The sequence below is a fragment of the Ischnura elegans genome, chromosome 6, assembly GCF_921293095.1.
Source record: "Ischnura elegans chromosome 6, ioIscEleg1.1, whole genome shotgun sequence".
NCBI classification, from domain to species: domain Eukaryota; kingdom Metazoa; phylum Arthropoda; class Insecta; order Odonata; family Coenagrionidae; genus Ischnura; species Ischnura elegans.
In genome coordinates, this window is record NC_060251.1 from 91,626,773 (window position 1) to 91,734,053 (window position 107,281).

Genomic DNA, 107,281 nt, shown 5'->3' on the forward strand with positions numbered 1-107,281 from the left:
ATATTATTAAAATTAAGTCAATTGAAATGAATTCCGTGAAAAAAAAAGTTTTAATACGTAAATTCCGCTCTTTTGGAACGTAACCCCTAATTAGTATGGAAGTCAATGGTTCGACTTTCGTACAATTCGACTTTCGTACAAGTTTTCGGGAACGCATTGTGTACGAAAGTCGGGGACCGCCTGTAGTCCAAACAGGACAATTTCGGAAGAAACAAGAGTAGCATAAGCGCATTCAAACAAGACGAGACGGACTGGAAACTTCAGGCAACGCAAACTGCGTATATCATATTGCTGCGCCTTCGCCCCTTTGCTTTGAAGACAACGACGTCACATGCAAGATCGGACGTGTTCTTCCCGTGCTCCTTCGCTCATAGCCTCGTAGCTTGAAATACGGAGGGGAGGGAGCACGCGCGCTCCTTCCCCTCCGTATTTCGTTGCTTGCTTCGAAGACAGAGGGATCGCGCTCCTTCCCCTGGACCTCTCCTTCCGCGCTCCTCACTTATAAGCATTCCTGATTTCTTCCATCCACAATTTAGTCCAACAATGAACACACTCGTTTGAATTTTTTAAAGCGCAGGTTTTGATACCAATATAATTTTCAGTTGCAATAATCCTCATATTAGCGTCTGCAGATGATTTTTGAAAAATCATGTGCTCAGCGTAATGGTATGTCCTTCAACACTATGCATTTCTCTACGTTTGATAAGCGATTACTATGTGCAGTATAAATGCCGTGGGATGCCCACTCGTGGCAGTAAATTTTGCGAGCCCTCCGGAGCGAAAAACCCTGCGCGATCTTCCATGTTCACCTCTGGGGTACCGACGTGACGGCGCAATGCTTACAAGAAATTCAAACAGGAGCATTTTAAAAATACGTCACTAAGGGAGTAACTCCCCTGCCTGCCGCTTGTTTTTGACCTAGGGTTTCAGATGACTGACTCACACTGAAAACCAAGGCCACTCAGTTCCCCTTGGACTTGCGACCGGTGAAGGGGAGGGGGGGAAGATAAGAAGTTTGTGTAAGAGGCGCACCCTCATTTTCGGCTGCAATTTCTGGGAAAAAAGGTGCGCCTCTTACACGCACTTATACGGTATTTCTTTTAATTTGACTGTACAGCAAAATATACTTCTAGTGCAACAATACACCCCCGCAATACGAAGTGGGGAATGGAAGTGAATAACCGTGAATAGCTATTGCACACAACTCAATCACACATACAGACATGATTTGGAGTGAAAGAATTAAAGAATGCCATTTCAAGCTCCCAAGTATGTTTGCAAAGGCAATGCTTAATTTCAATGTTCCCCTACTCGGGTAGTCATCCCGCCACAGGGATAGAATACATTCTCCATTTATTTTTCATTTTTAGCAAGTGCCATAGCGAAGGAAACATTCATGAACAGGAAAGAGAGCATCATTACGTATGAGTAAAAAGAAAAGTCTAGCGAAGGGAGCACAGCACAATTCAGAGCCAAAGCATGGTCTACACTTGGGAAGGAGGAAAGGAAAAGACCTGAGGGATTTGGGTTCAGGGGAGAACTGAGACGATGATGCTGACGAAGATTGACCACAAAGTGCTGGACATGGGGGTGAGGAGAGAAAGCTTAAGATACGGAGGAGATGGAAGGGGTGGATGTAGGGAGTACTGAGTGGGGAGGGGATGTTGAAAACAGTGTTAGATTAGGGGAGAGTGTTAGACAAGCAAGAAAGGGGAAGAAAGAGATTAGGATTAATCGCTGGAATGAAATAAAGTAGGCCTCGTAGAGAAGCGGAGAGGGAAGTCGAACTTGGGATGGGACTTGCCACGCTATTCTCATATTGATCCATGTTGTACAGTAGACTCTCGTTAATATGAACATCGTTATTACAAAGTTCTTGTTATTACGAAGCAAGTCGTTGGTCCCGACGAAAAGGCCTACCCAATCTAATGTAAAATAAAAATTAATAAGAAATCTTCATTATTTTGAAAATACGAATCTGATCCGGTCCTGGCAATTACAAAATGAACTTTATTACGAAGTTCCACTAGTAGTAGGCAACGGCATTTAGGTGGAAATAGACTACGCTACTTTATCATCATTGCACTACATTTAAATTCTCCTTGTGCATTGTGCCCAAGAGCGTCAATTATGGTACTTCATTCAGTAGGAGATATGTACTTCAGTATGCACGCAACATCAGATACTAAGCTTCATTCCTGTGGAATTATGGTGACCCACTCATTAATGCTCGCAAATTGGACGTCCAGTTAGTCCTCTTCCTACGCACATTGGATTTACGAACTTTCAGAGATATGACGTTTAAAAAAATTCAAGAGTGCCCAAAATTTAAAATTTGGTGCCTATGGAGTTTGCCGATGCGACACGACATGATGTACAGGAACTCGCACTTTGGGCTGAACAAAGTATCATTTAATCTGGTTTGAAGTCAGGAACTGTTCAGCGCTTCGCCCGTTCTTTCTTCCCGCACAAAGCGAATTTTTTCGGCACCGGCTACATTGCAAGCTAGATCAGTTAGTCACAATCGTGAGTTAACGCACGATTGTGATGCAGTGTTGCATTCTGCAAGATCTCTCGATGCCTTGTATAGGTTTATCAACTTAAAGAGCAAGGTCTCGGAACGCATCTTCTTCGTATATCGAGGACTTGTGCATAATTTAATCGCGTACATTACACACTTGACTCTGAAGATTATAAGTTTAGGAGATTGAAGAGACAAGAAATTTTGACAAAGTATGTTTCTTTTTATTCGATGATTCCTAAAAGAAACATTCATACGAACTTCGTTATTACGAACCTCTGCTTTTTCAGTCCCGTGAATGTCGTAATAACGAGAGTCTTCTGTAGTCTACATAAAATGGAATAGCTAGAATACTTTACTAGATAACAGAGTATCAGATAAAAATTTAATAAATTTGAGTCATCTAAACTATTTAATTGAGTGGCACAATAGGTATGGAGACCAGTAAAAAGGATGCACTAACCTTCTCAGCTTGCTTCACCGTTCTCGTCTCACTGATCAAAGGTGAGGCCATGGCCAGATGTTCCCTTATCTTGTCAATCATCAGCTTGGCAGAAATTTGTTTGGCTTGCTTTTTTGTGCGAGCCTTCCCTGGAAGCAAAATCATAATTCCATGACTTTTACACTCAAACATCATCATCATAACAAACATCCGTTCCGCAAAACACCTCTGCACAGCAAATATACATCATGGCCCCAATCACCCTCTCATGAACCACACCTCTTCCCAAAAAGCATTTCTGTGCATAAAAATTAATTGGTGGCACACACAAGATTTTTCACCTGTTTAGAACAAAATACATAGCAAGATTTGGTCACTGACATTCCCAATTATGCCATCACAGAGCACAATGCCGAAGAGTAGCTAAAGAAATATGAAACGAACGATATGATACATTAATGCAAACAACCTTATTACCAAGTTTTCATTATTAGTACAGTCTGAACAAAGTATCAATTAATCCATCATGAATTTAAGAACTGTTCAGCATTTCACCCATTTTTCCTTCCCCACTGATGGCAAATTTTTTTCGGCTCCAGCCACGTCGCACGAGCAGCTAGATCAGTTTGTCACCATCATGAGTCTATGCAAAATTGTATTGCAGTGTTGCATTATGCAGGTTAACCAAACTTTTCAATGCCTTGCATAGGTTAATCCATTTATGAACAAGGTCTCGGAACAGACTTTGTGCGAAATTCAGTCGTCTAATTTTAAACACTTGGCTCTTAAGCTATTCCGCAGTGCAACTATAAGTACGGGATATTAAAGAGACAAGGAATTTTGGCACAGTATGTTTCTTTGAGATGATTCCTGAAAGAATCATAATTACAAACTCCATTATTACGCACCTATGGTTATCGGTCCCACGAACTTTGTAACAAAGAAAGTCTCCTATAATTCCTTTTTCATTCCTGTGATTTGAATGGTGTTGAAGGCCATTAAAAATGCACATATCCAGGAAAAAACATTTGAATTTTTTTCATGGAAATTTTGGAAAAATTCCTCACTTTAGCTGCTGCTTGTTGCAATGTAGCTTGATTTAACTCACTCCCAATAATTGGCCAGGACATATGAGCCAAAATATTTTCTGTACAGCATACAATGAGTTTTTATTGCCTTAGAATTAGTAAGCTATACAGCAAACACTTCCATGCAAAAAGAAATTTTTAGTCCCAAAAAGTCTGTTTTAAAGATATACTACTGTATAAGCCCGTGTAAGAGGCACACCTTTGAGGCAAGTGATTTATGGCCTGTGGCATCTTGGAAAGGAAAAAATCAGAGGCATTGGCTGATGGAGGGCCGAGTGTGGTTCCATGAAATACGGCACTGAGATTCCCCCAATTGTCGCTCAATCTCTTGGGAAGATTCAAGCTATGTGCCTGCCGTGTTTTGCCTTAAAAATTTCCACCGCTGCAATACTCCTAAGAAGGTGTTTAAACAAAATTGTTCGTGAGTAGGACAAGCATGGTAGAGCAACGACGTATGCAATGAGACGATAGGAACTCTTTCTAATCCCTCTAATGGGACATTGCAATCATGAAAGCAATGATTTAAAATTTCGGATTCATATTGAATTTCCGACCATACCTAGTAAGCATCATAAGGTTAAGACTATAAGTGAATACCTACTTATCACCGAGAGCCATAGGTATCATGAAAATTAGGCTGAAAAAATACCGCGAAAATTTTTAGTACTGAAAGAGGAAATTTTGACAACTGTCGAAAGTCCAGGCATACGTCTGCAACACAAACGATAACACAACAACGATAGGATAAAAAAATGCCGCAAATTTTTTTTTCTTCAGCTCCGACGCTCAAAATATGGGTGCGTCTCTTACATGCACTTATACAGTAACAGAATCATACTGAATAACTCAACACACTGCTGCATTTTAAGCATGCTGGAGAGCTATCAGATGTGCAAAAAATACACCTGCAGACTGCAGTTGATGACTTGACAGCTTGTCATGGCATTTTGTGCATTTGATCACAATTTTTCATTGTTTCTTGTACTCTAGGGATGCGTTCCAAATCACACATCATGTGCATCCATGTGGGCATGCATAGAGCATATTTTGAGGTTCCGGAAGCATCAACTCACATTGGCTAACATCAGAAATTCTTGATGCAGTTGATGCAAAGGCAAGAACGGGCACTGCCCATAAAATTGTGATGGTGTCTTTGGAGTTAGCATAGGATGTTTATATTGTGCTCCTAAAGTTATAGGAAAGAGTTATAGTTATTAGTTTTTGATATAATTAGTCCATCTATAATTGAAAATTGGGAATTCTATATCAATGCGTTGAAGTGAGCATGTAAGTAACTTGTTTACGCCCATTCTTAATTTCACAGGTAGCAAAGAATGCAATATACAATCTATAATTTAACTCATTGAAATGCAAGCGTGGTAGTTTTAACCAAAATTTTGCTTATATACACTAAATTGTGGAAATTTCCAACACTTAAATGTTGTATTGCAAAAATATTAGTTTACTAGGGAGTGTTTAGCGGTGTGGTCAGAATTATAAATTGGCTCCAAGTTGTATGTATTAGGGAGTGGTTATAACATAATACAGCAGACTCTCGATTATCCGGGCTAATGATGGGGAGAGGGTGCACGGATAATCAAAAAACACGGATAATCCAAACTCCATTTTATTTCTTAAATTTTCCGTAATATGCACAAAATTATCATACGTATATTCATTTTCGCAAATAGTCCGTTAATTTAGTTTGTTTTAAGGACTCGTTGACAGCTTTCTTCACCTGAACACGGATTTTTTTTGCTGCAATAACGTCATTATAATCGTAATTACAGTGTTCCATGTAGCGCAGCAAATTTTCTACGCAGGTGAGCGCTTGGCTGTGAGTCATGCGGTCGCTACTCCCCTCCTCTCCGCTCTCGTCACTTTCACTCCCCTCACTCCCCTCCTCACTCGCCACTCCGGTAGAGATCGCGGCGTTAATAATGTCCTCATCCGTCATATGACGGAATCCCGGTTCACTTTCGTCTCTCTCCAACCACTCGTTTAAGTTTTCTACATCAACATTTTCGAACCCTTTCATTATTTTTACTAGTTCCCCCAAGTTGGGATCACTCACATCTGATTCTGAAAATCCCTCGAAATCACCTTCGAGGTCTAGCAAAAGTTTCATCCACGAACGAACTAGTGTGATAGGTTTCACCGAAAGCCAGGCCTGAGATACACCGTGAATTGCATCTAATATTGTCATTTTCTTCCAGAAGTTCATCAAATTTTCATCTTCAATGGATAGGGTTCGCAGAAGACCAACGCGGTAATTTCTTTTCATTGATGCAATGACGCCTTGATCCATTGGCTGTATAATTGATGTGACGTTTGGGGGTAAAAACTTAGTAATTATTAATCCGTCGTCTGACGTTAAAATTTTCTCATTCGGATGGGAAGGGGCATTGTCTAAGAGTAGCACTGCTTTCGGAGGCAATCCCTTGTCTTTTAAAAACAAACGAACTTGGGGAACAAATTTTGAGTGGAACCAATGCTCAAATATCTCTCGGTCCATCCACGCTCCCTTTTGATTGTAGTAATCAACGGGAAGCTGACTTCCTTCAGTGCCCTTAAAGGATCGAGGCCTTTTCGATTTTCCAATGACTAACAATCTAAGTTTATGGCTCCCGGAAGCATTCCCACAGCACATCACTGTCAATCGTTCTTTGGAGGATTTGTGGCCGGGTGCATGCTTCTCTTGCACGAACGCTAGCGTTTTAGACGGCAGACATTTCCAGTATAGCCCCGTCTCGTCAGCATTGTAAATTTGGCTGGAGTCATACCGTTCTTCAGTCACAAACTGCTGAAATTCTTCCCGAAACGCTACTGCAGCCTCATTGTTAGCACTCAGTCGTTCTCCTTGAATACTTATTTCACGTATGCCGTGTCTATTTTTAAATCTTGTTAGCCACCCAGATGATGCGTTGAACTCGCCTTCGAAGCCCAGTTGCTTGTAGAAAAACTTTGCTTTATCTGTGACAACTGGACCAGAAAGAGGTGTGCCTTCCGCTCTCCTCTGGGTAAACCATTGAAGCATTGCGGCGTCCAACTCCTCGTATGATGCACTTTTCATTGTCTTGCGATTTGATGGTCCTGCGCCACTGTCACAGTTCCTAGCGTATTCCATTAGCTTGGTCTTATTTTTTTTAATATCACGCACTGTTTGACATCCAATGCCATAATCTCTGGAAATCTTTATCACCGATTCCCCCTTCTCTAGTTTATTAATCACTTCCAGTTTCTGTTTTACAGTCAACACAATTTTCTTGCGTTTATCAGCCATGCTTCTTCCTCCAGGTGGATGAATTGTTCACCGGACAACCTAATTAACGATGGCACATGCAACCTAGAACCACGAAGCATAAGCCGCGACTGCGGGAGACCCACAACACTCAAGCCTTAATCGATATGTTGCTGCCGGCAGTTACTCACACGTGTCAGCAAAAAGTAATCACTAAGTTACGAAGTTTAGGACGACTTCATCCCTCCATTCTTCATCAGGCCTCAACCTACCCCTTTTACCCCTTCCACCTTTCTAAGACCATCCAACAGGCCCCCCAGATTATGTTTCGCGCAGGGATCATATGTTACGAAGGTGATACATTATTGGCCTCAAAATAAAATATCATATTACTTAAAGTTCCCAGAAAGGTTCACTAGCCTTGAGCAAAAGCTTCAAGTTACCTGAGGGCAATAGGAAATGTATGTTTTGAAGTCTTTCCCTTCCCTCTCCAGTAGAATTCTATTCACGCAACCTGACTTCCTTGACCCCAATATATGAACCAAGCTGCCAGCATGAGTCACCCACTGTGTTCTTCGCTGACAGCAAGCAACTTTCCATAATTACGGTTTTGCCTCCATATGACTTCGATAATAGTAGCGTGCACCAAGTATAAGAAAGAATGAGTCCAAACACGACGCATTTCTGACTTTTTAAAAATTTGTTAAGCATGGCACCATAACTTCCATTTATCGATTTATCCATGAATCACCAGTTCCTGTATTTGGCTGCACGAAAAAATCGCTAAGATGTTTTCGCTACAAATGCATCTTTATTTTTTGCTTTCTTGATTTCTTATGAGCGTCATAATTATTTTCACTTCCTGCACGAGTCATTTATTCAAGGAACACCTTCCTCTCTTTAACTCGAAGGGAGGAGTCAAGAGACGAACGTTTGTATAACCTCGTAGCAGTCGTAAGAAAACGCGCTCCTTCCCCTCCAAGCCCCCTCCTCCTCCCCCCTCTCCTCGTGCTTCCGCTGCCCAGCCTAGCCCCTTCCCTGCGGCCGGTCGTATTCTACCCCCATGTCGTCGCTTGTGACGCGTTCCGACTGTGCGTGTTCTTGTTATTCTAATTGTTCATTATATTAGTAAATCCATCAATTTCTGATGATTTCAAAACTTGCATTTGACTTTTAACGTAAGCTAGAATTCTTTCGTTCAATTTATTTTCGCAAAAACTGTAGCGAGAAGAAATTAGAGTTAAGGCTAAATAGTCGTCCCGGAACTGGACATTTTTCTCTTTAGACGAATTTATATTCACTACTCCTCACCACGGATGACACAATGAGCACCCATTTAATGTGAAACGGCTTTAAGTTTATCCTACTAAATACGGAACTCCGGCGATTTTTTTTTTTAAAGATCGCGAAAAATTTCAACGAAGAGTGAAAAATCATGCACGGATAATCCGCAGCACGGATAATCCGCACCCGGATAATCGGGAGTCTGCTGTACATACAGTAAACTCTCGATTATACGAAGCAGGATTTTACGAAGTTTTCGATTATACGAAGTGATATTGCGGTCCAGCGAAAAGCCTATGCGAAATACATGGCGCTATTCGATTATACGAAGTTTCGATTATACGAAATGTTTTGAATTTACGAACCTCGGATCGGTCCCCAGGAGCGAAAGGCATTCGTTTATACGAACTATGGCGAAATATTTGTCAACAAAACTAGTTACGCCGGCGTAAGTAGCTAAAAATATCAGCGCTTCCAACTGTGGTTCATCAAAAGTGTGAAATCGTAAATGATAGTGCAACTTTGGAGAGAAAGGGTTCGCCTAAAACCTCACGGTGGAAATTTAGGGGAAGAAGGAGTTAAGTAAAATATCGTGACTGACATAATGCCCCTATTTACGTGCCTATTCGTAAACATCGCTTCGACAATACTTTGTAGTTTAACATGTCAGGAAGGTCACACGGGGTATTTCGTACACTCCTAATTAACCCTTTGTACTGCTGTGAACGTACCTGGTACGTTGCTACTGTGAAAGTACTTCGAAGACTACTCGACTACTTTTCACCGAAGCACTTCAAAGGGTCCCTAATCCGGGACCCTTTCCTCGACGAGCTCACCCTCGCTGGCCCCTCTCTTCGACCCTCCGAGCCTTCCTCCCCAAAAGTGACCGCTCTGACTACATTTTGAATATCTATAAATCAATACCATCATCAAAAAATAATTGTTTGCATCGCACTCCTGCCAATCAGATTTTGTTAACTTTGCTAAAATGGCCAAGTTAATAAAACTGTCATTTTTCATCGCAGAAACACGGTTCAAAGACATGCTTTATTTCCTCCACTACAATCGCAAATTGCTGGAAATCGGCCGGATTCTCTTTGATAACGCATCATGAGGATGTTCTCGAGGTTGGTAATTGATACAACTAGCCTACTAGTAATTCTACCACTATAATATCACGGCTATGGTTGATTCGTTACGTTATACCTTCAGGAAGATGCAGCGGATAAAATCGCGGAGGAGATTAGAGGCTTAAAAGATGATTTTGAAAAATTCTTGGAAAAAGCAGGAAGAGCACAGCGCGCAACATCTAACGATTATATTGCCCTTGACGATGATCTCCGGACTTGCGACAATGGGACGCCGGTACATATGTCGGAAGAAGCAGCGGCCAGGTCTAGTCAGAATAGCAGTGACGACGAAGATGAAAATGAGGTAGTAATTTCACCAAATAAAGAAGAAGTACACGTTGCCCTCCAAACATTAAGATATTTTGATCTGGCTAACGAGTTAGGTCCCCAATTTGATTCCCATTTATGCAAGTGAGAAACCATGGTGGAAGCGGCGATGGAGAAGGGCAAAAAGAAAATATAACAGATTTTTTAGTACTATCTTTTCGTGTATATAATAGCCTTCCTGAGTAAACAACTTAAATATCTTAAGTATTGGGCTCTATTAACCACAAACTTATTTTTCAGGCTACTCGTAATGAAGACGCACTTCTAACTCTAACCATGAACTTTCTTCTCGCGTGTCTCCCCGTTTTCCCATGCCGAGAGATCTTTCTTTCCAAGTCTTTGTTTACTTCCTCCCGCGGCCTTCTGCTGATCTTGCTGACACCCACCTTAGGCATTCCAAACCCCTCCTTCCCCAGCATTTCCCATTCACTCCCCCCCTAAAGTTACGGAGCTTGAGTGCGTCGTAGGAAAAAACGCCCCCCAAACTTAAACTGAGGCAGAGCTGAAGGCCCTTTCCTCACCCTTCTTTCTCCTGCCCCCTTTACCCCACCATATGCCGACCACTTCTTTCCTCAGGCAATCCCCATCCCACTCTTATCCACCCCACCCACTGGGAACGTTCCCCGATTGTGGAGAAGGGCATGGTTCATCTTTACCTGCAACGGGGGTAAGTTATTAACCGGAGAGAGGCTGAAGAAGTATCTTCCACTATCGGGGAAATGGTGCCGCGCTTATAATTGTCTCTCTTCTTCTCTGCTGACGTTTCAATTGAAATTATTTTCTTTGCTCTTTCCTCACTATATTTATTCACGATTATGGCGCGACTATTTTTTAGTGCTAAAGCTAAGAAAATCTTTTCTCTACGTCAATGATTCTTTGCATAACTTTCAATACGGCGGAGAAAGGAACACGAAAACTAAATGAGGTGAATGTACAGGTTTTTGCGTGTCATTTTTGGGAATTCACGCAAGTGAACCAATACTTAACACACATTGAGAAATGATGAAACATCTCTTGTAGGAAAACAATCAATGCGGATAATAACGTTTCTCTCTTTATTTCTCCGATAATGGAAGATGCTTCTCCTGTCGTTTTCCGGTTGGAACCTTGCTCCTGTCGGCATAAAAGAAGAGAGAAATACTATATGAACATAGCACTTCACACCCGGTATGAAGAATATGGTCCTGATGAAGAATAAAGTCTTTCGTAGCAATGTCTGCTAAGATGACGGAGCACAGTATCCGGACGGAGAACTCAAACAGAATTTACTTCAAATATTCGCCAGAAGATAATCATATCCTACGTAATTTATAATCGTAACTGAATCTCAATGAAAATAACTAATGGAAAAGATAGCACATTCAACTGAAAATACGGAGTAACTCGAAATATTTACTTATGAAGGTTATTTTGGAAACGGGTGGAGGCCCTCGTTTTTCTTTTTTTTTCTCGTCACTGAGCGATAGAGGGCGACATAAATGGCGGTTAGGCCGGCTGCCGCTAAAATTCCGTGGGTACTGGAAACAAATATCTATCTTACGCGAACTTAATAATTGTTATTCGCTCCTAACCACAAATTTATAACATGAAATTCTTATAATAAACTTTGCAATTCATTATTTGATTACGTTTTCTAAACTGGTCGGGAATTTCTTAAGCGATCGTTGACGTTGAAGTATGAACGAGAAATCGGAATTTTATGGTGGTTTAATCATTTAACGATCTTTCACAGCATAAATCGATAACAAAAAGCCTTTTCTATGAATAATACCGAGAATAACCACCGAAAACATTTAAAGGAGACCACTAAAGACAAAAAAGGGCGGAAGAAACAAAAGCGAACATTTTTTCGTGGCTTATGAAAAAGGTTTGAAATTACGAAACTCGACTTCACCAAGTGCCAATTTTCAGGTCCCACTGACTTCGTAAAATCAAGAGTTTACTGTAGCCACTTCAAAATAACTATATAAGATTTTGTTTATTGAAATAAAAGAATGCTTATGAATATAAAATTGCTTATGCTTTGCAGAATCTCACTGGTCTATCATTTGAAGGCACATCGCAAATTGTTCCTATTTTGCCACACATTTATTAGCTCTTTAATATGCGAAATTAACTTCATTGCAAGTGAATTTGCTCAGTAAGTACCAAAATTATTTACCCTGCTAAACAGATTAGTTCACCTAAAGTAAAGGGACATACAGGGTAGTGAAGCCGTAATAGACAACAGCATCAAGTAATTTATATATGTATGCATTTTATACAGTGATCATGGATGTGAGCTTGATTTACAGAGATATGTGCTTAAAGAATCCCATTGAGGTGATTGAGTATTAAGTGCAATTATTTTTTTTCAAAGCACGTGATTTGGTAAGCCTTGATAAAAACATGCGGTCAGAATTATAAATTGGCTCCAAATACTCTTTGATACTCCAAATACTGTATTGATGACACGGCAAACTCATTTTCAGTATCCTCCCAAATGCTATCTATCTATAGGCACACTCCTATCAATGATATCAAAATTAATGGGTTTCTAAAATGGTTCTCAGCTGCACTCGGGTATTTAATTTGTTTTAAGAAGCTGCATCATCAAACATTGAAGAGTATCGGTGATCACTATCTTAGTAGTGATTACTGATTTTCAATGTTTATATTAAATTTTCAAATATAATTGCTCCATGTAAAACTTCCTGATATCAGAAGGAAGTGCAAAATTCTGTCTCAAGACAGCCACAATGTCCAATGATGCATTTCACAAAATACTCAGTTTTGTTGTGATTTAGGTTTTCTATGGACTCGAAACAGTTCAACACGTACCTCTTTTTAAAAATGAGACTCAAAACATCCTTTTCATCAGAGAACAACAGTACATTAGCGGTTGCCACAAAACATGTTGTTGCTATTTATTTCTTAACTTAGCAACTAGGTTACAAGTACAACACCCTCCCTCCAACTAGTTGCTTCCATCAGCTACAAGATTCTGTTGATTAATGCAGTTCCCACGCTTGAAATTGTAAAGCCCCTTTGGTAAAACATATGCTACCATATATATTATGTTGACTTGTATTCAGCAATTATTTTTCCTTCGGCAACAGTGCTTCTAACAAAATTGTGTCTAACCTCTGTGCTGTGACCTTTCCTTGATGTGTCCAAAATTTGCATTTTTTACTCCAGACTTGTCATAATTTCCACCAATTTTAATTTTAATTTCATTAATGCACCACATCACTACCAAGTATTTTAATGCAGTTCTTTCCAACGATTCCTTGTATAACTCTGGAGACTGTAACACTATTTTTTGCTCCAGCTGCCAAACTTACATACCTACTCGCCTTCTATTGCATACATGGCTACACATCACTGCTCTTTGTTTTCCCAGGCTACTGCTCCATTAGCTAACTTAAGTTTATCCAGTGCAGGATACTCCGTTAATAGTATGGCATTTTGCAATGTGGTAGGTTGCCATGATATTTCTTATTTATGTTTTTTCAAACAGTTTGTTTTGCTAATTTTTGTTGGAATTTGATATAAAGTGTATGGTGTGTTGTGTGTTTCTCCTAATTAAAACTGTTCACGATTTGGACTAAAGGACTGTAATACAGGGTTCCCACTCTACCTGAACAATGAAATTCACGGCTTTTTCCAGGTTTTCACGGTTATTTTTCACATTTTCACGTTTTTTTTTAAGGTTTTCACGGTCTCAATTTTGCTAAATTCACGGTCCGTTAATAAGCCAACAATAAGAAAATCACTGGCCGTATATCAACAGAAAATTAACGTACGCGAAAAACGCCGTGAATGTTAACGCCGCAATGAAAAGTGATATCTGTTATGACGTGATCTATCGTTTGCAAAATTCAGGGCCGACTAAAGGACCAGCCCAACCGCACTCTTGCCCGGACGCCGAATACCCTTCGGACCTTCTTCCGTCCGGACACTCGAGGTCCTTTTTTAATTCCTCGCTGAGAGATTGTTTTTTGCGCACGTTGTTATTACTGCAAAGTAACCGAATTTCCCCCACCCCAATATTTCTTATTTAACGGAAAATATTTTATTTAAATTGTTTATAGAATATAATAAATTGATTCTTTCTTATTCAGCGGAAAATATTTAATGAAAATTGTTAATAGAACATAATAAATCGAAAAACAATTTCATACAACGTATTAGCACGAATCTAAGACGAACACGATTCTAAGACTACCCTCCTTTTTTGGAACTCCACTAGGGGACAATTTTTCTTTATTAATAACGATACGATTATAAAATGAATGCGGAAAAACGATCAATGCTTCATTTTTTTTGCTGGATTGCCTATGTCCCAGGAAACGCAGGATTTTGGCGAGTAATTAAGAAATTCATTTAAGGTTTCAAAACAATATTTTAGATAATAACAGGAATAGTAGTACTTTATCAAGACACACGGCATTTACACTGCTATTATGGATTTCAGTCAGATATAAAAATTCTTATCCATCAAACACCATTTCCAGTACACCTATTCACGAGAGCAATGTGCATGTTGTGCCTAAAACAACCGCATTCGCCGGTGCAGTGACTACTTGTGAGATGGATCACGAAGGCCAAAAATAGTCAATTACTTGAATTGTTCCTGTCTAATGAATATATTTTTAATACAATTGAGGTAGTGTGTAAAGCGTGAACAATGTTGCGTTAATCGTCAGCGGCACGCCCACCTGGATCTTCGCCTTCATATCTCTACTTGTTTTCTCCAGGTAGCTCACTCTACCCCCACCCCTACCGTCATGTGCTAGCGGACAACCCAAGGCGCTCTGCAATATTCACGCGCATCTAGCCCGGATTCTTTTCTTCATGTTCAATTATTTTCAGTCCATCTCTTAAAGTTCTCAATAGTTTCTTCGGAGGGGCCATGGTCGGAAGACGACTAAAATTAAACTAGTGAAAATGACTCTATTAAACTCACATGGAAAACACTCGGTGGTTCGAAGTCCAGCCACCCCGGAAAGTAGGGAACCACTCGTACGAGGTGAAGTTCGGAACTGATGCTATCGCGTACGGGGGTACGCAGAGCACACTGCAGAGGGCGAAGCGTGACCATAGGACTGCGCCATGAAGTTTTTTACCCTAAAGATGCCCATTCTTTTCTAATTAGCGTAGCGCCAGATGATCAGATGAATTCGGATTGTTAGTAGGGAGAAACAAAAATCCTGAGAAGATATCCCTTCGTCAGAAACTATGACAAGTGAGACTACTTGTAGTAGTATAGCTCGTAAATTGATAACTGATAACAACCTGGTATCATGTTTTCGGAACAAAATGCCGAATTAACTGCCGTAAGCTCAGCTACGAGGATATCGCGTTTCGCCAAAAATCACCATCGTATTTTTCCATCTATTTCCTTGCTTAAAATACGTCATGTGTGGTCTCGTTTTTTTTTAACGTGCAAATTACTAACATTTCAATCTAATAAAAGCATAATAGCAATTACTGAATATCATTGTTAGATACCTTTTGGGCTAATAGGTGATTCATGCAGCAGTTGACCTCCATAAACTGGGAACTTTAGGCTGAAAAAGGTCAGTTGGTGAGAAGAGGGGGGAGCGCGAAACACGTTTCTATTGTTCTCGTGTAACTCGATATTTTTTTCGAAGCTAAAGTCTTCGTAATAAGATCCCTGCGCGAGCTGGGACCTGTTTTTATTTTGAAGAAGAGAAAAGCGTCAGAAGGGGGGAGGCGAATGGTGAATGGAGGGGGATAAAGGTTCTTGGGAAATGCGCTAATGTTACTTTCCCACGGCACTGAGCTTCTCCCAATGGTAGTTCCACCTCTTGGAGAGGATTCCAACTATGTGCTTGTCGTTATTAGCCATAAATGACACATTGTATTTATTTCGTCTCATTTTCGTCAAACGATGGATGCGGGAAAATTCTGCGTCGGAACCGCGATCTTCAAACGATCAATGCGAGAAACGATACTTCAGGGAACGATAGATGCGGGAAAAAATTAAATTGTCTATAAGGAACTTTATTTGGGAGCAGAAACGGCGAACGATCAATGCGGGAACGATAGATCGAGGTTCCACCGTATAACTTTCTTTTGAAAGCGGCAGTGTAATGACTTCTTTTCTCTGCTATTGTAATACTCTGAAACCAAAACTGAATCGATCTCTCTAATCAGAGGCAAATCATGTTCCCTTCTTACCGTTGCTCTGGGAAAAATGGAACGACTATGTAGCATAATTAATCGTAGAGGGCGTAACTTGGTGGAAATCCATAATATCACGAATACAAGGATCAAGGAAATAGCAAAGTTCTTGATCCTTGTATTCGTGAGACTATGTAGCAGTTTATATTGCGACGGCATTGAGGCTTTAACGACACAAACAAACAGCATTACCTTAGATAGCACAAAGCGGAGGAACTGGATCCCCACTGACAGTAAATAACTCCACACAAACTTTCCGGTTGCGACGTAAAACTGGCAAGTTCCAGGTCGACGCATGCGACAATCGTGTAATGCTGTGTTGCCATAAGCGGAAATCTTATCTCGTTTTCAGGGCCGCAATGCGCGAGAATTAGTAACGTCACGCCGAAAGCTCGCTGTCACCCGGTTCAAACGCAGGGAGCGTAGTGTCCACAGCGCATGGCAGGTTGTCAAGGCTAGCGGTCTTCCAGTCATAGGATTGAGGGTGTTGAATAAACGTTCAAATTTTTCGACACAATGGCCATCTAGATTTAGTTTCGAAAGTGGTCGCTGCAGCCAGTGGGAAGGCTAATTGGGTGGAAGGGGGACTAAGCAGTGACCGAGGGAGGGGAAACCAAGCCATTTGAGGAAAGTAAACAAGCTGATGAGAAGTGGTGTCATATTTCAGGAGGGGGAGAGAAAAGGCCTGCGCTGAGGAGATGTTTTTTTCTTCAGGCAACATTCGTTCCCACGCTTTTCTGACCCACGCGACCGCAGAGATTTTTAAGGTTTTAAGACGAAATTCACGGCTATTTCCCGGTTTTTTCACGGTAGAGGAAATTCACGGCTAATTCACGGTTTTAAGGTTTTCACGGTTGAGTGGGAACCCTGGTAATAATACATATTTTATCAGGTTATGGAAGCCCAGGAACCCTTTGGTCTACGTTGGAAATTCTGAATTGGAAATTGAAGGCTGATGATGAATCATGACTACTCATATAGAAACTAGGTCCCTGTGACGTCACGTGGAGTGGCATCATATGGGCGCCAATCTGGCCTTTTTCAAATGAGGTTAAAATTGACAATTGCCATTCGTCAAAACTGGGATTTCTAAAACCAAATACTTTGTATATTACGAATACACTAATGGTGGGTAACGAATCGCAATCAATGCCTTTTGTTTTCTTTGACAAAGGAAAATACCCTATTTCATGATATACCGATAAAAATGTCTTAATAAAAATGTCTTAAAAATGGCAAGTGATTTATGGCCTGTGGCATCTTGGAAAGGAAAAAATCAGAGGCATTGGCTGATGGAGGGCCGAGTGTGGTTCCATGAAATACGGCACTGAGATTCCCCCAATTGTCGCTCAATCTCTTGGGAAGATTCAAGCTATGTGCCTGCCGTGTTTTGCCTTAAAAATTTCCACCGCTGCAATACTCCTAAGAAGGTGTTTAAACAAAATTGTTCGTGAGTAGGACAAGCATCGTAGAGCAACGATGTATGCAAAGAGAAGATAGGAACTCTTTCTAATCCCTCTAATGGGACATTGCATTCATGAAAGCAATGATTTAAAATTTCGGATTCATATTGAATTTCCTCAACAAATTTGGATCCTAAGTATAAGGTGAAGGGCATTATTCGTGGAAATTTGGATCCGAGGTATCCGATCCGACCATACCTAGTAAGCATCATAAGGTTAAGACTATAAGTGAATACCTACATATCACCGAGAGCCATACGTATCATGAAAATTAGGCTGAAAAAATGCCGCGTAAATTTTTAGTACTGAAAGAGGAAATTTTGATAACTGTCGAAAGTCCAGGCATACGTCTGCAACACAAACGATAACACAACAACGATAGGATAAAAAAATGCCGCAAATTTTTTTTTCTTCAGCTCCGACGCTCAAAATATGGGTGCGTCTCTTACATGCACTTATACAGTAACAGAATCATACTGAATAACTCAACACACTGCTGCATTTTAAGCATGCTGGAGAGCTATCAGATGTGCAAAAAATACACCTGCAGACTGCAGTTGATGACTTGACAGCTTGTCATGGCATTTTGTGCATTTGATCACAATTTTTCATTGTTTCTTGTACTCTAGGGATGCGTTCCAAATCACACATCATGTGCATCCATGTGGGCATGCATAGAGCATATTTTGAGGTTCCGGAAGAATCAACTCACATTGGCTAACATCAGAAATTCTTGATGCAGTTGATGCAAAGGCAAGAACGGGCACTGCCCATAAAATTGTGATGGTGTCTTTGGAGTTAGCATAGGATGTTTATATTGTGCTCCTAAAGTTATAGGAAAGAGTTATAGTTATTAGTTTTTGATATAATTAGTCCATCTATAATTGAAAATTTGGAATTCTATACCGATGCGTTGAAGTGAGCATGTAAGTAACTTGTTTACGCCCATTCTTAATTTCACAGGTAGCAAAGAATGCAATATACAATCTATAATTTGACTCATTGAGATGCAAGCGTGGTAGTTTTAACCAAAATTTTGCTTATATACACTAAATTGTGGAAATTTCCAACACTTAAATGTTGTATTGCAAAAATATTAGTTTACTAGGGAATGTTTAGAGGTGTGGTCAGAATTATAAATTGGCTCCAAGTTGTACGTATTAGGGAGTGGTTATAACATAATACATACAGTAAACTCTCGATTATACGAAGCAGGATTTTACGAAGTTTTCGATTATACGAAGTGATATTGCGGTCCCGGCGAAAAGCCTATGCTAAATACACGGTGCTATTCGATTATACGAAGTTTCGATTATACAAAATGTTTTGAATTTACGAACCCCGGATTGGTCCCCAGGAGCGAAAGGCATTCATTTATACGAGCTATGGCAAAATATTTGTCAACAAAACTAGTTACGCCGGCGTATGAAGCTAAAAAAATCAGCGCTTCCAACTGTGGTTCATCAAAAGTGTGAAATCGTAAATGATAGTGCAACTTAGGAGAGAAAGGGTTCGCCTAAAACCTCATGGTGGAAATTTAGGGGAAGTAGGAGTTAAGTAAAATATCGCGACTGACATAATGCCCCTATTGACGTGCCTATTCGTAACCATCGCATCGACAATACTTCATAGTTTAACATGTCAGGAAGGTCGCACGGGGTATTTCGTACACTCCTAATTAACCCTTTGCACTGCTGTGAACATATCTGGTACGTTGCTACTGTTAAAGTACTTCGAAGACTACTTGACTACCTACTTTTCGCCGAAGCACTTCGAAGGGTCCCTAATCCGGGACCCTTTCCTCGACGAGCTCACCCTCGCTGGCCCCTCTCTTCTACCCTCCGAGCCTTTCTCCCCAAAAGTGACCGCTCTGACTACATTTTGAAAATCTATCAATCAATGCCATCATCAAAAAATAATTGTTTGCATCGCACTCCTGCCAATCAGGCATTCAAGTACGTCTCTGAACCGTGTTTCTGCGATGAGAAATAACGATTTTGTTAACTTTGCTAAAATGGCCAAGTTAATAAAACTGTCATTTTTCATCACAGAAACATGGTTCAAAGTCGTACTTTATTCCCTCCACTACAATCGCAAATTGCTGGAAATCGGCCAGATTCTCTTTGATAGCGCATCATGAGGATGTTCTCGAGGTTGGTAATTGATACAACTAGCCTACTAGTAATTCTACCGCTATAATATCACGGCTATGGTTGATTCGTTACGTTATACCTTCAGGAAGATGCAGCGGATAAAATTGCGGAGGAGATCAGAGGCTTAAAAGATGATTTTGAAAAATTCTTGGAAAAAGCAGGAAGAGCACAGCGCGCAACATCAAACGATTATATTTACAGCATCAAGTTATTTATATATGTATGCATTTTACACAGTGATCATGGATGTGAGCTTGATTTACAGAGATATGTGCTTAAAGAATCCCATTGAGGTGATTGAGTATTAAGTGCAATTATTTTTTTTTCAAAGCACGTGATTTGGTAAGCCTTGATAAAAACTTGCGGTCAGAATTATAAATTGGCTCCAAATACTATTTGATACTATAAATACTGCATTGATGACACGGCAAACTCATTTTCAGTATCCTCCCAAATGCTATCTAACTATAGGCACACTCCTATCAATGATATCAAAATTAATGGGTTTCTAAAATGGTTCTCAGCTGCACTCGGGTATTTAATTTGTTTTAAGAAGCTGCATCATCAAACATTGAAGAGTACCGGTGATCACTATCTTAGTAGTGATTACTGATTTTCAATGTTTATATTGAATTTTCAAATATAATTGCTCCATGTAAAACTTTCTGATATCAGAAGGAAGTGCAAAATTCTGTCTCAAGACAGCCACTCTAAGTGTATGAACAATCTCCAATGATGCATTTCACAAAATGCTCAGTTTTGTTGTGATTTAGGTTTTCTATGGACTCGAAACAGTTCAACACGTACCTCTTTTTAAAAATGAGACTCAAAACATCCTTTTCATCTGAGAACAACAGTACATTATCGGTTGCCACAAAACATGTTGTTGCTATTTATTCCTTAACTTAGCAACTAGGTTAAAAGTACAACACCCTCCCTCCAACTACAGTAAAACCCCGTATTTGCGTTATCGGAATTTACGTTTTCCCGCAAATTGTAAGTTTTTTTCTGGGTCCCGTCATATTTCCTATCTCTCCAATGTAAATAGAACCCTGTATTTACGCCGTGTTTTTTTCGTTTTCCCGCCATGTGCATCACGACGTGCCGACTAAAAAAAAATTTTTTGCGCACTTAAACAATTAATCGCGCATATCAGCCCTTAAAAACTGTCTTTTGGCTTCCTTTCGCGCATTTTTATTTAGAAATCCAAGAGAGAGAGACGTAATGAGAACTATTTTCGGGAAGAATTTGAATGTGGCAGGACAGAACGCCACCAACGTCGGAAAGTTGAACTACGTCATCTCGTTTTCTGTCAGCGGCGAAAAGATTCACGATATGAAAGTAGGTGTTTTGAGCAATCAAGCTATGTATTAATTATAATGCAAGAACTCCTGAAGGAATGTTGACAATAATCATGTAGTCGATAATATGATACGAGAGTTTGAAAGGAAACCAGACGTGATAAACTATAAAACTTGGCCGACAACTGGGATCATTTGCGCTGACTTCATTCAACAGTTGCGTAGCAATTATAGGTTAATTAAATACTTAAAAAAAAACTTATTTAAACTTGAATTATCCCATTCAAATAGCAGTGTATCGCAAACTATTGTAACTTTCAAAAATTATGAAGTCCCATGACTGTTTGTACTATACGCATTTGATCGCCGAGGGGTAGTTCAGATACTCGTGTGTTGCCGAGTTACCCTCAATTCGAATGGGAAATAGAATTGATCCGGCTTGAAAATGGAAATTCGAGGTGAAAAACGGACATTTTTAATTGACGAGAAAATGAAAATTTTAGAGATAGTTGATTCCCACACCGGAACCCGCATCGATTCAAACGCTGGCGAAGCAACTCGAATGTTGAGACTGGCAATCCGATCGGATTTCCAGTCTCAACATTCAATACCGTGGTGAAAAATCGTGATGCCATTGTAAAATATGCAAACCAGTGCGGACATTTATCAAAAAAGAGAATATATGTGAAGAATTCCAGGTAAGAATAAATGGAACGAATTCTAAAAGAGTAGTTTTTAGGTGCAAGATCATCAAATGTCCCTGCAAATGGTGTCATCTAAAGGCCTGTTTACATAGTACATTAACCCGTACAAGTTAATGTCTAAATTATGAACACGAAAATGCACCGTGCATTCACCCAACTTGTGCGTATGCATGAACAGAAAATAGAACCTGTTCAAATTTGGTTCATGCATTCATAGTCGGATTTAGGGGCAGGGGACGTGCCCCCCCAGATGCTTAAAAAAATAGACAAAATTTGAATACGGTTATCATAGGAGGATCTATGGGAGGGGGGGCACGTGCCCCCCCAGACACTTAAAAAATATGCAAGATTTTTAATACGGTCCGGTTATCATTGCGTTCGTTTTGTATAACGTGGTATCATTGCGCCTCCAGAACAAAATCACGGCATTGCTTGTGCCCCCCAGAAAGAAATCTTGGATCCGCCCCTGATGGTCATCATTACGTTCGCTTTGTTTTGTATATTACTCAAGGAGGCTCAATCATTTAATTCAATAAGAATAACTTTGATATAAAAATAAAGAGAATTTTGTAAAGTCATTGTTATATCTTGTTTTTAATCTCAATTAAGACAAGATCTTTTGCCTGTCAGGCCCTCTGTGCCCCTCCCAGAAAAAAATCCTGCATCTGCCCCTGCCTACATTCGTACATGTCCCGTTCCGGTCCACAAAAATCATTCATGCAAGCAGAAATTAACACGTACGTGCTAATGTATTGTGTAAACAGGCCCAAAGGCCCTTGAGAAAAGGTATTTCCCAACAAGATTGGGAATCGAAGATTCCACGGCATCTATAATGGTTGGTTGGATAGATTCAAAAATAGGTACAGTCTTGTATATAAGATGGTGAGTGGTGAAAGCAAAGATGTTAACATAGAGACAGCAACTCAGTGGAAAGAATCTGAATATATTAGAGTTCTGAAAGGTTACAGCCCAAAAGATGTTTTCAGTGCAGACAAAACAGGATTATTTTTTAATTTTTGCTGCCAGCAAAAACACTGTGCTTCAGAGGGAAACAATGTTATGGCATAATGCCTAGTGAACAATTAAAAAATTAACATTTCCAAAGCCAATATATGAATAAAAGTGAAAATTCTCTATTTCCCACTATTTGCATTTTCCCGCAATTTACACTTTTTTTCTTGGGTCCCTAGAAAAGTGTAAATAAGGGGTTTTACTGTAGTTGCTTCCATCAGCTACAAGATTCTGTTGATTAATGCAGTTCCCACGCTTGAAATTGTAAAGCCCCTTTGGTAAAACATATGCTACCATATATATTATGTTGACTTGTATTCAGCAATTATTTTTCCTACGGCAACAGTGCTTCTAACAAAATCGTGTCTAACCTCTGTGCTTTGACCTTTCCTTGATGTATCCAAAATTTGCATTTTTTACTCCAGACTTGTCATAATTTCATTAATGCACCACATCACTACCAAGTATTTTAATGCAGTTCTTTCCAACGATTCCTTGTATAACTCTGGAGACTGTAACACTATTTTTTGCTCCAGCTGCCAAACTTACATACCTACTCGCCTTCTATTGCATACATGGCTACACATCACTGCTCTTTGTTTTCCCAGGCTACTGCTCCATTAGCTAACTTAAGTTTATCCAGTGCAGGATACTCCATTCATAGTATGGCATTCCGTTAATAGTATGGCATTTTGCAATGTGGTAGGTTGCCATGATATTTTTTATTTATGTTTTTTCAAACAGTTTGTTTTGCTAATTTTTGTTGGAATTTGATATAAAGTGTATGGTGTGTTGTGTGTTTCTCCTAATTAAAACTGTTCACAATTTGGACTAAAGGACTGTAATAATACATATTTATCAGGTTATGGAAGCCCAGGAACCCTTTGGTCAACATTGGAAATTCTGAATTGGAAATTGTATCAGAAATTGAAGGCTGATGATGAATCATGACTACTCATATAGAAACTAGGTCCCTGTGACGTCACGTGAAGTGGCATCATATGGGCGCCAATCTGGCCTTTTTGAAATGAGGTTAAAATTGACAATTGCCATTCGTCAAAACTGGGATTTCTAAAACCAAATACTTTGTATATTACGAATACACTAATGGTGGGTAACGAATCGCAATCAATGCCTTTTGTTTTCTTTGACAAAGGAAACTACCCTATTTCATGATATACCGATAAAAATGTCTTTCATTGTGTAGAAACATTTTTATTGACAATAAGAGACCCATAAGCGTGCACAGTGACGTGAAACTGTCGTTAGGGAGTGCAAAATCCACCTCAACGCAACTGAAGCATTTGAGGGTGGAACACAAGTCAGTATGTGATGAGAAAGTGACAAAATTCAGGGGAAACTTATGTGAGGAATATCAAAATTAAGTCAAAGGTTTCTTTCAAAAGTTTCTGAAGATTGAACCTATTTTCATTTCCAAACGCAAGCATAACGGTTTACGTCCTGAGCGTGTAAAAATTTTATCATTTTTAAAAATGATCTGAAAGCTTATAAAAATGATTTTTTATCGGTAAAAATATTTAAATGTGTATGTAAATCTAAATAGCATTCCTTTGATTGTATGTACCCAGAAGAAACTTGAATAACTACTTCGTTTCATAGCAGACAATTGAAAATGCATTTGGATCCGAAAATATCCCGAGATCCGGGTCCTAAAAAAATCCTGGATTTCTCCAGCCTCAGAATCATGCGTGGCACATGAATGACAGTTGTTTATTTTCCTTCTTGAAAAATGATTAACCTACTTTTTCATTCATTGAGCTCCAACAATCATGAAGATGAATTCTCCTGACGTTGACATACACTCATTTTGCAGCAGTAAGAATCAGCATTTTCTTTCAAATACTGTTCTTCAGATGCCGTTTCTGCAAGTGAAAGCACTCTTTTCCAATCAAGGGTTCATATATTTTTTTGAAAATCCACGAGCGAAATAGCCAGTTGTTTCAAGTGCAGACAGTGCTAGTTTTTCCCAAATTACTCCCATTCTCCACACTTATAAGATTAGCTGCGACTACTAACACTAAATTAAACAGTTCAAATTCACAATCGGTTACTATTTACAGTAACTTGCCGTTGTGGGATAACTCCTTTCGGAGGATTTGATTATTACCAATAAGTTCATGTCCGTGGTCATGAAAATGATATGGAATTTGCGACAGGTGCTCATTGAAAAATATCGAGGTGAAAAATACTGATGTTCTAGTTTTATTGTAAAAATATTGTGCCATTTTTCTTCCATTTACAGGTAGTCTCATCCAGATTACTTTCACAACTTCTACCTTCACAATTTACAGAGGAAGAACTTTTTCAAATGTTCTGAATCTTTTTTAATAACTTTTAATCATACATGTTATGAATTTGAACGGGTTATTCTAATCACTTGTCCCTTCACACAACAATTCATCATTTCCACTGATGCCAACGTACGTTCCGAACAAAATACCGTATAAACGCGTGTAAGAGGCGCACCTTTTTTCCCAGACATTGCAGCCAAAAATGGGGGTGCGCCTCTTACACAAACTTCTTATCTTCCCCCCCTCCCCTTCCCCGGTCCCAAGTCCAAGGGGAACTGAGTGGCCTTGGTTTTTAGCATGAGTCAGTCATCCGAAACCCTGGGTCAAAAACAAGCAGCAGGTAGGGGAGTTTCTCCCATAGTGACGTATTTTTAAAATGCTCCTGTTTGAATTTCTAGTAAGCATCGCGCCGTCATGTCGGTATCCCAGAGGTGAACATTGAAAAGATCGCGCGGGGTGATTCGCTCCGGAGCGCACGCTAAATTTACTGCCACGAGTGGGCATACCGCGGCATTTATACTGCATATAGTAATCGCTTATCAAACATAGAGAAACGCGTAGTTTTGAAGGACATACCTGGTTAATAGTCAACATCTGTCTTGCCGAGAAATTTCCATTGCGCTGAGCACCTGATTTTTCAAAAATTATCTTCAGACGCTAATATGAGGATTTTTGCAACTGAAAATTATATTGGTGTCAAAACCTGCGGTTTAAAAAATTCGAACGAGTGTGTTCATTGTTGGATTAGCGCTGAAGGAGAGGTCGAGGGGAAGGAGCGCGCACCCTCCCCTCCATATTTCAAGCTACGAGGCTACGAGCGAAGGAGCAAGGGAAGAACACGTTCGATCTTGCATGTGACGTCGTTGCCTTTAAAGCGAAGAGGCGAAGGCGCAGTAATGTGATATACGCAGTTTGCGTTGCCTGAAGTTTCCAGTCCGTCTCGTCTCGTTTGAATGCGCTTATGCTACGCTTGTTTCTTCCGAAATTGTGCTGTTAGGACTAAGTTGAATATTAGTAGCCTTGTTTTAGCTATAAATCTTTGTGTCAATCAATTAGAGCTCAAAAAACTTAAATGCTGTCAGATATACGTCGCGTTAGGTCTAATTCTTTTTAGAACCTCGTGCGTGTCATACAATTGCTGAAAGATATCGAGATATATTTTCGAGCTCAGTTGGTGACTCACCTAGCATTTGACCTCCAGAAACTCGGAGAATTGAACCTGGTAGACCGAAAAAGGTCAGTTGGTGAGATGGGGTAGGGATGAAATGCGTTTCCATTGACTGTAACTTGATAATTTCCTATTTTCCTGTGGAGTTCAGGAAAGGAAAAAAGTCCCCTTGCACACACACCGATTTTGGATGGCCGGTAAAAAATATCGGCCGATATTTTACCGGCGAAGCGATGCTTGCACACACGCCGGATTTTAACCGGTCAAACGATAAGTTGCTATGTTTTTGAGCCGGCGACGGCGATCCACAGTGACAATGGCCGGCAGCTAACCGGCATTTAGCCGGTGCCGGCGCGTGTTCGGTACGTGTGCAAGCTCCAATGCTCTCCCATTGTTCACTATTGGAATGTGGACGGCCGATATTTTACCGGCCGTCCAAAATCGGTCTGTGTGCAAGGGGCCTTAAATATATGAGGCGGTTATTATCCTAAGGCGCTGAGATTGCCCCGATTGTTGTCCAATCTCTTGGGAATGTTCATGCTATCTGCCTGTCGCGTTTTGCCTTAAAATTTTCCACGGCTGCAATTCTATTGCAATACTCCTGTGAGAGCTTTTAAACAAAATTGTTTATGAGTAGGACAAGCAACGTAGAGCGATGGCGTATGCGAAGAGAGGATCGGAACTTTTTCTACTCCCTCTTATGCCACTATTACTGCCGCAGTTATCAAAATTTCCTCTTTCAAACAGTACTGAAAGAGGAAATTTCGATAACTGTCGAAATTCCAGGCATACGTCTGCAACACCGCACGATAGGATAAAAAAATGCCGCAATTTTTTTCTTTATAGCTTTGATCCTCAAAATAGGGGTGCGCCTCTTACACGTGTGCGCCTCTTACACACGCTTATAAGGTAATATCATGAGTTGCAGTGTTTACAAATAGGTAACAGATTTATTCACCATTAATGTCATTCATCCAGAATGCATTCTGTCCCAAGCATTTGTAAGTTGCCGTGACTCTCTCATCATTGTCATCATCCATCAGAGAAGGATAGGAAGAGTTGCACAGAAAATAAGTCGGGAAATTTCGGGAAAACTAACGCTTTATTCTCACTTCATTAACAGACCCACGTCGACTGAATGCTGTGCCATTGTCTCCCTCTCGTCAGTGTCGTAGACATTTATTTCAATCATTTTACATCCATGCTACATGAACTCAATCACTGAATCATGAAAGAAGACATCTTGGAAAGAAAAATAACATAATGAATAAAATCAAAGGACCCAAAATAAAAAGAAAGACAAGCCATTAACAACTACTTGACTCCATTTCAACATAGTGTGCGGCAATTCGCTGCTAGTTCTTCTGAGGTATGATAGATAGCATCCAGTACGCACTAGTTTTTTTATACGTACACCATTTAGTAAAATTTTCATTGATCTTTCAAAATTTCATGAATCTTGTTTTTGCTAATTTTTTCTGTTATCCGGCCTTAAGACTCCCTGACATCCCTTATGTTCGATTCAAGTCAAGTTCATTTCAAATCCCTTGAAAATGCATCATAGATTGTCATCATGATGATGACAATAAACAATGGCTACTCACCCTGCTCCCTTAGCGTAAGCACCTGGCAGAGAATGACAAATGTTTTCGAATGCGCAGGACCAGACTCAGCCACCAGTTGGTACTCTGGTTCTTTGAGGTTCTGTTGCGCACACAGCTCTGCCAGCGCACCAACAGAATTCTCCGTCACCTGCTCAGCATACGGGGAGACAGCCACAGACGCAGCGTCATCCTTATCAAGTGCCCTGCAACACATGCACACCCATCACCACAAAGAACATATCAAAACAGTAATTCACTCCAGCTTGTGGAACTTTTCAATCACGACAGTTCAATGATACGATATGATGACTCTTCTTTCTTGCTTGACAACAAATTGCTTTCCACAACCCTTGCAGAACAATCAGACAAAACCTTCCTGCAAAACCTACCTCAAAAACTACGCATATATGGTTTAAGCGAATTAGGCTGGGAACCGCTTGAGACTTGGAGGCTGCACGCACTAGGCTTAGTTTGCTTGAACAATTGAGAATGGATATCTTTAAGAGTGACACAGAGAACATAATATTAGAGCCACACTATATTTCTAGGTCCGATAGAAGCGATAAATTAAGAGAGATGTTTTGCCGAATGGATAGATATGGGAATTCGTTTTTTCCCCGAACCATAAAGGACTTCAATAAATGCTAGTTCCATCTTCGTTAGAGCACTTCATTTTTTATGTGTATATGGCTGGTGTCCTAACACCCCCTGCCACACGTCTTTCAGGCGGCTTGCAGGGTATTATGTAGATGTAGAAGTATCCTGGGAGTAGCCACGGAGATAACTTTACAGGAGTCACTTGCAAAGCACAAATTGTACGAAAAATTCACAGAGAAAAAAATCATTTGCCTTGACCGGGATTTGAACCTGGATGCCCCAATCTCTGGTCAAATGCTTTAGCCAACTAAGCCACCGAGGCATCATCCCTCCCACTGGATATTTGCGGACACTACCGCACAAGGTGTGGACACTACCACCTTGTCCAGTTATGTCCACAAATATCCATAGGGATTAGGGATGTGTGAGTACTCGAAAATTCGACTGGCATTTGACCTGACTCGATTCGAGTGGCATTACGAATGTTGAGTCGAGTCGAGTAGTTTCGGTTACAGTGTTGTCGATGCCAGTGAGTTCAAAAATCTGCCGACAGGAAGCGCTATCATGAAGCATTATCACAATGGTGCAAATGCTTTTACTCAGGGCTGTTTCTGGCAGTTCGGCTACATATACATATAAATATTAATTAAATTCACCACATATTACCATAGGTTAATTCATTCCCATAGTGCTTATGGAACTTTTCAAGACTCTTTAATGTTCATTCATTTCCTAATACAGACGCAATTACCATCAACATTCCTCATAATCTTTCACTTTTTACATCAAGCTAAGCATTCAGGACAGAAAATTCACAAAGGGATTTGAAAATTAGAATATGTTGTCGCATATATATTATCATATTGCCAGATCCAGAGATGACCAAACTCGACTCGACTCGATACTCCTGAGTAGTTTTCAACTCGAGTCGAGATCAACAAGCACTCCTTGCACATCGCTAATAGGGACGAATGATGCCTCGGTAGCTTTACAGGCTAAAGTGCTCAAACGGAAATAGGGGGGGGATCCAGGTTTGTCTGTGGATTTCTCCCACTACACATATTTCCCACCCTTAAGGGTGCCTTCATAGCTCGGCGTTGCATACTTGGGGGCAGAGCTAACTCATCGCAGCAAGTTGGAGCCCATCACAGTTCTGCGTTGCGAAAACAAATGAAAGGCAAAATGCATTGGCTCCTAAAAATCGGCATGGGAGCATATCATCTTATGATTTCGAGCAAAACACACTATACATATGTTGTTTTGTGTATTTTTATGCAATTTCATTTCTTAAAATATTCTTCGCAACTATAAATAGCATTTGAAGTTAATATGGCGACCATAATGTCAATAATCATGCATGTAATGATGGCCCTTGCCTATGCATTATTATGATCTTTAAATTTTATTTCCCAACTTGGAATATTCGAAAAATAGCTATTTACATACACTCAGTGAACATGAGTAACTTGGAATGTTATCAGGAATATTTATTAATGATAACTGTTGTTCAAATAGATTCCCCTAGTCATGTTATCTAAATAGCTCTAACTGAGTAGATCATGGGGGCACAATTATTAGATATCAATTGGAATTTAAACGACCGTAGTCACCAACAAGGAGCTCTCAAGCTGTATTTAGCTTGTGATACAATTGACGGGTATGATTTATGCTAATCTATGCTCCTCAGTGATTGTAATATAATTTAGGGTTAACATTTATCCTATGTTTAGGAAAGATACGAAATATCTATGCTTAACACTTCAAAATAATAGTAAATAATGAAATAAACAGCATTTGTCACTCCCATTGGAGCTAATCTTGCATATTTGTATACCTAAGCTTCCCATAGACAAACACCAATTCGAAATCGCCGGCGTACTGCCGCCTTCACGCAGAGAAAATCCGACAGGTTCAGTTTTTCTGCGACGATGCAGCAAGCTGGAGACGTGACGTCATCAATTCTCAAAGACAGGCTCTGATGGGCTCGCTAGCTGCGGCGTCAACGCAACGCCGAACTGTGAAGGCACCCTAACCCTTTCACTGCCAGCCCATTTCAGGATGTGGGATGTATGAAGACTGCCAAGGCTATTTTCCGGAGTTAGCAACATTTCACATTTAAAAATTTTTCAGCTACTTAATTATATTTAATGTCTCGATGTTTTCCCAATTCTTAAGATATGTTTATGGCAGTTTCCGCTCTACCAACGGTGGCAGTAAAAGTAGAGATGTGCGAATAGTATCCGCGAATACTCGAAAACCTCGAATACTTCGAATACTCTGAATTTTGCGGCCTACACTGTCGTTGGTAGTTGACTTAGAAAATTGTAAAGAACTCAACGTTTAGTGCATGCAGTGCCGTTATAGACTAGTTGACGAACTACATCAAATTCGTAGATTAGAGCGGTGAAAAGAGTTCGACGTGGGGAGCCAAAAATGATTGGGTGAAAAAATCCAAAAATCCCCGCTTTCCCCACCAGGAGAACCTCAGTGCCATGGGATAGTAACTACGTAGCACAATTCCCAAAATCCGCTACCCCTCCATTCAATAGCCCTCGGCCACTCCTCCGATGCTTTCCTCCTCTCCAATATCAAACAAAAGGTGAAAAGGTCCCAGCTCGCGCAGGGTTCGCATCACGAAGACCATAAATGAAAAGCTTCAAAAGAAAATATCCAGTTATAAGAGAATAATAGAATCGTGTTTCACCCTTCCCTCTTTCTCCCTCCAAAAAATATGAAGTTACACGAGAACAATAGAAACGTGTTTCGCGCCCTCCCTTTTCTCACCCACTGACCTTTTTCAGCCTACCTGCTTCAAAGTTCCCAGTTTCTGGAGGTCAACTGCTGCATGAATCACCTATTAGCCCAAAAGGTGTCTAACAATGACTTTCGGCTTAGCTCATTAGCGTCTGATTGCGGCCAGCTCAGGAACTATTTGAAACTCATTCATCTTCCAAAATTTTGTCCTCATAATATTCTCATACAACCGGGCATTTTCCAACAACACAACTCTTGAGCCAGGGAAATTCAATCATGTGCCGTTCAGTAAGACAAAGTGTAATAGACCCAAGAAAGAATTTTTCCGAAGTATCCCAGCCCACATCCCACCTTGAATGGAATATACTCTCGTTGGAACATCAGTGAACACAGATGACATTTTGGACATTGAAACTGCTATAGAGCACAATCGTTCCCATGGTGTAGTGTGTTAAGTATCATGCAACAAAATAGAAGTTTTAAAACAGAAAATAACCATTGAAAATTATTGTGATGAATAAACACAAGTAAATCGGTGCTTATAGGGGCACATATATTAGTAGTAAACAATCAAAAAGTGAATAGAAAATGATGGTTAATCATCAAACGTTTTCCATAGGGCAGATTGTTAGTTTCCATAAATATGCTTTCCTGTGCCCCACATCTCATTGGAAAGAAAAACCATAGGATCATAAAACACCAGTGCACTTCTTTCTATAGGCATGTGCGTGAGCATCACTCATGTGCATGGAATGAAATATTTAAGCAAACCATTTACATCTTACTTTGAAGAGAAGAATTCACAAGCTCATTCAGTTCTAACTAAGGGCAGGGTTGTACATTCATATAGATGAATCCAGTTTTGAGAAATTTCACTGGAAATGTTTTATATAAACGGTTGGGGGTGGGAAGCTACAACGGCAATTTGTTCCCCGTTTTGCTGCCATGGCCTCTTGACTGATTTGCTGAGAAAGAAAAGCCTGGCACCCATCTAGAGGGGGGGGGGAAGAGGGAGAGAACAAGATGAGGCTTTTAGAAAATTGAAAAATGCCTTTAGAAAATAGAAAGCAGTTACTACAGATTAATCATTTCAGCAGAAGACTTATGGAATTTTCAAAACAATGAAAAATATTCAAAAATTTTATTTCTGGCCCGGGTTTAGGCATGACTTGAGTCGTTACGTGTGGGAATGTAAAAGCTGTCAGAACATAGTGATCTGGCCGGTTTGATGGAATCACAGAAGATGATTAAACATTGGACAGTAGAGTCCATGGATATCATCATCCCCATGCCCAGGTCTAGGCAGGGATCCCATTACATTCTGATGTTTGTTGAAAATAGGGTAGTTTCCTTCATCAAAGAAATCGAAAGGTAGTGATTAGAGATGGGTCAAAAAGAACCGAACTGCCAAAACGAACTGTTCACTGAAATGAACCAGTTCGAAAATGAACCGTTCTCTAAAACACCCTGTTCACTGTTCATGTTGGCACTGCACAATTGCGGCGTACTCGGTACAGTAGGTATGATCATCAAGAGGCATTTTGAACTGCAGCTTACTCGAGCAAGTACGTTGTGGGTACAACAGATGGCGGTTACGAGGGAGGCCATCCAAGGCCGCCGAAGTGCGTCGTAGACGACCGAGCCCCTCCCCTTCTTTCTCTACTATTCCCCTCCGATAGCCACTGAACCGTTCGTTCTAACTAATATTTGAACTGATATTTAAAATATTAGTTCTTTCGAACCGTTCGAAATAACTAATATTTGAACTGATATTTAAAATATTAGTTCTTTCGAACCGTTCGAAATAACTAATATTTGAACTGATATTTAAAATATCAGTTCTTTAGAACCGTTCGAAATATTAGATCAAATATTAGTTTCCTCGGGGCGTTCAGTTGGGATATCGCGTTCATTTTGCTTTCGTATTTTGAACATTTGTGGATCTGTGGATGCATCTCCAAAAATATTGTTTAAAACGCGATCCATGAACTTAGGAAACGATTGAACACATGATTGTGAAACATTTTTTTCGGTCCCTTTACCAAGTTGATATTTGGACTTAGTTTTTGGCGCCTACGATGAAATTTTAATTTTTTAAGTGCGCTGTATTGTGCAATGTGGATGCATCTCCAAAAATGTTGTTTACAACGCGATTCATGAACTTAAGAAACAATTAAAGTCTTTGGACTTTGTTTTTTCAGGTGCATCATCTAACTAGGAGTTTAATCGTTTCTTAAGTTCATGAATCGCGCTTTAAACAATATTTTTGGAGATGCATCCACATTTCACATCACATCGCACTTAACCCTTTCGAGACCGCGGAGTTTTCGTCTTAGCTTGACTGCTGTACCGCTCCCCAAGAGACTCTTCTTTCTCGTGGTACGGAGCATTTTTGGAGGGCATTCGTTAAGAAGGGTCTCGCTGAACCTTTTTCGACCCCTCCACGGTGGGACTCCGTATTATCTCGGACTCCAAGAGTAGTTGTGCTCCCTCCTTTCCGGGTTTACGACCATACCTGCGGCATTGGTTCGCGGTCAACTTATGTATTGCTTATATGTATTTAGCAAATGGATAATTGTTGCTTGCACGTAAATTACAGGCATTGAATATAATTCCTCATTTTTATCTGAGCATTGTCAAATTTTAAACGAAGTTCTAAGGCCATTATCAAAGCATTTAACGCAGCAACAATTTCCATGTTGATGTTTATACATAACTCGAGATAAGTTAATATTTGTCGTAGAATTACGTTTAAAAATTGTAAACGCTGCTCAAAAGACAAACAATTCAATTCTTAGTTTATATATCTTGAGAAATGAACAAATATTTATTTCGAAAATTGACTCTATAAACAATTGTATGACCGCTGTCCCTTACCGCTGAGAGAGGTTATAAAAGACGAAGGGTCCGGGTACCTGCTCCCGGATTCGGAGGGTTAATCCTAAACCCCGAAGCGTTGGGTCCCGAGACAAATGCGACCTAAACCCACGACAGTCCTGAAAGGGGGAGAGCTCGAAAACGTATATATACGGGTTTCGTTTTCTTGACCGGGAAAATCTCACACGTATATATACGCCCGTGGTCTCCCGGGTCAGGAAACGTCCACACGTATATATACGTGTACGGTAGGGAAAAGGTTAAAAAATTTCATCGTAGGCGCCAAAAACTAAGTCTATAACTAAAAAAGAGTATATGATGACAATATAAAATGTGTACATTGTATCCACTATTTATGTTTTTCTTAGGTTGGTCGTACAGATATTTACTTTTAACTGGTTTAATCTATATTTTACCCTGCGTCGCTTAAGAGTTCTCAACTGATGATAGTGGGAAACACATATTTGGCTCCAAATTACATCAAATTACTTGTTTGTATCTGCAAACTTTGGCAAGCTTGTAATAACCTATTAATCGCACACCACACTAAGCTTTCATGTACTCTAAACGCATGATAAACAATATTTTCTACCGAATGACCCTACCTGTTCACTATGAACCGATATTTTGAACTGTTCTTTTTACTGAACAGGATCAAAGTGAACGGTTCATAAAAATGAACAGTTTAACCCACCTCTAGTAGTGATTGTGATTCGTTACCCACGATTAGTGTCTTCATAATATACAAATTATTTGGTTTTAGAAATCCCAGTTTAGACGAATGTCAATGGTCATTTTTAACCTCATTTGAAAAAGGCCAGATTGGCACCCATGCCAATCCACTCCACGTGACGTCACAGTGGCCTAGTATCTACACGAGTAGATAGGAGTTTTACATTGTCTGAGATTACCTATGCATGCATGAGCCACAGAGCTCATGGAAACATGTCTTAACAATCAACTATTAAAACTGCCTATGGTGGGAAAGTTTCCTTTGTTTGATAAGGTATTAATAATCCTTATTAATCCAAGCGCTATCTGCTAGCAGGTTACTCTGCTACCTGCTAGCAGCCTGCATCGTAGCAGTGCTCATAGCCTTGCACCAAGGTGGCAGCCAGAATCAGAATGATGTCACATGGATTTTTCCCAGCATTCAAAATAAGATGTTGCGTTTTCGCATGCTTGAAAATTTTCACTTTTCATTTAAACGCGAAAAATAGATTAAAAAATCATAAAGCATGAAATAAGTACTCCAGGAGTACTTATTTCACGCTATAGTACATCTTTTAATTTAGGCAATAAAAAAAATAGGAAACCATCCTATTGCATTTGGTGGTCGATAGCAATACCAGCATTCCGTCAATAGTCAGCATGTGGCTTAATATTGTTGCACTCACGTTATTAATGAGTGTGGATGTCCGGAAGTAATGATATCTGATAATGGTGCACAGTATGTAGGCAAGGTATTGAAAAGAGTTGTTTGGCATTCCTCTGCACCACACTGCTCCTCCAGTGGCATTGGCTGGGGTATATTATCTGAGTGATGGGGATTTGCGTTTTGGTTACAGTACGGGACTTTAGGCACCGCGGAGAGAACCACAAAGGTTGCAGAAGTCGAGACAGCTAGTGAGTCAACAGCTTGAGGTGTTTCCTTTCCATTTACCTTCCTTTTTCTACCCCCTCTCCCTTCCTTAGAGATACAGGACTCGGGACACTTGAAGAGTGTAAGTCACCGAGGGAATCACAAAAAGGACAAACCTTTCATTCCCTTCACCTCCAATCAGAGTGCAGGCGGATTGATCCTCAACTCACCTTTCCTGCACTGGCACCCTTATTTGCACCTTGGTTATCAGATTCTAGTGATTTGAGCCACTCGTCATCAACCACATCCAAAGCTAAGCAGGAGAAACAGTGCCATATTACGAAGTGTTTAGAGAATTTTCAACTCGAAGCATACCTCTCCATTAATGCTTGGGAGTCTTCTAGCTTTCTGTCATAAATCTAAAAATTGCCGAAGGAATTGAATTAAAGGTAAGATCAGCAATTTATGGATTTATGGCATCAAAAACTAAAATATGAACAGAATGCTGACAGAAATTCTACACTGTTTCACATTTTCATGAAAATATGAAAAATGCTTACTCAAGGCCTAAGATATTGAGTTCCATTCGATGGCATGTTATGATACTCATAACGGAATAACCTAAAAACTATAGAAACTTTGTACAAATAGAAAATAGAGGTACAGTAGGTAAGGGGTCAATCACATAACTACATTTAGTCCAATATTACATCATCCAGTTCCTTCAGCACCTCGGTACATTGACAACACATTAAGTAATTTTTGAGCACTTTCCACGACATAAAAACCAGCAGAAATGGTAACTAACAGAGAAATCATCCGATAAAATATTACCTCCCAGTGATATTCACCCACATGGCACTTGAATTCTTTGGTTAATCACGCTTGCATGAGAGAGGTCGTAATGACAAAAAAAATTAAAAATGGCTTTCTCTTGCAAGTGGAATCCCCACTAAAAGGACCGGATACCAAAGGAAAAATGTTCACAATAATGAAACCAAAAGTTGGAAAAAACGCACTTACACTTTTGTGGTAACGCCACTTGTAACCAGAAGCTGCGCACGAACTAATTTATCAGAATTGGCCAATGTTTCCAAAGCCTTTAAGGCAGCATTATGCTTCGCCTCTTTCTTGGAACGTCCACTTCCCGTCTCTAAAACAGAACAAGTTTTAATAGCAACGAAAAGTTTGAGTACTTCATAAGCAATGGATTATCGCCCATACCTCGGACATTTCCTGCTGTCACGACGTACTGAAAGAAAGTATCGTGTCCAGCACTATCCGTAATGAGCTCATACTGAGGAGTAAATCCCTTTCTCAGCATATACTCATTCAAAGTTGACATCGGCGTTTTGGCCGTGGCCATGATGTACCGGTTTACGCCCCAATTCTAAGGGAGTGTTTCTACCTAATACACACAAAATAAAGGGCATGAGAGTTAACCAATTCACTACAACCATAAACACGTGAGATGACTTATTACATACCTCTTAAATTATTCAGCACAATACACTTGTCACGACACACAGTTAACCACCAGCCCCGATACCGAGCGCGTTCCGAGATTCACTGGCAGTACTGCCGGTGCTGCCAAACCGTTCCGAAATCAAATGGCAGTACGGGCAAGGGGGCGACAGAACTGCGATATATCGTATAGAAAACCTCTTTCGATTCGATTTTTCCGGAGCCCCAGTGGTCCAACGGCCTACCCAACATAGAGGCGCTGGTGTAGCCTGTTTTTCTGTGCAGTAATGAACTGGGGGCTGCCATATTGAATCTCGATGTAAACAAACGTGATATTGAGGCTTATTGATAGTCATTAGTGTTAATTGCAGACTTTTTTTTATTGCTTATAGTGTCCCTTACGATTTTGGAATGTGCTCGATGAAGGATACGAGTCTCAATGATCTTGGTTATTGCAAAATTGCATGGGTATGAAATGTATTTGGTGATGAAAATGTGAGTAATTCTGTTTCCTTCATTATTCCATTTTGATTTCAACCTGTGATTAGCTAACCTTTTCTCATGTTTTCAAAATTTTATGGTGTCTTGTATTCCTTATATTTCAATATGTTTTTCATTGTACTTGCAGTTTTTCTAGTGTTCAAACTACTCATTTATCGCTAGTGCTATGCTTTCGTTTGTTTAATGCTAATCATTTTGTTGGTTATGTATGTAATTTGCTATTTCAACTCTGTCCTTTCAACTGTTTAATTGTCATTAATTGAGCATTATTCATTAAGTGTTCTACGATGTTTACATTTCTTAAAACTTTAATCTCTTTCATTTTGAAGTAAGAACTTAATTTCTACTACATTGGTATAAAATATTCTTCACTTTTCTCGTTTTCTACTTTTGGAATACTTTCTTTCGTATAAGTGATTGATATTAACTTATAAGAACCTTTCATTTTAAGACTCCTCTGCCAAGATATGTTGCATATCTTAATGGGTACTCATCATGAACAACTTCCTACGAAATAACCCAACTAGCACAGATTCTGCCTTATCCCTAAATACGAGGATATTATACATATATGCCGTGACGAAACCTATCTGAAAGCAGAGATAAAGTATGAATAATCCACGCCGTTTTTTGGGATAAATCGGAGATGCACTTCCGCATTTTTTGAGATATGCCTATCCTTACGCCGTATAATTGCCGCTAGGTGGCAGCTGTTTCGCGTACGATCGCTGCGCTGCCACGCGAGATTCATGAGAACTACGTGAAAATAATGTAATAACCGTAATAACATAAATTGCCTTTCGATGAGGAAAGATTCAATGCATTATTTTTCATCATTGTATTTTATTATATTATGGTATCCCATATAGCATCAAATATGCCAGAGACATCTCACGAGGCATATATGACCACTCTGTCTATGAGGTCTGTATGCCTATGAGATCATATCTCGTGAGATGCCTCTGAGATATTTGATGCTACATGGGATACTGCAATACAATACTGTATAATAACATACATGATGAAATATAATGCACTGAATCATTCACCATCGAAAGCCAATACCGCACTAGTCTCCACAATGAGGTTTTTTTTCACTATGTTACACATTCACGCAAGTTTAGGAACATCCCAAAAAATCCGTTAGAAGAAGGTGGAAAATAAACAAAATTATTGCTCTAAAAACGATATATTTAATGAATGATTCATCTTGAAACGATATACAATACACTAGAACACGGAGCAGTCTTTATACCTTCATCGGTAAACCATAAATCTTACTGTTCAATTCCTTACATCAAATTATAGAGGAGACTGGTGAATTATACCTTACGTATGGTTTCTAAACGCACAAATTCAAAATCCATTACAGTTATACCCTAGAATTTGGCAATTGCAATCACTAATACCTCGCATTTGTTAACAAATCACAGCACTGTCGATGATTCCTTCATTAATATCCACGACAATCCGGGATGTTTTGATGTGTCGCCACAACTGTACGTACCGGCGTAGCCCACATCGAACTCAGGCACACAAAAACGATGCTTAGGTCGCATTATCACTTTAACTATCATTGTATACACAAAATAATCAACGATTTTTACTCACAAACACCACTATACACAACACCAAAAATGTAAACACGAAGCCACTATAATGGCTTTAACGGTAATGGAGGACTTCAGCGCTACTATGCGGCCAATTTTGGCAATATGGTACCATGACATCCCCACCCCAAACGCTTGAAATCGTGGAAAAAAGGGATATTACACATGGAGGATAAGCTTATCCCCACAATATCTGATTTCTCCAAGGATAAGTTCAAATCTGTGCTGGCTGGGAATGTCCTCCTTTCATAATTAAATAATTATCTTCCATGAAATGATATCCAAACTTGCATGCTTATTTCTAGTGAAGTATTGTTATGGTCTATGGTTTCAGGATTAGCATTGTTTTCCCTGTACCAGAGCTATTGCAAGATACATCTACCTCAAGGAAAATTGGGTCACCCTCTTTGTCTATAACTGTGGAGTGTTTACTTAAGTAATGGAATCTTTCTCCTATTACGCAAAGGCTGCTCATCTCATGTTGTCATTGATATTTGTTGCTTGTGCATCTCATGTGCTTGTAGAATGGTTAACTTTCTCAGATTTCATCTCTAGTATGTCATATTGAAATTGTTATTGTTGTATTTCTTTTGCCAGTTATTGTATCAATAAATACTAATGTCCACTGAAGTAAGTTTCCGAGATCATTATTCTTACCAACCACCAGATCGCCAGTTGACTTTGTACATTAATCTTGTATTATGGTTACTGCTTTAGTAACCTGGGGAAGTTCTTCAGGAAGATTTTCCTACATTCACTGCTTTTAAGTTTCTCGCAATTGCAGTATCATTATTAGGCCTGAATAGCACGCTCTATCGTGACGCGTAAAAAAAATTGAAACACGCGCCGAGATGTGCATTCAAACTTCGCGGCAGCATTAGACCACTGGCATAGATGGCACTGGTGTATCAAAACCTATACGCATTATCCTTATGGGTATGTCGCCCCCTTGGTACGGGGGCCTTCACAGTTCGGCGTTGCGCAGAGTCCTCTGGATGGCAGTTCTCTACACTACTCCCTCATAGGGTCGAGTCGTTCCATACACTTCCACTATGGGAATTGAGACGTCCGCCATTTTAGTTCTTCCGTCTCTATGGAGTCTTTTGGGGGAAAGTGATATAATGCCAGTTTTTTCATAAATACGCGATTCCGGTCGCATTTTCGGTAATTATATTATATTCAGTCTTGAGGTACTAGGAACACTTTACTATCAATTTGTAAATTTTAAATCGTGAAAAATAACAAATATTCGCGCTTCAGTTAAGTTTTGATTCTTTTCACAGGATGTTTTTCTAGATATGAAACTCTCATATTTATGTCTGAAACAGGGTAAATTGTTTCCAAAAGTACAATTACTGCTCCCAGGGCTACTATATAGCGTTTTGTTCTCGTCAAAGGAATAATTTCAGATTTTGAAAAGTACAATATCAGCTGAGAGAGAATTGTTATCTTCAGATCGGAAGAGATTTCGCATGTACTATCTGAGTTAACTTCCATGAAAACAGCGCAATGGATATTATACGAGGAATTTAAGGACAAGTCTGGTCAATTCTTAGTGCCGAAAAATCGGAAATATTATCCTACCTCAAAATTAGACAAGAAAAACTAAATAAGTCACAAGCTGTCATGCAGTTTATGTACTTTTCACGAGAGTTGCAGAACATAAAAGATATCATCAAAGGAGGTATATAAAAGAAAAAAATCACATTTTTCCAAAGTCTATAATGTACACACACCACAAATGTTACATTTTAAGATTTCCAGAATGATTTAACAATTCCATTGAAACTAAGATTATTTACATAATGCAAAATAAAAAATAAATGTTAAGTGCACAAGATGTAACATTTCTATTAAAATGGATTCAAATTAGTTGGAGAGAATGATGAATAGGTGATGACAGCTGCCACACATCTTGCATTCTTCTCAATGTTGCTATGTTCCTTTACCACCAATGACATTGACTACTCGAGTATATGAACCTGTAATTAAAAATATAAATAAAATTTCGTTAACTAAACCAAAAGCATTAATTCACAAGTAATTTTAATGAACAGCATCTCAGTGATACATCAAATTCTCACAATCAACAGTCATGATAAAGTTCTATAATGTGTTAATGTTTATTAAACTTGCAATCACTTAAGTTTCTATATCATATTTCATGGTTTGAGCAATAGGAAATTAATAAATTAAATTTCAATTGGCAGACAACTTTCGGGAAATTAATTCTATTACCAAGATGGCAATCTTCCTGTCAGCATACAAAATTATAAAAAGGAATAATATGACATTAACATTCCACAACACTGTTACTCAGTGGCATAACTACGGGGGGAGGAAGGGAAAGATCCCTCCCCAAAGCCTCAGAGAAATAAAAAAATTATTTATAATTATTTTATATATTGAACTGCATCGACTAAAAGTTAAATCTTTAGTGCCAAAATGATTTCAAATGTATTTCCAGGAATGTTATTCTTCAAAAATTTTCTTGGACTGATTCGCTGTCTGATGGGGGGAGGGGGGGTGCCACCCCAGGCCATCCTATCCTTCCCAAAGCATATTCCTAGTTAATTTCATGAACATAATAACATTTCATACATACTAATTTCCTCTGCAAAAATAAGGGGGTACTTCGTAACTGGAACTTTAAAACTTGACTGAAGGATAAAAAGCAGTGGCTTCATAGTATGTGGTTTACAATATCATTGATTAAAAGATTCAACCATGTTGCAATGACCTATTGCAAAATTATTTTAACCATATGCTGAAGTAGAAAATTGAAAGTAAGAATTACAACTCTACAGCATGCTTAAAACACTCTGTTGTACTTCAACCATACAGTATAGTAGGCCCTTATAATGTATTCTACTGAAGACAAAATGATTCTTTGGTGTTCTATACAACAAATACGAGAACTAAACAAGAAACCCAAAAATTACATTTAAATATGAATTATCTTCTGCATGTTTATCGATGAAATCTTTGGAAAAGAATGACGCCAATCTTAAAATGATAAAAATTCAGCCAATCAGTGATGTATAAAAAAAGTAAAGCTTATGCTATAATTAAAGTTAAGTTCGAACTCAAAGAGAACCAATGCGTCTAATATTTATATGCCACTTTCATTATGAGGTGTTTGGCTTTTACTTTGCAGTGCACCATTTTCCTGTAGGAACTCTAATGAATTACCTTCAACAAATATATTCAAAGCTACAGACACTAACCTCAACCCTTAAGAAACAAATAAATGGCAATGTGGTACCCTATTCATACATACTGGTGAGAAAGGGTAGTTGAACGTTCAATGTCAGGGTATTTCGTGTAAAATGTAGAACTTGCCCAATCAGTAATTTTAGCATCGTGCACTAGTTCTTCCTATGTTGCTCCCTCGCCACATGACACCCTTGGAACCTGCTTGAACAGCAGCAGCAACATGCAAGTGATAATGCAAATCAAATTTATTAATTTATTCCAATGGTAAACATTACTAATCACTAGAATATAGAATCAACGCAAAAGGAAATGGCAGAAAGTCCCCCTACGGCTTAGGATAAACACCATAAATGGATTTAGGAGTACAATATCCTAGGTTTATCGCAACATATCACTAAGAAATGCATTTAAAGAAGTTTTTATTGCAACAGAAATCATGATATCTCCAAGATATCATTAAAACCGTATTATTTTCACACAATACCGCATCAGGTCTTGAATAAGTTATATCTACACATTAACAATAAGCTTCCACTCCACTCTTAATAATCACTATTTTTATAAGATTTATAAAAGCACAATTAAACGCACAGGATTAATAAAAGTAAATATAAAAGTAAAACAATAAGTTCTAGAGAAATGTACATGAATAATATAGACACTGACAATAACGCATTGAAATTGAAATGGTGTACGAAGAAATAATCAAAAACTCCTAGTTATCCATAGCCATATTTTTTTAATAACTCTCAATAATTAGGCATGAATGGTACCGTCCTCTTTGATAATCACTGAAGCCATTTCAGAAAAACCTAATTAATTATATATTTCCATATTTTACAATTAGTTACTAAGCTCGAATACGTACCACAAGTAAATATTCGGCCAAAGATGTTGAAACTTCAAGTACACAGGAGCAGACAGCAGTATAAGCACTGGGCCACGACAAAAGTTCGGTGTTGATGTATTTTTCTGTTTTAACCAGCCCTAGGAATGTAATCCTCTTCAAACAAAACTGGAATTAAAAATTCGGAATGAGTCAAGGAAAAGATCAGTCACAATAGCGACTCGTCGAGATTTTAATTGCATCCTAAAATTAAGCATTCACACTACTTCGAAATATAATAGTCATTCTTCTCATGAACAACACACAAATAAAGCAATGAAAAGCGGAGTTTCGTCCACTAATATGTATCCAGATATGCAGATTCTAGTCAAAAACGTAATTGTCTTTATTGTTGTAAATGACTGTAAGCTTACTTCATACCGGCATTGACAAAAACAAATATTTTTTTTAAATACAAAACTAGCAGCACTAATAGTTATTGTTACACTTTGGTACGTAGTAAAGAACTAAGTCAATCATCTCTGCAACCCAGACTAAATATTATATTTTTGTCACAAAATTTCACATATTCCATTGATGAATAGAAAACACACAAGCACAAAAACACTCGTCAAGAACCTGGCCGGATTATCTTAAGAATTTGTTCTTGTTGTAAAATAGATTTTTTGTGGGTATAGTTAAATGCGGAGTTATAATACAAAAGCAAACATTCTTGTAATAAACTCGATTTTAATGTGTAGTCATAAATATGCGATATAACTTACATTAGTGATAATTCTTGTTTAAAAATAGATTTTGTTGCGCTGCAGAAGTGAAAAATCTTGTAATAAACTACATTTTGGTACGCAGGTAGGAAAATGAGAAATGATGATACAAAAGTGAAAATACCATTCATAAACTCAACTTCAGTGCTCAAGTAAAAAAATGCAAAATTGTTATGCAGAAGTTAATATTCCTGTTATAAATTTGAAATATTCCAATATGACGGAAGACAAATTTGATATAACAATTATGAATAATAAAAGCAAATTATTTCTCAAACTGGATATTAGAGTGAATGAAAAAAATGCATAATGAGAGTATAGAAGTGGAAATTTTTGCCAGGACATTTAAGTGAAAATTGTTATATTCTCAATTTCAATGCACAGAGAGAAAAATTCGAAATAATAAGTATTGACATTTAGCATTTTATTTGCTTTCGCATTCAAATGAGTTTATATCAGAAATTTTACCTTCTTTATTTGCATTCTGCATTTTTCTACTTCCGCAAATACATCGATCCCATAACAAAAGAAAATTCATTCTGTATTTTCATTTTGCATTCATCTTCCTTTGCACAAAAATCGAATTTTTAACAAGAATATTCATTTTTGTCTTATGTTTCAGCTTTATTCTTCCTATACGTACGTACAGCGTACGTATAGGAAGTACGTACGCATTACGCATACTTACGTACGCATACATTACGTATACGTACGTACGCATTACGCATACTTCTTTCTGTGCACTAAAATCAAGATTTAACAAAAAATAGATCGCTTCTGTATCATCATTTTGCATTTCCTTCGTGCGTCCTGAAATCACGTTTATAACAAGAATTTTCACTTCAGTATCAAAATTTAGTATACTTCCCTACTGCGCACAAGAATCTTGTTTCTAACAAGATTTTTCATTAATTCCTTTTAATCGTTTTGCACTTTCCAGTCCTCGAGATGATTGTAAGAATTTCCACTTTCGTATCATCATTTCGCATTGTCCTCTCGTGCACTGGAATTTTTTTTGAAAGACATGAATTTTCACTTCTCTATCAGTGTTTTCACCCCATCGCACTGAAATCACGAGATCATAAGATGAAGATTTGGTGCTATGTGGACATTCATTGTGTGAAATATTTGGTGAAAAATTTGGTGCTTTGAGGACATGTATTGTGAGTGTGAAAAATGGTATTTTGTGGGCTTTTTAAAATTTGTTTTCTACTTTGTATTTTGGGTTATGTATATTATTGTGTCTTAATGCACTACCTAAATCTATGTTACCACCCGACTTCATGGTCGACTTGTAACTAAATATTTTAATAATAATAATAATAACTATCACCTCGGATTCCAATGTGAAGACTGAATGATGATGACAATAAAGTATGAATTACTACTGTGCACACCACGTACAATAACGATGATTCATTTTTTAAATATGATTTTAATGTGAAGGAAGATTAGTGTGAAATAATGACCAAAGGTTAAAATTGCCTTTCTAAACGCGAATTTAGTGTGCCGAAAGAAATATGGGACACGACATTACAGAAGTGATAATTCTTTTTTTGAACTCGATTAACTGCCTCGGTATAAAATACAAAATGAAATTATAATACTATAATGTAATATTAGCTGACTAAATAATATAATATTAGAAGTTAATATTCCTGCTACAAATTTTATTTCATTGCAAAAGAAGAAAAATGCAAAATTACTTTACAGAAGTGAATATCCTTTTCATTGCTAAATTTCAATGCGAAGGTACATAAATGTGAAATAATAATATAGAAATGATTTTTTTGTAAACTGGATTTTAGTCGGAATCCAAAAAAATGCGAATTATTATCACAAAAATCATTATCCATTTTAAGAACTTAATTTTCCTCTCTTTAAATTTAGAAAAATGCTGGTTTCTACTCAATTTTAAAAGTGCGCAGCAGGCAGAAAAATGTTAAATAAAAAGTTATCATTTTTTTTACATTTCCTTCAATTTTTGTTGTAAACTCCATTTTAGTCCTTGGGTAGAAAAAAGCGAAGAAGCATCACAGAAGTAAATTTAATTTGGCTCGATTTTTAGGGGTAGGACGTAAAATGGGAAATGACAAAAAAGAAGTAAAAGTTATTTTTATAAATTCGATTTTAGTCATGGGCAGAAAAATGCAAAGAGACATTCCAGAAGTGAAGATTCTTGTCATAAACTCGATTTACGTGCACATGAAGGAAAATGCAATATGGAAATATTTTTTATTTAATGAACTCTATTTCTGTGCAAAAATAGAAGAAAGGATCGTGTAGACAATACCCAAGTTTTAATATCTTGAATTTAAGAAGGAGGAATAAAAATGGGGAATTAGAATAAAGAAAGGAAAATTCTTGCTATAAACTCAATTTTAGTGAGAATGAAGAAAAATGCTAAGTGAAAAGTCAGAAGCCAAAATTCTAATTATAAACTCGATTTCGTTGCTCAGGAAGAAGGTTGCTAAATGGTGATTCAGAAGTGATACAAAAGGCATTGAATTATATCTACGGTTTCGTTTGAAACTACACAAGTGTTCATTGACCTTATCTCTCCCAAAAAGATGTATTAACGTTATATAACGTATAAAGGTTCATGGGCGTACCCAGCGAGGGCCAGGAGGGGGAAGCTGCCTCCCTAGAAGCAAAAATCACAAATGTCTTTAAGGAGAATAATATTTTTTCAAGCAAACAATTTTAAAAACTAATAAAGAGCTGTTCGAGTTTCCTTAAATGGTTGGTTAGCTTGTCCCCCACCTACCCAGTTTTGATCCTGTGTATGCCTTGTATGGGTTTGGGTGAAACTTTCGACAAGGTCATTGACCTCTCTACCCCTATAGGAGGCCCAGTGACCTCTCTACTACCAAGAAGGTCATTCACCTCATCATTCCCAAAAACGTCATCAAACCTTACAGGGTAGTGAAAAACGGCAGACAGGGTCATTGACCTCTTCACTCACAAAACAGTCATTGAACCTTATGAGTTAGACTTAAACTACAGACAATGTCATTGACTTACACCAACTTAAAAATTTCGTTGACACTAGAATTATGAAGTTGTTTCCGAAACAGAGTCCACTACAAAAAAGATCATTGAACCTTACGAATTTGAGAGTGAAGCTATGAACAGGGTCCTTGACCTCAGAACGACCCAAAAAGGCCATCAACCTTCCTGCTAGTTCACATGATCACCACTGGCAGAGCTCCTGTATTCTTTCTGTGAAAGACAAAAAATACAGTGTGCTTTAAGTAGAGGCGCGCAAAAGCCGTTCCGCTCGAGTCTCGCTCTCGGGAGTCAAACTGGTAGTCTCACTCCCGGGAGCGAACAATCCCGGATTGCGGTCTCGGGAGCGAGCGGGATATATTGAGCTCTCGTCGCTCCCGGCAATTTGGCGGATAGCACATACGCAGTGGGCTACTTGCTTTCATGCAGGGAATGCATATTTATCTCTCTCACAGTGGGTTCTTGGTCTCATTCTGGGGTGCGAATCCACCACTGGTGAACAGTAAAATAAATGCATAGCAAGTATAATTAATTATAATTGTATAATCTAGGGCAGCGGTTCCCAAAGTGGAGGTCGCGACCCCCAGGGGGGTCGCGGGCCGTTCGGAAAGGGGTCGCGAGATGTATACGAATAATAAAGTGAACTATGTACTTAAACTTAGACAACCATTTTTAGGGGGTCGCGGCTAAAACGTATGGGCTAAAATGGGTCGCAGAAAGAAAAGTTTGGGAACCGCTGATCTAGGGTATAAGAAGAGAGATTTATTCCAGAATTTCATCCATAACATGGAGTGCTAATATTCTTTTCGCTCAGAGAATTGTAAGACGGAAATTTTCAACTGCAATTGATGTATAACATAAGTTCGTATTAGTGGAATTTATAAGAATAGTACGCGAAATAAAAGAACAATAAGTTGATGTGGTTTTCATTTACCATCATTACGTTGTATTTCAATTTCTTTTTGCATTATAATTAATAAACAAAATGTCATTCACATGGTCTGGGTCAATACGTGATCGACGGTCAGTTATTACAAGGCCTGCACGAGAGAAGCATCTTTCGCTGGTTGCACTACTGGCAGGAATATTCATTATCCGCCGAGCGACCTTCGATAGCCGCGGAAAAGAATGCCGATGGATACTCCACCAATGCAAAACCTTCTGCACATATTCCGGAACGCTTCGCTCAATGTAACGCGTCACTTCGTCAGTGGTTTGTGGTATTTCAGGCCTTTGCAACCATTCTGAAAACCTCTTTTTCATAGGTGGACTATGACAAGTTTGAGATAAATCACTTTCTTCTGTGATTTCTGTCACTATAAGGATAAATGTTAAATTAAATCATCGTGCTACTACTATAAATTGCAGCCAGTAATTAAGAAAAAATCTTTATTTTTTGTAGTGATACATTACCATTTACTTCCTGGCACATTATTCGAGCGTTGTCATACACGCATTGTCGCTCTTCAGATGTTAAACGGAGGAGGTCTTTATAATTTGGATTTAAAAATAGTGCCATATAATGTCCCCTTTCCAGCTGAGACATAACTTTCTCATCGAGAAATGAGGCTGCCCTTATCTTGATTTTCTTAAGTGTCTATTGAAAGAAAAACAAAAAGTCAAATACATGTTTAGGAAACAAGAAGTATTAACATTCGCCATCCACACGGCTAGATGACTCGATCGTGTGCTTCAGTCGACATAGCGGCTAAACTTGCATTATTCATTGGAATTGAGTCTTAAATAAATAGTCGAATGAACGAAAGGGGAGAATTGAACTCCTACCTCACTTTCGTCAACAGAGACGCCACAATGGCTTCTTAGACGAAAAATCCAGGGTACTGCCAGCGGTAGCGTAGGTTCAGCCTCTCCTTCAAGATCATCTGTAGCTTCCTTAAAAGGCTTAAGAAAGGCTACCATCTCAGCTACCAGGTCGGAATTGTAATTGTTTGCGAGGTGTACTCTTTCACTGTCACGGAGCAACTGTAACCCAGACGGCACAGGAAGTTTTCGTACCTGAATACGAGGGTGGACCATCAAGATACAAAAATCGCGCTTAGGAAGTTACTAAAAAGGTTTTGTTTCTTTATTTCCTTTAATGACGAAAAAAGATGCAAGAGGACTGGCAAATTCATATGCATCGATAAAATTGTATCTCATCGATAAAACTGTATTCGGTCTGGGACTATTTTCTTTCGCGGGTGGTGCCATCGTGCCATATCATCCTAGAAAGATCACATGCCTTCACAAGCTGGCACAAGCCAGCACAAGCCGTTGGAGATCGCATCTTTTACGTCACGTCTCACCACATTTCAGGGATTTTTGTGGTTAAGTTTGTGAAAAATAGAGTGTCTGGTAATGGTGAAGTTTCCCTTATTCTTTAATTTCATTCACTGGGCTTCAGAAACGTGTTAGTGAGATATTTTTGTTAAAAATGCCTTTCGTGTGTGTATTGTCGGGATGTAATGGAAACTCCGGGACATGGTTCAAGTTTTTAGCTTTCCAAAAGATCCTGAGTTGAAGAAGAAGTGCATTTGGGCGATAAGAAGAAAACATTTCACCCCTACGAAAAACTGTGAGGTATGTACTCTTTCTCGCTGTAATTATTTGGATGTAATTTTAAGTTAGAATTGGCTTCGGGATGTTGATGCTGGACTAAGTGTTTGGCTCCGCTGTTGAGGCACAATACCCGTTTCCTGATTCACGCCAGGGGATAGTGAATTATCCACCTGCTCCCTTCTTATCTCCGTCATGCTATCATGTGCGGGTCTAGTCACTCCTCTCCACTGACTGTTTCCCTGCCACTCTCTACGATTTGCGTTCGCCCCTGCTGACCTTTGTGTGGTATTTACACACGGTGGCCTTTCCCTTGGCGGCGGCCTAACGTTTTGCCCCTCCTCTACCCTCTCGTCATAATATTCCAATAGAATGACCAACTTCTCTAAATCCAAAGGCTCCGCACTTTTTAAGAGATTCCTTACCCAGGGAGGGAATTGGCGTATGAGAAAAAATTTAAGTTCCTCATCACATATTGGAGGTTCACGAGACCTGGCTGATGCAATTTTCCTCATCGCATGTTCACTCATTTTCCCATCTTTCGCACGTGAATAATATCCTGTCATTACTCTAGCTCGATATTCATACCGCGCGTTTTCACTCCAATATTTTCGCAAAAAATTCTGTTTAATTTCCTCGTACGTTTCTGGTACAGGAAATAAGGTATTTCTCCACAAACGAGCGTTTCCTTCCATCATATTTAAAAATACATATGGCCATTTAGCCAGTGGGACAGCAAGCAACTTTAAATACTCCTCTGCCTCATTCAAAAACACTCGAGGGTTCTGATCAATTTTACCTTTGAATACAGGTTTATGAAGGCCAATATTTGGTGGAGCTATTGAGGCGGCCAACACCGGTCCGGAGCCAACTTGCTCCATATGCCTCATTCTATCACTTAGCTGATTCAACCTTTGTTCATTTGTCTCATCATGCTGGGCTATCTCTTTGATTTGAGCCTTCAAACCGTTCTCCCTCGTTATGGCTTCCTGTTCCTTAATTTCTATAACTTCGCGGACAACGTCAACCTCCCGTTTAATTTCTACTTTTACACATTCTATTTTACCATTCAACATTTGTAACAGCTCTCGGTACTCCCTCCGTTTCTTTTCCTCCTTCTCCTCTTTCTCCCTCCGCCTCTTTTCCTCCTTTTCCTCTTCCTCCCTCCGTCTCTCCTCCCTTTCTGAAAACAAATATTTTTTAAATACTAAAATCGGATCGTTTGAATCCGGTGAGGCCGGTATGGAATGAAAGGTGGGAGTTGACCAAACGGTCGATTCAACTCCAACTGCGCTTTCCTCTACCGCCTCGTCCTCCTCGCTGTTCTCCATAACCTCTACTTCATCGATATCACGTCCTTCCATATATTTCAGATCCTTCTTACGAGTAACCATTGTATTAAATATCTAAATTTCCAAAAATGTGCCAAAATTTTGCCCCTATGATTACCCTCAGTCATTCGTTTCCAAAAGCTAAAGCGCCACTTACTCGAACATTTACACCACACAAAGAATAATCGGGTCCTACTGTTCGGGCGCCACTTGTGGCGTCCCACCCCCGACTCGCCCGGATACCACGATAGAACCGGGGGGAGACGTCGCACAAAAAATAAGAAAAAATACAAATCCGCGAAGATCCCTCCCGCATGGGACCTACGGGACAAAACTATGCCACTCACTTCTCGTAATTCAAATAAATAAAGAAAATATTCCCCTTCTGTGAAGATGATTGCGGGTGGGGGAGTTCCCGATTCAAACTTATGGGTGACGTTCGGGCGCTGATGCACTCGTCCAACACGCATTTACGGGAAGGAAATCAGACGGGGCGAAAGGAAGGATGAAGGATATTTTCAATGGGGTGACCCGTGGAGGAATCAGAACAAAAAACACTCTCTCAAAACACTTTCAATTAAACAAAATATAATTCACACAAATAAGGTTGCATATGACAAAAAAAGCAAAAGGAACCCTCTTATACGCTAATGAAATATGAATTGGTGAAAGCCACTTATGAAACATCGATGATAAAAAATAAAAAAACAATATAACTTGGTTTCTGGATGAAAATCAATATAGAAAATGATGATAACAAAGTAAAGTTCGGTGGTGAACACGTAAATATGATACAAATTCAATGATTTCTTGACTGGGGAGGTAAATGATAGTCCATCCCGTCGAATGTAAATTTGGGGTGCGAACGTTAATTGTACTTGGTGACTGATTTCACATTCACTTATGTAACGGGTGCGTTCCGTGACTGTTTGTCTTAACTTGGCTTGGCAGGAGACACAAGGGGGCTTTGGGGGGGGAATAGCTGCAATCTTACTTTATCGTAGTCCGAGTCTCGACCAGGTTGGATCCAACACTCTCTCTTTCCATTTACTGCACTCCTTTCTCCCTTGTTGGAGGAAGCTGCATCCGGAACGGAGATAATGCGTCCTCTTCAGCTGGTCCTTTGCTCCTTCGGATGGGGGGGGGGGGATTCTTCTTCCAGATCAGTCTTTCTGAAAATACTTGGGCCCCTTAGTCTCCTCCTGCCGTGCGTCGCACTGATTTTGGGCATAGGCTCCGCCCGACAGTCACTTAGGAATTCTCTCGTTCTCTTTCGTGCACCACCTTTTTATCATACCTCAACTAGGGGTGGGGTAATGCACAATGAAGGGAGGGAGGAGTAATACGCCACTCATTCAGGGAAAACCCGAGCTCCCCTCCTCCCACACACACACACTCACACACAACCATACAAAAATCGGCGAAAACACATTCATCCCCTCATACTCATCCACGCCTTCCTCCACGGGCCCTGGTTTGGGGGTGGGGGTTTTGGGAAAGGTCGTGGAACGAGCGGGTAAACTGGTAGGGAAGAAAATGCGCCGAGTGGAAATGCACTGTAATGGGGCTTGAACCATTACAGTACATATCTACAAAATCGGCGTCACAGCGCCATCTCTGCATTAAACAATAAACTTAGGAATTCAACTTGATTTTAACATAATTACTTCAACAAGGAAGGTTCGTGTAAGTCTGCTAGAAAGCCAGCTAGTAGATTTGACGGATAGCACATACTATGTGCTATCCGCCAAATTGCCGGGAGCGACGAGAGCTCAATCCCGCTCGCTCCCGAGACCGCAATCCGGGATTGTTCGCTCCCGGGAGTGAGACTACCAGTTTGACTCCCGAGAGCGAGACTCGAGCGGGAGCGGAACGGCTTTTGCGCGCCTCTAGCTTTAAGTAGTACCCTACTATTGCTTAAGTCATCTGCTTACTGATTTTCCGTCATAATACTAGATTTAATGAACCTATTTTACAGGAGGAGGCAAAAATGAGCGAAACAATGCAAAGCAGATTATTGATGACATTGAAAGTGTAATGCTGAACAGCAAAATCGATATACTATTGGGATACTTTTTTGGTAGCACTGTTTTGTGGGAAGGAAAGGACAGCTGTGCAAAACACATTTTCAAAGATTAACAAAGCTCTAATGCTGATTATGATCTGCTAATGGACGTGGAACTTCACAAGCGTCTACACCAAAACCTCTATAAGCAACCAGGAAGAAATATGCTCTCATGCATTTTCAATGGAAACACCAGAGGCCTTCATTAAACATTCCACTTTACAAGGTAGATGATGCAAACATTAGACAATGGTTAATCTAATATGTTGAAGCTTCTTTTTTAAATTATGTAATTTAGAAGCTGCATTAGACCATTAGTAAGCAAAATATTTACTTGTTTTTATGTGCTTTTGAAATAAAAACTATGCTATGGAAGAAGATATGATTCCTTAGCAGTTCATGTCGTAGAATATCCAGAGAGGATTCTGGACATGTAGGTAAGAATTCAGAACAAGACAAATGATTTTTCTTGTGGAATTTTCATACTTAACTTGCACTTGCAGGTGACCGTAAAGGATTGCCAGTGGCTAGTCTGGTGTTATTTTCTTGAATACTGAAATATTAATGCTTTCCATTTGATGTTAATTATGTACCATTCTCATTTTAGGCCCTCCTACGAGCACTAAGTTTGTCATAGCATTGACTAGGGTCAATTTATCCAACTAATCTACTGTCTACACTGACAGCTGTTCTGTTCAACTGACTACAGCTGTTCCATAATGCATAAGAACACATTTGTATTTCATGAATAGCGATCAAATGAATAGGAAATGCTGTGATTTCTTTAGATGATGCATTAGGATTCATTCCACTTCACGTTTTTTACTTCTCCAAAACTCAACAGTTACCACCTTATCCATGTTTTTTCCTTGAAAATATCTAACTTGCACATATGTGCATTCAGTCTAGACAGCAGATTTGTTGCATAAATTTACCCAGTCAATGCAATGATAAATGAAATTAGGTGGGCCTAAAATGAGAATGGCACGTAATTAGGATCAATTGTATTGCCATTAAAATAAAATTTATTTCAGGGGAAAATAACTCCACTTTTGGTGATGAAACAACAATGTCACCCTTTGCATGTGTCTATTCATTGGTAATCTCCAATACTTAATGATTAATTTTTTCCCTTTGCATTCCAAGAAATCCAAAATTAATGAATCTAAACCTCAAAGCAGATAAAGTTTTGCGGAAGGAAAGAGTTTCCGACCACAGGCTTACATGAAATAAAAATCCCAAAGAGATGAAGAGGAAGTTTCCTAGTGCATGACTTGGGTGCTGAGCACTGGACCACCATTGTCCGCATGTTTAAGTCTTTCAAAACGGTATTTTATTACAGCCGCAATTGTTTTAACTATTGGTTATATATGGAGGATGATCCCTGGACAAGGTACCATGGACTGCAAGTCCATAAAGGTTGGATTGGATTCCGAGTCCCGGTTGAGGGACAATCCTAGCTAAAGTCGTTAATAATCACTCTTTAGTGTTATATAAAACATAGATAAATTTAATTCGTCAGCAAGAGAACAAAAGATATATGTAAATGCATTTCAAGCACAGCCAGAAAAAATAAAGGCTCTCCACATGGTGGTCGACTGCACCACCGTTATTTGAAAAAGCGCAGAGCTGCTGCGCTTTATGGTCACCTCTCCTCGCAGCGCCCGATCATCATCATCAGAGCGTGAAGAAGATTGACCGACGCCATCTCTTCAGCTGCACTCTTGTCAGGACCTTCACCAAATTTCACCAACTCCGGAGTGGTACCCAGACTAGCAGCGCACAATGCATTCCCAACTGTACAAGGGAGAGCAGAATTAGGTCAACGCGTACATCAACCCACGACTTGTTCTTTCAAAAACACCATTGAACAACAACTGAGATTACCCGGCTAATTTTTGCAGTTTCTTGAGTAAGCTAAAGGTTTCTCAGGCATCAAATCAAATTTATCCTTTCAACAAAAATTCAAAGTTTCACCTTCATTCTTCACTCAACATGGAATCTTCTAAAAATAGGTTGAATATAATGTAGATTTGAAAAAAATGGAAAAATCTCGCGTTTATGAAAAAATTTAAGTTAGGAAAATAGTTTTAGCTTCTAATTAAATCGTTATCGATAAAAGCAGAAGATTCCGCAACAGTAAGAGGTTTATGATAGGATACAACCCAACTAGAGGCCACACCCCACCCAAGGGAGAAAAAAAATACCTGACCAGAAACCAAAAATTCTGCACTGCAATTAGGAGTGGCAATTAAGAGACTTTGGTTTGAATCCAAACTGAGCCACCAGAGTTTTTCACAGCCAGCATCAGCCTTGATTGAAACCCACTTTGCCTAACTGTGTGGGAAGTCACTTTTCAGAAGCAGTGTTTGGAAATAATGTTAAAGAGCTGCTCGAGTCAGCCACACAGCATACACAAGAGTGCACTTACGATTAGATTTCATGAACATGTAATCAAGAGGAAGGTCATTCCCTTCTGCAAACTTCTCCAAAGTCTCCTTGGGTGTGTGGCTCAACGCAAACTGAAAGCAAAGACAAGCAGAGTGTTACAAGAGTGGTTTCCAAAAATAAATGCATCATTCTCTCTGCTGGCTACTTATTGACTTGCCAGCCATCTAACCAATGGAAACACTTGGACCCAAAATCACAATTCCCCAAAAGAACTCAGTACACGTAAGGAGGAAAATACAAGTTACGTCAGAGAAAAATCTTCGCATTGAAATTTAGCAATGAAAAGGATATTCACATCTGTATAGTCATTTTGCATTTTTCTTCCTTTTCTTACGTGAAGATGCCAACAAATCCTTCACTTTCACCATTTCTTCTCACTCTATCTTAATTAAAACAAGACATCAAAGTGCCAAAAGCAAGGAATTTGGATGATTGAAAACATTTTACACCATAGCAGTCATTGAGGCATCGAAGATCCTGCCAGTATCTAGCAGGTGCATTCCCTGAGGTATTCAGCTGTAGTTCGTACAGCCTTTCATTCAGAATTAATATCATCTCCACTATACACCATTGACTGGCTTGTCGTAATAAAGACATAAATAGAGGAAAAACATTGATTGCATTGATGAAACACTGACATTCTTTACAGTATATGGTGCTCGGGGGTAACTGGGGCATAGTTTTTCAATGTGATAGTACCATTTCATTTTCAAATATGTATTTATTGTACAGATAACTCCAGTGAATGGGTGAAAATAAACACGTAGATTTGACAATAATATGACTAGCACATCATGTGACTTGAATTTAATTACTACCATTAAACAATATTTTATATTAATATTATTTTCACATCTCAGTTGACCCCACTTACCCCACTACTTGAGGGTAACTGGATCACCCCATGGCAAATCCCATTTGAGCACTGCCACAATTATTTTGGATAACTGGATCTATCAAAGTACTTTAAATTATCAGAAAAAATATTGGTTAACACAGCTATTTTGATTATTATGAATGTAAAGGCCGTTGTATCAGAACGGTTACGGAGACCTCACGGATTTCCCTTTCAAAACACAAACACCAGAGGCGGACTCTGCCAAGTCGAACATTCTGAGTTAGTGCTTCAGAGATTTCAATCGGTGGGGTGAATTCTCAGCTGAAAAATGCACAGTAAATTCTCGGTGAAGCTTCATTCAATTCACTGCAATATTCATGAACTCTTCCGCGCATTCTAACATTATTAGATATAAAATCAATAAACATTAATATAGTCTGAGAGTTGCATCTCGAGCATTGCCAATCAAAATGCGTAATATTATTCCCCGAATTGACCGATCGCATGGATTCAGGAAAGTATGGTATCTCGGCGCTACATTACTAAACTGAATACTTAAATTGATTCATTATGTTATACTGCGATCAGGGTTCCCACTCTACCTGAACAATGAAATTCACGGCTTTTTCCAGGTTTTCACGGTTATTTTTCACGTTTTCACGTTTTTTTTAAGGTTTTCACGGTCTCAATTTTGCTAAATTCACGGTCCGTTAATAAGCCAACAATAAGAAAATCTTTTTGCTAAAAATTTGCTAAAGAAAAATTTTTTTGCTAGATTGCCTATGTCCCAGGAAACGCAGGATTTTGGCGAGTAATTAAGAAATTCATTAAAGGTTTCAAAACAATATTTTAGATAATAACAGGAATAGTAGTACTTTATCAAGATACATACGTCATATTGTTGATTCGACCCATGTCTCTTTCAAAATTCTGAATGTTTGCTCTCCACTCGGCATTTACACTGCTATTATGGATTTCAGTCAGATGTAAAAATTCTTATCCATCAAACACCATTTCCAGTACACGTATTCACGAGAGCAATGTGCATGTTGTGCCTAAAACAACCGCATTCGCCGGTGCAGTGACTGGTTGTGAGATGGATCACGAAGGCCAAAAATAGTCAATTACTTGAATTGTTCCTGTCTAATGAATATATTTTTAATACAATTGAGGTAGTGTGTAAAGCGTGAACAATGTTGCGTTAATCGTCAGCGGCACGCCCACCTGGATCTTCGCCTTCATATCTCTACTTGTTTTCTCCAGGTAGCTCACTCTACCCCCACCCCTACCATCATGTGCTAGCGGACAACCCAAGGCGCTCTGCAATATTCACGCGCATCTAGCCCGGATTCTTTTCTTCATGTTCCATTATTTTCAGTCCATCTCTTAAAGTTCTCAATAGTTTCTTCGGAGGGGCCATGGTCGGAAGACGACTAAAATTAAACTAGTGAAAATGACTCTATTAAACTCACATGGAAAACACTTGGTGGTTCGAAGTCCAGCCACCCCGGAAAGTAGGGAACCACTCGTACGAGGTGAAGTTCGGAACTCACGTATCGCCAGAGCACACTGCAGAGGGCGAAGCGTGACCATATGACTGCGCCATGAAATTTTTTACCCTAAAGATGCCCATTCTTTTCTAATTAGCGTAGAGCAAGATGATCAGATGAATTCGGATTGTTAGTAGGGAGAAACAAAAATCCTGAGAAGATATCCCTTCGTCAGTAACTCTGACAAGTGAGACTACTAGTAGTAGTATAGCTCGTAAATTGATAACTGATAACAACCTGGTATCATGTTTTCGGAACAAAATGCCGAATTAACTGCCGTAAGCTCAGCTACGAGGATATCGCGTTTCGCCAAAAATCACCATCGTATTTTTCCATCTATTTCCTTGCTTAAAATACGTCATGTGTGGTCTCGTTTTTTTTTAACGTGCAAATTACTAACATTTCAATCTAATAAAAGCATAATAGCAATTACTGAATATCATTGTTAGATACCTTTTGGGCTAATAGGTGATTCATGCAGCAGTTGACCTCCATAAACTGGGAACTTTAGGCTGAAAAAGGTCAGTTGGTGAGAAGAGGGGGGAGCGCGAAACACGTTTCTATTGTTCTCGTGTAACTCGATATTTTTTTCGAAGCTAAGGTCTTCGTAATAAGATCCCTGCGCGAGATGGGACCTGTTTTTATTTTGAAGAAGAGGAAAGCGTCAGAAGGGGGGAGGCGAATGGTGAATGGAGGGGGATAAGGGTTCTTGGGAAATGCGCTAATGTTACTTTCCCACGGCACTGAGCTTCTCCCAATGGTAGTTCCATCTCTTGGAGAGGATTCCAACTACGTGCTTGTCGTTATTAGCCATAAATGACACATTGTATTTATTTCGTCTCATTTTCGTCAAACGATGGATGCGGGAAAATTCTGCGTCGGAACCGCGATCTTCAAACGATCAATGCGAGAAACGATACTTCAGGGAACGATAGATGCGGGAAAAAATTAAATTGTCTATAAGGAACTTTATTTGGGACCAGAAACGGCGAACGATCAATGCGGGAACGATAGATCGAGGTTCCACCGTATAACTTTCTTTTGAAAGCGGCAGTGTAATGACTTCTTTTCTCTGCTATTGTAATACTCTGAAACCAAAACTGAATCGATCTCTCTAATCAGAGGCAAATCATGTTCCCTTCTTACCGTTGCTCTGGGAAAAATGGAACGACTATGTAGCATAATTAATCGTAGAGGGCTTAACTTGGTGGAAATCCATAATATCACGAATACAAGGATCAAGGAAATAGCAAAGTTCTTGATCCTTGTATTCGTGAGACTATGTAGCAGTTTATATCGCGACGGCATTGAGGCTTTAACGTCACAAACAAACAGCATTACCTTAGATAGCACATAGCGGAGGAACTGGATCCCCACCGACAGTAAATAACTCCACACAAACTTTCCGGTTGCGACGTAAAACTGGCAAGTTCCAGGTCGACGCATGCGACAATCGTGTAATGCTGTGTTGCCATAAGCGGAAATCTTATCTCGTTTTCAGGGCCGCAATGCGCGAGAATTAGTAACGTCACGCCGAAAGCTCGCTGTCACCCGGTTCAAACGCAGGGAGCGTAGTGTCCACAGCGCATGGCAGGTTGTCAAGGCTAGCGGTCTTCCAGTCATAGGATTGAGGGTGTTGAATAAACGTTCAAATTTTTCGACACAATGACCATCTAGATTTAGTTTCGAAAGTGGTCGCTGCAGCCAGTGGGAAGGCTAATTGGGTGGAAGGGGGACTAAGCAGTGACCGAGGGAGGGGAAACCAAGCCATTTGAGGAAAGTAAGCAAGCTGATGAGAAGTGGTGTCATATTTCAGGAGGGGGAGAGAAAAGGCCTGCGCTGGGGAAAGATGTTTTTTTCTTCAGGCAACATTCGTTCCCACGCTTTTCTGACCCATACGACCGCATGCGACGATGCTCGCCACAATGAATAGAAGTGCGCTAGCCACGAACGAAGATGAAAATTTCTGGGAAGGTATTATTATCAAGATTGAGATATTTTTCAGGTTTTAAGACGAAATTCACGGCTATTTCCCGGTTTTTTCACGGTAGAGGAAATTCACGGCTAATTCACGGTTTTAAGGTTTTCACGGTTGAGTGGGAACCCTGGCGATCTAAGGGCCCATAGTTTGCATTGTCTACTTGCCTTTAATCATTATATCTTCTGCCTTTTATATATTACGTACATTGACGAATCCGGTGGTTTCACTGTCACAGTTAATACATGCACGAGGGGTTTCAAGGATTACGAGCAAATAACACAAAAAAATACCAGTAAATCACTATATTCTTAGACACATTCACACGCACATACACTCAATCTTTCACGCACACAAACATACTTTCATTCTCTCATATCTCAATAAAATTATGTGAAAATATAATCATTTGAATAATTACTTCGCTGGAAACATCGAAGAGTATTTCAAATGCACGAAGCTAATAAAAAGTGAGCTTTAATTCAGCCAACTCCGTCATTAACTTGCAACAAAGTTAGTGGGGAAAAGCTTTCAATAACGCAGTATTCATTTACATTGGCACACAATATGAGAGAAAGAGAAAAATCAGCTTAATAAAATCTTTGCAAAATACAACACGGTAAATCAGTCGTCAGAAACATGTAAACAAGTACGCAATTAATATCGTGTGTCAACTTTTTCTTCACTTTTTCGCAGCGTTCATTGCTAACACTCAAAATTTCAATGCCTTCACGTGGGTGTCAACTAATTCTTTTCCGCAATAAAGATTTCTGCTCGTACTTCATTATCTTTTAATTCCACAGATGGAAATGTCCAAACTTAAGGATACAATTTCTAATGTTTGAAAGTCGGAGTTGGGGTGCGTATGCTGTGTAACAAGCTGTATCCTACAGGAGTGAGCGCAACCACTTCCATTGCTCGAACTGCAAATTTTCACGTTGATTGGTGAACTGGGATTTATAAGCGATTTTTCTACAGAAATAAATGAAAATTCCTTCGAGGAATGATAAAAAAAATGGGTCACTTTATTTTGTTTAGCACGTAAAAAACTCGATAACTATTCGATATTTTTTCTGCCATTGGGTATAAGAGCGAATATCTACTTCATCGCGCTCTTCATTCAAAAATTGATGTAATCACTTGAAATACGGTTATCACTTACGTAAGTACGGATTTACGTAAGTCGAGACATACGTAACTCGGGGGATGCCTGCAGTTAATTTAGATCATTAATTAAGCGTGTACCTAGTGGAAATACGGTTTGAGACGTAATTTTTGCCGTCATAGGTTATCGGGCGATTGACTTCCAGGCAGAGAGTCTACACTAAAGCCTTCAAGGTTTCGGTATTCATGGGGGAGAAATGGAGCGGTGGCTGAGTTGCGTATGAATAGCATAAACACATAAAAGGGTCCGCTACAGAGTCTCAAACACAATGACTTCATTCCCTCCCAGCAGTAGTAGGCACTCTGCATCTCAAGTATACAGTGCAGCAGTTGCCCAGCAGTTGTTTCGATAGAGCCATACAGTGTAAAAACCAAGAGAACAATGGCAAAAAATAGGAATGCGGATAGAAAAACCAAGAAGTTATCAAGAAAAACCATAAACCAAGAAGAGAAATTGAAAGAGGTCAATTTCTTTGAAAATTGAGAGTGTCAAAGCGATATTGCGTGGAAGTTTAAACTCACGATGCTTTATTCTGAATAAAGACAAAGTTAAACATCAGTGACCTCAGCCGTACCAACTTCAACCAAGCGGTCAACACTTACGGAAAGTTCATCGTGAATCTGTACAAAAAGACAGGGGTGGTAATCGCTCCGAGACATTTAGTGAAAGCTTCGGTTGGTTCCAGAGTTTTAAACGGCAGGTATTTTCAGTGCGGCAATATCAGGTGAATCTGAAAGTGTTGATAGTGCAGTCACCGCAACATTTTCTGATGAACTCCAAGCAGTGATTGAAATTGGTTCCTTTCCCCCTCAACTAGTGTTGACGAGACAATATTGTTTTGGGAAAGAATGCAATCTCGTTCATTCATTATCAGGGAAGGAAAACTGGGTCAGGTTTCAAGGCATTAAGACTGTTTCACATATCTGCTAATGCCGTGGAGGACTTCAAATTAAAATGATTTATCATTCACAAACTCTGCGAGCAATGAAATGGTATTCAAATTAGCACTAGCCTGTTATTTGGATGAGCGACAAAGGGGCCTGGGTGACACAATAATTGTTTTTAGGCTGAATTGAAAATTCGTCAACTGCCTACAATGCATTACGAACCCCTGAGATAGCAAATGGTAGACCACACGCACAACAGGAGGGAATTTCAAAAGCACGTGCAAATTTTTTTTTACGAGTATAAAAGTCTTTGAATGCGTGCCCACTATCTTTAAAGTAGAGATGTGCGAATAGTATCCGCGAATACTCGAATACCTCGAATATTAGAAAGTATTCGATAATCGAGGTTTCGAATAGTTATGCGAAAAGTACCGCCTCGAATACCTCGAATACTTTGAATTTCGCGTCATACACTGTCGCACGCACGTCGTTGGTAGTTGACTCGGAAAAATGTAGAGAACTAGTCATTTAGTGCTCGCAGCGCCGTTTTACGCAAGTTGACGAATTACATCAAATTCGTGGATTTTAGCGGTGAAAAGAGTTCGAAGAGGGGAACCGAAAATGGTCGGGTGAAAAAATCCGAAAATCCCCGATTCCCCCCACCAGGAGAACCTCAGTGCCGTGGGATAGCAACCTTAGAGCATTTCCCACGATCCGCTATCCCCCTCCATTCAGCACTCGCCTCACCCACTCTGACGCTTTCCTCTTCTCCGAAATCAAACAAAAGGTCCCAGCTCGCGCAGGGATCGCATTATGAAGACCCCTGCTTCGAAAAAAATATCGAGTTACGAGAACAATAAAAACGTGTTTCACGCCCTCCCTCCTTTTCTCACCTACTGACCTTTTTCTGGCTACCTGCTTCGAAGTTCCCCATTTCTGGAGGTCAACTGCTGTGCGAGTACCGTGGGATACTTACATTAGCGCATTTCCCAAGATCCGGTATCCCTCTCCATTCAGCACTAGCCCCCCCCCCCCCTCTGAGGCTTTCCTCTTCTTCGAAATAAAAAAAAAAGTCACAGCTCGCGCAGGGATCATATTACGAAGACCTTAGCTTCGAAAAAATACCAAGTTACACGAGAACAATAGAAACGTGTTTCCGGCTCTCCCTTTTCTCCCCCACTGACCTTTTTTTTCCTACCAGCTTCGAAGTTCCCCATTTCTGTGGAGGTCAACCGCTGCATGAGTCATCTATTAGCACAAAAGGTGTCTAAGAATGACTTTCGTCAATTGATGTTACACCTTTATTGAATTGAAATATTAGTATTGTGCGCGTAATTTCAAAAAGAATAAGACCAAACACGACGTATTTCTGAGTTTATTTAAGCATTTTACGCAAAGAAATAAATGTCAAAATACGACGGAGACTTAGCATTCTGGCGAAACTCGATAAGAGCAGCAGAGCTTCTCGGAAGTTGATGCGGTATTTTTTTCCGAAAGCATATATCAAGTTACAATTAATGAGTGGTGCTATAAATCTTAATTGTTACAGTCCCAGACAAATTTTTTTATATTTTCTCAGAATATTTGGTTTCTCCCTGATAGCAATTCCAATTCATCTTCTTATCTCGTGAGAACTCCCAAAGATGGACTGAAAATAATTGAAGAAAATCCGGTAGAATAGAGCTTGTATTTTGCAAAATGCCTCAGATTGTCAGCTAGCACTTGGCAGCAGAAGTGGGGGTAAAGCGATGTTAGTTGAATTAATGATATGCCCAATTGTTTCCATAAAATTAAAATATTCATTAATCAGCTAAATTCCTGTTCGAATCATTTAAAGGAAATCAAAATTACTCCCCAAAATCTTGTGTTGCCTGCTGCATAGGCAACCGAGTCAAACATTCCAGCATTCATCATTTAGTATTCGAGGTATTCGAAATTCGAGGTATTCGAATATTCGAGCAATGATTTAATATTCGAATTCGATATTCGAATTCGAGAAATCTGCTATTCGACCCATCTCTACTTTAAAGACATTTTAAACTTTAAACAGTTTATATGAATAACGTTTTTTAAGGCTATTAACATGAATATATCTGGTTTAGAGGAAATTCAATACCCAACACCACTGCTACCAGGAACGCATCCTATCTTCCCTATGTTAAAACGCTCTCATATAACGCAAATTTGTATAGCGCAAAGACCCCAAGGAACGCATCCCTTGCGTTATACGAGGCATGGGTGTACATATTTCACACTTTTAGATGTTTAAATGACGATATCTATTTTTTGAGATTAAATGAAAAGTGAAAAATTTCAAGCGCACGAAAATGCGATGGTTAATTATGGCTGATGGGAAAAGCCTGTGCAACATCTAGCTGTTGCTGTGTGAGGCCACCTGGGTACGAGGCTATGACCGCTGCTACGATGCAGGCTGCTTGCTGCCAAGCATGGCGGTAGCGTAGAGTACCCTGCTAGCAAGTAGCGCTTGGTTTAAATAAGGATTATAAATTCCCTATCAAACGAAGGAAACTTTCCGACCTTACGCAGTTTTAATAGGTTATTATTAAGATGTTTCCCTGAGCTCTGTGCCTCATGCATGCATTGGTAATCTCAGATGACGTAAAACTCCTACCTACTCGTATAGCATCTAGTGATGTCATGTGGAGTGGCATCGCATGGCTGCCAATCTGGCCTTTTTCAAATGAGGTTAAAAGTGACCATTAACAGTGGTCTAAACTGGGATTTCTAAAACCAAATACAGTGGAACTTGGTTAGTACGTTCCTCCTTAGTACGTTTTCCTCCTTAGTACAGGGATTTCCCTCGGTCCCGGTACCATCCGAACAAAATACAGGTAAAAGCATTTGGTTAGTATGTTTGAAAAAATTGCGCTTTCCTGGTTAGTACGCTCAATTGCTTGCCGTGACGCAACCCGCAATTCGTTCTCTAGTATCTTCTTAAGGGTCGCAAAAGTCTAAATTCATGATTTAATTTATTATTATTAGCCATTAACATTCTTCCATTCGTTCCACATCTCTTTCTTCGACCGTAATTTATCCAAATGCATTTCTGAATTCTTGTGATGTGCTGAATAATAAAATGCGGCCATTTTTCGGGAATGCCTGACTATGAAAAACTACAGCCAATACGAAGCCCCAACTTTCCCCACCCCAAGCTCCTCGCCTTCTGTTGCCTTTTGAGCGCTTGGGAGTGCCCACTTCTGCGCACAAAGTTCGTGAGTGGGCAATAGGGTAGTTTCCTTCATCAAAGAAAACAAAAGGCATTGATGGCGATTCGTTACCCACCATTAGTGTATTCATAATACACAAATTATTTGGTTTTTGAAATACCGGTTTAGACGAATGGCAAGGGTCAAATTTTATTCTCATTTGAAAAAGGCCAGATTGGCGCCCATGCGATTCCACTCCACGTGACGTCACAGGGACCTAGTTTCTACACGAGAGGATAGGAGTTATGCATCGTCAGAGGCTACCAATGCATGCATGAGTCACAGAGCTCAGGGAAACATGTCTTAATAATCACCTATTAAAACTGGCTAAGGTCGGAAAGTTTTCTTCGCTTGATAAGGTATTAATAAACCTTTTTTAAGCCATGCGCTACCAGACAGGAAGGTACTCAGCTACCCGTTAGCATCCTGCGTCCTATCAGTGCTCAGAGCCTCGATCAAGGTCACCTACCAGGCGGGAGGGGGAACCAGAAATGCGTCGTACGGACTTTTTCCCTTCATTCCTACTTACGCGTCGCGTTTTCGCGCGCTTGAAATTTTTCACTTTTCATTTGATCGCGAAAAATAGATATCGTCATTTAAAAATCTAAAAGCGTGAAATACGTACTCCAGGAGTAATAATCTTTCGATTTAGGCAATAAAAAAATAATAGGAAACCACCCTATTGTTGCTATTGCACGAGTTATCATGATGAAGAAATGAGTCTTAACGGTCTTAGACGATTCCCACATTATCTAAAGCAGTACTGCTCCATACACTCGACGTCGTGCGTATTTACTTGACTACTGTTGCGGGAGCAGACGATCCTCTGGATCTCCACGCGAAGCTCAGCTTAAAAACACTTGATTTCGGAAAGAAAGCAGACGACATTAGACAAATTTTGAAAGTAAATTTCTACTGTTTAATATAAAATTTTCTTGTAATTACGTCGCAATCTAATAATCTTGCGTGTCATCAATCGATATATCGATCGATTTTACTATCGATATGGTATCATTCCAGAAGCGAATGTCTACGGCTGTTGCCGTAATTTTAAAGTCAATATAAGTTTTCCCAATTTTTATGATGCTTAAAAAACCAGTTGACTTACTCCGGGTTGTTGTTATATTCTACGAGTATGCTGTGAGAAAGGAAATGACTTGTCTTCGCTTGTCTGAGCTTCACTCGTCCTCGTTCTGTTAATATACAGTAGAACCTCGCTTTTACGCCCCCGCAATATACGTTTTCCCGCAATTTACGACATTTTCGTCAAGTCCCGATGATTTAAGTATCTCTACAATGTTAAGTCTTCCCCGCATTTACGCTAACGAAATTTCAAATGACCCGCTATTTACGCCAAAGGGAACATGGCGGATAGCGCACCGTAATCAAGAAGAAAGAGAGTTAGCGATTGGAGGTAGGGATAAACTTTTTGCAAGAAGGTTGTAAATATAGGAAAAGAAGTTGTATTTACAACCTCCTCGCCTTTTTTGGCATACCTGTCACTAGCGCCATTATCATTAATACGGCCTCTTTGAACTTCTAGAATAATTCCTTCATCATTTGTTTCTGACCACTCGCGGGATTTCCTAAGACAGGTTGTTTGCGAAGTTTTAATTTCATTCCATTTGTTGGTGGTAAGTATTGTAGGTTTTCCACTTCACTTGTAAGCATCGTAGTTACGAATATAGACGCTATGTTTATATTCGTGGTCGTTCTCGTGATGATCCACGCACTGGGTGTTCTCCTTCGCGTACATTATTACCAAGTTCTTCGATTAATTTTCATCATCATTAGTCAACAATCCTAAGATTAGTTTGACGCTTTTTGACGATAATATTGACGATTAATTTAAAAGTTGTTTTAATCGTAATCTCTTCTTCCCTGCTTCTTTTTGTGACAGCATCTATAAACGCGAATCAAATACGGAATGGCCCAGAAACGAGAGAGGAAAACTTTTTCAATAGAAGATAAAATAAGAATTTTGGGAGGAGTTGACTCGCATGTAGGTTCACGCGTTTCCCTTGCCAAAGAACTTGGGATTCCAGTGTCCACATTAAACACTGTTGTTAAAACTCGCAAAAACATAGAAACCAGTGCAGTGGAATGCGGACCCAGTGCAAAGAGGCGAAAATATGTGAAGTACTCGAAATATGATAGACTAGAAGAAATTTTAAAAGAATGGTTTCAGTGCACCAGGTCCTCTAACATACCCATCAGCGGAGTTATTCTGAAGGAAAAAGCGCAACATGTGGCAATGAGGCTGGGAATTGAAGACTTCAAGGCTTCAAACGGATGGTTAAGCAGGTTTAAGACTAGGCATAATGTTGTATACAAAACAATTTGTGGTGAGTCCAGTAGTGTTGATCCCCAAACAGTGGCACAGTGGAAGGAACATTGTTTAAGTGAGCATACAGAAGGGTATGCTCCAAAAGACATTTTCAATTTAGATGAGACAGGCCTTTTTTTCAATACACTTCCCCATAAGACTTTAGAGTTTAGAGGTGAATCTTGCCATGGTGGAAAGCATAGCAAAGCTCGTTTAACAGTATTGTTTGGCGCTAATGCTAATGGTAGTGAAAAGTTGAGGCCATTTGTCATTGGAAAATCCAAAAATCCCAGATGTTTTAAAAATATCAAGACATATCCCACAACTTATGCCGCTAATACCAAAGCTTGGATGACGTCACATTTATTTCAGGAACAAATGCAGGCTCTAGATGCCAAGATGGGTGGACAAAACCGAAAAATTGTAGTATTTTTAGACCAATGCCCAGCCCACCCAAAAAATATGAATTTGAGGAATATAAAACTGGTGTTCTTCCCACCAAATTGTACCAGCCAATTACAGCCATTAGATTTAGGGATAATCCATGTATTCAAATCCAACTACCGCAGGATTCTAGTGAGAAAAGCAATTAATCTTATAGATAGTGGGAGGGACCCTAAGAACTTCAAAGTATCTGTTTTAGATGCACTACACTACGTAGCACGAGCATGGAAAGAAGTTGATGAGGGCACAATTGCAAATTGTTTTAAAAAAGCAGGATTTAGTTTTTCAGAAGACTGCAACTTTGAACAGGACTATGAAGAATCATTAGAAGAAGGGAGAGGTGGTAATATAGCATTGGGAGCCGATGATCAGTTGTCATTATTTGGAGATGAAATAAGTTTTTCAGACTTTGTGGGAGTGGATGAGATGTTATCAACATGTAAGTCACTTACTATTGATGAAGCTATTGACGTGCATGACAGTGATGAGACAGCAAGTGAGGAGGATGATGATGATACAGAAATGCCAAAAGAAAGCACAATCAATGCTATGTCTGCTGTCAGTGCACTGAGGCAACATTTATCAACTGTTGCAGGAAATGAGAAAGAATTAGAGCTGTTGGACGTAATAGAAAAAAAGAGTAGAAATAATTTGCACTAATAAAATGACTAAGCAAACAAAGATAATGGAATATTTCCAGAAGAAGGCTAGTTAAAAGAACATATTGTAATGGTGCTTCTTTTTTCATCACTTAATTCACCCCAGAATGTTTAATAAATTCTGTGATATATATTTAATTGCTTTAAATTTTGAGAAGACTTAGGAGAGTTTAAGTTGATACATATTGTTTTTAATTAAATGTTAAATGGATTTTAAGTCAAATATTTTTGTTTAGTTTGTCCAAAGGTTAAAATATTTTTACTTTAGAAGATTCTTTTATGTTTATGGAGCTAATGGAAAATGTTTATCCGTATTTATCAGTATTTACTTATTTATCGTCCTGTGTTAAAGGATCTCTTTCAGAAGACTGATGTTTTGTATGATCTACCTCACTGAGAATTCAGTACTAATAAAGAATTTTTTGTTATCATAATTTAAGGTTTTGTACTTACTATTCATTTAGAACATGATTCATATGAAAAATAGAACATTTAACTATATATAAGGGGTTATTTTTCATTAAATTGTGCCTAACCTCGATTTTACACTTTCCCGCGATTTACACTTTTTTCCCTTGTCCCCCTCAAAAGTGTAAAAGAGGGGTTTTACTGTATATAGGATAAATCATGGGAGATAGACGCCGTAATCATGGAATCGTCTTCGGGAAATCTATGAAAAATTGCGATTTTTATTCACATGGTATAGTTTTTCAATGTAGCGCTCATTTTCTTGATTTTAAATGTGAAAAGAGTTCAGGAAGGCGATCCTATGAGAACTACCGATATTAATTGTAATTATGACGACTTTTTCAATGATTGCCATAACCCCGACAGCTATATTATATTACATTAAAATTCCACAGTAACCCAAATTCACTAAATGGCTCGAAATGAGGTAAGATGTTGCTCAAAGAACAAAAGAAGGAGAAGTACGATTGCCAACCAGATAAACTTAACATTCCCATAAATATGCAATTTATCGACCCATGCCCCAGTTACCCCGGAGCACGTTACCTTTTTAATTGCATGTAATTGTATTTCCTACAAAACCATCTCAAAAAATTCATGCTAATAGGATTTTTCTCTGGGATAGGTCGACATTTAGCATGAAAAAGAGCCAAAACATGTATTTCGGAAAAAGCAAGTAAAGTTCGCAAGACCAAGTAAACTTCACTCCATCTTGTTCTCGTGGTTTGCAAAAATTCACGCATACACAGTAGGGTGGGCCGAAAAAAGCTTTTTTTTCCTTTGTTGAAAGGTTGAATTTCTTGTTTTAAATAGCTCCACAGGTACGTAATTCGTCATTATGATTGATGATAATTTAAAATAATTCACCTTATTTTTACTTTTTGTGGGATTATTAACTACCATATGAAGACTTGCTAAAAACTTAAATTCAATCGAAATAAATATCATTTTAACTGCGATTTAGCCCCCAAAATGGAATTTTAGAAACGTATGCAAAAATGAGTTATGTTGTGCGGGTGGTCTATACTACAATTTTGTTGTTAACTCATAGACATTGTTTGAACCGTATATTTTGTCAAATAAACTTCAAATTTCATTTTTATAAACTATAAACATGTATCCACTCTTTGATATTATCCATTATCCCATATTTTCATTAAATTCGTCTTCATAGCCGTTTTATTCTGAAATCAGCCTGATTTTTCACAAAATTTTAACCCTTTCGCGCCGGACCTTCGTTGAAGGAAATTCTTCCTCAATACGAGTCTCTTGAAAGTTTTCTTTACTCCTCTGTACGAAGCCTTTCCGCGTCGACTAAAGGCAGTGGGTACCTCCCTAACCTTTTTTGGACCCAACTCAGAGGGCACCGATCCCTTTCCTCTGCCTCTGTCCCAGACCCTAGAAGGATTAAAAGCCCCTTCCTAGCACGAGTTCGCGGTCAACTGGCTAAAATGTTAATGCAAAATATATGAAAATATTTGTTGCTCGCACCGATTTTTTTACATTCAAAATGAATTTTGTGTTTTGTTTCTGAGCGTGCAGAAATTTTAAACGAAGTTCTAACGTTGATTTAGACGGATTTAATGTAATTACTTGTAGTTCTATAACTCCGTTGAGATTAACGTTAGAATTTTGTTTGAAATTTCCATGTGGTCAGCAAAAAAAGATGAATTCATTTCTAGCATTGAATTTCAAAAGTACGCAACAAATATTTTTTTGGAAAACACACTGCAAATAACAGTAGTTGACCGCGTGGAGAGGATAGGAAAGGGTCGACCTGAGCGGCCGAAGAAGGGACTGGGCTCGCGCTAAGGCGGATCACAAGGGGCGACCGCGTCCGTGGGTCTATTGTGTCCGCCACGGTCACTTTTTTCGACCTGTGCCGCACAGGCGCGGCATTCGTTGGTTAGGGTAAGAACATTCAGGACGCACTGGTGTGGCATTCGTAGTTGAGGAAAAAAAATCCTCGCCGCACAGGTGCGGGATTCGGCGCGAAAGGGTTAAACTTTAGAGCTCGGGTGGCAGTGGTTAATATTATCCGATTTGAAAAAAAATTTGTTTGCGAGATCCTTATATCTTTTCGCAACTTTCCCGCATAGGGCAAATTTGATCAGGAAAAAAAACCTTTTTTCGGCCTACCCTAATGCACAGTCCTCATCAAGTATAGCTTACGGAGATGGAATGATTTATTGGGAGGTGTTTTTCAGGTTCTAATGCATCACTTCAAAGCATGTACAGTCCTCATCAAGAGTTTTTATTTATCACTATCCAAAACCAAACCATTAACCCAACTGCCCTGACCTGCAGAGCAACGCTCGACCGCAAAATATACCCCATCGAGCCAACTATGTACACACACACTTACACCTCTCAAAATTGACAGCTGAGGACCGTAGAGTTCTTGCAGCATCAGGTGAGACGTGCTGAGCGTTTGGCTCACATTCTTGCCAGCTGAACTCCCACCATCTTTATCCTTGATGGAGCAGTAGCCATCAATGGCAGCCTGATAATTTTTCTCCTCAAATTTCACCTGCCATAATAAAAATAAAAGTAATGATAACCAAGGAAAAGACCATCGTCCAGAAAGTCACTGAGGAATAAAACATCAGGTTCACACTCATTCCAACAGCACAACTGAATAAATAGCATAACAGAATAACATGACTTGAATAGAATAGCAAGAAAAATGTGGACAGATATGAAAGCACGTCACCCAAACTCTCCAATTGCAAGGTACATAACGTACATAAGAAACGTACATAAAACGAGGAAGAGGCAGGAGAGAATTAACATTAATCTTCACAATAACCACATTGAAAAACTTAGAAATTATGTCAGCAGACTCCCGATTATCCGGCTACGGTTTATCCGGGTTCCGGATTATCCGTACATGTTTTCACTCTCGCTCAATTCTTCTGCGATCTTTATAAAAAAATAAAACTGAACATAAAATCACCAGAATCACTCCATTATAATATGTACTAGGATACACTGCAGTCATTATTTCCCTTCGTAAAACGGAAGCAATCAGACTCAAGCTGCATTCACGGGAGCACCGTGTTCCTGTTTTCCAAGCCTCACAGAGTATGACCGCGCTCCATGATCACGGACACATGTCCCGCAGCAGTTGCAACGCGGGCAACTTGTGCGAGACGCGACTACGTGGCATGGAGCCTGACAGTGTAGTTTCCGACGTCACGCAATGGTTTTGAAGCATTTGTGCAAACCACTTTTCAGTATCCGTTATCACACAGCCACGGATGTGTGGTTTTCGAAACCAGGCCTTACATGGAGCATTAATTATACGAGTAAAAGCATATTGTCGCCGATAAAAAGACCGCGAACTGGCGAAGAAAGCTTTCAATGAGTCCGGGAAGCACTCTTAAATAACAGAATAACTGCATAAATAATAATATATTGTTTGTTTTACGTAAATTATGAACATTGCAAGACATTTGAGAGAAAGTTTGGATAATCCGCGTTTTTCGATGATTCGTGTCGTATCTCCCCATCATTAGTCCGGATAATCGGGAGTGTATTGTACTTCTTCTATAATATGAAACAAGCACTCTCCATAAGTCCATAAAGAAATATAATGACAAATGCTCACCATTGCATGGTAAACAGCGAGTGTAAAAATAGCAGGAGAGGAGGAGAGTGGATGATGGAGGAAACAGCTGTATGGAATGTTTTCTACATCTTCCTTCATCAAAAATGTATGGACACCTTACAGTCAAATACCTGATTGAAACTGATGGTGCAATAGCAGCTATACAAGACAGGCTTATCAGCGCAAAAAATCATAGAAAATTTATAATGAAGGATATAATCGCATAACAAAATGTGAAACGCGTTATGCACACTGAAATTTTTTCAGGTACAAAAAGGTCACTCCTTCAAAATATTTTTCATTCTTTCCTACTCGTCAGCTTCATAATACGATCCTCTGAACATATGAAACCTCCCAAAATATTGCCGATGTGATCATCTTTTTTGACAATGAGTCAGTCAGTGTTTGCAGTTTTTTATACATCGATATACAAGGTGAGACTGAGCAATAGCCGTTTATCTGTAGATATTCCTTAAACTATCTTACTACTAATGCTAAAATTCAGGCAATTGGTGCATTTTTAATTGCTTATAAAGGTACCAAACGAGCCATACTAGGAAGGAATCTGAGTGAGCCCAGATGAGAGGTTGAGCTAACATGGATTGCCACAGTTATACCGTATAAGCGTGTGTAAGAGGCGCACCCCTATTTTGAGCATCAAAGCTATGAAGAAAAAAATTTTGCGGCATTTTTTTTATACTATCCCGCGGTGTTGCAGACGTATATTCGATAACTGTCGAAATTCCAGTACGCCTGGAATTTCGACAGTTATCGAATTTTCCTCTTTCAATATTAATTGAAAGACGAAATTTTGATAACTGAGGCGGTAATAGCGGCATAAGAGAGAGTAGAAAGAGTTCCCATCCTCTCTTCGCATACGCCGTTGCTCTACGATGCTTGTCCTATTCACGAACAATTTAGTTTAAATGCTCTCGCAGGAGTACTGCAATAGAATTGCAGCCGTGAAAATTTTAAGGCAATACACGACAGGCACATAGCATGAACCTTCCCAAGAGCTTATACAACAATCGGGGCAATTTCAGCGCCGTAGGATAATAACCACGTCGTAGATTTAGTGGAGTCACATTCGGCCCCCCATCAGCCAATGCCTCTGCCGTTTTTCTTCCTTTCCGAGACCCCACAGGAAAATAGGTAAACATCAAGTTACAGGGGAACAATGGAAACGTGTTTCATCCCTACCCCATCTCACTAACTGACCTTGATCGATCTCCCAGTTTATGGAGGCCAAATGCTAGGTGAGTCATCTACTGAGCCCGAAGATATCTCGATAGCTTTCAATAATTGAATGACACTCACGAGGTTGAAAAAAAGAAAGAGATCTAACGCGATGCATATCTGACAGAATTTAAGTTTTTTAAGCTCTAATTGTTTGACACAAAGATTTATAGTTACAACAAGGCTACTAATATTCAAAATAGTCCCAACAGGACAATTTCGGAAGAAACAAGCGTAGCATAAGCGCATTCAAACAAGACGAGATGGACTGGAAACTTAAGGCAACGCAAACTGCGAATATCACATTGCTGCGCCTTCGCCCCTTTGCTTTGAATACAACGACGTCACATGCAAGATCGGACGTGTTCTTCCCGTGCTCCTTCGCTCATAGCCTCGTAGCTTGAAATACGGAGGGGAGGGAGCACGCGCGCTCCTTCCCCTCCGTATTTCGTTGCTTGCTTCGAAGACGGAGGGATCGCGCTCCTTCCCCTGGACCTCTCCTTCCGCGCTCCTCACTTATAAGCATTCCTGATTTCTTCCATCCACAATTTAGTCCAACAATGAACACACTCGTTTGAATTTTTTAAAGCGCAGGTTTTGATACCAATATAATTTTCAGTTGCAATAATCCTCATATTAGCGTCTGCAGATGATTTTTGAAAAATCATGTGCTCAGCGTAATGGTATGTCCTTCAACACTATGCATTTCTCTACGTTTGATAAGCGATTACTATGTGCAGTATAAATGCCGTGGGATGCCCACTCGTGGCAGTAAATTTTGCGAGCCCTCCGGAGCGAAAAACCCTGCGCGATCTTCCATGTTCACCTCTGGGGTACCGACGTGACGGCGCAATGCTTACAAGAAATTCAAACAGGAGCATTTTAAAAATACGTCACTAAGGGAGTAACTCCCCTGCCTGCCGCTTGTTTTTGACCTAGGGTTTCAGATGACTGACTCACACTGAAAACCAAGGCCACTCAGTTCCCCTTGGACTTGCGACCGGTGAAGGGGAGGGGGGGAAGATAAGAAGTTTGTGTATAAGGCGCACCCTCATTTTCGGCTGCAATTTCTGGGAAAAAAGGTGCGCCTCTTACACGCACTTATACGGTATTTCTTTTAATTTGACTGTACAGCAAAATATACTTCTAGTGCAACAATACACCCCCGCAATACGAAGTGGGGAATGGAAGTGAATAACCGTGAATAGCTATTGCACACAACTCAATCACACATACAGACATGATTTGGAGTGAAAGAATTAAAGAATGCCATTTCAAGCTCCCAAGTATGTTTGCAAAGGCAGTGCTTAATTTCAATGTTCCCCTACTCGGGTAGTCATCCCGCCACAGGGATAGAATACATTCTCCATTTATTTTTCATTTTTAGCAAGTGCCATAGCGAAGGAAACATTCATGAACAGGAAAGAGAGCATCATTACGTATGAGTAAAAAGAAAAGTCTAGCGAAGGGAGCACAGCACAATTCAGAGCCAAAGCATGGTCTACACTTGGGAAGGAGGAAAGGAAAAGACCTGAGGGATTTGGGTTCAGGGGAGAACTGAGACGATGATGCTGACGAAGATTGACCACAAAGTGCTGGACATGGGGGTGAGGAGAGAAAGCTTAAGATACGGAGGAGATGGAAGGGGTGGATGTAGGGAGTACTGAGTGGGGAGGGGATGTTGAAAACAGCGTTAGATTAGGGGAGAGTGTTAGACAAGCAAGAAAGGGGAAGAAAGAGATTAGGATTAATCGCTGGAATGAAATAAAGTAGGCCTCGTAGAGAAGCGGAGAGGGAAGTCGAACTTGGGATGGGACTTGCCACGCTATTCTCATATTGATCCATGTTGTACAGTAGACTCTCGTTAATATGAACATCGTTATTACAAAGTTCTTGTTATTACGAAGCAAGTCGTTGGTCCCGACGAAAAGGCCTACCCAATCTAATGTAAAATAAAAATTAATAAGAAATCTTCATTATTTTGAAAATACGAATCTGATCCGGTCCTGGCAATTACAAAATGAACTTTATTACGAAGTTCCACTAGTAGTAGGCAACGGCATTTAGGTGGAAATAGACTACGCTACTTTATCATCATTGCACTACATTTAAATTCTCCTTGTGCATTGTGCCCAAGAGCGTCAATTATGGTACTTCATTCAGTAGGAGATATGTACTTCAGTATGCACGCAACATCAGATACTAAGCTTCATTCCTGTGGAATTATGGTGACCCACTCATTAATGCTCGCAAATTGGACGTCCAGTTAGTCCTCTTCCTACGCACATTGGATTTACGAACTTTCAGAGATATGACGTTTAAAAAAATTCAAGAGTGCCCAAAATTTAAAATTTGGTGCCTATGGAGTTTGCCGATGCGACACGACATGATGTACAGGAACTCGCACTTTGGGCTGAACAAAGTATCATTTAATCTGGTTTGAAGTCAGGAACTGTTCAGCGCTTCGCCCGTTCTTTCTTCCCGCACAAAGCAAATTTTTTCGGCACCGGCTACATTGCAAGCTAGATCAGTTAGTCACAATCGTGAGTTAACGCACGATTGTGATGCAGTGTTGCATTCTGCAAGATCTCTCGATGCCTTGTATAGGTTTATCAACTTAAAGAGCAAGGTCTCGGAACGCATCTTCTTCGTATATCGAGGACTTGTGCATAATTTAATCGCGTACATTACACACTTGACTCTGAAGATTATAAGTTTAGGAGATTGAAGAGACAAGAAATTTTGACAAAGTATGTTTCTTTTTATTCGATGATTCCTAAAAGAAACATTCATACGAACTTCGTTATTACGAACCTCTGCTTTTTCAGTCCCGTGAATGTCGTAATAACGAGAGTCTTCTGTAGTCTACATAAAATGGAATAGCTAGAATACTTTACTAGATAACAGAGTATCAGATAAAAATTTAATAAATTTGAGTCATCTAAACTATTTAATTGAGTGGCACAATAGGTATGGAGACCAGTAAAAAGGATGCACTAACCTTCTCAGCTTGCTTCACCGTTCTCGTCTCACTGATCAAAGGTGAGGCCATGGCCAGATGTTCCCTTATCTTGTCAATCATCAGCTTGGCAGAAATTTGTTTGGCTTGCTTTTTTGTGCGAGCCTTCCCTGGAAGCAAAATCATAATTCCATGACTTTTACACTCAAACATCATCATCATAACAAACATCCGTTCCGCAAAACACCTCTGCACAGCAAATATACATCATGGCCCCAATCACCCTCTCATGAACCACACCTCTTCCCAAAAAGCATTTCTGTGCATAAAAATTAATTGGTGGCACACACAAGATTTTTCACCTGTTTAGAACAAAATACATAGCAAGATTTGGTCACTGACATTCCCAATTATGCCATCACAGAGCACAATGCCGAAGAGTAGCTAAAGAAATATGAAACGAACGATATGATACATTAATGCAAACAACCTTATTACCAAGTTTTCATTATTAGTACAGTCTGAACAAAGTATCAATTAATCCATCATGAATTTAAGAACTGTTCAGCATTTCACCCATTTTTCCTTCCCCACTGATGGCAAATTTTTTTCGGCTCCAGCCACGTCGCACGAGCAGCTAGATCAGTTTGTCACCATCATGAGTCTATGCAAAATTGTATTGCAGTGTTGCATTATGCAGGTTAACCAAACTTTTCAATGCCTTGCATAGGTTAATCCATTTATGAACAAGGTCTCGGAACAGACTTTGTGCGAAATTCAGTCGTCTAATTTTAAACACTTGGCTCTTAAGCTATTCCGCAGTGCAACTATAAGTACGGGATATTAAAGAGACAAGGAATTTTGGCACAGTATGTTTCTTTGAGATGATTCCTGAAAGAATCATAATTACAAACTCCATTATTACGCACCTATGGTTATCGGTCCCACGAACTTTGTAACAAAGAAAGTCTCCTATAATTCCTTTTTCATTCCTGTGATTTGAATGGTGTTGAAGGCCATTAAAAATGCACATATCCAGGAAAAAACATTTGAATTTTTTTCATGGAAATTTTGGAAAAATTCCTCACTTTAGCTGCTGCTTGTTGCAATGTAGCTTGATTTAACTCACTCCCAATAATTGGCCAGGACATATGAGCCAAAATATTTTCTGTACAGCATACAATGAGTTTTTATTGCCTTAGAATTAGTAAGCTATACAGCAAACACTTCCATGCAAAAAGAAATTTTTAGTCCCAAAAAGTCTGTTTTAAAGATATACTACTGTATAAGCCCGTGTAAGAGGCACACCTTTGAGGCAAGTGATTTATGGCCTGTGGCATCTTGGAAAGGAAAAAATCAGAGGCATTGGCTGATGGAGGGCCGAGTGTGGTTCCATGAAATACGGCACTGAGATTCCCCCAATTGTCGCTCAATCTCTTGGGAAGATTCAAGCTATGTGCCTGCCGTGTTTTGCCTTAAAAATTTCCACCGCTGCAATACTCCTAAGAAGGTGTTTAAACAAAATTGTTCGTGAGTAGGACAAGCATGGTAGAGCAACGACGTATGCAATGAGACGATAGGAACTCTTTCTAATCCCTCTAATGGGACATTGCAATCATGAAAGCAATGATTTAAAATTTCGGATTCATATTGAATTTCCGACCATACCTAGTAAGCATCATAAGGTTAAGACTATAAGTGAATACCTACTTATCACCGAGAGCCATAGGTATCATGAAAATTAGGCTGAAAAAATACCGCGAAAATTTTTAGTACTGAAAGAGGAAATTTTGACAACTGTCGAAAGTCCAGGCATACGTCTGCAACACAAACGATAACACAACAACGATTGGATAAAAAAATGCCGCAAATTTTTTTTTCTTCAGCTCCGACGCTCAAAATATGGGTGCGTCTCTTACATGCACTTATACAGTAACAGAATCATACTGAATAACTCAACACACTGCTGCATTTTAAGCATGCTGGAGAGCTATCAGATGTGCAAAAAATACACCTGCAGACTGCAGTTGATGACTTGACAGCTTGTCATGGCATTTTGTGCATTTGATCACAATTTTTCATTGTTTCTTGTACTCTAGGGATGCGTTCCAAATCACACATCATGTGCATCCATGTGGGCATGCATAGAGCATATTTTGAGGTTCCGGAAGCATCAACTCACATTGGCTAACATCAGAAATTCTTGATGCAGTTGATGCAAAGGCAAGAACGGGCACTGCCCATAAAATTGTGATGGTGTCTTTGGAGTTAGCATAGGATGTTTATATTGTGCTCCTAAAGTTATAGGAAAGAGTTATAGTTATTAGTTTTTGATATAATTAGTCCATCTATAATTGAAAATTGGGAATTCTATATCAATGCGTTGAAGTGAGCATGTAAGTAACTTGTTTACGCCCATTCTTAATTTCACAGGTAGCAAAGAATGCAATATACAATCTATAATTTAACTCATTGAAATGCAAGCGTGGTAGTTTTAACCAAAATTTTGCTTATATACACTAAATTGTGGAAATTTCCAACACTTAAATGTTGTATTGCAAAAATATTAGTTTACTAGGGAGTGTTTAGCGGTGTGGTCAGAATTATAAATTGGCTCCAAGTTGTATGTATTAGGGAGTGGTTATAACATAATACAGCAGACTCTCGATTATCCGGGCTAATGATGGGGAGAGGGTGCACGGATAATCAAAAAACACGGATAATCCAAACTCCATTTTATTTCTTAAATTTTCCGTAATATGCACAAAATTATCATACGTATATTCATTTTCGCAAATAGTCCGTTAATTTAGTTTGTTTTAAGGACTCGTTGACAGCTTTCTTCACCTGAACACGGATTTTTTTTGCTGCAATAACGTCATTATAATCGTAATTACAGTGTTCCATGTAGCGCAGCAAATTTTCTACGCAGGTGAGCGCTTGGCTGTGAGTCATGCGGTCGCTACTCCCCTCCTCTCCGCTCTCGTCACTTTCACTCCCCTCACTCCCCTCCTCACTCGCCACTCCGGTAGAGATCGCGGCGTTAATAATGTCCTCATCCGTCATATGACGGAATCCCGGTTCACTTTCGTCTCTCTCCAACCGCTCGTTTAAGTTTTCTACATCAACATTTTCGAACCCTTTCATTATTTTTACTAGTTCCCCCAAGTTGGGATCACTCACATCTGATTCTGAAAATCCCTCGAAATCACCTTCGAGGTCTAGCAAAAGTTTCATCCACGAACGAACTAGTGTGATAGGTTTCACCGAAAGCCAGGCCTGAGATACACCGTGAATTGCATCTAATATTGTCATTTTCTTCCAGAAGTTCATCAAATTTTCATCTTCAATGGATAGGGTTCGCAGAAGACCAACGCGGTAATTTCTTTTCATTGATGCAATGACGCCTTGATCCATTGGCTGTATAATTGATGTGACGTTTGGGGGTAAAAACTTAGTAATTATTAATCCGTCGTCTGACGTTAAAATTTTCTCATTCGGATGGGAAGGGGCATTGTCTAAGAGTAGCACTGCTTTCGGAGGCAATCCCTTGTCTTTTAAAAACAAACGAACTTGGGGAACAAATTTTGAGTGGAACCAATGCTCAAATATCTCTCGGTCCATCCACGCTCCCTTTTGATTGTAGTAATCAACGGGAAGCTGACTTCCTTCAGTGCCCTTAAAGGATCGAGGCCTTTTCGATTTTCCAATGACTAACAATCTAAGTTTATGGCTCCCGGAAGCATTCCCACAGCACATCACTGTCAATCGTTCTTTGGAGGATTTGTGGCCGGGTGCATGCTTCTCTTGCACGAACGCTAGCGTTTTAGACGGCAGACATTTCCAGTATAGCCCCGTCTCGTCAGCATTGTAAATTTGGCTGGAGTCATACCGTTCTTCAGTCACAAACTGCTGAAATTCTTCCCGAAACGCTACTGCAGCCTCATTGTTAGCACTCAGTCGTTCTCCTTGAATACTTATTTCACGTATGCCGTGTCTATTTTTAAATCTTGTTAGCCACCCAGATGATGCGTTGAACTCGCCTTCGAAGCCCAGTTGCTTGTAGAAAAACTTTGCTTTATCTGTGACAACTGGACCAGAAAGAGGTGTGCCTTCCGCTCTCCTCTGGGTAAACCATTGAAGCATTGCGGCGTCCAACTCCTCGTATGATGCACTTTTCATTGTCTTGCGATTTGATGGTCCTGCGCCACTGTCACAGTTCCTAGCGTATTCCATTAGCTTGGTCTTATTTTTTTTAATATCACGCACTGTTTGACATCCAATGCCATAATCTCTGGAAATCTTTATCACCGATTCCCCCTTCTCTAGTTTATTAATCACTTCCAGTTTCTGTTTTACAGTCAACACAATTTTCTTGCGTTTATCAGCCATGCTTCTTCCTCCAGGTGGATGAATTGTTCACCGGACAACCTAATTAACGATGGCACATGCAACCTAGAACCACGAAGCATAAGCCGCGACTGCGGGAGACCCACAACACTCAAGCCTTAATCGATATGTTGCTGCCGGCAGTTACTCACACGTGTCAGCAAAAAGTAATCACTAAGTTACGAAGTTTAGGACGACTTCATCCCTCCATTCTTCATCAGGCCTCAACCTACCCCTTTTACCCCTTCCACCTTTCTAAGACCATCCAACAGGCCCCCCAGATTATGTTTCGCGCAGGGATCATATGTTACGAAGGTGATACATTATTGGCCTCAAAATAAAATATCATATTACTTAAAGTTCCCAGAAAGGTTCACTAGCCTTGAGCAAAAGCTTCAAGTTACCTGAGGGCAATAGGAAATGTATGTTTTGAAGTCTTTCCCTTCCCTCTCCAGTAGAATTCTATTCACGCAACCTGACTTCCTTGACCCCAATATATGAACCAAGCTGCCAGCATGAGTCACCCACTGTGTTCTTCGCTGACAGCAAGCAACTTTCCATAATTACGGTTTTGCCTCCATATGACTTCGATAATAGTAGCGTGCACCAAGTATAAGAAAGAATGAGTCCAAACACGACGCATTTCTGACTTTTTAAAAATTTGTTAAGCATGGCACCATAACTTCCATTTATCGATTTATCCATGAATCACCAGTTCCTGTATTTGGCTGCACGAAAAAATCGCTAAGATGTTTTCGCTACAAATGCATCTTTATTTTTTGCTTTCTTGATTTCTTATGAGCGTCATAATTATTTTCACTTCCTGCACGAGTCATTTATTCAAGGAACACCTTCCTCTCTTTAACTCGAAGGGAGGAGTCAAGAGACGAACGTTTGTATAACCTCGTAGCAGTCGTAAGAAAACGCGCTCCTTCCCCTCCAAGCCCCCTCCTCCTCCCCCCTCTCCTCGTGCTTCCGCTGCCCAGCCTAGCCCCTTCCCTGCGGCCGGTCGTATTCTACCCCCATGTCGTCGCTTGTGACGCGTTCCGACTGTGCGTGTTCTTGTTATTCTAATTGTTCATTATATTAGTAAATCCATCAATTTCTGATGATTTCAAAACTTGCATTTGACTTTTAACGTAAGCTAGAATTCTTTCGTTCAATTTATTTTCGCAAAAACTGTAGCGAGAAGAAATTAGAGTTAAGGCTAAATAGTCGTCCCGGAACTGGACATTTTTCTCTTTAGACGAATTTATATTCACTACTCCTCACCACGGATGACACAATGAGCACCCATTTAATGTGAAACGGCTTTAAGTTTATCCTACTAAATACGGAACTCCGGCGATTTTTTTTTTTAAAGATCGCGAAAAATTTCAACGAAGAGTGAAAAATCATGCACGGATAATCCGCAGCACGGATAATCCGCACCCGGATAATCGGGAGTCTGCTGTACATACAGTAAACTCTCGATTATACGAAGCAGGATTTTACGAAGTTTTCGATTATACGAAGTGATATTGCGGTCCAGCGAAAAGCCTATGCGAAATACATGGCGCTATTCGATTATACGAAGTTTCGATTATACGAAATGTTTTGAATTTACGAACCTCGGATCGGTCCCCAGGAGCGAAAGGCATTCGTTTATACGAACTATGGCGAAATATTTGTCAACAAAACTAGTTACGCCGGCGTAAGTAGCTAAAAATATCAGCGCTTCCAACTGTGGTTCATCAAAAGTGTGAAATCGTAAATGATAGTGCAACTTTGGAGAGAAAGGGTTCGCCTAAAACCTCACGGTGGAAATTTAGGGGAAGAAGGAGTTAAGTAAAATATCGTGACTGACATAATGCCCCTATTTACGTGCCTATTCGTAAACATCGCTTCGACAATACTTTGTAGTTTAACATGTCAGGAAGGTCACACGGGGTATTTCGTACACTCCTAATTAACCCTTTGTACTGCTGTGAACGTACCTGGTACGTTGCTACTGTGAAAGTACTTCGAAGACTACTCGACTACTTTTCACCGAAGCACTTCAAAGGGTCCCTAATCCGGGACCCTTTCCTCGACGAGCTCACCCTCGCTGGCCCCTCTCTTCGACCCTCCGAGCCTTCCTCCCCAAAAGTGACCGCTCTGACTACATTTTGAATATCTATAAATCAATACCATCATCAAAAAATAATTGTTTGCATCGCACTCCTGCCAATCAGATTTTGTTAACTTTGCTAAAATGGCCAAGTTAATAAAACTGTCATTTTTCATCGCAGAAACACGGTTCAAAGACATGCTTTATTTCCTCCACTACAATCGCAAATTGCTGGAAATCGGCCGGATTCTCTTTGATAACGCATCATGAGGATGTTCTCGAGGTTGGTAATTGATACAACTAGCCTACTAGTAATTCTACCACTATAATATCACGGCTATGGTTGATTCGTTACGTTATACCTTCAGGAAGATGCAGCGGATAAAATCGCGGAGGAGATTAGAGGCTTAAAAGATGATTTTGAAAAATTCTTGGAAAAAGCAGGAAGAGCACAGCGCGCAACATCTAACGATTATATTGCCCTTGACGATGATCTCCGGACTTGCGACAATGGGACGCCGGTACATATGTCGGAAGAAGCAGCGGCCAGGTCTAGTCAGAATAGCAGTGACGACGAAGATGAAAATGAGGTAGTAATTTCACCAAATAAAGAAGAAGTACACGTTGCCCTCCAAACATTAAGATATTTTGATCTGGCTAACGAGTTAGGTCCCCAATTTGATTCCCATTTATGCAAGTGAGAAACCATGGTGGAAGCGGCGATGGAGAAGGGCAAAAAGAAAATATAACAGATTTTTTAGTACTATCTTTTCGTGTATATAATAGCCTTCCTGAGTAAACAACTTAAATATCTTAAGTATTGGGCTCTATTAACCACAAACTTATTTTTCAGGCTACTCGTAATGAAGACGCACTTCTAACTCTAACCATGAACTTTCTTCTCGCGTGTCTCCCCGTTTTCCCATGCCGAGAGATCTTTCTTTCCAAGTCTTTGTTTACTTCCTCCCGCGGCCTTCTGCTGATCTTGCTGACACCCACCTTAGGCATTCCAAACCCCTCCTTCCCCAGCATTTCCCATTCACTCCCCCCCTAAAGTTACGGAGCTTGAGTGCGTCGTAGGAAAAAACGCCCCCCAAACTTAAACTGAGGCAGAGCTGAAGGCCCTTTCCTCACCCTTCTTTCTCCTGCCCCCTTTACCCCACCATATGCCGACCACTTCTTTCCTCAGGCAATCCCCATCCCACTCTTATCCACCCCACCCACTGGGAACGTTCCCCGATTGTGGAGAAGGGCATGGTTCATCTTTACCTGCAACGGGGGTAAGTTATTAACCGGAGAGAGGCTGAAGAAGTATCTTCCACTATCGGGGAAATGGTGCCGCGCTTATAATTGTCTCTCTTCTTCTCTGCTGACGTTTCAATTGAAATTATTTTCTTTGCTCTTTCCTCACTATATTTATTCACGATTATGGCGCGACTATTTTTTAGTGCTAAAGCTAAGAAAATCTTTTCTCTACGTCAATGATTCTTTGCATAACTTTCAATACGGCGGAGAAAGGAACACGAAAACTAAATGAGGTGAATGTACAGGTTTTTGCGTGTCATTTTTGGGAATTCACGCAAGTGAACCAATACTTAACACACATTGAGAAATGATGAAACATCTCTTGTAGGAAAACAATCAATGCGGATAATAACGTTTCTCTCTTTATTTCTCCGATAATGGAAGATGCTTCTCCTGTCGTTTTCCGGTTGGAACCTTGCTCCTGTCGGCATAAAAGAAGAGAGAAATACTATATGAACATAGCACTTCACACCCGGTATGAAGAATATGGTCCTGATGAAGAATAAAGTCTTTCGTAGCAATGTCTGCTAAGATGACGGAGCACAGTATCCGGACGGAGAACTCAAACAGAATTTACTTCAAATATTCGCCAGAAGATAATCATATCCTACGTAATTTATAATCGTAACTGAATCTCAATGAAAATAACTAATGGAAAAGATAGCACATTCAACTGAAAATACGGAGTAACTCGAAATATTTACTTATGAAGGTTATTTTGGAAACGGGTGGAGGCCCTCGTTTTTCTTTTTTTTTCTCGTCACTGAGCGATAGAGGGCGACATAAATGGCGGTTAGGCCGGCTGCCGCTAAAATTCCGTGGGTACTGGAAACAAATATCTATCTTACGCGAACTTAATAATTGTTATTCGCTCCTAACCACAAATTTATAACATGAAATTCTTATAATAAACTTTGCAATTCATTATTTGATTACGTTTTCTAAACTGGTCGGGAATTTCTTAAGCGATCGTTGACGTTGAAGTATGAACGAGAAATCGGAATTTTATGGTGGTTTAATCATTTAACGATCTTTCACAGCATAAATCGATAACAAAAAGCCTTTTCTATGAATAATACCGAGAATAACCACCGAAAACATTTAAAGGAGACCACTAAAGACAAAAAAGGGCGGAAGAAACAAAAGCGAACATTTTTTCGTGGCTTATGAAAAAGGTTTGAAATTACGAAACTCGACTTCACCAAGTGCCAATTTTCAGGTCCCACTGACTTCGTAAAATCAAGAGTTTACTGTAGCCACTTCAAAATAACTATATAAGATTTTGTTTATTGAAATAAAAGAATGCTTATGAATATAAAATTGCTTATGCTTTGCAGAATCTCACTGGTCTATCATTTGAAGGCACATCGCAAATTGTTCCTATTTTGCCACACATTTATTAGCTCTTTAATATGCGAAATTAACTTCATTGCAAGTGAATTTGCTCAGTAAGTACCAAAATTATTTACCCTGCTAAACAGATTAGTTCACCTAAAGTAAAGGGACATACAGGGTAGTGAAGCCGTAATAGACAACAGCATCAAGTAATTTATATATGTATGCATTTTATACAGTGATCATGGATGTGAGCTTGATTTACAGAGATATGTGCTTAAAGAATCCCATTGAGGTGATTGAGTATTAAGTGCAATTATTTTTTTTCAAAGCACGTGATTTGGTAAGCCTTGATAAAAACATGCGGTCAGAATTATAAATTGGCTCCAAATACTCTTTGATACTCCAAATACTGTATTGATGACACGGCAAACTCATTTTCAGTATCCTCCCAAATGCTATCTATCTATAGGCACACTCCTATCAATGATATCAAAATTAATGGGTTTCTAAAATGGTTCTCAGCTGCACTCGGGTATTTAATTTGTTTTAAGAAGCTGCATCATCAAACATTGAAGAGTATCGGTGATCACTATCTTAGTAGTGATTACTGATTTTCAATGTTTATATTAAATTTTCAAATATAATTGCTCCATGTAAAACTTTCTGATATCAGAAGGAAGTGCAAAATTCTGTCTCAAGACAGCCACAATGTCCAATGATGCATTTCACAAAATACTCAGTTTTGTTGTGATTTAGGTTTTCTATGGACTCGAAACAGTTCAACACGTACCTCTTTTTAAAAATGAGACTCAAAACATCCTTTTCATCAGAGAACAACAGTACATTAGCGGTTGCCACAAAACATGTTGTTGCTATTTATTTCTTAACTTAGCAACTAGGTTACAAGTACAACACCCTCCCTCCAACTAGTTGCTTCCATCAGCTACAAGATTCTGTTGATTAATGCAGTTCCCACGCTTGAAATTGTAAAGCCCCTTTGGTAAAACATATGCTACCATATATATTATGTTGACTTGTATTCAGCAATTATTTTTCCTTCGGCAACAGTGCTTCTAACAAAATTGTGTCTAACCTCTGTGCTGTGACCTTTCCTTGATGTGTCCAAAATTTGCATTTTTTACTCCAGACTTGTCATAATTTCCACCAATTTTAATTTTAATTTCATTAATGCACCACATCACTACCAAGTATTTTAATGCAGTTCTTTCCAACGATTCCTTGTATAACTCTGGAGACTGTAACACTATTTTTTGCTCCAGCTGCCAAACTTACATACCTACTCGCCTTCTATTGCATACATGGCTACACATCACTGCTCTTTGTTTTCCCAGGCTACTGCTCCATTAGCTAACTTAAGTTTATCCAGTGCAGGATACTCCGTTAATAGTATGGCATTTTGCAATGTGGTAGGTTGCCATGATATTTCTTATTTATGTTTTTTCAAACAGTTTGTTTTGCTAATTTTTGTTGGAATTTGATATAAAGTGTATGGTGTGTTGTGTGTTTCTCCTAATTAAAACTGTTCACGATTTGGACTAAAGGACTGTAATACAGGGTTCCCACTCTACCTGAACAATGAAATTCACGGCTTTTTCCAGGTTTTCACGGTTATTTTTCACATTTTCACGTTTTTTTTTAAGGTTTTCACGGTCTCAATTTTGCTAAATTCACGGTCCGTTAATAAGCCAACAATAAGAAAATCACTGGCCGTATATCAACAGAAAATTAACGTACGCGAAAAACGCCGTGAATGTTAACGCCGCAATGAAAAGTGATATCTGTTATGACGTGATCTATCGTTTGCAAAATTCAGGGCCGACTAAAGGACCAGCCCAACCGCACTCTTGCCCGGACGCCGAATACCCTTCGGACCTTCTTCCGTCCGGACACTCGAGGTCCTTTTTTAATTCCTGGCTGAGAGATTGTTTTTTGCGCACGTTGTTATTACTGCAAAGTAACCGAATTTCCCCCACCCCAATATTTCTTATTTAACGGAAAATATTTTATTTAAATTGTTTATAGAATATAATAAATTGATTCTTTCTTATTCAGCGGAAAATATTTAATGAAAATTGTTAATAGAACATAATAAATCGAAAAACAATTTCATACAACGTATTAGCACGAATCTAAGACGAACACGATTCTAAGACTACCCTCCTTTTTTGGAACTCCACTAGGGGACAATTTTTCTTTATTAATAACGATACGATTATAAAATGAATGCGGAAAAATGATCAATGCTTCATTTTTTTTGCTGGATTGCCTATGTCCCAGGAAACGCAGGATTTTGGCGAGTAATTAAGAAATTCATTTAAGGTTTCAAAACAATATTTTAGATAATAACAGGAATAGTAGTACTTTATCAAGACACACGGCATTTACACTGCTATTATGGATTTCAGTCAGATATAAAAATTCTTATCCATCAAACACCATTTCCAGTACACCTATTCACGAGAGCAATGTGCATGTTGTGCCTAAAACAACCGCATTCGCCGGTGCAGTGACTACTTGTGAGATGGATCACGAAGGCCAAAAATAGTCAATTACTTGAATTGTTCCTGTCTAATGAATATATTTTTAATACAATTGAGGTAGTGTGTAAAGCGTGAACAATGTTGCGTTAATCGTCAGCGGCACGCCCACCTGGATCTTCGCCTTCATATCTCTACTTGTTTTCTCCAGGTAGCTCACTCTACCCCCACCCCTACCGTCATGTGCTAGCGGACAACCCAAGGCGCTCTGCAATATTCACGCGCATCTAGCCCGGATTCTTTTCTTCATGTTCAATTATTTTCAGTCCATCTCTTAAAGTTCTCAATAGTTTCTTCGGAGGGGCCATGGTCGGAAGACGACTAAAATTAAACTAGTGAAAATGACTCTATTAAACTCACATGGAAAACACTCGGTGGTTCGAAGTCCAGCCACCCCGGAAAGTAGGGAACCACTCGTACGAGGTGAAGTTCGGAACTGATGCTATCGCGTACGGGGGTACGCAGAGCACACTGCAGAGGGCGAAGCGTGACCATAGGACTGCGCCATGAAGTTTTTTACCCTAAAGATGCCCATTCTTTTCTAATTAGCGTAGCGCCAGATGATCAGATGAATTCGGATTGTTAGTAGGGAGAAACAAAAATCCTGAGAAGATATCCCTTCGTCAGAAACTATGACAAGTGAGACTACTTGTAGTAGTATAGCTCGTAAATTGATAACTGATAACAACCTGGTATCATGTTTTCGGAACAAAATGCCGAATTAACTGCCGTAAGCTCAGCTACGAGGATATCGCGTTTCGCCAAAAATCACCATCGTATTTTTCCATCTATTTCCTTGCTTAAAATACGTCATGTGTGGTCTCGTTTTTTTTTAACGTGCAAATTACTAACATTTCAATCTAATAAAAGCATAATAGCAATTACTGAATATCATTGTTAGATACCTTTTGGGCTAATAGGTGATTCATGCAGCAGTTGACCTCCATAAACTGGGAACTTTAGGCTGAAAAAGGTCAGTTGGTGAGAAGAGGGGGGAGCGCGAAACACGTTTCTATTGTTCTCGTGTAACTCGATATTTTTTTCGAAGCTAAAGTCTTCGTAATAAGATCCCTGCGCGAGCTGGGACCTGTTTTTATTTTGAAGAAGAGAAAAGCGTCAGAAGGGGGGAGGCGAATGGTGAATGGAGGGGGATAAAGGTTCTTGGGAAATGCGCTAATGTTACTTTCCCACGGCACTGAGCTTCTCCCAATGGTAGTTCCACCTCTTGGAGAGGATTCCAACTATGTGCTTGTCGTTATTAGCCATAAATGACACATTGTATTTATTTCGTCTCATTTTCGTCAAACGATGGATGCGGGAAAATTCTGCGTCGGAACCGCGATCTTCAAACGATCAATGCGAGAAACGATACTTCAGGGAACGATAGATGCGGGAAAAAATTAAATTGTCTATAAGGAACTTTATTTGGGAGCAGAAACGGCGAACGATCAATGCGGGAACGATAGATCGAGGTTCCACCGTATAACTTTCTTTTGAAAGCGGCAGTGTAATGACTTCTTTTCTCTGCTATTGTAATACTCTGAAACCAAAACTGAATCGATCTCTCTAATCAGAGGCAAATCATGTTCCCTTCTTACCGTTGCTCTGGGAAAAATGGAACGACTATGTAGCATAATTAATCGTAGAGGGCGTAACTTGGTGGAAATCCATAATATCACGAATACAAGGATCAAGGAAATAGCAAAGTTCTTGATCCTTGTATTCGTGAGACTATGTAGCAGTTTATATTGCGACGGCATTGAGGCTTTAACGACACAAACAAACAGCATTACCTTAGATAGCACAAAGCGGAGGAACTGGATCCCCACTGACAGTAAATAACTCCACACAAACTTTCCGGTTGCGACGTAAAACTGGCAAGTTCCAGGTCGACGCATGCGACAATCGTGTAATGCTGTGTTGCCATAAGCGGAAATCTTATCTCGTTTTCAGGGCCGCAATGCGCGAGAATTAGTAACGTCACGCCGAAAGCTCGCTGTCACCCGGTTCAAACGCAGGGAGCGTAGTGTCCACAGCGCATGGCAGGTTGTCAAGGCTAGCGGTCTTCCAGTCATAGGATTGAGGGTGTTGAATAAACGTTCAAATTTTTCGACACAATGGCCATCTAGATTTAGTTTCGAAAGTGGTCGCTGCAGCCAGTGGGAAGGCTAATTGGGTGGAAGGGGGACTAAGCAGTGACCGAGGGAGGGGAAACCAAGCCATTTGAGGAAAGTAAACAAGCTGATGAGAAGTGGTGTCATATTTCAGGAGGGGGAGAGAAAAGGCCTGCGCTGAGGAGATGTTTTTTTCTTCAGGCAACATTCGTTCCCACGCTTTTCTGACCCACGCGACCGCAGAGATTTTTAAGGTTTTAAGACGAAATTCACGGCTATTTCCCGGTTTTTTCACGGTAGAGGAAATTCACGGCTAATTCACGGTTTTAAGGTTTTCACGGTTGAGTGGGAACCCTGGTAATAATACATATTTTATCAGGTTATGGAAGCCCAGGAACCCTTTGGTCTACGTTGGAAATTCTGAATTGGAAATTGAAGGCTGATGATGAATCATGACTACTCATATAGAAACTAGGTCCCTGTGACGTCACGTGGAGTGGCATCATATGGGCGCCAATCTGGCCTTTTTCAAATGAGGTTAAAATTGACAATTGCCATTCGTCAAAACTGGGATTTCTAAAACCAAATACTTTGTATATTACGAATACACTAATGGTGGGTAACGAATCGCAATCAATGCCTTTTGTTTTCTTTGACAAAGGAAACTACCCTATTTCATGATATACCGATAAAAATGTCTTTCATTGTGTAGAAACATTTTTATTGACAATAAGAGACCCATAAGCGTGCACGGTGACGTGAAACTGTCGTTAGGGAGTGCAAAATCCACCTCAACGCAACTGAAGCATTTGAGGGTGGAACACAAGTCAGTATGTGATGAGAAAGTGACAAAATTCAGGGGAAACTTATGTGAGGAATATCAAAATTAAGTCAAAGGTTTCTTTCAAAAGTTTCTGAAGATTGAACCTATTTTCATTTCCAAACGCAAGCATAACGGTTTACGTCCTGAGCGTGTAAAAATTTTATCATTTTTAAAAATGATCTGAAAGCTTATAAAAATGATTTTTTATCGGTAAAAATATTTAAATGTGTATGTAAATCTAAATAGCATTCCTTTGATTGTATGTACCCAGAAGAAACTTGAATAACTACTTCGTTTCATAGCAGACAATTGAAAATGCATTTGGATCCGAAAATATCCCGAGATCCGGGTCCTAAAAAAATCCTAGATTTCTCCAGCCTCAGAATCATGCGTGGCACATGAATGACAGTTGTTTATTTTCCTTCTTGAAAAATGATTAACCTACTTTTTCATTCATTGAGCTCCAACAATCATGAAGATGAATTCTCCTGACGTTGACATACACTCATTTTGCAGCAGTAAGAATCAGCATTTTCTTTCAAATACTGTTCTTCAGATGCCGTTTCTGCAAGTGAAAGCACTCTTTTCCAATCAAGGGTTCATATATTTTTTTGAAAATCCACGAGCGAAATAGCCAGTTGTTTCAAGTGCAGACAGTGCTAGTTTTTCCCAAATTACTCCCATTCTCCACACTTATAAGATTAGCTGTGACTACTAACACTAAATTAAACAGTTCAAATTCACAATCTGTTACTATTTACAGTAACTTGCCGTTGTGGGATAACTCCTTTCGGAGGATTTGATTATTACCAATAAGTTCATGTCCGTGGTCATGAAAATGATATGGAATTTGCGACAGGTGCTCATTGAAAAATATCGAGGTGCAAAATACTGATGTTCTAGTTTTATTGTAAAAATATTGTGCCATTTTTCTTCCATTTACAGGTAGTCTCATCCAGATTACTTTCACAACTTCTACCTTCACAATTTACAGAGGAAGAACTTTTTCAAATGTTCTGAATCTTTTTTAATAACTTTTAATCATACATGTTATGAATTTGAACGGGTTATTCTAATCACTTGTCCCTTCACACAACAATTCATCATTTCCACTGATGCCAACGTACGTTCCGAACAAAATACCGTATAAACGCGTGTAAGAGGCGCACCTTTTTTCCCCAGACATTGCAGCCAAAAATGGGGGTGCGCCTCTTACACAAACTTCTTATCTTCCCCCCCTCCCCTTCCCCGGTCCCAAGTCCAAGGGGAACTGAGTGGCCTTGGTTTTTAGCATGAGTCTGTCATCCGAAACCCTGGGTCAAAAACAAGCAGCAGGTAGGGGAGTTTCTCCCATAGTGACGTATTTTTAAAATGCTCCTGTTTGAATTTCTAGTAAGCATCGCGCCGTCATGTCGGTATCCCAGAGGTGAACATTGAAAAGATCGCGCGGGGTGATTCGCTCCGGAGCGCACGCTAAATTTACTGCCACGAGTGGGCATACCGCAGCATTTATACTGCATATAGTAATCGCTTATCAAACGTAGAGAAACGCGTAGTTTTGAAGGACATACCTGGTTAATAGTCAACATCTGTCTTGCCGAGAAATTTCCATTGCGCTGAGCACCTGATTTTTCAAAAATTATCTTCAGACGCTAATATGAGGATTTTTGCAACTGAAAATTATATTGGTGTCAAAACCTGCGGTTTAAAAAATTCGAACGAGTGTGTTCATTGTTGGATTAGCGCTGAAGGAGAGGTCGAGGGGAAGGAGCGCGCACCCTCCCCTCCATATTTCAAGCTACGAGGCTACGAGCGAAGGAGCAAGGGAAGAACACGTTCAATCTTGCATGTGACGTCGTTGCCTTTAAAGTAGAGATGAACGAATAGTATCCGCGAATACTCGAATACCTCGAATATTAGAAAGTATTCGATATTCGAGGTTTCGAATAGTTATGCGAAAAGTACCGCCTCGAATACCTCGAATACTTGGAATTTCGCGTCATACACTGTCGCACGCACGTCGTTGGTAGTTGACTCGGAAAAATGTAGAGAACTGTAGTCATTTAGTGCTCGCAGCGCCGTTTTACGCGAGTTGACGAATTACATCAAATTCGTGGATTTTAGCGGTGAAAAGAGTTCAATGAGGGGAACCGAAAAACGGTCGGGTGAAAAAATCCGAAAATCCCCGATTCCCCCCCACCAGGAGAACCTCAGTGCCGTGGGATAGCAACCTTAGGGCATTTCCCACGATCCGCTATCCCCCTCCATTCAGCACTTGGCTCACCCACTCTGACGCTTTCCTCTTCTCCGAAATCAAACAAAAGGTCCCAGCTCGAGCAGGGATCGCATTACGAAGACCCCTGCTTCGAAAAAAATATCGAGTTACGAGAACAATAAAAACTTGTTTCACGCCCTCCCCCCTTTTCTCACCCACTGACCTTTTTCTGGCTACCTGCTTCGAAGTTCCCCATTTCTGGAGGTCAGCAGCTGTGTGAGTACCGTGGGATACTTACATTAGCGCATTTCCCAAGATCCGGTATCCCTCTCCATTCAGCACTAGCCCCCCCTCTGAGGCTTTCCTCTTCTTCGAAATAAAAAAAAGGTCACAGCTCGCGCAGGGATCATATTACGAAGACCTTAGCTTCGAAAAAGTACCAAGTTACTCGAGAACAATAGAAACGTGTTTTGGGCCCTCCCTTTTCTCCCCCACTGACCACTGACCTGATGTTACACCCTTATTGAATTGAAATATTAGTAATGTGTGCGTAATTTCAAAAAGAATAAGACCAAACATGACGTATTTCTGAGTTTATTTAAGCATTTTACGCAAGGAAATAAATGTCAAAATACGACGGAGACGCATTCTGGCGAAACTCGACATGAGCAACAGAGCTTCTCGGAATTTGATACGGTATTTTTTTCCGAAAACATATATCAAGTTACAATTTATGAGTGGTGCTATAAATCTTTATAGTTACAGTCCCAGACAAAGGGATATTTTCTCAGAATATTTGGTTTCTCCCTGATAGCAATTCCAATTCATCTTCTTATCTCGTGAGAACTCCCGAAGATGGACTGAAAATAATTGAAGAAAATCTGGTGGAGAAGAGCTTGTATTTTACAAAATGCCTCAGATTGTCAGCTAGCACTTGGCAGCAGGAGTGAGGGTAAAGCGATGTTAGTTGAATTAATTATATGCCCAATTGTTTCCATAAAATTAAAATATTCATTAATCAGCTAAATTCCTGCTCGAATCATTTAAAGGAAATCAACATTACTCCCCAAAATCTTGTGTTGCCTGCTGCATTGGCAACCGAGTCAAACATACCAGCATTCATCATTTAGTATTCGAGGTATTTGAAATTCGAGGTATTCGAATATTCGAGCAATGATTTAATATTCGAATTCGATATTCGAATTCGAGAAATCTGCTATTCGACCCATCTCTACTTTAAAGCGAAGAGGCGAAGGCGCAGTAATGTGATATACGCAGTTTGCGTTGCCTGAAGTTTCCAGTCCGTCTCGTCTCGTTTGAATGCGCTTATGCTACGCTTGTTTCTTCCGAAATTGTGCTGTTAGGACTAAGTTGAATATTAGTAGCCTTGTTTTAGCTATAAATCTTTGTGTCAATCAATTAGAGCTCAAAAAACTTAAATGCTGTCAGATATACGTCGCGTTAGGTCTAATTCTTTTTAGAACCTCGTGCGTGTCATACAATTGCTGAAAGATATCGAGATATATTTTCGAGCTCAGTTGGTGACTCACCTAGCATTTGACCTCCAGAAACTCGGAGAATTGAACCTGGTAGACCGAAAAAGGTCAGTTGGTGAGATGGGGTAGGGATGAAATGCGTTTCCATTGACTGTAACTTGATAATTTCCTATTTTCCTGTGGAGTTCAGGAAAGGAAAAAAGTCCCCTTGCACACACACCGATTTTGGATGGCCGGTAAAAAATATCGGCCGATATTTTACCCGCGAAGCGAAGCTTGCACACACGCCGGATTTTAACCGGTCAAACGATAAGTTGCTATGTTTTTGAGCCGGCGACGGCGATCCACAGTGACAATGGCCGGCAGCTAACCGGCATTTAGCCGGTGCCGGCGCGTGTTCGGTACGTGTGCAAGCTCCAATGCTCTCCCATCGTTCACTATTGGAATGTGGACGGCCGATATTTTACCGGCCGTCCAAAATCGGTCTGTGTGCAAGGGGCCTTAAATATATGAGGTGGTTATTATCCTAAGGCGCTGAGATTGCCCCGATTGTTGTCCAATCTCTTGGGAATGTTCATGCTATCTGCCTGTCGCGTTTTGCCTTAAAATTTTCCACGGCTGCAATTCTATTGCAATACTCCTGTGAGAGCTTTTAAACAAAATTGTTTATGAGTAGGACAAGCAACGTAGAGCGATGGCGTATGCGAAGAGAGGATCGGAACTTTTTCTACTCCCTCTTATGCCACTATTACCGCCGCAGTTATCAAAATTTCCTCTTTCAAACAGTACTGAAAGAGGAAATTTCGATAACTGTCGAAATTCCAGGCATACGTCTGCAACACCGCACGATAGGATAAAAAAATGCCGCAATTTTTTTCTTTATAGCTTTGATCCTCAAAATAGGGGTGCGCCTCTTACACGTGTGCGCCTCTTACACACGCTTATAAGGTAATATCATGAGTTGCAGTGTTTACAAATAGGTAACAGATTTATTCACCATTAATGTCATTCATCCAGAATGCATTCTGTCCCAAGCATTTGTAAGTTGCCGTGACTCTCTCATCATTGTCATCATCCATCAGAGAAGGATAGGAAGAGTTGCACAGAAAATAAGTCGGGAAATTTCGGGAAAACTAACGCTTTATTCTCACTTCATTAACAGACCCACGTCGACTGAATGCTGTGCCATTGTCTCCCTCTCGTCAGTGTCGTAGACATTTATTTCAATCATTTTACATCCATGCTACATGAACTCAATCACTGAATCATGAAAGAAGACATCTTGGAAAGAAAAATAACATAATGAATAAAATCAAAGGACCCAAAATAAAAAGAAAGACAAGCCATTAACAACTACTTGACTCCATTTCAACATAGTGTGCGGCAATTCGCTGCTAGTTCTTCTGAGGTATGATAGATAGCATCCAGTACGCACTAGTTTTTTTATACGTACACCATTTAGTAAAATTTTCATTGATCTTTCAAAATTTCATGAATCTTGTTTTTGCTAATTTTTTCTGTTATCCGGCCTTAAGACTCCCTGACATCCCTTATGTTCGATTCAAGTCAAGTTCATTTCAAATCCCTTGAAAATGCATCACAGATTGTCATCATGATGATGACAATAAACAATGGCTACTCACCCTGCTCCCTTAGCGTAAGCACCTGGCAGAGAATGACAAATGTTTTCGAATGCGCAGGACCAGACTCAGCCACCAGTTGGTACTCTGGTTCTTTGAGGTTCTGTTGCGCACACAGCTCTGCCAGCGCACCAACAGAATTCTCCGTCACCTGCTCAGCATACGGGGAGACAGCCACAGACGCAGCGTCATCCTTATCAAGTGCCCTGCAACACATGCACACCCATCACCACAAAGAACATATCAAAACAGTAATTCACTCCAGCTTGTGGAACTTTTCAATCACGACAGTTCAATGATACGATATGATGACTCTTCTTTCTTGCTTGACAACAAATTGCTTTCCACAACCCTTGCAGAACAATCAGACAAAACCTTCCTGCAAAACCTACCTCAAAAACTACGCATATATGGTTTAAGCGAATTAGGCTGGGAACCGCTTGAGACTTGGAGGCTGCACGCACTAGGCTTAGTTTGCTTGAACAATTGAGAATGGATATCTTTAAGAGTGACACAGAGAACATAATATTAGAGCCACACTATATTTCTAGGTCCGATAGAAGCGATAAATTAAGAGAGATGTTTTGCCGAATGGATAGATATGGGAATTCGTTTTTTCCCCGAACCATAAAGGACTTCAATAAATGCTAGTTCCATCTTCGTTAGAGCACTTCATTTTTTATGTGTATATGGCTGGTGTCCTAACACCCCCTGCCACACGTCTTTCAGGCGGCTTGCAGGGTATTATGTAGATGTAGAAGTATCCTGGGAGTAGCCACGGAGATAACTTTACAGGAGTCACTTGCAAAGCACAAATTGTACGAAAAATTCACAGAGAAAAAAATCATTTGCCTTGACCGGGATTTGAACCTGGATGCCCCAATCTCTGGTCAAATGCTTTAGCCAACTAAGCCACCGAGGCATCATCCCTCCCACTGGATATTTGCGGACACTACCGCACAAGGTGTGGACACTACCACCTTGTCCAGTTATGTCCACAAATATCCATAGGGATTAGGGATGTGTGAGTACTCGAAAATTCGACTGGCATTTGACCTGACTCGATTCGAGTGGCATTACGAATGTTGAGTCGAGTCGAGTAGTTTCGGTTACAGTGTTGTCGATGCCAGTAAGTTCAAAAATCTGCCGACAGGAAGCGCTATCATGAAGCATTATCACAATGGTGCAAATGCTTTTACTCAGGGCTGTTTCTGGCAGTTCGGCTACATATACATATAAATATTAATTAAATTCACCACATATTACCATAGGTTAATTCATTCCCATAGTGCTTATGGAACTTTTCAAGACTCTTTAATTTTCATTCATTTCCTAATACAGACGCAATTACCATCAACATTCCTCATAATCTTTCACTTTTTACATCAAGCTAAGCATTCAGGACAGAAAATTCACAAAGGGATTTGAAAATTAGAATATGTTGTCGCATATATATTATCATATTGCCAGATCCAGAGATGACCAAACTCGACTCGACTCGATACTCCTGAGTAGTTTTCAACTCGAGTCGAGATCAACAAGCACTCCTTGCACATCGCTAATAGGGACGAATGATGCCTCGGTAGCTTTACAGGCTAAAGTGCTCAAACGGAAATAGGGGGGGGATCCAGGTTTGTCTGTGGATTTCTCCCACTACACATATTTCCCACCCTTAAGGGTGCCTTCATAGCTCGGCGTTGCATACTTGGGGGCAGAGCTAACTCATCGCAGCAAGTTGGAGCCCATCACAGTTCTGCGTTGCGAAAACAAATGAAAGGCAAAATGCATTGGCTCCTAAAAATCGGCATGGGAGCATATCATCTTATGATTTCGAGCAAAACACACTATACATATGTTGTTTTGTGTATTTTTATGCAATTTCATTTCTTAAAATATTCTTCGCAACTATAAATAGCATTTGAAGTTAATATGGCGACCATAATGTCAATAATCATGCATGTAATGATGGCCCTTGCCTATGCATTATTATGATCTTTAAATTTTATTTCCCAACTTGGAATATTCGAAAAATAGCTATTTACATACACTCAGTGAACATGAGTAACTTGGAATGTTATCAGGAATATTTATTAATGATAACTGTTGTTCAAATAGATTCCCCTAGTCATGTTATCTAAATAGCTCTAACTGAGTAGATCATGGGGGCACAATTATTAGATATCAATTGGAATTTAAACGACCGTAGTCACCAACAAGGAGCTCTCAAGCTGTATTTAGCTTGTGATACAATTGACGGGTATGATTTATGCTAATCTATGCTCCTCAGTGATTGTAATATAATTTAGGGTTAACATTTATCCTATGTTTAGGAAAGATACGAAATATCTATGCTTAACACTTCAAAATAATAGTAAATAATGAAATAAACAGCATTTGTCACTCCCATTGGAGCTAATCTTGCATATTTGTATACCTAAGCTTCCCATAGACAAACACCAATTCGAAATCGCCGGCGTACTGCCGCCTTCACGCAGAGAAAATCCGACAGGTTCAGTTTTTCTGCGACGATGCAGCAAGCTGGAGACGTGACGTCATCAATTCTCAAAGACAGGCTCTGATGGGCTCGCTAGCTGCGGCGTCAACGCAACGCCGAACTGTGAAGGCACCCTAACCCTTTCACTGCCAGCCCATTTCAGGATGTGGGATGTATGAAGACTGCCAAGGCTATTTTCCGGAGTTAGCAACATTTCACATTTAAAAATTTTTCAGCTACTTAATTATATTTAATGTCTCGATGTTTTCCCAATTCTTAAGATATGTTTATGGCAGTTTCCGCTCTACCAACGGTGGCAGTAAAAGTAGAGATGTGCGAATAGTATCCGCGAATACTCGAAAACCTCGAATACTTCGAATACTCTGAATTTTGCGGCCTACACTGTCGTTGGTAGTTGACTTAGAAAATTGTAAAGAACTCAACGTTTAGTGCATGCAGTGCCGTTATAGACTAGTTGACGAACTACATCAAATTCGTAGATTAGAGCGGTGAAAAGAGTTCGACGTGGGGAGCCAAAAATGATTGGGTGAAAAAATCCAAAAATCCCCGCTTTCCCCACCAGGAGAACCTCAGTGCCATGGGATAGTAACTACGTAGCACAATTCCCAAAATCCGCTACCCCTCCATTCAATAGCCCTCGGCCACTCCTCCGATGCTTTCCTCCTCTCCAATATCAAACAAAAGGTGAAAAGGTCCCAGCTCGCGCAGGGTTCGCATCACGAAGACCATAAATGAAAAGCTTCAAAAGAAAATATCCAGTTATAAGAGAATAATAGAATCGTGTTTCACCCTTCCCTCTTTCTCCCTCCAAAAAATATGAAGTTACACGAGAACAATAGAAACGTGTTTCGCGCCCTCCCTTTTCTCACCCACTGACCTTTTTCAGCCTACCTGCTTCAAAGTTCCCAGTTTCTGGAGGTCAACTGCTGCATGAATCACCTATTAGCCCAAAAGGTGTCTAACAATGACTTTTGGCTTAGCTCATTAGCGTCTGATTGCGGCCAGCTCAGGAACTATTTGAAACTCATTCATCTTCCAAAATTTTGTCCTCATAATATTCTCATACAACCGGGCATTTTCCAACAACACAACTCTTGAGCCAGGGAAATTCAATCATGTGCCGTTCAGTAAGACAAAGTGTAATAGACCCAAGAAAGAATTTTTCCGAAGTATCCCAGCCCACATCCCACCTTGAATGGAATATACTCTCGTTGGAACATCAGTGAACACAGATGACATTTTGGACATTGAAACTGCTATAGAGCACAATCGTTCCCATGGTGTAGTGTGTTAAGTATCATGCAACAAAATAGAAGTTTTAAAACAGAAAATAACCATTGAAAATTATTGTGATGAATAAACACAAGTAAATCGGTGCTTATAGGGGCACATATATTAGTAGTAAACAATCAAAAAGTGAATAGAAAATGATGGTTAATCATCAAACGTTTTCCATAGGGCAGATTGTTAGTTTCCATAAATATGCTTTCCTGTGCCCCACATCTCATTGGAAAGAAAAACCATAGGATCATAAAACACCAGTGCACTTCTTTCTATAGGCATGTGCGTGAGCATCACTCATGTGCATGGAATGAAATATTTAAGCAAACCATTTACATCTTACTTTGAAGAGAAGAATTCACAAGCTCATTCAGTTCTAACTAAGGGCAGGGTTGTACATTCATATAGATGAATCCAGTTTTGAGAAATTTCACTGGAAATTTTTTATATAAACGGTTGGGGGTGGGAAGCTACAACGGCAATTTGTTCCCCGTTTTGCTGCCATGGCCTCTTGACTGATTTGCTGAGAAAGAAAAGCCTGGCACCCATCTAGAGGGGGGGGGGGGGAAGAGGGAGAGAACAAGATGAGGCTTTTAGAAAATTGAAAAATGCCTTTAGAAAATAGAAAGCAGTTACTTACAGATTAATCATTTCAGCAGAAGACTTATGGAATTTTCAAAACATTGAAAAATATTCAAAAATTTTATTTCTGGCCCGGGTTTAGGCATGACATGAGTCGTTACGTGTGGGAATGTAAAAGCTGTCAGAACATAGTGATCTGGCCGGTTTGATGGAATCACAGAAGATGATTAAACATTGGACAGTAGAGTCCATGGATATCATCAGCCCCATGCCCAGGTCTAGGCAGGGATCCCATTACATTCTGATGTTTTTAAGTATACCGGGACTAGCCACGGTGATAACTTTACGGGAGTCACCCGCAATGCACAACTGTGCGAAAAATCCACAGGGAAAAAATCATTCGCCTTGACCGGGATTCGAACCCGGATCCCTCGATTTCCGGCCGAGTGCTTTAGCCAGTTAAGCTACCGAGGCGTCATTCTTCCCTGTGGAAATTTGTGGACTATACTGGACATGGTAGCGGACATGGACTCGGTAGCTTAACTGGCTAAAGCACTCGGCCGGAAATCGAGGGATCCGGGTTCGAATCCCGGTCAAGGCGAATGATTTTTTCCCTGTGGATTTTTCACACAATTGTGCATTGCGGGTGACTCCCGTAAAGTTATCACCGTGGCTAGTCCCGGTATACTTAAATTCGTCAAGAGAGAACACCTCTATGTGTTCAAAGTTCGGACTTTACTCTCCGGCTGTGGCGCCATGCGCACGATTTGGACTGCTCGTCGCATAATATGCTCGGCAGTCCATACCACCATGTCCAGTATAGTCCACAAATTTCCACAGGGAAGAATGACGCCTCGGTAGCTTAACTGGCTAAAGCACTCGGCCGGAAATCGAGGGATCCGGGTTCGAATCCCGGTCAAGGCGAATGATTTTTTCCCTGTGGATTTTTCGCACATTCTGATGTTTGTTGAAAATAGGGTAGTTTCCTTCATCAAAGAAATCGAAAGGTAGTGATTAGAGATGGGTCAAAAAGAACCGAACTGCCAAAACGAACTGTTCACTGAAATGAACCAGTTCGAAAATGAACCGTTCTCTAAAACACCCTGTTCACTGTTCATGTTGGCACTGCACAATTGCGGCGTACTCGGTACAGTAGGTATGATCATCAAGAGGCATTTTGAACTGCAGCTTACTCGAGCAAGTACGTTGTGGGTACAACAGATGGCGGTTACGAGGGAGGCCATCCAAGGCCGCCGAAGTGCGTCGTAGACGACCGAGCCCCTCCCCTTCTTTCTCTACTATTCCCCTCCGATAGCCACTGAACCGTTCGTTCTAACTAATATTTGAACTGATATTTAAAATATTAGTTCTTTCGAACCGTTCGAAATAACTAATATTTGAACTGATATTTAAAATATTAGTTCTTTCGAACCGTTCGAAATAACTAATATTTGAACTGATATTGAAAATATCAGTTCTTTAGAACCGTTCGAAATATTAGATCAAATATTAGTTTCCTCGGGGCGTTCAGTTGGGATATCGCGTTCATTTTGCTTTCGTATTTTGAACATTTGTGGATCTGTGGATGCATCTCCAAAAATATTGTTTAAAACGCGATTCATGAACTTAGGAAACGATTGAACACATGATTGTGAAACATTTTTTTCGGTCCCTTTACCAAGTTGATATTTGGACTTAGTTTTTGGCGCCTACGATGAAATTTTAATTTTTTAAGTGCGCTGTATTGTGCAATGTGGATGCATCTCCAAAAATGTTGTTTACAACGCGATTCATGAACTTAAGAAACAATTAAAGTCTTTGGACTTTGTTTTTTCAGGTGCATCATCTAACTAGGAGTTTAATCGTTTCTTAAGTTCATGAATCGCGTTTTAAACAATATTTTTGGAGATGCATCCACATTTCACATCACATCGCACTTAACCCTTTCGAGACCGCGGAGTTTTCGTCTTAGCTTGACTGCTGTACTGCTCCCCAAGAGACTCTTCTTTCTCGTGGTACGGAGCATTTTTGGAGGGCATTCGTTAAGAAGGGTCTCGCTGAACCTTTTTCGACCCCTCCACGGTGGGACTCCGTATTATCTCGGACTCCAAGAGTAGTTGTGCTCCCTCCTTTCCGGGTTTACGACCATACCTGCGGCATTGGTTCGCGGTCAACTTATGTATTGCTTATATGTATTTAGCAAATGGATAATTGTTGCTTGCACGTAAATTACAGGCATTGAATATAATTCCTCATTTTTATCTGAGCATTGTCAAATTTTAAACGAAGTTCTAAGGCCATTATCAAAGCATTTAACGCAGCAACAATTTCCATGTTGATGTTTATACATAACTCGAGATAAGTTAATATTTGTCGTAGAATTACGTTTAAAAATTGTAAACGCTGCTCAAAAGACAAACAATTCAATTCTTAGTTTATATTTCTTGAGAAATGAACAAATATTTATTTCGAAAATTGACTCTATAAACAATTGTATGACCGCTGTCCCTTACCGCTGAGAGAGGTTATAAAAGACGAAGGGTCCGGGTACCTGCTCCCGGATTCGGAGGGTTAATCCTAAACCCCGAAGCGTTGGGTCCCGAGACAAATGCGACCTAAACCCACGACAGTCCTGAAAGGGGGAGAGCTCGAAAACGTATATATACGGGTTTCGTTTTCTTGACCGGGAAAATCTCACACGTATATATACGCCCGTGGTCTCCCGGGTCAGGAAACGTCCACACGTATATATACGTGTACGGTAGGGAAAAGGTTAAAAAATTTCATCGTAGGCGCCAAAAACTAAGTCTATAACTAAAAAAGAGTATATGATGACAATATAAAATGTGTACATTGTATCCACTATTTATGTTTTTCTTAGGTTGGTCGTACAGATATTTACTTTTAACTGGTTTAATCTATATTTTACCCTGCGTCGCTTAAGAGTTCTCAACTGATGATAGTGGGAAACACATATTTGGCTCCAAATTACATCAAATTACTTGTTTGTATCTGCAAACTTTGGCAAGCTTGTAATAACCTATTAATCGCACACCACACTAAGCTTTCATGTACTCTAAACGCATGATAAACAATATTTTCTACCGAATGACCCTACCTGTTCACTATGAACCGATATTTTGAACTGTTCTTTTTACTGAACAGGATCAAAGTGAACGGTTCATAAAAATGAACAGTTTAACCCACCTCTAGTAGTGATTGTGATTCGTTACCCACGATTAGTGTCTTCATAATATACAAATTATTTGGTTTTAGAAATCCCAGTTTAGACGAATGTCAATGGTCATTTTTAACCTCATTTGAAAAAGGCCAGATTGGCGCCCATGCCAATCCACTCCACGTGACGTCACAGTGGCCTAGTATCTACACGAGTAGATAGGAGTTTTACATTGTCTGAGATTACCTATGCGTGCATGAGCCACAGAGCTCATGGAAACATGTCTTAACAATCAACTATTAAAACTGCCTATGGTGGGAAAGTTTCCTTTGTTTGATAAGGTATTAATAATCCTTATTAATCCAAGCGCTATCTGCTAGCAGGTTACTCTGCTACCTGCTAGCAGCCTGCATCGTAGCAGTGCTCATAGCCTTGCACCAAGGTGGCAGCCAGAATCAGAATGATGTCACATGGATTTTTCCCAGCATTCAAAATTAGATGTTGCGTTTTCGCATGCTTGAAAATTTTCACTTTTCATTTAAACGCGAAAAATAGATTAAAAAATCATAAAGCGTGAAAAACTCCTGGAGTACTTATTTCACGCTATAGTACATCTTTTAATTTAGGCAATAAAAAAAATAGGAAACCATCCTATTGCATTTGGTGGTCGATAGCAATACCAGCATTCCGTCAATAGTCAGCATGTGGCTTAATATTGTTGCACTCACGTTATTAATGAGTGTGGATGTCCGGAAGTAATGATATCTGATAATGGTGCACAGTATGTAGGCAAGGTATTGAAAAGAGTTGTTTGGCATTCCTCTGCACCACACTGCTCCTCCAGTGGCATTGGCTGGGGTATATTATCTGTGTGATGATGATTTGCGTTTTGGTTACAGTACGGGACTTAAGGCACCGCGGAGAGAACCACAAAGGTTGCAGAAGTCGAGACAGCTAGTGAGTCAACAGCTTGAGGTGTTTCCTTTCCATTTACCTTCCTTTTTCTACCCCCTCTCCCTTCCTTAGAGATACAGGACTCGGGACACTTGAAGAGTGTAAGTCACCGAGGGAATCACAAAAAGGACAAACCTTTCATTCCCTTCACCTCCAATCAGAGTGCAGGCGGATTGATCCTCAACTCACCTTTCCTGCACTGGCACCCTTATTTGCACCTTGGTTATCAGATTCTAGTGATTTGAGCCACTCGTCATCAACCACATCCAAAGCTAAGCAGGAGAAACAGTGCCATATTACGAAGTGTTTAGAGAATTTTCAACTCGAAGCATACCTCTCCATTAATGCTTGGGAGTCTTCTAGCTTTCTGTCATAAATCTAAAAATTGCCGAAGGAATTAAAATTAAAGGTAAGATCAGCAATTTATGGATTTATGGCATCAAAAACTAAAATATGAACAGAATGCTGACAGAAATTCTACACTGTTTCACATTTTCATGAAAATATGAAAAATGCTTACTCAAGGCCTAAGATATTGAGTTCCATTCGATGGCATGTTATGATACTCATAACGGAATAACCTAAAAACTATAGAAACGTTGTACAAATAGAAAATAGAGGTACAGTAGGTAAGGGGTCAATCACATATAACTACATTTAGTCCAATATTACATCATCCAGTTCCTTCAGCACCTCGGTACATTGACAACACATTAAGTAATTTTTGAGCAGTTTCCACGACATAAAAACCGGCAGAAATGGTAACTAACAGAGAAATCATCCGATAAAATATTACCTCCCAGTGATATTCACCCACATGGCACTTGAATTCTTTGGTTAATCACGCTTGCATGAGAGAGGTCGTAATGACAAAAAAAATTAAAAATGGCTTTCTCTTGCAAGTGGAATCCCCACTAAAAGGACCGGATACCAAAGGAAAAATGTTCACAATAATGAAACCAAAAGTTGGAAAAAACGCACTTACACTTTTGTGGTAACGCCACTTGTAACCAGAAGCTGCGCACGAACTAATTTATCAGAATTGGCCAATGTTTCCAAAGCCTTTAAGGCAGCATTATGCTTCGCCTCTTTCTTGGAACGTCCACTTCCCGTCTCTAAAACAGAACAAGTTTTAATAGCAACGAAAAGTTTGAGTACTTCATAAGCAATGGATTATCGCCCATACCTCGGACATTTCCTGCTGTCACGACGTACTGAAAGAAAGTATCGTGTCCAGCACTATCCGTAATGAGCTCATACTGAGGAGTAAATCCCTTTCTCAGCATATACTCATTCAAAGTTGACATCGGCGTTTTGGCCGTGTCCATGATGTACCGGTTTACGCCCCAATTCTAAGGGAGTGTTTCTACCTAATACACACAAAATAAAGGGCATGAGAGTTAACCAATTCACTACAACCATAAACACGTGAGATGACTTATTACATACCTCTTAAATTATTCAGCACAATACACTTGTCACGACACACAGTTAACCACCGGCCCCGATACCGAGCGCGTTCCGAGATTCACTGTCAGTACTGCCGGTGCTGCCAAACCGTTCCGAAATCAAATGGCAGTACGGGCAAGGGGGCGACAGAACTGCGATATATCGTATAGAAAACCTCTTTCGATTCGATTTTTCCGGAGCCCCAGTGGTCCAACGGCCTACCCAACATAGAGGCGCTGGTGTAGCCTGTTTTTCTGTGCAGTAATGAACTGGGGGCTGCCATATTGAATCTCGATGTAAACAAACGTGATATTGAGGCTTATTGATAGTCATTAGTGTTAACTGTAGACTTTTTTTATTGCTTATAGTGTCCCTTACGATTTTGGAATGTGCTCGATGAAGGATACGAGTCTCAATGATCTTGGTTATTGCAAAATTGCATGGGT

The 107,281-nt window shown here is 39.8% G+C and overlaps 2 protein-coding genes and 3 long non-coding RNA genes across 5 annotated transcripts in view; 1 reads left to right on the plus strand and 4 right to left on the minus strand.

The window, feature by feature from the left end:
- Positions 1 to 37,360, minus strand: part of LOC124161422 (RISC-loading complex subunit tarbp2-like) — a 59,419-nt gene extending 22,059 nt beyond the window's left edge. Inside the window, exons 1-5 of the mRNA XM_046537737.1 lie at positions 37,236 to 37,360; positions 36,973 to 37,156; positions 36,772 to 36,901; positions 27,939 to 28,141; positions 2,985 to 3,112 (exon numbers count right to left, since the gene is read on the minus strand). Coding sequence (XP_046393693.1) covers positions 2,985 to 3,112; positions 27,939 to 28,141; positions 36,772 to 36,901; positions 36,973 to 37,114 — 603 coding nt within the window. The 5' untranslated portion in view covers positions 37,115 to 37,156; positions 37,236 to 37,360. The remainder of the gene's footprint in view (positions 1 to 2,984; positions 3,113 to 27,938; positions 28,142 to 36,771; positions 36,902 to 36,972; positions 37,157 to 37,235) is intronic.
- On the minus strand, positions 4,025 to 12,936 carry LOC124161166. The gene is made up of 3 exons (XR_006865331.1): positions 12,854 to 12,936; positions 4,957 to 5,237; positions 4,025 to 4,110 (listed from the first exon to the last, which is right to left on the minus strand). It is a non-coding gene; the product is annotated as an uncharacterized LOC124161166 (long non-coding RNA).
- Positions 37,361 to 52,552: 15,192 nt separating the features above from the next.
- Positions 52,553 to 54,136, plus strand: LOC124161168. Its single transcript, XR_006865333.1, has 2 exons — positions 52,553 to 52,726; positions 53,025 to 54,136. It is a non-coding gene; the product is annotated as an uncharacterized LOC124161168 (long non-coding RNA).
- A 466-nt stretch (positions 54,137 to 54,602) lies between these two features.
- LOC124161167 (RISC-loading complex subunit tarbp2-like) lies at positions 54,603 to 106,729 on the minus strand. Its single transcript, XM_046537397.1, has 7 exons — positions 106,573 to 106,729; positions 106,372 to 106,501; positions 96,880 to 97,082; positions 76,952 to 77,079; positions 71,470 to 71,634; positions 55,543 to 55,633; positions 54,603 to 54,908 (listed from the first exon to the last, which is right to left on the minus strand). Exons 1-7 carry the CDS (start codon positions 106,712 to 106,714, stop codon positions 54,757 to 54,759), a joined length of 1,011 nt encoding a protein of 336 aa, XP_046393353.1. The 5' UTR covers positions 106,715 to 106,729; the 3' UTR covers positions 54,603 to 54,756.
- On the minus strand, positions 77,992 to 86,896 carry LOC124161169. Its single transcript, XR_006865334.1, has 3 exons — positions 86,821 to 86,896; positions 78,924 to 79,204; positions 77,992 to 78,077 (listed from the first exon to the last, which is right to left on the minus strand). It is a non-coding gene; the product is annotated as an uncharacterized LOC124161169 (long non-coding RNA).
- Positions 106,730 to 107,281: the final 552 nt, after the last annotated feature.

Coding starts and splice junctions, on each gene's coding strand:
- LOC124161167 (XM_046537397.1), bottom strand. CDS start 106,714: ATGGACACGGCCAAAACGCCGATGTCAACTTTGAATGAGTATATGCTG. Junction 77,080..96,879: donor GCTTACGCTAAGGGAGCAGG/GTGAGTAGCCAT, acceptor TTTTGCTTCCAG/GGAAGGCTCGCACAAAAAAG. Junction 71,635..76,951: donor CGGTGAAGCAAGCTGAGAAG/GTTAGTGCATCC, acceptor TTATTATGGCAG/GTGAAATTTGAGGAGAAAAA.